Genomic DNA, 144,179 nt, shown 5'->3' on the forward strand with positions numbered 1-144,179 from the left:
CATGCTCTTGACCGTTTCTCCTATGTGCTCCGTTGTACGGCGCTCTTTGTTTAAAGATTACTTAAAGTTGAAGCAAACGGCGTAGCAGACGGCGCTCGCAGTTCAGTGTGCGTTGTGCGCTTGCGCATCGTCGGCAGATCTCATAACCCGCGCTCAGCGCTCGCGCGACACTGTTAAAAAATTGCAAGGGTTACATGATAAGCAGCTTCAGTTATAAATAAGAGTGAAACGCCAAAATTTCACAAGGGCTTACAAATCCAATCACTGAATCAAGCGTAAAATTTTACGAAAACCGTCGCAGAAAGAAAGCTCTTCCCTGACAGCCGTGCGGAAGTCGCCGCTCATTGAATTTCCCGATCTAGGGTTCCACGCCAACTGACAGGCTCACTATAATGTCCAGTTTCCCCTCGGTACCGCTGTTATGCCTGCGATGATTCTTTGAAAATAAACATTTAACTCTATTTCCGCGCCGTCCACCCGCGGCAATAGAGCGCAACGCGGGCTTTAGGGGTTTTTTTCGTATTCAAATTGGTTTTATTAATTTTTAAGATTAACCATATGACACCACTAAGAACTGCTGGTGAGGATCTGAGCGTCAGCAAATACACCTCAGCAAGGCAATCATGTATTGTGATAGATGAAGTCCTCTGACAGGGCGACGCAAAAGCACCTTTCCTCTTCTCAGTGTGCGTTATATTCCACTCCTACAGTTAATGAGCACTAACAGACAATAATGCCAAGGAAAGTATAGTATAAAGTATATAAGTATATAAAGTACATAAAGTATAAAGGAAAGAGGTATAAAGTAAGGAAAGTATAAAGGCAAGCTATCTTTTCGTCCACTTTTCTTTCTTCACATTTACCTTACATTTACTATTAAAAACATCCCCTATACTTTCCTTGGAATTATTGTCTGTTAGTGCTCATTAATATTGTGTATAACAAAGAAAACGAGCCCCTAAAATCAACACTTCTTTCCTTCATTCATAGCGAGGGTCTCGTTCTGGCAGAGTAGTACGCGAGGGATTATTGGTCAGCTGCCAGCTCGTAATAAGTTCACGTGCTACGTGACGCCAACAGGCAGAAAAAGAGTGTTACACATTCGCCGTCATGGCTACTGGCGGCGCTGATTGACGCTCCCACGTTTAAATGTACTACATATATACCCTATAAAGTGGACGGGGGGATGGCCGCCGCGGTAGCTCAGTTGGTAGAGCATCGGACGCGTTATTCCAAGGTCGCAGGTTCGGTCCCTGCCCGCGGCAAGCTATCTTTTCGTCCACTTTTCTTTCTTCACAGTTACCTTACATTTACTATTAAAAACATCCCCTTTACTTTCCTTCGCATTATTGTATGTTAGTGCTCATTAATATTGTGTACAACAAAGAAAACGAGCCCTTAAAATCAACACTTCACTCCTGCAGTTAGTTAATTGTGACTGTGTGCGAAGCTGCTCCACAATTGTTTTTCTAGCGCTTACCTATGTCGTGTTTGTGAAGTATGGCATACTATCTTTGTAGCCCGTGGTGCAAGCATCTTTGTCGAAAGTATTGGGGGCGTTCCCTCACTGCGCCTATAAACCATTCTTGAAACAGCGGCGTCAGTAGCTATCTAATGCCCTGTTTGTGTATGCATGCTTGCACAAATGCCTCATATGATGTGTCACTTCGCCACCTGGGTAATGTGTAGCCAGGAAAACATCTCCACACCCATTCATTAACACATGTTGCTCCGTTTATCATTTATTTGGATATGCTAGTTTTTACCACGTGATGTCGCATGATATCGCTATAAATTTCCTGGTGAAATCAGGTATCAAGCTTTCGTTCTGAGCTTCAGTAATCACATATATATGCGGTAAAACTTTACTTTGGGCGATATGGTTCATATGTAGTTAAATATGCCACTTGCATGATCACACGGAGCTACTTAACAAATAGTTGTGTTCCAAGCAAATGAATCCATACCTTCCTTCTTCAGTTGTAAAGCGTAGGACAATTTTGAAATAAAAGGATGTTTAATAGCACAGCAATAAACCGCAATTTCGGACCACGATGATCTTTCCCTTATCTTCGCACGTTGCCGGGTATTTGTCCTGAATATCCCTGAGCAATTCTCATCAGTGGCGTAGGCATAAATTGGTTTCGTAGGTGGGAGAGGTGGAGGGCGGAGGGAAGCACGTGCTTGGTGTGCAACCCCTGGCTACTGATCCCTATCTGTCATGTTGGACAAACCTGAGGGGTGCAAATGATAATAATAACTGTTGGAGTTTTACGTCCCAAAACCACGATATGATTATGAGGGACGCCACAGTGGAGGGCTCCTCCGGAAATTTTGACCACCTGGTGATCTTTAACGCGCACCTAAATCTAAGTACACGGGCCTCTAGATAGGGGTGCAAATGATGTCATCGTCTCATCTGGGTAATTAGTGCATTTTATGCCATAAAATTCTGATGCGATGCGACAGTCACTGGAATCGTTAACTTTTTTTCTGCAATGCTCATTCCTCTCACTCTACTAAACGACATATCTCTCTGGTAATGAGCCAGCGACGAAGATGACAGCACGTCCAGGCGAAACATCACGACCGTTGTCGCTCATTAAAAAGAAAAAAAAAAAGCATTCAACAGTTGAAGTGGGCCGTTCCAGCTTCTCGCAAATGGTGCTAGAAACGACACGTAAAGGAGGCGGGCTCGCAAGCGCAGGAAGCGCTACTCGGACGACTCGGCTTGTTCTTATTCCCTGCAGCCTACCGGCTGTGTCGTGTGTTCGCGCCGCTTCGGGTGTTTCCGTAGCGGTTGTCAATCTTAAACATCCATCATATTCGTGAGGGAGCGAAGGCGCCACTAGGATGACACGTAAGGATACGTCGTCGATCACCGTATGTAGCAACACGAGAAACCAGAACGGCTATAGCGAGACGCTTTGGAAGCGCGGCGGAGAGCCACGACGGCAATGAAGGAAGCCGAGATGCGGCTCCCACTCCACACTCTGAACAATGCGGTCCGCCACGAGGAAGAGCCGAGAAAAGCGTAGCGACTTGGAGCGATCGCGCAGAGTGTAGCGCTGATGTATACCCGGGAGCGGCGTTCCGCCATATAGACGGATGAGAGCAGAAGAAAAATATCCGAAACGTCGAGTTTCCAACCGAAAAATACACGGCGTTGTACAACACGCGGACGGCACGGATGACTGGAGCGCCAACCAGCGTTCATGAATAACAGCGCGATGAAGAGTTAGGGCGTGCGTTACGCAGCATGCTTTAAGGCCAAAATTATATTGGTATTCGGTCTAGTTTTCATTATAACTGCGGACGACAGCCTGCGCATACCCTTCGTGATCACTGATGAGCAGTCGATGGCGTTAGAGCGTTACCGTGTCGCCGCCGCAACTCGCCGTCCGTGCATTGCGCACATTAATATATCTGGCAGTTCGCTACCTGCCTGGCTCTACATACACACCAAGTAAGCATATATACTTTGCCAACAAAATGACGCAGCCACATTCCTTGCCTTTAATTTTTCCCTTCGGGTGCAGATAAGGTCGCCTTTTGCTCCACCGAGGCGGCTACATCTGCTACGTAAGCATGCACGAGCGGAATATCGCATAGGGATTTTCAATGTATATGTGTACAGAAAGAATAACAACTTCGAAAATGCAATCAATCAACCCGCTCACAACAGCGCAAGTCATCCTTCTTGCGCCGTATCCTTTTGTACGAGTTCATTTCATTCTCTACGTGAACAGCTAATTTTTTGCAGGTGACGGGGGGAGGGGGCAAACCTTGCTGGATATGCCGTGAGTGGCAAATGAAGTATTTTTCATCGCGAACGCGACTATAGAAAACACCCCGTGCCTTCGCGCGCTCAATACGTCACTCGGATGCGAAATGTAAACTGCCGTTGAAGGCGTAATTAATAACAAAAATTGTTGGGGTTTTACGTCCCAAAACCACGATATGATTACGAGGGACGCCGTTAAGGGCTCCGGAAATTTTCACCATCTGGTGTTCTTTAACGTGTACCTAAATCTAAGTACACGGGCCTCTAGCATCTCGCCTCCATCGAAATGCGGCCGCCGCGGCAATGATTCGATTCCGCGACCTTCGGGTCAGCAGTCGAGCACCGTAACCATTAGAACACGGTGGCGATCCTCGCACTTGACAATCGATGACACAACGCATTTCAATATAAAAAAAGGTCACAGTTTCGCCGCAACGGCGAAGCAATGAATGCGATAGCAACAAATTGGAATGTAACGCGAAGAACGGAAAGCAGCTCGAAATTGCCAGCGCGTCGCTCGAGCCCAAAGGACGCACGAAAAGAACGCACACAGGACGAGCGCGAACTATCATGCGTCACAGCTCGATACTTGAAGCGCACAGCTGAAACATAAAGCAGGACGCATGAAACGAACGAACAGGTACACACAGGACAAGCGCGAAATAAATGTCGCAGTTGTTACTTACTTGTTTCAACAGCGCGCTCCTTTCACAAACGCGGCCGCTGCAGCGAGCGAAGTGACCTTCGTACGCTCTGTGACTTCAGCGCGCACATCGCGGGGAAAGCACGAGACATACAACCCCCCGCTCCACCCCCTTCTTTCCTTGAGATAAGCGCACGAAGGCGACCACGCCCTGTAGGGCGAAGAGCCTCGGCGTTCGCAGGAGCGGGGCGACGACCTTTAAAGCGCGCGCACATCGCGCCATCTCGCTGGTGACTAAGAAAGCACGCTGAAGTAAATGGTGCATATAAATAGCTCGCCGTTAGCATGCTGAAAGACGCTACTCTCCGAGCCTTAGCCGTCTAACGCCGCACGTTTCGGAGCGAGAGGTCGGCCGTTCGATTCCGCGCGTCGGAAAGTATATTCTGAATTATTTTCCTTTGTGGCTCTCTCTCTCTCTCTCTCTCTATATATATATATATATATATATATATATATATATATATATATATATATATATATATATATATATATACGGTGCACGAAGGCGGCGACGGCAAAAATCAGCCGAGACTGTCCATAAAATTGCTATCGCAATAAAAAAGAAAATGTCTATCGTGGTAGCACAGTTTAGAAGCATTTTTTGTACAGCGCAATCGTCTTTGTATACGCGTGTTTATAATCTTCTTCTGACAAGTATAATGCTGTAAAACATACGTGACGGTACCACGGTACTGCGATATGTCTGACGATGCAATATCCTTTCTTTTCCTGCATTTACTCCGTTCCCAAAGGATCGTCTGGCAAGAAGAAACATTGGTATTGTGATTGCAGTCAATAAATTTCTCGACGCGCAGCTCATGGAATTACTGCATTGGAATTTAGTGGGTCGTGCAATCAGCTGCCATGTCCGACTTCTGCCGTCGGGTCGGCATTTGTTGCCGTCCGCTACAGACTCGCAGGGCCTTCGCATGCATAGCATATTCGCTAGCTTACCCCCGATTATTTCAGTTCACATGAATTACCCAGGCTGACATGCACAGCCGAAGTGAGTACAGGGAGCTTAATGCAAAGAATTTCTTAATTCTTAGTGATTTTCATTCGTTTCGATTAGGCCAGATAGTTTTCTTGCCAACTAAGGTGGACGCTGTCTGATGTTGATCACTGAACCTTGCAGCATGTGTATTTCATCAGTGACTATAACGTGTGCGGCATTCTAAGCCGCAGACGTTGATTGTAACAACGACCAGAAGACGATCGTAACAGCAATAACTGGAACACCGCCATTGAAGTGAAAGAAAAGTACAGTTCAAAACACAAATAACCTCGACTAGTAATATCCTCTCGTATTAAGCGCCCTTACAAATTTCTAACCTGTTAACTGACAACAAAAATATGGAAAATAATAAACCACACGCCGCCATCATCATTCCGCGTATTGATCCACAATGAAGGACTAGGACTTCCATTCACCATCAGAGGTCGCAACTTCATTAAACCCCTATTTAATACCTTTGTTCACAAGTGAACCTTTTGTTCCGATCTTGGCTGCGGTTGCGCTAAACCCCCGACATGAACGTTGTCATATCACCCGGAAAAGTACAGGAGGAACTATGGACCGTTTTTCCAATATAGCTCGGCTGCTGGTCCCGATTTAATTTGTCCAAGGCTACTAAAACAACTCAAGTAGTGCTTTCTCACACTTTATCCTGTCCTTATATATATATATATATATATATATATATATATATATATATATATATATATATATATATATATATATATATATATAGCGATCCACTGCTTCAGAATACGTTACTGAGGAATTAAACGTCCGAATAATTCCAACAATCCTTTTAAGTCCTGTTACCAATCATCTTTCTAATCATAGACACATTTTATTGACCAGAATACGATGTAAACTGTTAGAATGCATTATATCATCATATCGGTCGCGAAATACGCAAGTGAGCCGAATCTTCTCTTTATCAACCGACACAGAGCTATTGCAGGAAGAGTAAGTAAACCACTTAATACATACATACATACATACATACATGTAACTACTTGTATATGTAAACTGTGCAGGGAAAGAAGACTGATGCTAGTCCGTGCAGAGTAGATATTTATGTGTTGCATGGTGGCCCCCACTAGACGATTCTTCGGCGAAATTAACAATACCACGTAATGTTTTATTACGATAGCGATTACATGCACACACTCAACTGGTTTTTGCCGTCGCCGTCATGTTACGTATAAAGTCCAAATCAATAACCCCCCCGCCCCTCTTTCGCATCGTATGTTCTACCTGCGAGTAAAAGCACACAAGCGCTGGCGACGAACGCGGCTGAAGAGAAATGAAACGAGCCAGCCATCTGCGTGGCAGGGAAAGGCGCATGCGATACCATCCAGTGATGCTACCGAGGACTTCTGATTTGGAGCAATTTTTGGAGCAGCAATATTTCCATATTGGAGCACTTTGGACGAGCAAAAATTTCCGTCTTGGAGCAGATAATTTTTCATCTGGGAGCACTCTGGAGCAGCTAATTTTGCATCGTGGAGTGCACTAGAGAAGCAAATTTCATTAACATAGAAGCACCTGAATAATTATTATGGGGCTATTATGAAGAGCTAGAAATATTTCGATTCATTGCAGATTTCATGGAGAAAATCATCCCAGGAGCACTCCATATTTCACTCGATAATGCAAAAATAAGGGCTCATGCAGTTGAGTGTTCTGGATTAACCTCTTCGGTGATTATTTTTGACACCAGCAAATAAGCAGAATACCGGATGAATAAAATCGTACTTTATTAAATAACACTCTAAATACATCTATGTGGTTATCAGCAGACGTGGTAGACAAACGTCATGACGTACAGCCTGGCGGTTAAGAAACTGGCCTTACATACCAAACTGTCCTTCACCATGTCACCTCTGTGCCGTGCGCGAAACAGCTTCGCTAATCATCCACTTCACAGAGTGGAATGGCTGAATTGTTAAAATTTTTATTGTGATAGCAATTACATGGACACTGTCGACGGGTTTCTGCCATCGCCGTTGCCGTAATTTTGCGCATAAAATCCAAAGTGATAACATCACCCCGCGAATTCTACCCGCGGGTAAAAGCTCGCGAGCGCTGGCGACGAACGCGGCTGAAGCGGAAATTAAACGAGCCGGCCTTCTCTGTCGCACGGAGAGCACGCACGATAACATCTTCCCGCGTGCGGGCCTGCCGTCGATTGCTGAGAGAGAGGTGTGTGTAGTGATTCGAAAGGAAAAGGAAAAAGGCACCTAATTTCTGCAGCCCAATAGGGAGCACGGCGCAGTGCCTTAGGGGGGTAGGGGGAAGCCGCTAGCCTTACTTCGTATAACAATATAATTTGTTGGTATCGCATTCACTTTCTTTATTGTGAGGTATGAAAATAAAAAATAAAACCTCGGCCTACTGCTTCGCCCTTAAGCAAAACTGAGGGAAAGGGGGCGGACGTGTAACATGGTGTAGCGCTTCAGTAGCGGGCCGTCGCGACGGGCGCGCCACTGACAGCTGCGCATATTAAAACGCAATTGCGGCTGCTCCAACCAGGAGGCATACTTTATTAATGAGATGACATTTTTAAAAGAGCAAGCAAAAAATTCGAATTGGAACCCTAGCACTCACGCGCTCGAAAGGGCAGGGCCTTTTAGGGAATATTTACCGCACAGTGATTAAAAACCGGATGTGCTGGTGGAAGGAATCACGAAAAAGCTCTTCTGGGGAAGATCCATGGATAAAGTATATCTGAGGAAAAGTGTCAATGCGTTCCCACTGTTCACGTGCCCTTCCATAGACGCGAAGCACGGAAAATTCGATATTGTTCCATACATCTATTGCTAGCGATCCCCGATTTCATTCCGCGATGTCCAGAAACGGAAATGAGACATTTTAGCGGCACGCGTGTAGTTATTACTGAAAACTGCTTTCATTACGTGCCGTGCGACGCTTGAAACGAGCTATCAGCGGCGTTTCTGGAACTGACGACGTCCGCCGATGAATCACTGCCACAGTTTCACGCTGCCGATTGACCTAGACGTCACGAGCCTCTGCGGAGCGCGTTTTGATGTCGAGCCGACTTGCACAACAAAAGCTGCGTCGGCACCGTGCACGGCGTCGTGGCGTACTTGGGACGCACGCGCGAGCGCGGTTTTTTTTTCAGCGGAATAATTCTTGGTCTGTGGTTGTGACTTCGACGGCCCCAAGATCAAGCTGCACATGTTTTGACGCGCCGGCGGTGCGATTGCCGGTGATAGACGCCCCCAAACCCGAGACTGGCGCAAATTTCGTCGATATTATCAGGATGGCGCAGTAAATACAATTTGGCGCACTTTGGCGCAGGAGTGGAATCACTGCATCATCCCGTGTGCGAGGCCTGCCGTCGATTGCTCCTCAAGCAGAGGAAACGCCCCGCCCGCTTTTCGTAGGGCGAAGGAGCATGAGGCAGTGGCGTAGACAGGGGGGTGATTAGGGGGCGGGGGGTTGAAACCCCGACCCCCAACAACCCTTTTGCATACATATGCAAATTTTTCAATTTTGCATATGTATGCACGGTGTCCCTGCCATCAGCCAGCACGATTTTAAAAAAGAGGAACGTCGTTACGCGAAGCACACCTTGTGCATATTGTTCCCAGCATACTGTAGTAGCCACTACTACTTTTTCCGTTAATGAGGTTCATTTAATTGGTCCTAATTGTGTTCCTAACTCGACAAAATACTCACCTAATCGTTAAAACGTCAATGATCAAATGTCATGCTCAAATGACATCTAATTGCGCTATTTTCAACAACGTACTAATTGCGTGCTCTTTTTTTTTTTTTTTGTTAATCAAGAAAGCCCTCGAAATATGAAAAGTGACACGTGATTAGACTGCAGCGCGCATCAGGAAGCAGCGCCCTCAAATACGCGCACTGTGAGGTAGCAAGTCGAAAACTGTATGGATCGCCCTATCTAAACTCCCCGGCCGAAGAAACGCGCCGCTTTGGTCTTGAGTCGGCCATAATCTGAACAGTGCTGGCCCAATATCGGTAAGAATCGTCGGCCGTGAGATACGGATAATGGTAGTGGCGTAAAATCGAGTGCAAGGAATCCCCGCAAAACTGCGACGCATGTTGGCGCTCGTCTTGTAGCCTTGCCTAAGTGCGAAACGCCGTCTCTGGCAACCGAAAAAAGGAAAAACGGTTACGTGCAGTAAGTTTATTTAAGGGCGCTGCTTTCTCTTGCGCGTGGGAGCGTATATTTCGCGGGCTTTCTTTATCGGCCTTAAAAAATGAGCACGTAATTAGCAAGTAGTTGAAAATAGCGCAGTTAGTCATTTGAGCATGACGTATGCCTCATTGACATTTTGATACTTAGCTGAGTACCCGTCGAGTTAGAAATATAGTTATGACTAATTTATCAATATCATTAACAAAATGGTAGCGGATACTACAGTGTACTGGGAACAATATGTACTAAGTTTGCTTCGACGTAAAGCCATTATCTTTTTTAAAATCGTGCTGCTTGATAGCTGGCACACCCTGTATATACACGCACGAACATACATGAAGTATGGTCGAGACCCCCCTCCCCCTCTGAAATTTTTTGCTGCCATGGTATACAGAGCACAAAATGACACTCGACCACACTTACCTGCCCGGACCCCACGTCGGATAACCTTTAGCCGCCAGACTCGTAGTGACATGACAGTTATCTCAAGCAATCATGCATACCAGTCATACTAAAAGTTTTGATGTCGCCTTTCAATCAGTGAGCCCCGTACCTACCAAATACGATTGTTTACGATTCTCTGTGTTACACTAGCAAGATTATTTGTAGCCGCGAACGGAAAGGGTGAGCGTTTCCACAGCTAAGTTAGGTGCACCGCTAGCTTAAGAATGTTGTAAAATGGGCCACTTGCATTTCCTTGCAGAAAACCGAACATGGATTCTGGAATCAAATGCACACCTTTCATTTGGGAGGCAGAAACTGTACTACTGAAGTCAAATTCAAGGTAGCAATTTTCTAGCAGGCCACTTGTCTTGTTGCAAGGTGTACTCAAGTGCATTCGCATCGTATCATTCATGTTCCTGCTGCTAAAAAAATATCGCCCCATCTCTTTTCATACAAAAAATTTGATGCAAGAGGAAATTACTGATGTATTAACCAACTAACTAAAGGCCATTTTTAGCAGCAAACAAATACAATGGACAAGTTTATGCTGTCTACTTTATTAGATACAGTGCACAGACACGTATACAGAAAATGATATTTCAAGTATACCACACTGCCTTATGCCACCTAATACAAAAGAAAAACTTGTTCTATTCTCATTTAGATGTTTCACAGATACATGCTGGATAGTAAATACAAGTATGCCTTGGATAAAGAGTAGAAATGTATCACCTGGTCGATATAAATGTCCGAAATACAAACAAGTGGTGGCAAGATTTTGATATTGCAACACAACAGCCACAGCATACGTGGCACAAGGAACACAAACAGAACACTACACATTCCTTGTATCCGGACAGTAACAAATATGAGCATAATTGCCATGTCAAAGGACATTTAATATGAAAAAGTACAAACGCCAAACATGGCACTTAAAAGAAATGACGATACACATAGAACGAAGCTCACACTGCTTGAAGCAGCAGAGCACAGATTGGCACAGCATAGACTGCACAGAACAGAAAAAAAAAGGAGAGGGGACTAACATGATTATTTAAAAACGAATAGAGGAAAGGCAGACAAAAAGAAGGCTGCCACCAACCATCATTACGGAGATCCCATAGGTGTGCCACTATTATAATTGGGGACCTTGGTAGAAACAGTGGCCTTAATGCTTGACACAGCCAGCATGCTCTGTCTTCGTCTCTACAAGGTGCCTCCCGAACCAACAGCATTAGGAGCAAAGATTCTCCGCAAAAATTGTCCCCTTTGTGCACCACTTTTAGAGGGATCAAAATCCATGCTTGCCCCAAATGTATGGTTCAAGGGAAGAGCACACACTAGCTGCTCAAGAAATGCAGTAAAAAGGATTAAAAAAGGATGGGGGAGGAGGGAGAGGAGCCATAAACAAGCCTTTGGCCAACAGCTCCTGGAATTCTATAGATCAGTGTCATACCAGGCAGCTAGCTGGCCACTGCTGTCCTGCTGAGCTGGTGCAGGAAGGGAAGGGTCAAGAGGGTCAAAATTAAGGTCTCCCGGGGCATCAAGGTCCATGCCTGTGTCCATCGGGGTGTAATTATGTCCACCTTGTGATGGCCCCAAGTCAAGTCCTTGCATAGAATCTATGGGGACTTGGGTGTCATAACCTGCACATATTATAATAGACAAGAGTTAAGCATGGCACGTAATTGAGCAACACCTGAAAGCCGCACACTATACTAGTGAAATCCACTTATAACGATGTATAAAGCCAGCAACTAAGGCATTACCATCTTAAAGAAACATAGAAGTATCATCATAGCACATCACACACTAAGCCCCTACATGGTGTTTTGCCAGTGAACTACCAGCTCATTTCCAATTTTCTGATTCCTGCATAAAACAAGTACCATCGCATTGTTTTCACTAATGTCTGAAATGGAAAAGGAACAACATGGTGAGAAAGTGTAACTCATGCAGCAGGAGAAGAGCTGTTTGGAGCAAAAAGAATGTTTGCAAACACTTGTAGTAGTAGAAGAGTGACTGTCTAAGTATTTAGCACAGATTCCTACTACTGTGTGAACAGGAAATGCTCTAAACAATGGGACAAAGTCAGAGAGCAACCATCAATCAGGCCCTACACATGGAAGAATGCTAGATGTTGGCTTCACTGCCATATCCAAGATGCACTGCAGTAAAGCATAACTAAAAAGGGACGAACATGGCAAGTACAATTTCCTCGAGCAACAGATGTCAAAACGTCATTCCCAACAGAAAACTCAACCTAACCAGAAAACCTGCCACCTAACCATGAGAATAAAAGGAAAATTCAATGCCAATAAGAACCTTCAGTTTGCAATTGCCAATATGCATGGTACGTGGTCATCAGCCCAGCTCAGTGTGACTAATGCCCTATCATATTCATCATCATCAACCTGACAGCACCCACTGCAGGGCAAAGGCCTCTCCCATGTTCTGCCAATCAACCCAGTTCTGTGCTTTCTGCAGCCACGTTAACTTCTCAATCGCGTGTTTCTCTTCTCTTGGAATCTAGTCTGTTACTCTTAATGACCAGCGGTTATCTAGTCTACACGCTACATGCCCTGCCCATGTCCATTTCTTCTTGATTTCGACTAAAATGCCCTTAACACCTGTTTCCCTGACTCACTCTGCTCTCTTCTTGTCCCTTAAGGTTACACCTGTCATCTTCCCTTCCATTACTCGCTGCGTCATCCTCAATTTAAGTTGAACCCTCTTTGTAAGCCTCCAGGTCTCTGCTTCATAGGTAAGCACCGGTAAGATGCAGCTGTTATATGCCTGCCTGCGAATGTGCTTCATCCCATTTTTATTTTCTGTTACTGCAGTCTGGTAAGGCAGGGGTCCTCAAACAGATTTCCGTGAAGGTCATTTCAGGCTTTCATGCTCGGAACTGATGCGACCACATCTAGATTCCCTCGGATTTAACAACACAATTCACAAATTCAGAGAAGAAAATTTGCATTCAATATTGGATTTAGCAAAGCCATCACACACCACATCCACACTTCAGCAGTCTGTGGGCAAGCGAGAGGCCAATGTGGCAGTGGTGCTATGCGATTTTTGGACACACCGTGGCCACACTGTGCACTGTTCATGTTCGCTGGCGAAGATGTAATATGTGCATGAGCATAAATTGCGAAGCTTTTTAAGGTGAGAGCCACTTGGGAACACAGGTTGGCAAAAAATGCGGAGCTCACTCAGACTCACTCATGAAATATACCTTGCCCTTCGGGCTCACTCAGATTCAGACTTGCCAAAATTTTCCTCAATCGGACTCGCCCACTAAAATTTTTTTCTCAACCGGACTCACTCACTCAAACTCACGGCTCAATTTGAGTCCGAGTCGACTCACGAGTCTGTTAGCGTATAATTAGCTTTTCCGACCGTCATGTCAATGCTCTTTAACACCAATATCTGGCATCATCGGTGCTCTACTTAGCACCATTTCATCTCTTACATTTCAGCAAGATGGTGCAAATGTCACAGTTGGACCACCACGAATGCAGAAGGATAACTGGCTAAAGCAACGACCTCATATTACAGAATTGCACTCGTTTACAGCTAAGTGAGCAAACACCAATGCAGGATTTCCATTAACAACACAGGAACTGCCTGTATCATCAGGTCCCACAAGCTGCAGGGCAAAGTAATATGCACTCATCTATTTTCCATGTGTGCTTCACGCCAAATATACAATTTTGCATGCTTAAAGTAAACCTCACTTTTTTTGTTCAGCAGCTTCTTCAGTTCTAGAATTACAGTGCTAACAAAGTGCACTCTCCTTACAGTGCACCTTAGAGCTCATATGGAAAAAAACTGCACCCTACATAGCAATAATTATAATTTCCTGTGAACATCATTATAAGTGGACTACACTTCACTCTTCAAATACAATGCAAGAACAATGCATTGCAGGGTGTTCTGCAACCACGAAATTTGGTGGACTAAACATGCAAAATCAACATGAGCAGTAGTTGATACATGCTTAAATGAAAAATGAATAATATGAAAACATTTTTCACATACTAACATACAGCATTCTATGCTTGACATACAGTAGATGCCATTTTAGCAATAAAACCATAATGATCCCCACCAATGGAAAGTTCAGCACACTAAACCAGCCAGAGGAGGCTGCTTAGATTGCAGGGTTCCTCAACAAAAAAATACGTGGTCATGATCAGTATCTGGTACCTCTAATTGAGGCACAAGAATGCTTGGCTAATAATCTTGCACCTAGAACTAATTCATTTACTTGGTGGAGCTTAATGGGTGGCTAATTACACAATACACGGGTAGGAGGCACAACCTGAAAAGGCAGGGCTAGGTAATCCCCAGCAATACCAGCTAAAACTGAAATGTGAACTTTTGGCGACAAGTCGCACACATCCTCGTGAAGCACCACAACCATTGCAGCAGCTGTGCTTTTTAACAATAAAAATAGACTGCTTCATGTCAACTCATCAAATCAATGTTTATGAGATAGAAGTGTCAGCTCTCCACATATTTTGATTGTTTTCCTATGTCAAATAAGATGACAAATGAAAGCAACAGCTTACTGACTCCTGGAGAGCGACCTCCTGTTATGATAAAGTAACATGACTATGTCATATACCATAACTCCACAAAAAATATGGGAGGTCAGTTGACTGAAATCACTCCATATGATGGTCTTTTACTCATTCCCCCCCCCCCCCCCCCCCCCCGCTTCCCCCCAATCTTTATCGCTGCTTTAAGCACTTACAGAGGACAACATACCAAAATACACCAGTACTTGAAAAAACAAATACCAAAAAATGACCGCCAATAACAGCTGAAAGTAAACACTGCACAATCATAAGCCTATCGCCACAAACAAACCTTTGTATGCCCTTCCTACATATACAGTCGAACCCACTTATAACGATCCCAGATATAATGATCTATCGGTTATAACGACCATATTTCGGAGCACTTACGATTTTCCTATGCTACATATTGAAATTGCGTCCACATATAGCTAACATTTTTCAAAGCCTTCTACTTTTACAACGAACACTTCAGACACGGTTGCGGCAAAAATATGGCTCATAAGAAGCGAAAAAAAAGTTAAAACAGGCCTTCTAAAGTACTAGAGAGGTGCATGCTCACGCGTGCCCTGCACCAGTTCACCCTCGACGAAGATACCCTAGACTGGCGAGCACCGCACGCTGATTTCAGACGCTGCGAGCGAGGTCGCTCACTTTCCAGGCGTTTCTTCAGTGGCAGAATGGCAGTGAGAAATTAAAAAAGAAATAAGAGGTAGCATGAAGCCTTGCGGTCAGCTCTTCACACGGCAACCTTTTCTGGCGCCATTCTCTGCAGCTACGACCGCTCACGAGGAACCTATGCCTTGGAATGCAAGAAGTTATAAAATGCAGTAAGTGATGACCGCGACAACTTCTCGGCGCATAAAAGTTCACTGCGTCGATGCCACAATGTGCCGCAAAATGTCTTCAGTCTTTTCAGTAACGGCAGAGACCGGTCGATCAATGATTACGACTTCCGCGCAATTGCGGCGATGCCTTCACAGATAAGCATCAGAAGAGAACGAAGGCGATGTGGCGGCCAGCGATGAATGTGTCATTATGACTTATCGCCGACAACCTTATCACAATCATCTGCAGCTATCTGCACGGCTGCACGTGTGGCGTAAACTGTTTGGATTGATGGCGGTGCGAGCAGTACAAGTGCGCGTCGCTTCGTGGAAACGTAAGTAGCTCGCTGGTGTTGAGCGGCACGGGCACCAAGAAACGTCGATGCACTTACAGCCAGCGTATACTGCGTGTTTTATTAAGAGACATCCCAAGCGCGCCGCGCCTCGTTGTGCAGGACCGTCAGAACATCGCAGAGAAGTAGAGTGTGCGTTACTCGCAAAATGCTTGTCTTCACCATGTTGAACGAACAGGCTGCTCGTCGCACCCGTGCATGGTCCAAGTGAAGCGGGCACGAAGAATGCACAAATGCGCGTAATACAGCAAGTGGCCCGGCAGTGATGGTGTGCCGTGTAGGCGACGTGCTGCACGCAACTAGCCAGGGATGATCGGCTACACATGGCGGTACCGCAGTTCAGTAAAACCAACATTACTAGAACAAACTCAGTTTAAAAGCTCCGCCGGAGAGGCGGTTCGCGTGGCGGTCATGAGAACTAGTGGCACTGCAGTCACGTCTAGCTCCCGCGGCACGCGCTTGTTGCGATCGGCGCCGCCGATGTACAAGCACACGTGGGTTACAGCGACGTCTGCGCTTTGTTGGCTCGTCATTTTTGTGACTGTTCTTGACCAGGCTTAGAGTCTTGTACGAAGACACGTGCATGATGTACGAAGTGTAACGAGGGCGAACACATTCACAGTGCGGTATGCCGACTTGCTTTGCGCCGGGCTGCAAGAGCGGCTACCACAACGACGACTCCGCTTCACGACGCTTCTTCGGACCTCCAAAAGACCCTGCACCATTCAAGCTTTCCATCGCAAAGATAGAAAGCTTACTGCGAAATGCAAGGTCTGTGACGTTCATTTTGAGTGACGACATTGTAAAGCACTATCGTCATGTCGTTGCGGGACAAGAAGTTTTGATCCCACGTGGAAAGTGGGAACTCGCGTTCAGGGCCGTGCCGCGTTTGTTCCCAGCACTTCTACCTCACATTTCAAAGCTAAAATGTTTGGGACCAAGGCACAAATCCCCCCGAAAACGCACGGTGTCCCGCGAAAGCCCAGTGACCAGTTTGGAGGAGCCGCCAGAAATAGAACAGCAGAACGAAAAGCAGGCGATTACCTATATACACTACCAAGACTAAGAGTTGCATCACACTGACTTTTGATCAGTTGTCAGCTGTCGCTATGCCTTCAAAGCAGTGGATTTTCGAGAGATTTTACGACGAGGTATCGAACAAGATGTGCGGAATATTTTACACTCGCCGGCTCAGGAACGGACTGCTCAGCGCAAAAATTTGACACGGTGCACATAGAAAAGATGAAGACCAGCGCTGGTCCTCGTCTTTTCTATGTGTACCTTGTCAAATTTTTTGCCCTGAGCAGTTTATTAATGGCATACAAACTAGCCCAATCCTACACATTGCTTCGGGAACGGAGACTTACATGTGCAGAAGATAATTGTAGTTGACGAGCAGTTTAACTGCATAGTGAACGGCTACAGCACGGAATGCAGACGGCTATCGTACAGTGTAACAAGTGCTGCGGGCATGGAACATCTGCTCGGTAAAGTTGAAAAACTGAAGTTGTGCGAAGGAGTCAATACTGACGACTCTTCTAGCGACAGAGTATGCGCGAATAACTGCTCGATGCTCACATCACGGCCGATCTGTTCGGATTGTTTAAGACACCGTAGAAGGATGCGACGTAGAAAGATGCGACGCCGAAAATACAACTATCCGCTGAAAAAATTGCTCAGAGACGACATCTATTCAATGCAATCGCACACTGAGATTTCATTTACAGAGTTCTCGTAAAATTTTCCGATATTGGGTCAGTATCCCTTTAACCGTCGCGAAAACGTGTATTGTAAACATTGCAAAGCAGTGGTGATGTTTTTCGAGAAAGTGTTTTTCAATAAATTTTAGACAACAGGAGTACTGTTCTCCTAAACCTTTTTGTAGCTCGAGTAAGTACGCTTCTTTGTACACTATAAAGGCTTTTACAAATGTGTTGGGTTGTTCTTGGTCTAGATAAGACGGCAGCGGCTAAAATTGTGGTGGTAGTTATAAAATTTACGCTGAAAACCCTCATTCGCTTAGAAACTCCTATGCTTGGAAGTTAAGCACAATGTAGACAGCTCAAATATAGACCGAACATCGATTATTAGACAATCAATGAACAATGCACGCGGGCCAATGCACACAGACCTTATGCATATCCATCTAAGTAGTCTGCAAATGAGATGCGCGAACGTCTAATGATTAAATGATAAATGTTGCAGTTTACCACTAGTACAATAAGAAAGTTGCCGCGCAGTTGCCGCGAGCAACTGCGCGGTGGACCGCAGCGTTATGCCGTGGCAGCAGATGACGTGCCGATAGTGGCGCAAGACGGGACTGCAGCACCGCTAGTTCTCGAGACCGCCGTTCGGACCACCCTCCTCCGCTGGCGGAGATACGGAGCTTTGAAACTGAGTTTGTTCTAGTAACGTTGAGTAAAACCGTGCCAGCTCACCGAAAAGGCGGTTTAATTCACTTGTGCACACAGCGGGCGTCGCTTCACAAAGTGAAAAGGCTTAACGTGAGACCGAAGGGGTTGTTAGCACTTTTCAATAAAAATGCGCAGAAAAAAAAAAGCGGTTTGGTTGCTAAATGCACGTTTTTGAGGGCGAGTCTACTTACAACCAACTACTGATGTAACGACCATTTTTCACTGCATTTTCAAGTTCGTTATAAACGGGTTCGACTGTATATCAAGTGCTATATAGACATCTTGCACATATTACCAAAGGTGCTATTGGCATAATCCCTGCAAAGATGTATACCCTGCAAAGGTAGGAGACTCCTTTGGTTGCACTTAAGTTTTTTGGCGCAAATTAGATTTTTTTCACTACAATGATTATTCAAAATAACGGACAATTTTAGCGGTCCATTGAGATTTGTTGTACGAAGATTTGACTGTATTTTACGGTCTCTTAATGTCATGCCTAACATTTTTCATTACATCTTTTGTTGCATGGGCCTATTGTAAGTGTATATTACATTTCAAGAAGGGTACTACAAAAACTTACATGTGCTACCCTTGAAACATGGTTCAGTACCAAACTTAGCAACCTTGCTATCCATATACTTGGTACATGTAAAACAAAACAAGATAGTAAAATGAAAAGCAAGATGCTTGTTACAGTCAAGCCCAAATGTATCGAATTCCAGGGGCATAAAATAGTTTCGCCTATCAATGATTGAACAAACTTATGTTGAGCAATGCAACTCTCTTAAGCCTCCTGCCATGTCCAATATACCAGAGTTTCAAGCAGGCTTCGTTCTTGCAAACAATGAAGTTTACTGTGGCAAAAGTACATGCACCTTCCATTTTCTAAGATTAAATTTGGCTCTCAGTGCTTCTGAAGGCCACACTGAATTAGCCTGTGTGGCATGTGTACAATGAATGCCATGTGTGCACACGTGTAGTGTGGGGAGACAAGAGGTCATCTAGATGGAGTGAAAGCTTGAAACACTGATTTGCATATATATGGCACAGCCAGTTGTGACAATCATGGTGTGTTTCATCAGACTTCAATATTAGACCGAGATGCAGGTCCAAGTGCCTGCACAGGTTGTTGAGCAATTTAAGGGTTTTCATGTCGAGCAGCGACACCTAACCCTTGAACAGCAATGAAGGGCTCCACATTACGTTTTTGCCACCTGATTGATGTGCACCTTTAGAGCACACCTCATCAGAGACGTGTTTGTGGCCAGTTAAGGCACAGCCAGAGCAACAGTAGAGATGGGAGTGGCACATAACAGTAGCAGATCACTTGCATCACTCAATATTGGTCCTTAATATTTAATATTGTCACGGGTATGGAAAGGTGACTCAGGCACGGGCGCTGAAATAATGGAGGAAGAAGACAACGTGGTTGTTTTGGGTTGGAGTCTGGAGCCAAAAACATGTTACGGGAAGGATTTATTCAGTTAGAACTGATCGAGTTAATGCTGCACAGAGCCGACAGGATTGTAGGCCAACAGGGCAGCTCCAGACTCCAACCCACAGCAACAACGTTGTCGTCTTCCTCCATTAGGTGTCATTTCAGCGCCCGTGCCCGAGTCACCTTTCCATACCCGTAACAATATCAATAGAGGCACAAAAAGAGATACAGATCTGAATAAGGCTGAGAAATATAGATATGCAGCGTTCAATGTGGGAATTACTTGCCACAGTTGGGTCCGATATAAGTGAACTCAACAGCGTAGCTAACTTAGCATGGTTGAAAACTAGCATGCAATAACATGCAGCACTCTGGCATCACAGTATGCCTGTTATGCAGGTGATCAGACAAGGCATGCGCTGTGCAGCATGCTTAGAGAAGCGAAGTTCATACCACTGCATGATCCTTCCAGCAAAGGACAGCTCAGAGGAAAAGAATGTTTTCGGAGAGATCAGTACCAGACATGTCAACAATACTTTCAGCTCCAAGGAAAAAAGAAGTGCAGTAAGCACACAAGCTGTGTACATGGTTTCGTTGGCCTTGAGACCCATGTCGCAGATGTTACGACCAAAACAGCTGTGGTTAACTTGGTTAGTTGAAAAGGTGACAAACGTTGAAGGAAGAGCATAACGCATGCGGTATCGCATTCGAAACACTGTGCGATGAGCTGCGCACATTTTAAGCTTTTCGCGTTCTCGCGTGACATATATTCAAGGCTGGGGATGCGCTCACGCTTAACATTACAGACACATATTTATTTCTTTTTTTAAATACTGCTCACTGAGCCCAGCCTGAACCTTGTGGTCTCAAAACCAAGCTCATTCAATTCAGCAAAATTAAACACTGCAGGACCTAAAGAACATGTTCAGACAAAACTAATTCACAGAGCGCGCGCACACACACACACACACACACACACACGCGCGCACAAACTGAAAAGCATGTTGCTTTATTATAAGCTCTTAAAAAATATTCAAACTGCCTGCTGTAAATGCTTTTTATAAATTTCCCTTTTCACAGTGCTTCTCACATAATGAATGTTTACATCATAGTTCTGGCAAAGTTTAATGATTAAGCCGGTTTGCCAACAACATGTGCAAGCAAAAAAACGCATGTACTCTAGTGTACGAAGTCCCGACACAGATTTGCAAAAGGCTTTGGTAGCACATAGCACACTTTAATTTATTTCTTTTTGAAGAACTTCAAGCCCATGCGGGCTTTTATGAGAAATAATACAGCACTACAACTGGTTCTAGCTACACGGGTCAATTTTCTTGCTTGCAAATTAGGCAGTTCACCAGTTTTCCAGCGCGATTTCGGCACATTCTAGAAAGTGCAAGTACATTCATATGCAGAACTACAGTACCACGTGAAGGCAGTAATGTTTCCACACATCCCATCTAACGTACAAGAAGACTGAAGCTACACCCGTGAACAAAATCAATAATGTATTTTAAATTATGGGCGCCTAGCCAAGCTCGTATTGTCACTTTGAACCCTCCTGTGGCCTCAAAGGTTGTTGCTGAGCACGAAGGCCTCACCCTGCTGTGAGTAAGGATTGTGACGCCCGCTAGGAGGTCCTTGGCTTCCCGAGTACATTTGTTCATGATAGGCATCCAGGTTCATGTCCATATCTGGCCCCTGAAAGCAGCAAACAGATGAAAGTTGCTCACATGGACGCCATCCCACATCTTATCAAAGGTGCAACAGGAATGAAAGAAAAGGCTGTTAACATCTTTCCCTGCACCACACATTTCATATGCACAAGTAGCAATAGGCCATCTGGTACTGCAGCAGGCACATTGTCTTATGTAGTTTCCATTGATCTGATCGCCTGACATGGGTAGCAAAGAGCGAAGAAAGGTGTCAGTGGTACACCAGGGTGCATGACTGGATATGTGTGCACCCTAGCGACTGGAGACATCCTTGTACACTGACTATGAGGGTGTGTAGCAGTGTTGCGAAGGCGTCTGAATTATCGGGCATGTCCAAAAAAATCAATTGTTGACCGTAACCGAAATATCACAAATTCCCCAATGCTGCCTGCACACTTGTGGGCAGGCCGCTACATTAGCTCACATGCTTTGGGAGTGTGGGTCGCTTGACGAGACTTACAGCAAGGCTGAGTGGGATGCACTTTTGCACAGCCCAAACCTTCAAGACCAAATCCTGGCCGTCCAGTGCACCCGTGACAGGGCCATCAGGCTAGACCTGTCTGCACTGGACTCTTATAAAGTTGTATTCTCTTTCTCTCTCTCACATGACAGTTATTGCTTAATGAAACTGCTAGCTAGACAAATTTTAACCTTTTGAGTAGTGTTATACATGAAGCAAGCTCATAGCCTGATGATGAATGATAAGTCGGTCAGAGCTGTTACAAGCCTAGGTTGCTATTCCTCACACTTGCCCAATGTTACGCTAGTATTGCTCGCAAATGCCATGTCTAACATTCATTGCAAATCTCAGCAGCCGCAGTACAAATTTCATTAGATGTCTAAAAGCTCATGTGAAATGCAGAATGAAGGCTGCATGAAGCAAGTCATATAGCCCACTTTACTATAATTTTCACAACCTTGTATGAAATTTCCAGTCACTAGGAGAACTTTTTTATATACTGTAAATTAGATGAACATTTTACAGCCAATTCTGCTAGAGGCAAGTCATATACTTACAGTGCCTCCCCACGGTCCGGCATCCTCGCGGAACAGCGAATTGGTCAGCTCCATCGAGAGCCGCTTCTTATAGTCCTGTGGCTTGTCTTCTGACATGCGGAAGAGGACTGCAGCCGCATATGTGGCTGAAACACAAACAGTAAATGCTAAGCATCACATCAAATTCAAAGCTGGCACAGCCACTTTGCATGAGCTGGCCCCTTTGAGCTTTCCAAGTGCAGTATTACTGCACTTTCTGTTTACAAGTCAGAAAATATTCTCACATTTGCGTTCATGACACAGTCATAACTCTCAAGAGTGCACAGTGACATCTCATAAAGCACTTTAACCCCTTGAGGGTTTTCGCCGTACATGTACGGCAGAAGCTTCCTGGTACCAAAGGGTTTTCGTCGTACATGTACGGCATAGCGTTTATTTTTAAAACGCGCACCATTTTCGATCATTTCTCTTGCTTGGCCACACTTTGGGAATACGTGGAATTTTTTTCATGCGTCGATGTCTCTCCGTTGTATTTTTTTTCACTTCCCAAAACGGCCTGCCGGCTATCGTTCGCCCATCCGAGCGCGTTCGTGGTGCAGCTGGTTTAAAGTGCGCGCCTTTTTCGATTATTTCTCTTGCTTTGCATGTGCTGCCACGCTTCGGGAATACATGGAATTTTTTTCATGTGCCGATATCTCTCCCTTGTTGCTTTCTTTATGCTTCGCAAAACGGCGCGCCGGCTATCGCTTGCGCAACCGAGCGCGCCCGCGGCGCGGTTGGTTGGTTTCAAACGCGCGCCTTCTTCGATGATTTCTCTTTCTTGAAATGTGCTGCCACGCTTCGGGAATACGTGGAAATTTTTTAATGCGCCGATGTCTCTCAGTCTTCTCTTTTTTTTTTTTGCTTTCCAAAGAGGCGCGACGGCTTTCAGTTGCCCATCAGATCGCGCGCACGCGGTCCAGCTGGTTTCGGTTTCGTCCTTCAGGTGGTTTTCGCTTCTTGCGCCCGCTAAGCTGATGGCTGTTTGGTTTCTAATCCATAAAAAGGGTGACCGCTTATTACTTTCTCGTTTATTGCTCCCCGGGGTGCGATTAAATCTGTTTCTGTGCGGCGCTAAATTACACAAACGACGCCGCCGTGATTGCGTTTCCTGTTTTGGGGTCTCAAAAAAACTAACAACGTCTTGTTGGCGATAAGACGAAGGATTACTGTAGCTTTTTCACTCGTTTTGCTTTCCGGACGGGCACACTACCATAGAGTTTTCTTCCATGCACTCACTGACGCAGTTCGCTTACGCTATGGAATCTGCTGCCGGTGAGTCGAGCAGCGATTCTTCCGATGCGGACTATTCCCCAAGTGCTAAATCAGAATCTGATTCATTGGATTTCAGTTTGTTAGACAAGGATTTTTTGACGAGTTCAGATTCCGATGACGATCAAGGAACGACATCTGAAAATCGTGCGCGGCGAGCCATGATTCAAAGACTATCACATGCTGAAAAGTTTTTAGTGTTAGAACACGAGCATTTTTAACCGGAAAAGTACTCTGGCGCGCTTATTTTTGTATGTCTGTGAGCTATGTTTAATACAATGCATAATTTTTATTTATAAAAAACTGTTAAGTTTTTTCGGGGGGATTTTGCTTGATTTTACTACGAATAAACCATGTGTATATAACAACAAAAACGATTTTTTTTGTAACTTTACGGTCACAAAAAAAATTTTTAGACAATTTTTTTCTTAAATAGAATCGTCTGAAGAATTTATTTCAGCAATAAAAAAATTACACATTTTTGGACTCTATTTCGCGAAAAAATTCGACCCTGAAGGGGTTAAGGGAGCCCTGCAACACTCTTCCTAGTAATCCTCGAATGACCTCTCTATTGGGGACCTCATGGATCGACTGCTGCAAAACATTTGATTTTATTAAGTATGAGCGGAGTTGCAGGGATTTGTCATACGCCTTTAGCACTTTTTTGTCTCGACGAGCGCACTGAAAACACATGGGGGCAACAACAAAGGGGCAAGAAGCTATGTCGGCGTGGATCATGACCTTCAGCATTTTCTTTTTTTTTCTTCTTTGAATGCGTCTGCTCACTTTCGGTGTGATCCAAAGCGCAATAGTGTCGCTACTGTGTAATTCTAGCCCCCCACAGAGCGTGGCAGCACATTGTGGCGGCTGCAATAACTACAGTAGACTCCTGTTAAACGAAAGCTGAAGGGACCAGGAAAATATGTTTCATTTAACAGGAGTTTCGTTTACTGAGAGATGAAAAGGGGTGCAGAATTCAAGCACAAAACCAATCGTGTTAGAGGCAGTTGTTCCATTTAAGCAGCAATTTCATTTAAGAGAGTTTCGTTTATTGAGAGTCTACTGTATACAGCAGAAGAGCGCTCAAATCAGCCAATGACTGTGTCCTGCCCTCCGATGTCGTAGTCAGGCCCATCGTTCGCATAATTTGCTGAGAGAAGAGCGAGTGATTTCTAGCTGTCTCTGAAACATATTTGTAGATTCCCTGCTTCCCTGTCACATGCAGTGCTACAATATTTGGCTCACATGTTCCCATGAGCTTCGACTACCGATCATCAGCGTTTTATGACCATGTTCAAAAAGTGTTGCAAGGCCCCTTTAATATTGCGATGTTCCCAAAACGACAATGGATATGTGCTTCAAAGACATGTACAGAGATGAGATGAGACAAGACACACACAGCTCTGTCTTGTGTCTTCGAACTGCATACCTCTTTTCATGTAGAACCAACAAGCCCAACTGAGTGTGCTGACAAGTTTCCAAAACACTATAGGTAGCTTAACTACGGAAAACTTATGTTGAAAATATCCAGCCTCACTGGAACGTCCTGGTATTTATGTTCAGAATCAGAATTTTATAATTAAAAATTGGGTAATATAACAAATAGCATACAGGAGGTCCCATAGACTGTATCGGGACCTCCGGTACAAGAACAATTATGGGAATTTACCATTCAAAGCAATGATAGCACAAAATGGTATTCAAGCAAAAAAAAAAACAGAAGACAAATTATTCCATACAATAGTACAATTTTAGCTTATCACAAGGCATCAAGAAAAATGTAAAAAACAAAAAACAAACAAAAAACATTTATTCGCCTTCATAAAGAAAACACTGAAGGCGAATAATAAAGCAAACACACATGAATGTGTGTTGTGCACTGCTTCATCAATGAGTCACCAACTAGGCCATCAGTACATGTTAAAAAAAAAATTACAGCATGCCTACTCATTAGTCTGCTCGAGGTAGATTTTTAGTTATCTTTTAAATTGATGTAATGATCTTGCAGATTTCATTATTAGCCGAAGAGTTTTCCATATCGATATAGTAGTGAATGTTGCAGTTTGCTTACCATAGTTAGTGCGAATTCTTGGCAAGAAAAATTGTTATTCAATGCAAATCAGGTAGCACTAAAAATCATCAGGTTAGATGGCAGAAATATGGTTGACGGTAGATCATTATTCTGGTGTACTAGAGATTTGGCATTAGAAAATCATGAACTGCAAGCAACGATTCTTACAAATTGGGTTTGAACAATCTGAAGAGACGCAGTGAGTATTATAGGTGTTTCTCCAACATATTATACCATAAGCAAAAATGAGAGTGGACAAGAGAGTGGTAAAGATACATTAATATGGCACGTGAGAAGTAAGGGCATGTTTTAGTCAAGATGTGTATATCGTAAGCTATTTGCTCACAAAAAAAGATCCTGATATTTCAAATTACAATCAAGTAGAATTGCCAAGGAAAGAAGAACATGAACTTGCATGGAGAGAGTGGGGACCAGAATAGGTGGGTGGAATGGATGATAAGTTTTGCTGATGTGAAGAGAACGCAACAAATTTAGTTTTATTAGCATTAATAGATAACATGTTGATGTTACACCAACTTAGGATATTTTCTACATCGTCATTCAAATTACTGACGATAGATGAGACAGGTTCATGAGAGGCAAATATGGTGGTGTCATCGGCATACAGCAGCGGTCTCAAACGCGGCCCGTGGACCTTTCGCTAGCAGCCCGCAGCTTCACAAAGAATAAAGTATTGTGACTTTGTTAAATGGCAGTATTCGCATTATCTTCTCGCTATTGCAATTAACACTTTTTTCAAGTAAGCTAGAGAGAGAGGACTGGTCTCAAGCATTTCTTTTCCTGAGGCACCTTATGCGTTCAACATTTGTTGAAACATTACCGTGGAACAAAAACTACTTCAGAATTTTATTCATTCTGGAGATCAGTATTAATACCTTTCTCGAAACCTTCAGATATGAACCATTTATGAGATGTGGGAAAGGCAGTTTTTCAAATGGTAATGTTAGGTGGCATTTTGTCGGTAGTTATGTAGCAATGAAATGTCACCTTTTTTTAGAACATGAGTTATCCTGCTTTATTTCTCTGGAGTATTCCTAAAATATTATCACAAGTGAAATGAACTTTCAGGAGAACTTGCGTTTGGCCTAGTTGGTGCTTACTGATTGACATCTAGACCGCACAAAAAAAGACTAGGACAGAGGGAGGTACGACGACACAAATGAACTTTACCTTCGTGCAACACTTGAACAAAAACAGCGAGAAAACAAAATAGGCACTAAATGCGGAGAAGGTTTTGGCATGAAGTACTCATAAAATAAGCCAAGAGAGAAATAGGAGCCAGACTGATGGGTGTGGAAGTAATATGAACGATAGGCTGAGAAAAGTAGGGAAAACAACGGAGAGAAACTAGCACTGACCACTAATGTTGCTCACTTTCTATTACTCTGGGGCTCTCCCCTTTTGAACGTGTACTTGTTGAGACTAACTTCTTACACAGTCAAACTGATGTATCAGGCATAGGTATATGGAATTACTATTTGTAGAGAACAGATGTCTATCGGTTATAAATCCAGGGATGCAACAGGCGAAATAGGACTTGGAGCAATTTTTGGAGCAGGAAAAACGTTGCTTTTGGAGCAAAAAAATTCAAGTTTGGAGCAGGTTACGAAAAAAAAAACCTGAAATTTTTTGCCTGAAATCCCAAATTTGGAGCAGTATAACAAAGAAGGCTTATTTTTAGAAAAGAAAACAAAAATATGTAAAAATCATTCAACATCAGCTAATTCGTGCACAGTGCACGTGAACACTGCTATTTCAATAAAAGCAGTGTGTCTGCTTTTATTCAAAGTTGCTACTCGAGCTTTGAACTTTGATTCTAAGGCCGCGATCGCTGGCGCGCGTGCTATCTCGGCAGCCATCAGCGGGCTACGTGCTGCGCTCTCAATGCGAAGACAATGTGCAGAAAGAGCATCTTTCCCTGGAGCGGCCGTATTCTCTTACACAAACGTTTTGTAGAGTTACGAGAGATCGGATACAAAAGAGTTTACTGTCACCCTCACTTCGTATAACATTACAAGTTGTATTACAATTTGTTGCTGTCGCATTCATTGCTTCGTCCTTGCGGTGAAACTGACTTGTTTTTTTCTTTCGCGAGGGGTTAGGGTCTGCATCTCTGTATTGGATGACGATGCCCACACTGCAGATGACCAACGCGGCCTCCATTTCTGGCTCCAATTTGCGCAACTGAGAAAATTTTAAGCTGGTCAGGCATTTTGGCGCAGCGTGGCACAATTTTAACCAATTTCACGGTTTTGGCTCAGCTTGGCGCAAAAATAAGGAATTGTATCAAATTGGCGCAATTGGCGCAGCTGTTGCATCCCTGTAAATCCCATCAAAAAGTTTAGAACTGTACAAAGCATGTATAAAAAATGTTCACCACCAGTTTCGATTTCAACGCTGCGCCTCTGCAAATGAACTCCTCAGAACGGCACCGCAATGACTTCTCGCATCAATTGAAACATTTATCGACAAAACAACTTTTTTCAGATGATGTAACATAGGATATTTACCTGATGACAATTAAATGCCATGGAGGATAAGTGAGCCAAGTGTGTGTGATAAGTAGAGGCCAGATTTTTAGGCATTAGAAAAGCTTGTTTTAGGTGCCAAAAATAGGCAGGCAAAACAACGTTTTAGGTTTTCAAAATCGTAAATATGGGCACAATAAATTTTCACATAAATGCAAATAATTTCAAATGAAGACGTGTGTGACCTCTATCTATGACAGGAAAACAAAGATGTTATTGTTTAAGATGGCACAAAGGCACCAACAATAGTTGAACATAGCCGTGCTTTGTCCTGCACAGTTCGCAGAACACTGTCTCTTCTGTTTCCTGCACGGCGAGTCAAGTGTCCACTGTCGATTCAACACACTCCTGGGTGTCTTCTCGGCACGACTGAGAAGGGCAAAGCAGGATCAGATAGCCAGATCGCTAAAAGACCAGAAGGGAGGGATTCCTCCTATTGGCTGGATCGAACCACGTAGAGCCAATTTCTCCCCTGGCAGTGAACCACTGGTATAGCCAAGGGGGTGGGTACCATCCCTCTTCCGTTGCTCTGTCTACCAGTTGTCTGTCTAACAAATTACGTGGCCAGCCCAGGTCCATTTTTTTCGCTTGATGTCAGCTAGGATATCTGTTACCCCTGCTTGTTCCCTGACCAATTCTGCCATCCTCCGATCTCTTAATGTTACTCCTATCATTTTTTGTTACATTGCACGCTGTGTAAGATAGAAACCCGCTTTTATGATATACTGTATTTACTCGCATAATTTGCGCACTTTTTTTCGCGAATTTGGAGCTCCGAAAAGGGGGTGCGCAAATTACGCGGAGATTTCGCGAGCGCATCTGAAATAACGTGCAATATATAGTCCTAACACGCGCGATATAATACATTAAAGAAGAAAATAAATTATTGCGCGAACGAACAGTTTTTAACAGAATTAGCACGTACATTAACCAGCCAGATTCGGTCATGCACGGTCTAGTCAGAATCACTGGTTGAGAAGGCCGACTGAGAATCATCGCCGCGGCCGCTGTCGCCGCTTTCCCAAGGCGCGTCGTCCTTGGTTCCGTCGAGTGCGTTGAAGCGTCTTCTTGAAGCTCTTCGCGACAATGCTGGGAGTGACGAGGTGCCACGGCACGGCGATACCGGTGGGCCTAAGCTCTCGCACATATTTGAAAAGGTATTTTTCAACGGCAGGAAACTTTCCATGCTTCGGTCCTCGGAACGGTCTCCTTCCCGGTCTTGTATTAAAAAGCGAACTCTTCTGCGGCACGGTTCCCGTTTCCTTAGCTTGAATTTTGCCGAATAGTTATTGTAGCCCAGCGCAAGAGAACAGTGAAAACGCAACTGGCTGATTGCGAAACCTAAACTGCCTAAACTTCCGAAATCAACGAAGGCTGCGTCGCAGCGCAGACGCAGAGGAGGAGGGTCAGCGCGGGAAAATGTTGGCGCGACTGGCCCTCGCACGCCTCCGATGCAGAAAGTAGTCCATGCCGTGTCGCGTGCATGCATTCTCACGGCGGGAGAACGCTCGAATAGTTCCGACAACCGGTGAACAGGTTGGTACGGTCTCGGTGGTTTCCGGAGAATAGAACGAAGTAATCGGAAGAAGGGACTTCGCACTCGCAGCCTGTCTTGTGTATGACTGCGCTCGCCTGCTCGGTGAGGGCCGCGGGGCGCGGCCGTCCAAAGTTTCCCAGTGCGCGCGCGCCGGCGAGCTGGCTCGAGCGGGGCGGGGAGCGCAAATTATGCGAGGGCGCAAATTATGCGGGTAAATACGGTATTATAATCATGCAATTCAAAGGTTTTCGAGGTAGAATAATAATCCACAACTTTCAAGGGTCTTTCTTGTAAACACATCTGTCAATTTCAGGAGCTTCAAGGATGTGTACGCACTCTGCTAGCTTTCTGTAAATGAACAGGCAATATGAAGAATCAAACTTTTCAAACTTGCAGCATGTGGTGAAAAAATTATGATACACAAGTTATTCATGCTAGCATGGAATCTGAGATGTGTCACAGGCCAGACGCAAACCTCAGAGACCACAGTTTAGCACGACACATGCAGACTGTATAAAACAGAATTTGCAATCAGAAAAACAAGCAATGCTTCTTACATGCAAAATTTAATACACAGTAAAGTGTTTTTTTTTCTTTTTTTTTTTAAAGAAAGGCGAGGCACCCATACTAAGGGTGCCCCACCTTGCTAACACAGAGCAGAAAATGGACACAATCACACAGATTATGAAAGGGAAAGTTGGCATCCGCCTGTTTGTAAGCACAAGGCTACAAGGAAATCCATACAGATATTCTCAGATAGAAAAACATGCTCTTTTACGAAAAATTCGCCCTGGCCCAGGGATAGAAACAGAGACCAATGCCTTTCCGGGGCGGTCACTTACCAATCCAGCTAACTCTACTCTATCAATTCAGAAGAAAGTTGGACGACGATTGAGCTTCACCTCAAGAGTAGAATGCGATAATGTAATCGGGCCCTGTTCGCATCACCTTCTCAATCGGTAGCCTTCAGTTCGCTTCTTGGTAGGCACCTCAACCGGGCCGAAAGGAAAGGAACGTCTGTGTGAGTAACACTTCTTTCGTGACCGTGGGAAAATTGGCCACAATTTGTATCTTTTAATAATTATTTTTTTTTGTTATGAATAATATGATAGATACAGTGCAATATTATATATCAATATGAAGCTGAGTGATTGCACTTTCTAATGGTATTACAGTAAAACCTCGATAATTCGAAGGCCGCCGGACCGCGAAAATTCTTCGAATTAAGCAAATTTTCAAATTAACCGAAATGAAGAAAAAAAGCAAACAAGCGCTACAAAATGAAATCACATTTATTTTCTTTGCGAGAAAAAGGTTAATGGAAATAATCGGTGATACTGGACTGCTTATTGCGGTAGTTCGCCGCCCCAAGTGCCATGTTCTCAAACCTGCTCAAAATACTCAGCATTTCACTGTCACCACCGCTGCACTCGACAAAGCTGCGGAAGGTGTTCACGGCATCGACAACTGAAGCCAAAGCGGGCGCGCGGGCGGGCTCGTTATCGTCACCATCATTGCCGTCTAGCCCAGTGTCGACGACGTCCTCGTGTACATCAGCGTACGATGTTTGGACCCCCGCCTCAACACTGGAATACTCCACGAAGCCTAGTCCCTCGCCGTCGCCGGAGTCGGTGATCCGGGCGCACATCGAGTCTCCCTCGTCGTCTAGGCCGGACGAGCTGCAATCTTCATCAAGATCTTCGCCACCTTGTTTGCGGAACCCGGCATGTTCAAAACAGCGCCTGATCACCTTTGACTCCAACTCCGTCCAGGCAAAGGCAATTAAACAGATCGCTCCAAGCAGATCGATGTGGTATTGCTTTCCACTGTCGTAGCAAAGCAGAACCCGCTTCAACAGGTGGTGGCGGTAAAGCTTCCTCGTTTGCAGGATCACCCCTTGGTCCATCGGCTGCGATATGGCCGTAGTATTTGCAGGGAGGAAGACGATCTTGACGGCTTCCAGGTTTCTGATGTCCCCGTGGGCCGGGCAATTATCGATAACAAAAAGCACTTTCCGCCCTTTGGCGGCAAACTTCCGGTCAAGGAACCGCACGTATTCCTCGAATATCGCCGCCGTCATCCAGGCCTTCTTGTTGTGTCTGTACATGACGACATCCCTCGGAGGAAGGCGCGCGTTCTTAAAGCACCTAGGCTTACCCGCTCGGCCAATTACGAGCAGTGGAAGCTTGTCGTTCCCGGACATGTTCGCGCCGAACAAAATGGATATTCTCTCCTTGGGCTGCTTTCTCCCCGAGACAGTGGTGTCCTTGGCAGCAAATGTTTTCGTGGGAAGCATCTTGTAGAACAAGGCTGCCTCATCCAAGTTGTAGACGTCGTCCTCTCCAAACTCCTGAAGCAGCGGTGCCAGCGTACGCATCTGCCAGTCGTCAACGACGTTCGTGTCGGCGCTACCGCTTTCCCCGCACACGGTCAAGTATGTAAGGTTATTTCGCTCTTTAAATCGGGCGAACCAACCATTACTGCACTTGAAGCCTTCGTGGCCAAGGCGCAGTGCCAGGTCATTGGCCTTCTCCCGAAGGATGGTGCCATTCACGGGAAGATGAGCTGCGTTTGCGTGCTGCAGCCACTTCATCAAAGCAACCTCAACGTCCGGGTACGTTGGGAAGCGAATCCTTGATCGTTTTGACGAATGTGTTTTCCCATATGCCTCGAGCAACTTTTCTTTGTTCTTCAAGATGGTCGAGAGCGTCGACAAGGCCATCTTGTGCTTTTCGGCGAGTTGGGTCTTAGTGCACGTCGACTTCCCAGCCTCCCCGATTAAGGACACCTTCTCCCGCAGCGTCAGCGTCTTGTACTTCGGCATCGTGAGTCCAACAAGCGGTCAGGACTTTGCACGCGGCAAATGCAGGCGTAGGCGACGAAGTAAACAAGACTAATGCAAGACGGCGAATGGTCCAAGCACGCGAGCTACGTGAAAAATGCGAAACGGAATGCGTGAAAAACGGGAAAACGCGAAACGGAAAACGCATTTTAACCCGTTTCCGGTACTCCAACTACTATGACCTCCGAGATAAGCGTCGCCGGAAGGCTGTTTCACGTCCGCTGCTGCCGGCGGGAATTACGAATTATCCGGATGAAACCCCGCGGGCTGTTCAAATAATCCGGTAAAATTTGCATTGAAAAACACGGGACTGCAGAAGTTCTTCGAATTAACCGAAATTTCCAATTATCCGAGTTCGAATTAGCGAGGTTTTACTGTACTTTGAAAAATTCATGTTAAGGTATAATATGCGAGAATCATCATGAAAAACAAGGTTTATTGAACACTGCAGGTTTTGGGGAAGTGTAGTCGTGGAAGCTCGACAATACCCATATAGACAGGCAAGCAAATGAAATCCATCTCTGTGGCCGTGACTATTTCCCAAGAACCATCCATCATCCTCGGCAAGACTGCTTCTACAGGATTTGCAACCACGCATACTCATTTTTGTTAACACAAATCCTGCTTATTACTTTCGTTATGAAAAAGGTGCCAAAAACGCTGATTTTCCTTGTGACATATCGCTTCACTGCACGACACTACTCTAAGGACATGGCTGGGTACTCTTCTTGGGCTGAACATTACTCTCTACTGGCTGAAGATGACGTCACCAAATCTTTACCATATAGTACTGTTGAGACACTACAAATAAAGGATATAATAGAGCGAACATCCTCACGTTTCAACCGGAGTAAAAAATCAATGTGCCAGAAAGCGTAACATAGTGATCAACACCTGGCTATGATCCGGGCTCGTTCGACGTTTTTTTATCATCCGAACTCTATTTGCGAGATTTGACATCATCCTCAGAGTTACTTCTGTTAGCAACACCATAAAAATCGATTGCGGATGCAACAGAATTGTCCAAGGAACATTTATGAGAGGGTCTCGCTACTGGGTCATCTGCCATTTTCACAAATGAACCAAGCGAACCACTATCTTTGAGTCGCTGCTAAAAATTGCTACAGCCCAGGAAAAAAAATAACTACAGTGGAGCCTCGATTATATGTCCCCCGGCTACGCGACAACCCGCATTTTATGACGAATCATTTCGGTCCTGGCAAAACCCCCACAGAAGTAATTCATTTAAAGCCTTGGTTACACGATGCTGTTTTACGGCAAACCGGTGTCTTAGGACGACTCTGTGGCACCATCTGATAAGAAAATTACCAGTTTTTTGAACTCGAATATAACGCACACGAAATTTATGTGAGTCTAAAATACGAGTGTAACCAGCTGTTTGATATAAAGCTGACGTGCCCCTATAAAAAAATGAGAGCAAGACAGGCACAATTTGCCTTATTAGAATGGATAATTTAATCTCCTGGCAGTTCACTTTCTTTGGCGACCCAGTTTTCGTGACTTCAATATCGCTTTTGGATCGCGCGCATGTTCCAGGGCTGTTACTTTAACAAGCTCGATCTACACAGAGTAGATTAAGCTGGTCAGCAAGGTCGTCTTCCGGTCTGGATATTTTGCCCTTTTTGGCTCGTGGAAACTTTTCCTGGTCGAAATGTAGCTGAAGATCTCTCTTTGTTCGCACTGCTCACGGTCATAGCCTCGACACTGCTATCTTCAGCATGCAAATAACTCTGTGTTCATGTGAGAGTTCAATATTAAGATGGCACATGACCAATTGCTATTGCCAACGTAGTTGCTGTTTTGTTTTTACGTGCAGGCAATTTTCGGACTCGATTTATGGGAAAGATGTGCGTTGGACTCTATTTTTTAAAAGTTGAGAATAAAGGTTTGTTTATACCCCTGTCACACAGCCACCACCGAACTCTGTTTATCTCCGTTCCGCATTGAACTCCTTAATGGAGCTTAACCAGAATGAAGTTGTGGCCGTGCTACACGGCTCGGTGCAAGCTTTCGACGGTTGCCGCATGGGGTAGAAACAGCGCTGCTGCACTCGTTGAAATGTCCAATTTTTGCCTGTGTAGTCGCCTTTAAAGCAACAAAAACGTGTTTGTGTGTTGATGAAGTGCTCGGAATCACCATTGCTGTCACAGTGCTTGTGCGTGCGCCTCACACGTGCAGAAACAAATATGGCGCGACGCTTCACAGCGGCTAGCGGCGGCTTGGTGAGGCATTGGTGTGGAGAGTACAAGCGCTGATGTCCGAAAACATACAACTAAAACTTACACTACGGGGCTTGAAATGCTACGCAAAAAAAAGAGCATAGTTTTTAAAATTATAATTGAGCTCATTAGGACGATTTTGCTAGTGCGGTTTTCAGCGTAGCAGTAGCTGGCTGGGAACAAGAGTACTCCATCGAGCCAAAACGGTCATTACCGAACTCCCTCCACCAAAAGCTCCATTTAACTTCCTCAGCGAAATGGTGACCGTGTGACATGAACCCCATCTCCCTCGAGGAAAAGACAATGGAGTTACCGTATTTACTCGATTCTACCGCGCCCTCGATTGTAACGCGCACCCGTTTTCCGCGACCAAAAAAAAAAAAAAAAAGTAATACATCGATTGTAACGCGCACCCATTTTTCGTGAGAGAAAAGAACAAAAAAAGTGCGTAGGAGTCAAACTTCGCACATTCAGAAGAACAAGTATTTGGGTTTTAAAGAACTGAAGTTTCAAAAAAGTAAAACACAATGTCAAAAAGCAGGCCTTGCCGCTAAAAACTGTCACCACTACGGCGGCGATACGAGTCGCGTAGGATCAGTCCTCGTCGCTGTCGGACAACTCCTTGTCGCTGTCAACACTCTTCGATTTCAGGAAACCGGCCCTGCGTTGGTCCACTGAAACCTTTTCGTGAAGCTTTGCTGTAAAAAAATCTTCTGCTTCTGTTTGCGCCAGTCTCGCACGCACGTTTTCGGGAACTCCGAACTATATCCGAACGACCGCGATGCGGCCCGATTTCCGTCCCGTCTCTCTGCACATGTAATAACTATTCTTTTAAATGCGGCATCGTGGTACACTCGTCGAGTATTGGAGTCGGCACTTCCATACCGTCGATGCGAACGCAGAACGGGATGACAATCTCCTCAGCACACGTACGAACTGAAAAAATGGCAGAAATGGCCAAGACGCGTAGGAGGCGGCCATTTTGAAATGTCGATGGCAATACGATAACCGAGTTTCTTTTTTTTTTTTTTCGGTACTCGATAGACCCTTTTCATAATCCGCAAGTGCGCTTCTCTGCGCTGCATATTTGAACAACTAATGGCGGCACCTCTCTTGCTTAGAGTGGAGACGAGGTCCTAGTTGCACGTGCTGAGGCTTGTCTATTATGCGTATTTATGTCAAGAGAGCCGAGTCTACATTTTCCACGTCATAGCGTAAGCAAAATGCGCTAGAACACGCTGTTTGCAGTAAGTGACTAGCCGCCATTTCTTGGGCAAACTGCATGGCAGGAAAGCTAGCTTTACAATTATGAAAAGGGTCTATTCTAACGCGCATGTGATTTTTGGACTCGTTTTTCCGGAAAAAAGGTGCGCGTTAGATTCGAGTAAATACGGTAAACGGAGTTCACGGGTGCCCGTGTGACAGGGGTATTACAGCTCCTTCAATTAAATGTTAAGCTGCCATTTTTTAAAATTAATGTAATCTACCATCCTTGGAGAAGTGCAGGGTTCTGCCATGGCCTTATTTAGACAGTCTGTACTAGAGTTACTGTATATGCTACCTTTAGGTAGCAGAGTTGCGCATCTGTCTTCCAACACCGCTAGCAACCATGCATTGCGGAGAAGCTGCCGCTTGGGCCAATTTTTTTATTTCTCGCCGCCGCCGCTGCAGCGAACTGAATAACCACTAGCCATCGAGAGCCAATGTTTATCGCCGGTCTTCGACACGCCAGACATGTTAATCGGCGACATGGTAGGCATGTCGCCTGCAAAAACGAAGTGCGACTTCACCGCATAGCTGTGGTTGCTAGCCGGACCTATGCGCAACTCTGCTACCTAAAGGTAGCATATACAGTGACTAGTCTGTACCAGTTCTTTTTTTTTTTTTGGGCAAGGCGGGGCGTCACTACCTATATTCTTAGTTTTTAGATTATACAATGCCTGGAATATATGACAGTTTTGCATAGTCCACGCAAAGTCGTATAATCGGGGTTCCATTGTATGCAGGAAACGAAACATGAGTGCTTACAGAATGTGCTAGATAGAGCAACTAGTTGATAGGCGCGCCCGTATTTTGAACTTCTCACTCGGCGCATTCGGGTCACCAGTGACCCACGTTCTATAGACGCGGTCACAAAAGAGTGAACGGGTAATCACAAATAATATGACATGCTGCTTGTGTACACCATGAAACCCTCTCCCTTGGTCACTTGTGGCACATACCCCCGCGTACCACGGCCCATGGAATGCAGGTATGTGGCACAGGTGATTCACAGTGTATATCGACCCAGGAACAGTGAGAATGGACTGGACTTTGGAAACCTTAACACGACACTGTTCAGGAATCAGTGTCAGAAAATCCGGTGCCGGTGTTGGTGGTGAGCGAAAAATCCAACCCAAACATTCTGCATGGCAGTCAAGTGTGCTAGCACAGAGCCACGCCAGTGCTTGAAACTGCTTCAGAAAAACGCGTCAGGTCAACGCCAGTTGTGGTTAAAGTGTTAGCTACCCAATTTTATAAGAATGTAATAAACATTATGTATATAGTACACCTATGACTCGGCAAGCTACAGTCAAATGTTGACCAACCCCGTAAGAAAATACCAACGACCGATACTTATGATATGCAGATCATCGCATCGTAGCACGCAGTTCGTTTCAATAAAACTGACGCCAGCGTTTTAACACGAGTCCTGATGCCACGTCGCACCATATGCTGCCCGTTAGGCACCAATGTAGTGTGCCTGGTAAGCCCTCGATATGCCCACAAGTACACAACGACGTTGATCCACCTTGTAACGCTTTGCTCCGAGCAAAAGAAAAGAAAAGAAAAAAAAAAAATCCTGCGTAGGCAGCTACTCAGTGAATGCTTTGCATGACATTGATTCCCAGAAGCAGTGGGATCAGCCAAGATTTTCAGACTTGTTTTAGTGAAAAAAAAAAAAGGGTGCTTTAGATTTGAATAAATACAGTAACCATGTAAGAAGACGCAATGATTCACTGAACATTGTGGTGCAAGATGGCCACCGAGTATAATAATAAAAAAAAAAGGCAAGACAAAGCCTCACCAACTCCCTCATTTCTGGAATGCAGAAGATCTGTGAGCGGAGCAGTAGCACCGTCTGCTTCAATCATCTCGGCGCCTTCTTTGTCGGCTGCTAGCTCACACAGGACTCCAGCGGCAACACGTTGTATGTTCTCGATGTCGCTGTACAGGAGCTGAAAAAAAAAATTCATGCTTGGTACCAGAGTAGGTAACATACTGCGACAGAAGGCAAATACTGACCTGCACAAACACTGGAATGACGTTGAGGCCGCGGATGATGGCTCGGTTGTGCGTTTCTCGTGCTAGGATGTGCAGAGCCCCAACCGTGCCTTCGACAATTTCCTCCATGCGCACCCCATCTGAGTACGCTCCTTGCTGACTGCCGTTTGAAGCCACACTGGAACGTTGCTGCACAAAAAATATCAAGACATTTTGTACCCTACCATAATGTGATTAGTAGAGTGGCAATACATTCAAACTAATGAGTCACTTCAGGGTAACAGTACTCTGTGCAAGCTCGTAAACACACAATTAAACCGCTATATAATGAAGTCTGTAAAATCAGCAAATTACTTTTGTTATATTGAAACAGCGTTAAATTAAAAGTCAACCTTTTATAAACATACGGTCCCCAAAGGATTCATTTTTACAAGGACAGCGCTGCAAGAACATTTAAATAATAGGGCGACACGAAAATAAGCTAATTTTAATAACATAAAAAAAAAAATTCTGAACCTGAGATTTGGCAACCACGATTTCATGCCACACCAGTGAAATCCTCTTCACAGCACCTGAACTACCATCACGAGTAATGCCAAAAGAAATGTAGGTCAAATGCACTGTGGTAATACAATAGAAACCCACTGTTATGTTCCTGCATTTTCCCGGCTGTTACATCATTTTCTACCTTTCCTGGCATAGCTCCCATAGGATCCAGTTTATTGGAAACACTCGCTGCTACATCACAACTGTGGGACCATTCCCTTAAGATACGTCGCAAAGTGTGCTCAGAGCCGGCCAAGCGACCACGGAAGAGAGCGGCCATGTTGACTTTTCACACAGCTTGGCCTGGCTTGACTGTAAGAATAGCCGCATGAGTGGTGCAAGCGACACCCATAACATACTTTCAGTTGCCGCAAGCAAAAGCAAGGCCTTCAAGATTCTAATTGCAAAGATTGACGTAATCGGTTTTAAACTTGTTTTCAGCATTTGCAAAAGTAAGGCCTTCGAGACTGGAGTTTGTTTCCGCCATTGCATAGGCGTGGACACATCATTGTTATTTGTCAGAGGAGGTCGCACGGTTCGCGGTCTTATCACGCTGCCTTTGTTTCTCTTGGAGGAAGTTAACTCCTCGCACTGGTCGTGCTGCATGTGCTCAGTTCTTTCACACCTCCAACTGTTGGTGCATACACTGATTACATTTCTGTGGATGACTCCGTTCCCAGCTCCGCAGTTCTATTCGTCGACTAGATTGACTAGATCGTGGCAGAGTGTGCCAATGGTGCACTAGTGACAAAGTTAAGGAGTTGGTGGAGTAGGGGTCATTTTCTTCGACGATCGCTTTCGGGGATACAATCAAACCTCGATATAACAAACACGGATATAATGAATTATCAGTTATAACGAAGTAAATGAAAAATAGCCCTGGTAATAGATACAGTGGTTCAAATATACGCTTATAACGAATTTTTGAATATAACAAAGTTATTTTTGTGTCACGTGCGACTTTGTTATAATGAGGTTTAGGTGTACTTTCAATATGCGAGGCGTTCGACCGTCTACTACAAGCCACAGTGGTCCGACACTATGCTCACAGTGCTACGTTATCGTTTGGAGGCGCTGATGCATCCGGCGACAATCTCTCGAAGGTATCGCGAAAGGTAATCGCTTGCCAGGTGTCAGCCGTGGTGGCACCAGACTTATTAGAAGGCCATGATACTGCAGGTGCTCGAATAACTTTTCATGCTGCTTGGGCATGAGTAAACACACCAGGCAACATTGCACGTCTTTTTTTGTTTTCTCCTGTTTTTTTGGGCTGTTCCATTTATTTCTTACAGTCTCTTCAAAAACATGTCAGCGGAGTTTCTGCTGTATAGCCTAACCAAAGATATTGTGCCTATTTTTCTGCTGTGTCACATTGACCGAACCGAACCCCTTGCTCTCCATTAAGTCTGATGAGTATGCAACATCGAAAACCGTTGCATGCCATACAAACAAAACAGTTGTGGCCTAAAATCACATGAAATCAAGGTAACAACCTGAATTACGGCACCTCAATTTATGGCAGCCAAGTTTTGTTTAGAGTCATTGCACAAAGTGTAAAAACCAAGCAAGAACCATTATCGTGTTGTGAATTTCGGTCACTGCTATGCATTGGCTCATAAGCTGGCTTTATCAGAGAACAACCACAATATCGGAGAGCTGATAGCGGTGTGTATGGTAACTGGAAGCAGCTCCAAAAAATATTGCTCAGCTGCTGAGCGTTATTTGTCAGAAAATTCATTCTGAGTGTATTGTTTGTCGTTTGAATATCAAATTTGGTTGAGATATTAAACAAAGGCGTTTGTGTAAGGTGCTCGAAGCTCAATGACATTACTGCAATCTTTCTGCCATATACACCTCCAGAAATTTCACCAAAATGTTCTATGTTTGCATTTTTTCCATGGTAATATTGCTCTACGTATGAATATCTGAATACTTTATCTACGGAGGCTATATTTTACGTTAAAAATATTTCACACCTATGAAGTGAATAAATTTTAAGAGAAAGAAATCACAAGTTTGAGAAAATCATCATTTTGGTCCACATTGAGCCGCAATTTACACCATGTGGTGCTCCAACTAAAAATCAGTTTATTTCCTCAATCGAAAACAAATGAATTGCAAACCAGGACCAACCACAAAGGAGAGACGAGTCTCATATCTTTGTGATCCGTCCTGATTTGCGCTGAAGTCCTCACCTTAAAAAAAGTTATGCACCAACTAGGCCCAACCAAACTTTTATTGAAGCTTCATTTTCAACAAGAGCTCTACAACCCAACCACTTGCATAATGCTACAAAGCATCAGTTCTGATGATCAGCTTTTGAAGTGAAGCTTTTGCTTACCCTTTGAGTGTCCTGATAGGATTTGTGCAATAGCTGCACAAGGCGGGGAATGGCCCCGTGCTCGCGCAGCGGTGCATGATTGGCCGGGCACAGGGCCAAGTTGCGGATCAACCCAATGACAGCCTTGACCAGGGGCCAGCGGCTTGGAGGGTGCAGAAGCTTCACTATCACTTGCAGGCCATAGTTGAGCCGCACAGAGTTTTGCGCTAGCTCGGCTTCCGGGTGTCTGCATGTCAAGTGCCGCAACGCACACACCTGCAAATACAAAAAATGCTCTCAATGCACAATATGAAATAAATAACAGCATGCTAGTGGTGCTCATTAGATCTGTACCATTGGTTTAATGCCAGATAAGTTAACACCATGGCTCAATTAGAAACAGCAGCCAGTGCATATACAGACAAGAACCAACCAAGGCATAATTTGTTCTCTGAAGGCAGCTGACCTCACTTTTAAGCAGCCAGAGCATACAGAGATTGCACTCAGTGGCCGTATGACAGTGACAGCATGAGAATGGCTGAAATACATAGCACTGGCTTCATTGCAAGCAAGTGTACGCAGGGGCTTCAAAAGTGGGTGGGAGGAGGGGCAGGCTGCAATTTCCCACAATTAAAGGTACCGTTTTTCGGCAGCTGGCTTCACATTTCATTCAGATAAATATGCTACATTCGAACTGTACTATATCGAACTTGGGTAAATCAAATTATCCTTATATCAAACTATTTTCGATCACAGTAATGCTTAAAACGTCAATGCACAGGAAAATCTACAACTACGTTGAAGACAAATAGCCGGAACACTTGATTTATCGAACATCCGGCAGCGGGAATCGCCCCAAGGAGTTGCCTTTTCCTAAGAAATGTCTGGCGTTTTCTCACGGAAGGGTACTTTCCCGCATGCATTTGGGAGTCCGAGTGACGTGATTAGGAAGATGCCGCACGGAGCGAGTAGAAACTATCGTATGTCGTCATGTGCTTTCCCCCACGATTCCTCGTCATTGTGTCACCTGTCCATCGCTCCTTTTGTTAACGTGATGGATGCCATAAAACAGAAGAACCTGCTGTTTTTTTGCAAAACTGGCAATAATCAATACAGTTGAACTTCAGGAAAATAAGCCTTGCGTCGCCACTGCATACAGCATCCCAAGAAGCACGATAAGTATGGCATTGAAAAACAAGGCCGACAGTAGGGCCAACGCAGACTTAACACTTCCGGTACCCGACGAGAACACTGCTGCGTATGAAGATTTAGAGGCGCTATTTACATCGATAGCGTATTTTCTTGCGTATAACCCACTCCTGCATGTAATCCCGCATCCCCAACTACAAACCACGGAAAAATACAAAAAAAGTAACTAAAAATAAATAATAACCGGGCATTTCCATGAGCGCTTCTTCCTTACACTATCATGAGGCAGTGCCGTGAAGCCAACTTGCACACCAAAATTTGCATCGCAAGTACAATAATTTCATTAAAAGTTGGATATCAAATATTCAGATATATCTAGGCTTGTGCGAATATTCGAGCACTTCGAATATTCGAACGAATATTACAGTATTCGAATTCGCTTCAAAATGAATTTAAATTCTAGGAAATTTCGAAGTATTCGAAATAAACGAATAGACATAAACCGCATGTAACCCCCTGTACAGGTGGTTTCACTGCAGTGGAAGCGTGCTATGCCATGAATACACCTTTCCAGGAGAAATTTGCACTGCCGCGAAGCCCCACTTAAAGTTTAAATGAACATACAGTAAAACCTCGTTAATTCAGTCACTGGGACTGTGAAAAACCTAATTAAGTGGGTTTTCGAATGAACCAAACATACAAAAAGCGGGATGCAAGGAACTTTAAATTACTGGAAGTAATCAGAGGTGGTCGTTCGCTGTTCCTGCAAGTTTGCGGCTATAAGGGTTGTGTCTTCCAGCAATACCTGGTCCCAATTTTGCCGCTAAACCGGGGAAACGGCGGGCCTCGCTGCTGCCAGCGCAAGAAAAAGAGGAAAAAAAAAAAAAAAAAAAACGGTCTCGTGGTCAACTGAAATGCGTGCCTGCAGAAAAGACGTGCTTCGCTGCAACACAGTGGTGACACGGGGGCAGCATGTCACATGCTCTTCGCAGCGTCAGCGCGTCGTGATGCAACCATTCGTCCATTCTTTCTGGTAAAATAAAGAATTTAATAATGACCAGTGTGACGGAATTCGCGACGTGTTCTAGGCGGAAAAGATGATCACTGAAGTTTTTGAACAGAGTTTTCGAAGTAGGCGTTGCAGGTACTAAGCTAGCAGTGCAAGTGCGCAAATAGCCGGAACAACCGCCATTTGGAGGTTCGCATACATCGCGAGTTCCGTCAGGCCCGCCCTTTATTAATTTCTCTATTTTCCCAGAAAGAATGGGTAAATCATGACGCGCTGACGTTCAGAGAGGCATGCGTCATGCTGCCCGTGTGTCACCGCTGTGTTGCAGTGAAGCACGTCTTTTCCGCAGGCGCACATTTCAGCTGACCATGAGACCGCCTTTTGTTTAGTTTTTTTCTTGCGCTGGCAGCAGCGAGGCTGGGATGCTTCACTAGTCACTCATTAGTATTGTTACACTGCATTGCCTTGTGACTCCTAAGGGCCATCGTTTCTGCGGATTTGCGGCTAAATCGGGATCGGGGAATTGGCACATGGCACCCAAAGTTTTCGAATTAACCGGGCTGGTACTGACCGCCGCTTCAAATTATCCACTCAAATTTACATTGCAAAATATGGGGCCAAAGAAATCCTTCTAATCATGCAGGATTTTAAAATAACAAAGTTCGAATTAATGAGGTTTTACTGTATTACCCTCACATCGATTCATCATTTTTTAAGTTTAAAAGCTTGTTATACCGGCTTATATTGCTCTAAGTATAGTAAATTTTAAAACGTAACATATTTTACAGGTTATCACTTGCATTCTGCGAAAGTCAACTGCTATTACTCAAAGTTGCTTCCACTTCCCTTTTAACCAAAAAGAATGACATATGCATATGCCTTGTTTCAACTTTAAAAATATTGCGCTGGTTAGTTGGGTCATGACAAGTATGCTCATTTTTCTTTATAATATGTGACACAAATTATTCGAATTCGCTTCGAAATTCGCTTCAACCAAATCACTACAGTCAAACCTCGTTAATACGTACCCGCTTTAAACGTACTAACGGTTAAAACGTAGTTGCGACGAATCCCCGACCGAGTCCCCTAGAGCCCAATGCATTCGCTGACCGCTTAAGCCGTAGTGGTTCGCCCTATGCCTACCGGTTAGTGCGTACCCTGCGTACCGCGATAACTTTCTGTGCCATAAAATTTTACTGCGCCGCTCAACTTCCCGACGCCAGAATGTGCCGCCAAAGGTCTTCCGCCTTTTTGAGAAGAGCGCAGATCAGTCGATCCCCGATTCCGACTTCCGCGCGATTGCGGTGACGCCTTTGCGGGTAAGCATCGGGAAAGAACGAAGGCGAGGTGGCGGCCACCGACGAACGCGCCGACATGACTTATCGCCGACAACCTTATCACAATAAGTATCTTCAGCTATCTGCTCGGGCACGCGTGCGGCGCAGCGCTACTTTTTAAGCCTACTGCACGCTTTTATTAGGCTGACAACCTGAACGCGCTGGGCCGCCGATCGCTGCCGCTTCGTTGTGCGCGGCCGTCTTCAAGGCTGAAGTTGAATTAATGGCACAAATGCTCGGGCAGGGTCGAAGAACTTCAGCCATGTACCAACTAGCCTGACAGCAAACGCTACTAAGCCGTCATCAGGCGCGCAGTGCTTTGTAGAAGCGAAAGCAGATCGCTGTTGCGTAGTTAGCGTTGCGGGTCGCGGGCGCCGAGAAACCTCGCTGCATTGACGCTATCACACTAACGCACGTGTACGATACAGCAAGCGTAGCGCGGTTGTAACCATACTGCACGCTTTTTATTAGGCGACCACCCAACGCGCCTCCGTCCGCTGCCAGGACCGCTAGAGCATCGCGGAGTGCGCATCGCTTGCATGAAGCTCGTCATCGCTGCGTTAACCGAACAAGCTACTCGCCGCATCTGTGCACGATCTGGAGCGAAGTGGGTACGAACAACATTCCCACGATAAATGCGCGCGTGCGGCACGGCAAGCGGCCCGGTAGTGACGGCGTGAGCCGAGTAGGCGACGCGCTGCACGCAACTAGCCGGGAGACGATCGGCTCCACGCGGCCGTACCGCGTTTCACTGGAACTGTGTCAGTTTTCGTTTAGTGGCAGATCGCGGTTAGACGCACACACATATACCGCGGAAATCAGACACTGTCCGTTCTGTCGCTATGTCGGTCACTGCGTTGACCGTGTATCCCGGACCCTGCAATAGTTTCGAAATGCTCTTCGACGTCGCCACTACGCGTTATCGGGCGGTCGTGCGAGTGTGCCAGGATCTTTTCTCCACTTTGGCAAAAAGGAAGAAAAGGCTTTGCGGTGGGTACTTTAGGCAATATTTGCTGTGGCACTCTATTTGCTGGCGGCGATGGCGTACGCTAGGAGATGCAAATTTGTACTTGGTGTTTAATGCGTACTACCGTTTAGTGCGTAGTTATGCCGCGTTCCCGGCAGGTACGTATTAACGAGGTTTCACTGTATTCGCTTCGGACCTAAAATTTATTCGCACAAGCCTAGATATATCAAACTAATTCCCTTTTTTTTTTTGAGAGTTTGATATACAGTAAAAGCTCGTTAATTCGGATTTCTAGAGACCGGAAAAAATGTCCGAATTATCGAATGGTCGAAATAAACACAATAAATGCAAGAGTTTTTCAACATACCTTTACTTTACAAGGTAACCGCGGATGCGTCTCTGTTTTCGAGCAGGAATTCGCACGGACACAATTTTTCTGACCCCTTCAAGGTGCTCAGCAGCTCGCATGCTGTCTGCAGTGCCAAAACAAAATTCTTCAAGGACGACGAGGGCCTCCGCGACTTCCTTCACAGTGCGAGGGGGCCCGGGTGGCTCATGGTGTGGCTGCTCCTCTTCAGGCTCTTCGCTCTCGGATTCATTGCCATGCATCACTTCCTTGACGATTTGCTCATCAGTCAGACAGCCGGCAGTGGCAACGCCATCATCAGTGCCGAATTAATCCTCTAGTGTCACTGCATCAGGCATAACACTTCCGAAATCCTGCCCATCGTCGGCACCGTCGTCCGGCGACACTTCGGCATCGCTGGAGTCGGGTACAACAAAGTAACTGTGCCTGAAACAGTTGGCAATGGCGTGCGCAGGCGCGTTCTGCCACACATACGCAAGAATACTAACTGCGCTCAGGAGACTCACGTCGTATTGTTTGCCGACGTCATGGCACAGGAGCAACTTCTTGTCGGCAGAGCCCAATTTTCAGGGCACGCAAAATTTCTACTTTGGTGGTGAAGTCCTTGGCCTCGTACTTGGGCCGCTTCGCCGGCGTTGCCATTGGCGGAGAGTGCGTTCACACGAAAAGTCAGCACTAAAGCACCAGCAACAATCAAGCTAAAGGAGCCGTACTGAACCGCCAACAACACACGCGAAGAAAAGGCGTTCAACCAGTCTCAAGTCAAGCCAAGTCGACAATTGATGTCCATGACGATGCTGCGTTTCACTTTTGTGCTTCACTTTTGTTCCGAATTGTTCTTTTTTCCGTTTTCGAGCCTCACCAGTGGCCTGAAAGTTGCTGAATTATCCGATTTGCGGTCAAATCTGTCCGAAATACCGAGCGCCCAGTCTCATAGAGTGATGCGTATATTTACAGGGACCAGATGACGTGTCCGAATTAACAGATTTTCCGAATTAACGAGAGTCGAATTAACGAGCTTTTACTGTATACAGTTTTGACTGTAGTATGTACTTCAACCCAACATGCACAACAAGCACAAAAAAAATTTGGCATAATATAAAGGGTACCCGCAAAAAGAAGTTACAAAGCAATATTATTCCATGTGAATGGTTTGTAGAGTAACAGTATGGACCAGAGGCTATCTGCTGGCAGTGACATTGTCGCAGAAAGCATGTTATATACCAGCACAGGGCAAGTATTATCCAGCGATGAAGACATCTAGACTTGTGTACAAATCCCACCCTAATGCATATGCACTTTCTTCTCCTGCTAATGTGCTTTTGGAGCGTTCTCCCTAGAAATTGCCAATACCACACAAATGTCTTGACATGTGACAACAGTGAAGGCCCCCTTATTCAATGTTTTATGGAATGTTTGTGAACATGCGCTAGCCAAATGCCATCTATTTTCACTGCATAAGTGTGCAAACAGAGGCTGTAAACAGTTGAAAAAAAAAAAAAGGCGGGCACTCACAGCAGGCTCTGTGATCTCCTCTCTGTCTCCTGCCTGGATAACTGTGCGCACAAGGGCCTCAATGCCCCCTACATGACACAAGGTCACTTTGTTGCGGTGGTTGTTGCAGGTCAAGTTGGAAAGGATGCCCGCAGCGCAAGTCACCACGTTGATGTCACCACTTGCCAGCAGCTGAACCAGACTGGCCAGCAAAGGCTCTAGGCTCTCCTGTTTGAGTGCAGCATCCGAAAGGTTGCGCAACGTCCACAGGCAATTCAGCACTAGCCGCTGGCTTTGATGCCCCAGGTGCATCGACGTGGCCTGCACTCCACCTAATCGAACAACCATGTAATGAACAACCCTGCACAGCACTAAAAGGACACGTCAAAAACACAAGCACGAGCTCGTCAACAGCCTCCCCTAGTAATGCTATCAAACAATGTGCACACGGCTGTGAGAGCACTTGGTCAATACGTACGCTTTTAGCATTAGGTAAGCATCTTGAAGCACTGAGGCACTGTCAGGAATTACATTAGCTTGGCTGTCGCTGATGGCCAATATCCTGCACACATTCAGTTTGTTTGGTTTCTGCTCACATGCTTGGCCAGAAGTCATCTATTGTGGTTGAATAACTGGCTTCTGGCAATCATAAATGGAAAGTAAAAATTAAACCAAAGACCAAACATTTACAACATTCTGTTGTTGATTTTCGTATCTTGATTCCTGAATGCAGTAGCATAGCATAAACTGGTTAATCTACGACTACGTTCCTATCACTTGCTAATGCCCAGAAATTATGTTGATTTTACATGAACCACAAGCTGCAGATACTGTTGTGTATTGTCCATGCTAGGAGCTGTGTGTCGGAAGTCTCATTGTGGCGCAAGATGCACCTCGTTTAAAAACACGGTCTAGTCTGTACAAACTATGGCTTCAAACTCGCAGAACATAGATACAGTACTCATGGATTGAAACGTGAAAATTTAGGGCTGAGTAACAACAAAGGAAAATGAGGATAAAGATGCGGTCACTGACCAAGTCAAGGTGGAAGCACAGACATTTCGGGAGCTGTACGGGTTCCTTGAGTGTGAACAGGGAACCCGTACAGGTCCCGAAACGTCTGTTTTCACCTTGACTTATTCAGTGACCAATCTTCATCCTCATCATGATACCTGACCAGACGAACTTTCGTCTGACTCTTGACTTCAATAGGAAATCTTCCATATTTGCAGGATTCTGTAGAACCAATTTGCAGGGCTGAGTAATGCACGTATTTTCGTTTCCAGTGTCTACCGTTCGTGTCATATTGGCACATCAGAGCCAACTTGCATCAGAGCCAACAACAGCTTTAGCGGCCAGATTTGCTGCAACATGACACACTTATCACGAGCAATTGATCATAGCACTTGTTATACTAAAAAAAAAGATGTTTCGTTTCAATTCATGAGCACTGTACATGTCATCTAATAGGCTCAACAACTCGAGTAAATGACATGGGGCTTTGCTTTGCCATTGCTTTATTGGCAACAAGATATGGAATTCCACAACAGGATGACTTGCTGTTCGACATGATCCAATTAAGACTCATCTGATCCGTGCAGTAACTACCTCCTCCTTGCTTTAATGCAAATATTGGTCGCACCTACGTGAGCATGGTTACTGCCCTTAACACAAACAGGGAAATCAGGGCTGCCCAGAAGCTAAAGCTCTGAACAGAATTAAATTACATTAACTAATGAACCTTCCCATTCCAAATACAAATCCTACATTTACTACATTTCAAAGCTGTATCCAAGTTTCATGCTTCCTGCTTAAATTGGTGCAAATATTTCAGTCACGACGGTGAAAGTGGCAAGCCTATCTCACAACTGCAAACAGATTTAATCAGTAAAACAAGCAGCTCTATACCTGCTTCAACAATGGCCGGCTTGTTGCTAGAACACACGGACAACACCTTGAGCACCCTTGAAGTGGTCCAAAGAAGCTTTTCATAGGTATAGGAACGCATGATGCGGACTAATTCTGCTGGCCCACCACTGGCCAGGATGATCAGCTGCACAGAGAGCATGAACAAAAAAAGTGATTTACTTTGCAAGCAAAATGCTTCCAAATATAAGTCCAAACACTCCTAACAATATTCCTTGCAAAACCCATGCTTTAATCAAAATTAGCACGTTTATGCCACAACGTTATATACTGCATGACAGTCAAATGTACACATAACACCACACAGAAAAGGAACACATAAGCACATGGCTTACACATGTCAAGACATTCATGGCACCACCAACAAGCAGCACCCTAGGAAATGCTCGATCGTTACTATAGGTAGCGATCGGTGTAGTGAAGAACAAATCTTAAGTCGCAGCCCACAAAAGAAAGCTCAAGCCGCACCTTTAGTTTCTACCATAGAGTTTCCTATACAATAGAGGGAACACTTTGGCGCTAGTGACTATGGGAGCTGCAGTGCATGGCGCTTCAGCCAGCATGGGAATGATGGGTAGTACATGGATTCGCCTAAACTTTGTTCTTTCAGATCCGTTTGGCTCCGCGTTGCTGGCATCCACTTTGTCGCAATACGAAGTTAAGCGAAAGTCAGCATTTTCATTTCACCACTTTAACCTTTTCAGGCTCACCAATTCAAATCTGGTCACGAAGTTCACAATGGTCCATTTTTTTATCCAGCACAAATGCCAAAACACAGCAATAAACGAAGCCACAAATGCGCTCGGAGCCGAAAGCATGAAGATTAGGCAAATCTGTGTACTACCCATCATTCCCATGGTGGCTGAACGATCACAGCACTAGAGTTCCCTCTAGGTAATTGTGGGGAACTATGGTTTCTACTAGCATCTGTCAATTATCACAGGTGTCTTGTGGAATCACCACACGTAGACATTGTGGATGACAAGCCACATGTTAGCGTATTCTTTTTCAGAAAGGTGCTGCGTGCACCAACCCCAAGCACATTTTGACGGACTTTACCTTGCTTTCTTGGTTTCCGTAGGCAAGAATCTGCAAGCAGTCTGTGACGATGGCCAGAAACTTGACATTGTTTCTCTGAAGAAGGGACACCATTTTTTGAAGGCCACCAGCAAGACGAACAGCCATCTTAGAGCCTTCTTGATGTAGCAACAAGTTGTGCAAAGTGGTGATCGCATAAAAAAGTACAGACTCCACTGGCGAACTGCGGATGAAAAATAACATATCAGCTCAATTAGAAAGCTTGATTCCAACACAGGCGGTCAATTTCTATTTGCCTAATATGCAAAAACGATACCATGCAAGTTATACTGCATGGTACCGTTTGCTATATGCATATTTGCTATAAAGTTCTCAGGGTTATAAAACTGAAGTACTATAATTTTTTACATGTATAAAACTGTGTTACATGTATGTAGTGTTTGGTAGTATATGGCTAAGGCTCCGTGGTTCCGGATAAATAAAAGAAAATCCGATAAACACTCGCCGGTAAAATTTTTGCCCATTCGGATTTGTCTGATAAACTCAGACTTTAACTGTCAATAAGACCCTGTTCATGTTCTTTATCAAAAGGGCATATCCTAAGCGGTCGTTGACACATTGGCCGGTTTGGCCAATATAAACTTTACCTCATATCAACAGTATCTTGTAGACTGCACCCATCGCACATTTAACAAAGGGCTTATCACTCACGAGGCGAAATACGTCAACGTATGTAAAGCCCCCAAAAGTGTGTGACGACATCTTGATGTACGGTCCCCAGGCGGCACTGGGGCGAGCCAGACAATAGTAAATATACGGAACTCGTAAGGTATGCTCGTGTCTATTACAACAACTTTAAGGTTGTAATATGCACAAACGTACATATTTTGTATTCAAGTATTTGTGCTTGTGTGTATGTGTGCTTGTGCATTCAGACCTTCCAAACAACTAAAATATGCTTCATGTGGTCTGATGTTTTCGTGTTCAGATATTTCAGTTAAGATAATGGGGTATTGAGAATAATGTGAAATTAAACTCCGAATTTCAGAGAATTCGGGATTTACGAAAAATAAACTACGATAAATGCCGAATTTACGCCCGAAAAATAAACTCTGAAAACATGGAGCCCTATACAGTAAAAGCTCGTTAATTCGGATTTCACGGGACCGGAAAAAATGTCCGAATTAACCGAATGCCGAATTAACGAATGAACAGGAAAAACAACATTAAAATCAAGTTGGAGAAGCATACCTTTATTTGCTGAAGTATTTTGTAATGGTCGTCTGCGTTTTCGCGCAGATTCCGGCTGACATTACAATTTTTCTTAACTCTTCCAAATGGCCAACAGCACGCAAACTGTCGGAAGTGCTCAGGCAAACGTCCTCTGATATCAAAAGAGCCTCCGAGACTTCCCATGAGGTGCGATGAGTTCGCGACATCATTAATAATTTCTTGATCGGGCAGGAGACCAGTCGTGGCGACACAATCATCAATCGCGATGTAGTCCTGAAGGGTCATATCTGAGGGAAGGACAGCATCGAAGGTAGGGCAGCCATCGTCGTTGGACTCGGCTGACACCTCGCCGATGCCATCGTCAGCTACTGCCGCATGCTCGGGCCTCACATGTAAACACGGTCACAACGGGGAAAAAAAGAGAACTCCGCACGAAGAGACGGTGCCGACGCAAAAACAAGGGAAAAATGGCGTCGGGGCGAGGCGAACAAGGAGGTTAAAATAAAATTTGCTGGAGTGGAGGAGCCTCCGAGACTTCCCATGAGGTGCGATGAGTTCGCGACATCATTAATAATTCTTGATCGGGCAGGAGACCAGTCGTGGCGACACAATCATCAATCGCGATGTAGTCCTGAATGGTCATATCTGAGGGAAGGACAGCATCGCAGGTAGGGCACCATCGTCGGTGGACTCGGCTGACACCCTCGCCGATGCCATCGTCAGCTACTGCCCGCATGCTCGGGCCTCACATGTAAACACGGTCACAACGGGGAAAAAAGAGAACTCCGCAAGAAGAGACGGTGCCGACGCAAAACAAGGGAAAATGGCGTCGGAGGCGAGCGAACAAGGAGGTTAAAATAAAATTTGCTGGAGTGGAGGAGCCGCCCCTCAGCTGAAGCCGCGTGCCGCCATCTTGCCATAGGCAGAAAGCGCGCCTTCCGCAACGCATGCTGCAGCGGCCGCATAGATGTTCTAGCTGTTCTCTGGCGTGGTGGCGTCCGGACGTTGTTGGATACATTGTGCGTTGCGTACGGCTGTATAAATCCAGCGAAAAGGTACTCTGGGATGAAGTTTCAGTTGTTAGCAGAACGTTTCGAGCTCGATGAAAACTTCTCCATATGCCGGAACATATGCTGACAGCCCGCAATCTGTCTCTAATTTCACATCTGACGGTCATTCTTTTTTCCTAACCGGTTTCGTAAGGACTCAAATGTGCGAAGCACGTCGGGGCAGGCTGTTTGGCGGGAAGTCTGGAAGCCAAAAGACGACGATCGCATATGTTAGAGGCACTTCTTGCCAAATTGTTTCGACCGGACTAGGCTGCGACCTGGGAGTTGTCCGACTAGCTGTGCTTGACGCATTTGTAAAACACTTGCAAAACCCAGTGATACACATTCTTGTGCTTGTTGATACCACTGGCGCGGAGCGCGAATAGGAAAATAACGCACAGTTTCCTATTCATTGAAATTATATAAATAGGCGAGATTTCGTTATCTTGCCCTGTTCGTGTTATAAAAGAGTAGCTCGCAACTACGAGGTTAAGTAACGTCATTTGGGCAATATACAAGGACCTGTTTTTTCTTACATTCGTGCATTTTTGTTGTATTTGTATTTGCTTTATGCAGTGCAGCGAGTAAAACCAGCAGGTCTGAACTGTGCAGTGCTCTTTCCAGCTGCAAATAAAGCGACCTAACCGAGGCCCAGGGGTACTCCGGCCGTTAGATGCGTTCAAATTGAAAAAAGTTGTTGAAGATGTGACAGCTGCATCACCTATACGGCCGCATTACGAAGAAATGCTTCATCTTTTCCAAGAAGAGATAAAACAGCGCAAGATGAAAATTCTGCAGCAGAAAAATTGCACACTAACCAAAAAGAGCGAGGCTCGATCTTCAAGCGATAATAAAGGAGACAAGGATCAAAAGCTCATGTCTGAGTAGGGCAGGGCGATGTTCGCTGCAGCCTTGCCCCATACATACAGCAACCCCTAGGGCACGAAAAAACCAGAAAGGCACGTATTCCATCCGAGCTGCGGGCGTTTGCGTTAACGCTGCGCTTCTATTCTCCATCAGCTTACGAGTATGTACGCACGAAGTTTAATCGCGCACTGTCAGCAGAGCGCTCTATACGAGAACGGTGTACAGAATTCCATCAAAGAAAATGCTGGCTTCACAGATGAGTCACTGTCTCGAAAAAGCTAGCCCAATGCCGCACAAAAACTCTACTGTACTTTGATTGTTGATGACAAATGAGAAAACATGTTGAGATTGTGGGCGACTAAACGGTTAGATATGCGGACTTCGGGACTGGAATACATGATGGCAGACTATGCTCGTTGGCTTAAACTTATGACTTATGCCACTTGGGCGTTTTTAATTGATTCATTGACAGGGTAAGAGAGAGCGGCCGAGCCTACGAAATGGTATCGAAAAAGCTGTATCTATTGAAATAGTGTCAACTGCAAGAATGCCCTTGAAGCACGTCCTTGCAAAACCAAAACTATTCTTTTTGGAGATTTTGAGCTTGTCTTGAGAAAAGAGATGGCTTTCAAGCCTTGACGAATATATATCCTTCTCGATGAGCATATCGAGTGCGGTGCTTTGGACCCACATTTATATTCCGCTCAAAGAAAGTGGCCGAACTCCATATATGCATAAGACTCCGTCACATGACGAACGAAATAAACAGGAAAATGAATGCCGAGAAGTGAGGTCTGCTCTTACGAGGATAATTATTAAAAAAAAAACAGCGATACAGGCCCTTCGGTGTGCATGCTTGCAAGGAAAACGCCAAAAGAAACAGAATAAAACTGACCACATTCTTATCTGCGAGTTCGCTTCTTATTCTTGACAACTTCTCCCTTAATGTTCGCTATTATAACCATTAAAAACCACGGCGGAAACACGCGGTCAGCGCGGCGGGCGCGCTTCAGCTCCCCTTTCTTGCCTATGGCAAGATGGCCGCCGCGCGGCTTCACTGCGGCCCATTGGTAAGTATAGGCGGCCTCCACTCCAGCAAGTTTTATTTAAACCTCCTTGCGAGCGAAGAAAGAAGACGCCGACGTTCGGTGACGCTGCGATCGCCCCCACTAGTTGATGACGATAGCGATGGCACTGAGGTTTCGGTTTCGCTCCAGTGGTGCCAGCGCTGCCTTACCACACTTTTGTGTAGCGGCAGCCGTCAACATTTGTCCGAATTAAGCGGTGCGGTGTCCAATTCTGACGAATTAACGAAGGTTTGGCCCCATAGATTAACATGCACTTCGGCCGGGACCAATAGAGCCGTCCGAATTATCCGAATTTCCGAATTAACGGGTGTCGAATTAACGAGCTTTTACTGTATATGGCATAAACACTTCAGCAATTGGAAATTGTCATATGGTACCAACAAGTTATATTGTATACCTACCAGTACGTCAAACCATCCATGGCATCTCATTTCATCAATGCAAGATCAAAGAACTTCGTGTCAAAGGAGGAAAAAAAGATGACTTTTAAGGGCTCGTTTTTCTCTGTTAGACACAATGAGAACTAACAGACAATAATGCCAAGGAAAGTATAGGGGATATTATTTGCAGTAATTATGATATAAATATGAAGAAAGTAAAGTGGACGAAAAGATAACTTGCCGCCGGCAGGGACAAAACCTGCGACCTTCGAATAATACGTGCGATGCTCAACCACTGAGCTATGGCGGCGGTCATCCTCTCATCCACTTTATGGGGTATATATGTGCATTTAAACCTAGGAGTGTTAGTCAGCGCCGATTGAAGCCATGGCGGCTAGTGTAGAACACTTTTTCTGCCTGTTGGCATCACGCAGCACGTGATCCTTTTACGAGCTGGCAGCTGACTAATAATCCCTCGCATGCTACCTGAAGGCATGAAGTCTGCCAGAACGAGACCCTCACTATGAATGAAGGAACGAAGATGACTTTTAAGGGCTCGTTTTTCTTTGATAGACACCATATTAATGGGAACTAACAGACAATAACGCCAAGGAACATGTAGGGGATGATAAAGAAATTTCAGGCACAGATATTCTAAGTGGCTTCAAAATATTTATGCTATTGATACATGGATTTCTGCAGTGTGCAAAAACCAGCAAGACATCTTAAAGGGACACTAAAGGCAAGTATTAATCCATATATGCCTGAACTTGGAAAAATTGAGAAAACAAGCATTTTAATTCGCAAACGGGGCACTCGTACCCTAAACAAAACGTACAAAATTTTTATTTGTAATTAGGGTAACAGTACGGTCACCACTACCAAATGACTTTTTGCCTGAATGGTAGACTGGTGGGATCTTTCGCAATAATTTGAAGACAAAGAAAGGGTCATAACTTAAATTTTCTTCTGCTCCATGGCCTCCCCATACAGAGTACACGTTCGCCCAGATAAAGTAGTTCATACATGACAACAGTAAGGGCAAGGAATGTGTAAGCTATAGCACACGTTTAGGCAGACACCTGCTTGAGTCGCTATAGCGATTTTAAAGGACATCAAAGAAGCGTCCTACATGTAGGACACTGAGCATACATGGGTTCAGTCTATGTGGATTGTTGAAATAGCGTTCCTGAAGCCTCGTAGTGCTTGTTTCATGCCAAGGAAATGCTGAGTTTGAAAGAAAATTCCATTTTAGTAGTTTTTACACTGTTAGCACACTTCAAGTCGCCCGCTGCAGAAAGGCCTTGTGACAGCATTTGCCTTGCCCACCCTTTATTGCACTACAGCCAGCACTTTGGCTTCTAGTGGAATAACGAAACTACCACTGATGCACCACTGCATCAGTGGAGCACAGCCCAGCAAAAACAGAACTTTTGGACCACCCATGTTGTTCTCCACGGTAACCACAAACACTTATTTTCCCTGTGGATCAAACAAATGCACAAGCTGTATTTTATCAAGTCTTGTAATCAATTGCAATGTTCTTTTTTTATAATGGGTGGTTTGAGCACTAATTAACTGTACTTAGGACATTCTAAGTCATCGGGCTCTTGTTCCAGAATGTCCCACTAGTGGCACAAATGGCGCCCTACATTTACCTTAATTTCTTGGTCAGTAAGTGCTGCTGTGCACAATATTGATGTTTTAGACATTCTCGAGCACTGCCCTTTCACTCTAGCACAAATTGTTTGCCTTTAGTGTCCCTTTAAAGACAGCCAGACGAGCACTGAACGTCACCTGCCTTGGATCAGTCGACCCTCGCACTATTGTTCACTTATATCATTACAGTCAGCTACTTATGTTATAACATTTGCACACATTTTAAGCATTGCTTGGAACTTTTGTTTGTTGCTTCGTGAGGAGATAGACGTATACCTTCTCTCAATCAGAAAAGGAAGAAGTTCAGGAGGAAGATTGAAGCTTGAAGAGATGAAAAATTCGTGAACACGGGGTGTCACAGCAGTTGTAGCCTTGAAGAAAAGTCCACTTGTTGAAATGCTGGCTCTAGCAACACCCCATGTTCACGACTTTTTCATCTCTTCTCTCAATCAGGTATGCCTTCCTTTTCTTTTCTGCACTATGCTGAAACTGTACTAGTAGCAACAATTTGCAAACGCGATACAGTATGTGCATCATATAAACATGTTGGGGAATTTCCTCTGTGTCAGTGCTTTGTCATTAAGTGCATCCAAACAATATGGTAAACATGTCTACTTCTAATGTGCGTATTTTCAGTTACGTATCCAATAGTGTTCTTGCAGCTGATAAATAAATTAAAAGATAGTTAAAATTATTTTTTAAAGTTTTCTAAATCTGTGATACAAGTGTTTAGTCCTAGGATGTTGACGTAATTGACGAACTGCATGCTAGGTGGTCCAGTGAAAGAACAAGAGTTCGCAACAGACAAACAGACCCTCGAATCTGTAACGAGTACGTATTCCAAGCCAAGTACTCATAGAGAAGCATACTCATGTAGAAGAAATTCACCAAAGGATGAGCTGATCCACATATGGGAGACATTCTTGACACATGACCGGAAAATTACCCTGTCACTAAAGCAGAAAGTGCACAACCATTGCATTTTGCCAGTTCTAACGTGAAACTTAGGGAATAACAAAGAAACTTGAGAAGTTTACCATACAGCCTGCAATGAATAAAAAATCTGATGTGCGCAATTTTAAGTGAGGAAAACAGCAGAATGGATCATAGAACAAAACAAGGGTAGCCGATATCCTAAATGAACCTAGGCAGGTCACATCATGAGATGGACAGATAACCGGTGGTCAGAGATGGGAAGCGCAACCAAGGCTGGCAAAGTGTTAGGTGGAGCGACAAAATTAAGAAATTTGCAGGCATAAAATGGAATCGGCTTGTGCAGGACACTGTGGGTTAAAGATAATTGGTTGAAGCCTTCGTCCTGCAGTGTAAATGATAGGCTGACAATGATGAAACTGCATTCACATGCACCCATTGTGCATCAGTGCAATGCTGAGTGCAACCTTGACTGCATGACAAGCAGTTCATGCTGTGTTATACTACACTTATCTACACATGAGCTTAACCAGTTTAGCTATAAAAGTACAGAGAAACTGGGTAGGCTTGCTCGCCACTTTCGTGGTCCCCAGTCTGGAGCACATGCTTGATTATGGGCCTGATCACTGATTAACAGCAAATATGCCGCGAAAGTTTGCAGTCCACTTCAGTGCATGTCTACCGGCATGACCACTGCCTACTAGTATGGCCAAAGAACTAACTGCATCAACAGCAAAAGTTGCAGTATGCAGTACAAGTTAAGTGAATGGCACTGTATTCACAGCCACCATTTAAAAAATGTTTTGCACCAATATGTCTGAAGGATCAAGCCAGACACAGCCTCTGAAACAACCGTGTACAGTAATTTCTACAGGTTATACGTGGTACAATACAGCACATTTAAAATTTACAGTAGTTTGCACACATAGGCTGTACTAAAAAAAGTTTAATTGAGCTGCAGTTAATAAGCAAGCATTGCCTTGAGGTGTGGCTTCACGGCAGCATGGCCTGTGCTGCCATGAAACCACACATGAGGTGTATAGGTTGATCAAACATTAAAAAATATGCATATTCGTTGCTTTGAATACTTCAAGAACATCTAACACTAAAATTTGAGACAAAGCAAACACTGATTATCATTACATTCGATCAAATATTAGAAAATACTGAATACCATACATAGAAGCCTGGTCTACACATTAGAGCATTATAGCGTTAAAATTAAAATGCACACTGTCAGCAGGACTAACGTAAAGACGAAGTCATACAAATGTGAAATGTGCTCACCTAAGCAATTTCACCAGAGCCGGTATCCCTCCAGATTTGAAGATGGCTAATAAACCTTGGCGGTGATGGGACAAGTTGTGCAAGGTCCCTGCAGCGCATCGAGTGGTCTCCAGGTCATTGGACGTGGACATGGCCCTTACCAAAGCCGCTACCATCTGCGGAGAATTCATGATAGCGTGGCGAGAGGCCTCCTTCTTCGACAGCTGGTGGACCATCATCGCTGCTTGACTAACAACAACTTGGTCTTCATCGTTCAGCAATTTTATTAGCTCTGGAATGGCTCGGGTAGCCAGGTCGGCATCATCCTAAAAGAGTGGCACAATTTTTATAGCCCATACAAAGTGCAGCCCTTGGTATTCAATAGACAGCACTGTACCTGGTAGTTGATGAGGTTCACGACAGCATGCTTCAACATCTGCGACGGCTCAGACAAACGCTGCACAGCAGTTGGCTGTGCAGGGTCATACTGAGTCGACGGTATCTCGATTCCTTCGTCCAGTGTTTCGGGAAACATTGCGGCGCGCACCCTCTGCGATCGAGTCTGGCTCAGCTGCTGATTCATCTCTGAAACAAACAAATTTTAAGTATACTCATTAATAAAATTATTTTTTAGTTCTGTTCAATAAACAGTTGTGCATGATATTGGTTTCGAGAGCAGTGCTGCGATTTTAGCCATTTTGTTGCCATGTTTAGAGACAATTTCTGTTAGTTTAGCAGCAATAACGAACATTTTAAATACTTAGCTTCAATGCACTAAAGAATGTTATGTAACAAAATTCCACCGCTGCTGTAATGGAAGGCGGACGCAATAAATTGAAACTACTGTCGGTGCTCGTGGCCAATGGTTGAATTTCCAGTCATTAGCATACACACCTGTAAGATGTTGCAATGCACAACAAAGCTCCTAAGGCAGATCAGGTTTTTGCCTTTTTTTGTGTGTGTGTGTGGCAGCCAGTTTAGCTCATCATGGCCCCAGAGATGTACCAGCGCAATGGAAAGAAACGCAAACAGTGCAGCGCCTACCCACTCTGCTGTATTGCATTTATTTTCAAGTGGTTGTAGCCTGAATGGTAATGAAAAGCCACTAGAGTCATCCATGATACAATCAAGGACCACTCTAGCATCTTTTTATTGCCACCAAGGTTAGAGCGCAATGAAAACAGTCCCCCCTGTGCAAATGATCAGAGGCACTAGGGTGCACTCGTTAGGTGCATTGTATTGAACACTTTATAGAGCATAGTCTTCTATTGGATAACGAATACAGAAATAGAATGCAGTTTAGCAAATGCACGTCATGCACAATAAGAAAAAAAAAATATTGCTACAAAAGAACCTTTACAGAGGCAGAGTTAAATTCAAGTATGAAGTATGGAGACTCAGTAAAACAGTGAATACATGAGCTGTGAATTTAATGTCATCAAGCATGATTTGCAGTGAAACATGGTCACTGAGGGATCATCACAGCATACGTGATTAACTCTCATCAAACTGTCCTAATAGATGGCATGCATGTACTGGGGCCATTGCAACACTGAAGGAAAGAAAAAGAACCTGGTGAAAAAGTTAAATATGCAAATTTCCTCATGTAAGCATGGCAAGTCATTCGAACAACACCAAGGCACTGTAGCTGTGACACTTTGTTTATGCTGCACAAGGCAAACTATGCCATGTGCACTGCATGTGGCAGGAGCTGGCTGTACACATGTAGCAACAACATATTTCTTCCCCTGCAGCCTGGTATAACTGTGGAGAGAGTTAAAAACAAAAACTGCAAACTCCACTCACCATCTACTTGGTCAGGTGTAAACCCTTGGCCAAAGCCAGGCTGCTCCCAATCAAAAACCATTTGCTCATCACCCAAGTCATCCTCCTTGCCACTTATGGAGGGTGCCTGCATAAAGGTTGATACGAACACTTTCTAGTAGAAGACAACATAAATGCAGGCCTGACAGGTCCAAAAACAAGCCCTGTTGCAGTAGAAAATAAGGGAAATTGCTTTGTTTGCACTCTGCGTAAGCAATACACCAATGAGCGAGAGAGAGTGTAAAGGACATCAATGCTCCCTTGAAATAAATTTTGTTTCATAAGAACCATGCATTTGAAGAGCAAGAATTCAACAGAGAAAAACTAAAAAACAACATTCTGCATGCATCAATTACTAAGTCACAGTCAGCAAGAATAGGCCACTTACCGTTAATTACTTCAAGCAGACCTCATTCAGGACATCAAGAGTACACTTCTAATTGCATAATCACATCACCTATCCAAGCAGCTGTCAATATGTTTACTGTGGAATTCACAGCTGGTCACATCAAGCACTAGCCTCAGAGTAGTATGTTATATGAAAGCTGTAGCGTACATGAATAACAGCTATAATCACAATTATGAAAGTGCAGCATTTGAAGTTTAATGACAGCCTTATCTCTGTAATAATCATGCTCATATTCATACCAGTTCTGGTCTTCTCGCATTTTCCCACAAAACAAAACTCTTTTCTCAGAATTCTCAAATTTCTCAAAAGCACTCTGATGACATGATATAAACGGACCTGTATACATTCCCAAATTACAATTCCTGTTTTCAAAAATATACCTAATTGACTATAGCATCCAGTTACAGTCCCAAGAAAGTAGGTGAAGATTGTAAAAACATTGTCTAATTTCATGCCGCTTTCCCCCAAACACTTAATACTGTACAAATACAGTAAATAGAATAAGCTGAACCACCTATTTCCACTGCATCATCAGCAGCCCTTGTGCTGTTTACCTTCACTAACAATCACATTTCAGAATTTTCTTTGTTCGTCTTGCCTAATTTCTTTGCGGAGATGTAACACTGAAAACTCACTCAATGTGTGTCCTGGAGGGCAGGGATGTGTTGTAATGTATATACACCTAGCATACAAGATTGTGGTCAGAATGGCGTAATGCTCACTAAAGCACCGCACAGGCCCGGAAGTTTGTGCTCCGGCCCACCCGAGCTCGGCCCGGTGTTCTTAACCATGCAGATATTTATAGTATGACAAAGTTTATATAAAGTAGTGACCCATATAAAGTTTATACCAATTGATCTGCCTGCCTTTTCTTTCAAAGATACCCAGAAGCATCTCATACACAGGATGAGCACAAACTGTCACAGTTGTAACTTATTTCTGTGTGAGCAGCGCGCTCCTTTCGCAAAAGCGGCCGCTGCAGTGAGCGAGGCGACCTTCGTGCTCTCAACGGAAACTTGCAGGCAGAGCGCAAGTCGTACAAACCACCGAGATCACGAGATAAGCGCCCGCACGAGCGACCACGCCCTGTCGAGGCGCGCGCTAATCCGCGTGGGGGACGACTTTTAAAGCGCGCTCTTCGAGCCCTTCGCGCCATCTCGCTAGGGATAACGAAAACACGCTGTACCGCCGATCTCCGAGTACCGCCACCGGCAAATGGTGTACATAAATAGCTCGCCGTAGCAGAGCAGAGAACATGCCGTCTGTGGCGGAGTCGTTTCGCGCTGCGCGCTGGCGATCGAGAGGTCGCAAGTTCGACTCCCGGTGACAGAACTTTTTCTTAATAGTTTTTTCTTTGCCATATGTTAGTCTTTATATTTTAAACGTCATATCCGTGACGGAAATGCGTCAGTGGAGCCGTGGTGGACCCCGGCATAAAACACTTTCGTGTTAAAATTATGGCCTCATGTTTTTTTGTTGCAATGTGTTGCTGGAGGCCTGTTAGTCATAACACTGCACATCGCTTGCTGCAGCGTGCAACAGATAATAATTACAGGCTCCTCATTACCGACCAGTCAGTTTCGGTTTCAAAAACGACAAGCCTCCGGGTGCAACTATCACCACCTAGCGAGTGCAGCGCTCGATCACGTCAGCACACAGAACTATAACGCACTTCCGTGCGGTTCGCGAGCAGCCGCCAAGAAGTAGGCTGCTGGAGCAAATGTGGCACAAACACTGTGAGAGGCAATATCACAATGAGAAAAGTGCACACAGGTGTGCCCCCACTGACGGATCCACTGCTAGAAGCCAGCATATGAAGCAGGTATTACAGATATGTCAGGCAAATCTGGCTGCAAATGCTGGCTCAGTAAGCTTCTCAGAAAACCCACGTATGCTTGCTACATACACACTAACTTTTCTGCCACAATGTAGCTACTATATGTAGCTTAACAAAATGCCTCAAACATGGCTGTACCTCTAGAGAAGATGTTACCATACCAACAGGCACAGCAAGTAGATAAATGATTAAGTTTCAGCAAATCATTCAACAACAGAAATGGCAATGCTCAAAGCAGAACAATGATTCTAACACTCGCTGTTTTCAATTTTTTTTTTTTTTAATTATGGCAAAACTTGACTACAGTGATGGAAGCGACATTTTGCTTTTTGGAGCACATTCTGGGGCAGAGAAAATGCTAGTTTGGAGCAGCTATTGGCATTTTTGGAGCAGATGGCAAAATATTCCAAACGACTTTTGGAGTTTAACGCATTACTTAAGCATCTCATAAGTATTAATACTTATTATTAACATATTGCATATACAGTTATCACTGCAAATTGCAACAAACAAATAATTAAACAGATGGGGTGGCCGCTAAACACTAAGTAAGATGAGCTATATGCTTAAATTTTCGTGTACTTGCGGCAGAAATGATATAAAACCGATAAAGCTAAGCCCCAAATCATAAAAGAAACCACAATCACGTACAGCAGTTTATAATCGGTAATAGAGCAAAGCAATCTGTTATTTTCATATTTGACCAAAATAGCCTGCATTTAAAACTAAAAAACAAAACAAAAAACAAAAACAAGAAACTAAGTGCAGATAGGTTGAAAAAACAGCCTTGCCATTTCTTGTGGCAAAAATGAGACCGGAGCTGACAAAGTGATAAATGTGACAATGCCACTACTTGTGGCATTGTCGACATACTAGTACGGAGCTAGTATAGAAACTCCATACTAGCATACTATACATACTATACCTTGGCAATGAAGGAAAGGCAACGGGGGCGGAGCTACTGCACATGTACTGTTCCGTGAAGTAGTCCGGTTTGGCACGCGTTTCGAGTTTAGTTTCAGTTTGTGAACCATTCGTATCTCCTGTGACGGCTGTTCGATTATTCGAGTGGCCATGGTCGAATAATAACATTGCATACTATTTGCTTCGTCTGCGTAGACAGCTATTTGTTAGTGAAATTCGTCACAAGCTCCTTTGGTGAGTCATTGGAAAAGCTAGAGCGTGACAAAGGCTCACCTGAAGACGAAGACGCTAATTTGACTGTGAGGTGCACGTAAAAGGTGCAACATTCTCACACGTGCAAAAACATGAAATGACGCTGCGTAAAGTAAAACAAATATAAATTTTATATCTCCTTGGTGCATGCTGCACCTCTTTTCAAACGGTGTCCCGTAGAAAATAGTAATGTTTTTAATTCTCACGCAGAAAACACGGACGCAACTGTGGGACTATATTCTTCAGTGGTAGCACATGCGTAGTTTGGCTCTGCAGCCTTTTCTTCATTGCCAAGAAAAGTCTGCGAGTATAGAATGATAGTAGACCGCTTTCTTTTTGTTTCTTTTAGGCTTGCTGGATGATCATGTGCTTAAAGTTCATTGTTTTCAATTTACCAGTGCCATTTTGGAGCAGGTCCGGAGCAGTTACTAACAAAAATTACAGTTTGGAGCAGCATTTCTCTTTTGGAGCAGCACTTCCATCACTGTGAATATGAATTGACTGAATTAGAAGTACCAAGTGCATGGAATTATGTCCTGCAATCGTGACAATGCTGGCCCCGCTTTATAAAGCAGTGAATTCATTAACCAAGGTATCACTTTTCTGCACCTGTACAACTTCAGTCACCTGCGCAATGTGCCAAATATTCCACAACACAAAGATGAGCACTGATAATACTCACTGGCTACACTTTTTCTATTTTTGCATTATGTTCAGAGGCTGCAAGTGATGCTATCCTTAAAATCACGACTGTGACTTCATAAGTATAACATCACAATGTGTGCTACCAATCATGAAATAATTTTCACTCTTGAAAGTTTGCAATGAATTATTAAATGCTCCTGAAAATGGGCTCTTGAAAAGGAAAACACCCTGCTAATGTATAGATATTCTGCAATGTTTGCTACTAGTATTTTCAGCAATATCACCTGAGTTGTAACACCAGAGTGAATGCCAGAATCTGCCAGGTAATTTCCTTGTTGCCAGAGAATGGTCTGTTCTTTAGGGTTGACAGGGACGTCACCAGGATTGGAGTAATTGCCATGGCTCACTGCAAAAGCACGTTATAAAGCACAAAAAGTTTTAGAATGGGCAATATATTCACATGCTTCTAGACAACATGCACAATTTACCGAAAAGAAATTATGTCGCAAGCTTTAAAATACACGGCCCATCAAGAATTTACCTTCAGAAACACGACCTTCACGAAATAAGAGTGCCGGGCAATGATGACCACGCGCTGCAACTTGCACTTTGTTTAACACTTTCGGTGAATAATAAATATTAAGGCACCACTAAAAAATGCAGACTGTGTTTGACGTCGCACGACACAAATGCTAAACTTCATCAAGAGCACGAAGTTTTTAGCAGGTCGCCACATGAACACGGAAGCCATTGCGTTTCGAAACTTACTTGAGCGCGCAGCAGGTTGTGCCCCCGACTGCATTTGGTAGCTCATTCCGGTCGTTCAGCTATCGCCTGCAACAAACAGGTAAGAACACTAACTGAAACCACCCACAGTGGTAAGCAACAAGGTCCATGGAAGCGAAACACTGATGCAGTACCGTATGTGTATACTTTCACACAACCGCACAAAACTGCTTCAGGAAAGCGGATGCAGAAGTAAAAGCCAGTGAGCTTAGCAGTTGTACTGTACTTGTGTGTGTCGCAATTCAAATTTAGAGCAGCGCTGAGCAAATACGCCCTCTTCGAATACATTTCTCGGTACATAAAAATCTGCGAAAAAAAAATGAAAGCAACAGAACTACGACAGCATCACCTCTCGGTGGCAGTCAGGCACACCAAGTTCCAAGCTTGCCAGAAGAATGAAACAGAAAAACAGACAAAAACGCTGCGCGTATAACTATCGGTAACAGTGCAAGCTTGGTAAAACGTATTTATTATAAATTAACCGCTTCGCACACCCATACGCATAAAAATAATAACCACTTCACAACGGCTAGCGGCTGTCAAATAACCCGTTTGTTGGACCTGCAACAAATATTCCCTAAACTGTCCCATTACAGGGCATATAAATACCGACATTGTAAAATACTTTAGTAAACAAGCCGCCGGCAACAGCAAATTGCGCCCGGATAAAGCCGATTTGCGTGCGGCGAGTGTAAGCCTATCGAAGGTATTTAGCCACTGTACCGAAACGTGCACGATCCACGCGAACAAGGGCATGCGCGTAAAAGTTGAAACCGGCAGCTTCAACTTACCAGAGTTGAGGCAGCACAGCCTGAGGTTGCGCTTGAATGTTCGAAAAAAGTCGATTATCGTTGGCGTTTCCGTTCAGCCGAAAATGGCGTCACGAAACCATCGCACACCAAAACTTGGCCACGTGACCAAAAATATAAATGTAGCCAGCGCAGCCAGCGCGCTCTAGCAGGGAGGTTGGAGAGGCCTGAGAGGCCCAAGTGGCCCAAGAGCAGGGGCTGGCAGGGGTGCTCCGCGAGCGAAGAGAGTCCCGCATAGCGTTGTTCTCTACTACTGGTAATCAGTAAATGACAAGCTTCTGCTAGGAAAAAAAATATTCAAGCAGTTGTATTAATCGCACTCCGCCCCTTCGTTTTCAGTCTCAAAAGCACGCGGAAGTATTTCCGGTTAGTCATCATTGGACTGGTGTCCTGCGGTTAGCGGCGTACCCGTTTTTCAAACAACAAATTGTAGTAGAGCCGTAGAGCACTCCGTGTAGTAGAGGCGCTGCGGCTTGAAGACGCGCGTTTTCGCACTTTCAAAAACGCAGCTGGTAGCTCGCTCAGTAATTTGCGCCACATAACTGCTTCATATATAAAACTGGTTGGTGGTTTTACCCTTAAACCTCCTAAAGTGTTAGCTTTTACCAATCAAGGAAGAGGCCGCACGTACAGAGGCTAGTTTTGAATGCGGACGTCAAAGCACGGAGCTTCGAGAATATGTTACGGCATACATAGAAAGCTGTAGCGTTTTCGATATTTGAATGAAGGCAGTTAAATTGTGGTTTGTGCGACCACGGCTAAATTTTTCGTAAAGCAGAAAAAAAAATCAATGCGTACTTAGGAATATATGACTAATCAATCCTAATTAAAATGCAAAAAGAAAGTGAAAGAAGTCACGGTGTTGCAAAGTGTACTTATGAGAAATAGTTAAACAGGGAATGTCGCTGGAGTCAATGTTTCGACAAGTGGGCGTGTCTTTGTCAAGGCAGCAGCTGTACCAAGTCGTGCAAGGAAATTATTCCCTATTCTAGCAATTCAGGTTTTCAGTTATAATTTTAGTTCACAGCCTTACTGGCTAACAGCACATGCAGCGATCCAGTCACGATATACCGTTTTCAAGACCTGTCTGTAAATAATAAAACAAATAATTCAGTTAATATAGTTTTATTGCCGATCCATTCCATATATATATTGCTCGCACATGCATTTACAGCATCTTAATTTGTTAATTGATAAGTACCTATAAAGTTGGAGATTTCATATTACCCAATGTCACAAACTTTTCAAAGCTGGCCACTGCTCAACTAGAGTGCTTACTTGGGCCAGTTGGTACATGTCCAAAGAAAACGAGTAACGGCACGAACAACGGGACATGACAGAGACAGACAGCATTTAGTCCATCTCTACCGTGTCCCGTTTTTCACGCTGTTGCTTGTTTTCTCTGCGCTGCGCAAAGCATATCCACCAGCTCGGTAGACGTTCTGAGATTTGCATCAGCTTTTCTCCACAGAACAGTCCAAAAACTTGTCGTAAAATTTCCCATACAGTCAGCCAAAATTTAATACAAACCTCTCCACAGGCAGCCACACATCCTCTCTGGATGCATTCAGCATCAGAACACCTTGCACAAAATAACTGTGAATGTTGAAGTAGCCACTTATGCTGTGTTGAACATTTTCCTCTGTATAGATCATATTCTACCATCAATATTTTTTTCTTCTAAGCTATGAAGACTTCCTTTGCTGTCTTGGTTTACAAGTCACCTCTACAATATTATTTCTTGTTGGGATAGTTGGTGAAACAGCTTTCAGAAGAAGGATACAAATTGTAACTTGACATACGCAGAGGAAAGACAAGACGAGCACCTATTGTTTGTCTTTCAATGTGCATACGTGTGTCGATCTTGTGCCCTATTCTAAAAGCTGTATTATACTCAAGCACCAACAGGAGTAGAGAATGGCAGTTGTAGCCACTCCCAGAATTATACAGTCGCCGGTACAAAACATTGATGTGGTTCAGATATATTCACGTTCTGCGAGTGCGGGTGTTTAGCTCAGTAAATAATACTCTCAGCTTCTGAGCATGGGGTAGTAGGTTCGAAACCCACCACCATTAACATTTTTTCCTTTTGAATTTATTTCATTTTGTACAATAACTTATTTATGACAATATGTCTTATGTGATGGATGTGCGGACAGATTTCCTTGTTGGGTCAGCATAAAATGCTTACACATTTAAAATGTTCACGCATATGCAGTTGTATGCATTAAAGATTGTCCTACACTCTAAATCGATTCTACTCTTTTTCCCCAAAAGTTTTAGCAGTGGACCACCACGAAAGCTGGTCCCCAGACAAAGCTCAAAGGATTTTGTTCTGGCTGAAGTGGTTACATTTCAATGGGGTCGATATGCAAGACTGCTTGTTTTAGGTACACATTGCAAGGAAACCCAGGAGCTCAATTCCACAGTCCCCCACTACAGCTTGCCTCATAATAAGATCATGGTTTTGGAACGTCAAAAGCACTAAAATTAATTTTTGCTCTCTTTATTAAATTTAAATACTATAATGATTTCCTAACAAAATTTCAACACCCGGCCCCCAACACACTCCCCTCCAAACAGAAATCATGCGAGTGCCCAAATGATTATACCTCTGCACCAGGGTTCATTTCATTTGTCATATCCTAAATAGAATTGCATTCAAACTCTGGCATATAAACGTCACAAGTTAAACAAGCAAAAGTACACGCAAAGTTCTGCGTTGAGTGGACTTTTCCACTCAATGCTGGCTTCATTTTGGCCATTCTAGACACTGCCGAACGCTGGAAAGATGAAAGATGCCATGCTGATGCCGCTCAACATTCCAGAGAAGGCTGCAACCAAGTTTCCTACAATAAAACTCTGCACTTACATATCACTACAACAACTCCAAAAGGAGATTCTACGTGGAGATATTTTTTACATAGTTTCCTCTCGTCGGTGCTTAAACTTGTTGCTTTGATTGCTGATGGCAGTGCACATCAGAAACAAGGCCGACGCAGGGCATAAGAATAGGCAAACGTAAGCACTGAAGCTCAGCACCGAGTGGGCTTTTCCACTCAAAGGTCATCGCTCTTTTGACATTTTTTGCACATTTAGACAAGATGTCGAAACAAGGGTTTGAGGTAGATGATATGAGCTCGCGCTTTCAGATGAAATTTCTGAAGAAGGTCTCAAAGTGGACGTTATGAACTTGTGTGCCAGTATACACTCTGGTGACACCACCATTGCTTAAATTTGAAATATAAAATCTGCTACACATTTGAGGTGCCAAGGTCATGGTTTGAAAAATATCTATTTTAGGTCTCGTTGAACAAGACATCTGTTGCCCTTTGTAGCATCTCGAGATGCTTTCAGAGGTTTCGCGTTTCATGGGGATGAGTCATCAAGAAGAAAGTGAGTGCTCGAACAGAGATAGCAAATTGGATGCGAATGATGGAAGCAAAAAAGACCAGAAGACCAAAAAGATCAGAAGCGAAATTAAAAGGGGAGAATGATACACAAAAGCCAGCTGTTTAGCTATTTGAGGCCTGAGCTTAGTGCCCGAGGAAAAAAGGAATACTGGAGCACAAAGAAGCACGAAATTACTTGGCACATCATAATGAAATGCCAAGATATCCACCCAGTGAGACCTGTAAAAGACGTCCACCTTTCAGAAATGCTGGGATTTAAGGTGGATGGAAGTAGTAACTGGTCCTTCAGCAATAAGCGAGGAACGTTTACAGCATTGGTAGAAAACCACCGATTATGTTGTTACAGTTGTAGGTAACAGTACATGGCAAAAATAATATAGGAATTAATGCAGAAAGAAAATATCGGAAAGAGGTAACCAAAATGCCTGACTGCAACGAAATTCAACAAACACAAATTTCACACAACTCAGGGCAACACAATACATTAACAGCGCGAAGTGAGGGGACACAGTCATCTTTGCAAATTGAGGTTTCGTTCATTGCACGCACATTTCCCTTACATTCATCTCCAAGAGTGGTGTGCTCCTTGTGCCTATTTGGTGCCATGAGGCAAGGAAAAATGCTTTGGAAAGCGCCTTCTTGGTACCTCCACTGATGGCTGTGGCCTGTGGTAAGTGCATCGGGCTCTTTATGCAGAAAGAAATGCTGGATCACATCTTTGGTGTACTATTACTGTTTTCTTTGACTGAGCTGTTCAGTAAGAGAGCAGAACAGTCAGGAGACGTTCGGGAAAGTTCGTCTAGAAAGCTTTCCTTTGATATAATTTATACATTAAAGAATTGAAGAATTATAAACCTGTTAGCTTAGTTTAATTCTAATGCAAAATATCTGCAAAGCTATTTCGAATACGGTGAGAAAAACACTTCATTACGTGATCACTACTTCTTGCGCAAAATTTTTTTCTAAGACGACGGACGAAACAGACACGAACGGACGAAACAGACACGACGGACGAAACAGACTCATCCGTCGTCTTAGAAAAAATTTTGCGCAAGAAGTAGTGATCATAGTACCAACTAGCTCGAACCCACACCTTGTTAAAAAACTTCATTACAGTCAATCCACAGAAGAGGCTGCTTCCACCAAGAGGTATCCTACGATCGATGACAGCCATGTGATCAATCAGGTAATTGAAAAATCTGAAGAATACAAGAAACCACTTTATATATGGCTTTCATAGACTAGAAAAGGCATTCGATTTGGTAGAGGTACAAGCAGTCACGAAGGCATTGCATCGTCAAGGTGTACAGGAAACATGTGAGAATACTTTAGCGAATAGCTATAAATACTCCACAGCTACCTAGTTTTTTGCACAAGACAACAAAATAGTGATCAGGAAAGGGTACACCACCTCTCCAATGCTGTTCACTGTAAGCTTAGAAGTATTGAAACAACTAGACTGGGAAGGACTAGGAGCAAATATTAACAGCGAATATCACAGCAACTTACATTATGTTTTGCAGATGACATTATGCTTTTCAGCAATGTTCGTGATGAACTGCAACAAATGACCGAGGACTCAACAAGAAAAGGGTTAAGGTAGGATAACGAAAGACAAAGGTAATGCTCAATAACCTCTGGGCAAGAGTACATTTATCTGGGTCTATTAAGAGGGGACCCTGATCACTAGAAAGAAATTCACCAAAATATTGAAACGGGCTGGAGTTTATCTGGCAAGTAGTACTACCAAATCATGATCAGCAGCTTGAAGAGAGAAGTGCACAACTGTTTCATTCTGCTCGCACTAATGTACAAGGAAGGAACTTCAAGGTTAACCAAGAAACTCTAAAAAGTGAAGGACTACGGAGCAATGAAAAGAAAAATGCGAGGTGTAACATTAAGAGATGGCAAGACAGCAGTGCGGATCAGTGGGCAAATAAGGGCAGCTAATGCCGGCTTTCAACCGTGTTTCGTCTCGCCAAAAACTCCCATTCACAGACCACGTTTCACTAAGAAGTACTGTCCTCTCCCCATTCCAAAGAATGTGCCCCCCCCCCCAACCACAGGTTCCCTGGTCACCATGAGTAGGATGATCGGCAACTACACAGCATAACATACCATATCCATTTTTAAAAGCATCTGTTGTGTTTGCATATCTTTGATATTGCAATTGGAATTGGATTGTGCAAAACAGGGGACTGGAGATTGTTGGAAGACCTTTGTTCTACAGTGGACATAAAATAGGCAGGCTGATGATTACATTTCAGCTACCTCACTTCTCAGCCAATCTCCCAGAATGTCTCTCACCATCACCGCAACTTCTACCACTACGTATCACGAATGTGCTAGTCTGAGGAGTTAAGGCTAAATAAATAAATAAATGACGATTCCTGCCGAGTGAACATTGCCTGAAGCACTGACTGGTTTAATTCCATAATTTTAACATCCAATATAAGGTTACGAGAAAACGATATTATAGCTAACAAACTATGGTCAACTAGGGCTCAATGGCAATCATCACACAATTTCTGATGGCTGCAACTACCTCTGTGAACTTTGCAGAGAATTATTTTGTAGGTCTTGATTCTTTTTATGCTGATGACACCTGAAACATTCTATGCATTTGTAATTCACTCGCGCAACGTTGAAAAAAATGGCACTTTCGTACTTTATAGAGAGGGACCGGTGTAGCACCTTTTTAATAAAATTATCATAAAATCACCCAACTATTGGGCGCTGTTGTCTCCTGAATATCATGCCACTTAAATTTTGTGATTTGCCATTCATGAAATCAGGTATTCACCTGCTCGCTGCATAGCAAGGGGACAGTGCAAAGGAGAGCAAGTGATTTTTGACTGTCAGACACAAAATCATAAATTCCCTGATGAATGCAGTGCAATAGTACTTAGCTTGCATGTTAACACAAGCCTCAACTACAGATAGCTTTCAGCCTATGTTCAAGAAGTATGGCAGGGCCCTCTAATGAGCACTGAATGGTAATGGTTAACAAGCATGTTGCCTACATTGTTCTTTTGCAGGGATTCTCTCCTGTACATTGTACTGATGGCAGGATCATGATGTTCACTGCACTCCACGAGAGACATATATATATTAGGGGTGTGCGAATATTCGAAATTTCGAATATTTTTCGAATAGTGTTTGCTATTCGATTTGATTCGCACTGGAATTTTACTATTCGAACTTCCCAAAAACAAATACAGTCAACGCCCAATTGAAAGTGACCCCTTCAGGTTTTTAATATATTTCACCTCATTACACTCTCGTATTGCGGCAAAGCTGCCTTTCAAGCTCCGTTACGGTCGAACTTTGCCAAGACACAGTCAACGTCCGATTGGAAGTGGTCCCTAGATGTTCAATATGCTTCACCTCATCACACCCCGGTATTGCGGCAAAGCTGCCTTTCAAGCTCCGTTACGGTCGAATTTTTCCAAGAGACAGTCAACGTCCGATTGGAAGTGGTCCCTAGATTTTCAATATGCTTCACCTCATCACACCCCGGTATTGCGTCAAAGCTGCCTTTCACGCTCTGCTACGGTCGCAAATTTACCAACTCAAGAAAACGCTGGTTCCAACATGGAGATGAAAGATGCGGCCAGGGGCGTAGCCAAGGGGGGGGTTGGGGGGGTTCAAACCCCCCCCCCCCGAAATTTTTCAATTTTGCATGTGTATATATACATGCACACAAACGCACGCACGAACATACATAATGTATGGTTGAACCCCCCCCGAAATAAATTTCTGACTACGCCTCTGGATGCGGCAGAGGTGGGGGCTCAATTAATGCTGTTTTGGACCTGAAATTTGGGCAGGAAGTCCGAAAAATCGGCCGCCGAAGCTTTTTAGTATCCAAAATTTCAGATGTTATATATCGACGTCTACGAGGCATATTTGGAACTTCGGGCTTGAAGGGAGCACACCCTTGTCCGCCACATCAGTTGGGCTTCCACAGAAGTTGAAAGAGGAGGAGAGGCTGAGGAAATGGCATCTTTGCCTATCACGTGTAAAGTGTTGTTGGCAACACTTTGGTTGCACCACATCATGTACATAAATACAATTTGGCCACTACATTGCCTCATTCTTGATAAGACAACTATGAAACACCACCCCGCCAGTGCTTCAACCTAGCGAAAAGAAACACTTTCATGTTGCTTTCTCATAAGAATATGCTTAGGAATCCTCTCTTTTTCTGCAATTTCGCTTCGAAGTATTCGAAAAATATTCTAGAAATATTCGAAAAATATTCGATTCGATTCGCACTCTCACTTTAATATTCGAATTCGCTTTGCACTCAAAATTTTGCTATTCGCACAGCTCTAATATATATATGTGCAATCACCATGACACTTTAACTAAGCAAATGCTTTAAGTGATCATGAATAATCTTCATTGCCTGTTGAATTTCTTTGCATTTTGCGAACCACTGATTTGGCATTGCATAAAGAATTTTTCTTTTTTGTATTCGTCATGTAGTCCCTGCTTCTGCAATAGCCCCTTGTGGCAGCAGTATGTTGAGATAAAATGTAAGTCCCAAAACACACAGGTAGACCAGGCAGACACAGGCACCAAGCAACTTTTATTTTGTTCAGTGGACAGAGTACCAAAATGCAACACTTTACTTTGTTTGCTGGGCAGGGTTAACTGCCTTGCAATGCATGAACAAAAGTGCTCGCAAGGAAGAGACTGCTTCCATGTCAATATACAGACACATAACACTCTAGGTAAAAGTATTAAATAGAACTTGGACAATAGTGTGCATTCACAGGAATTATATGTGGAAATTCTTGCTCGAAACATTTGCAACACAAAAATAAAACCGGGCACTTTCACCCTTCTTGTAACCTAGATGAGTATCAACAGCCATATCCAGGAATGGATGTAAAGTACATAACACAAAAGAAAGCTGCTAAAGGCACTCCATAGTGTATAAAGTGATAACTAGTGTCCTGTTCAGTGGCTCAAGACATAATTAAAACGAGTGACATAAAAAGCAGTTAGTGTACTCGACTATAATAACATAGTCCACACCACACACTGCTGAATATACAAAATATGTGTAACATAATTCTTGCTACAACTTAGGTTCAGTAAACTGCACAGATCCTGAACAGATTAGATGCTAGGTATAAAGGGTTAGCATTACATTTGTAAAGTGCACACAATTCATCCCAATTTTAGTTATGTACACAACCTTCATATAATATTTATGTATATACAGATGTACATGCCAGAGAGAATTAAATATTTCTAACAAAGGAAGACTTGTAGACCTACTTAAGAACACAGTAAAAAATATATGTATATCTATATATATTTATATATATATAAAAATAACAGTCAAGAGAGGCCAGCAACCAAACTCAGTAATTTTATCTGTGCATGCAAGAACATAGGTGAAACAACCAAGTGTAGTAAGAGTCCCTTGAGACGCTGACCTACCAGGAAAAAGCTCTGCACAGAACACAGCAACTAAGGTTCCTGCCGCCACACAACATAGCACATGAGCGAATGGAGGTAGGGTTATTGTGCAGCTTCGGTAAGTGAAGGAAACAGCTTTCATCAAATAGAATAGCCCTGTTCAGAATCTGCAGTGGGGGCCCGGGGCAGGAACAGGTAAGATTGGTGGGATGCACTGTGCACTTCTAGGAAAAAAAAAAAGATCTCCTACGAGATGGGGAACACATTTAAACGCTCAGACTGTGCCAAGGTGCTGATGAACCATAAGAATGCCAGCACACATCAAGCCCTTACAGCACTCTCAGGAGGTCCCACATCAAACAGTGTTAAGGCACACACTACAAAAAACCCAAGGTTATGCCTTTTTGTCATTTGGCACAAGCCATAGAGAACCATGCACAGACTAGTGCAAGAAAGAAAAGGGGAGAAGGAGTGGAGGGGAGGGGGCACACATGTACACTTCCTGGTGCCTGGACACAATATTGCACTTCCACAGAATCAAGAAAACAAAAAAAGATGGGGACATCCAGAGTGGGGAGATGGGACAATCGTGCTCCAAGGGCAAAAACAAAAGACTAATGGCCTAAAGTTGACCATTCAATCCATCCGGTGATGGCTTCCCAGTGCTGTCCTCATCCCATGAGTGACGGCCCAACTCGGTTGTGTGACGGCCCAACTCGGTTGTGTGGCGGCTTGCCTCGGCTGTGTGGCGGCCCGTCTCGGCTGTGTGGCGGCTCGCCTCGGCTGTGTAGCGGCCCACCTCGGCTGTGTAGCGGCCTCGACCTGTGCCACCTTGGTTGTAGCGATGAGGCCGGCCTCCGCCACCGTATCCACCCCGGCCACCGCCACGGTCTGGCCCTCCATAGCGTGAGTCATCTGGACGACGGCCACGGCCGCCACGTGAGTAGTTGCCTGAACGAGGGCCACCAGGTGACTGGCCAGGGTAGGTGCTGCGGTGGCTATTGGTGTACACCTTGGAGGAACGGCCATCTGAGGGACGACTATAGCCACCACCTCCCTGCGAGAGACAAGCATCTCATCAACAAGCCTAATCATTAATTCGGAATGTCTAATTTCCATCTATATTTAATAAAGGGGAAAGGCTAGTTGGTATGGCTTCACGATAAAAAAAAAAAGGTAGCGTGAAATAGGCAGAGGAAGAGACAACACACCACAAACGCTCACTCGCAACTCATACTTTTTTCAAAGGAACAGATATTAGAAGGCCGGCAGAGACAATAGTGCAGTCGCCATGAGTGGGAAATCGTCACTTATTAGAAACCAGAACACAAGGGAAACTAAAAAGTCATAGCAGAAGCATCAAAACAACAAAAAGATAAAACTAAAAAAAGAAATGCCACTGTTATGCCCTATGTTCACAAAGTGCTGCACAGGCTTAAAAAAGTAGGTTTTTCTTTTGGCATACAGGTGTTCTTTTTTTTTTTTTTCAGTGCTGCAAACAAACTCGGCAAGATATTCACTGCAGTCCACAAGAAACCTGACAAGAATCAACACCAGTAAATAAATGTAGTGTCAAGCACCAGAAAAATATTTGTTCAGTTTTCAAGTGGCATAATATGAGGAGGTACCCAAAAGTAACCGGAATGGGGTCACACTGGGCATAGCTACTGTTGTGTACACTTTTCCTGCAAGGCGAGCGTCGCGCAGCTCCTTTGTGTTCATTGCATCCAGTGACTCCTTTCAGGAAGGTTTTCTCTGGGTACAGTGATTTTTTTCGTGAAATCAGTTTTGTGTGCTCCTCATTTTCTGTGATAACTGACAGAAGTGAACAATGTGCGGCTATGAAATTTTGTTTTGGGGTCGTAAGAACAGCACTATGTCTGATCACAAGTACCTAAAAACCTTGGGAAGAAAGTCTGGGTCAGTCACTTTGGAGCTGTTATATTGAAGCAGGCATGCGTCCACTCGACTATCTTTTTGCTCATTCGTCAAAATTCTGGACGCAAATTTCCCAGCGACCCTTCTCATTCCGAAATCTTCCATTAAAATCCACCAAACCAAGCACCAAGATATACAAGATAACCTCTCCAACTCTTCTGTGGTCCGTCGTCAGTCTTCAAGAAGCACGTGTGCACAAAATTTTGCAACATTTTCAACCGATCATGAAGTTGACGGGCGTCCAGAACGAGGTTTGTCATGAATAAGCTTTTTCCATTATTTAAACCGAGAAAACCACTCAAGCCCTTAAGGTTTTCCCATAGCAGCCTTCCTTGCATGCAGTGTTTAAAGGACCCCTGACACCAAAATTGAAACCTCGAGATGTTTGTGTTGTTTGACTTTCCTGTATACAGGGGCACATCTGACCGATTATTAGTGACGAACGTTGCTTTTAAGATATCTTAATTTGGTTTTAAAGTAAGCGTGAGTGCTCACTTGAGTTGGCTGCACCTTGCGACATCCTGGTATGACGTAGATAGAGGCCCCGTGTGACGTTCCACGAGTAAAGCAAGTATTGTGGACGTCACAGAAGGTTTGCGGGGCGCACGTGCACAATACGACGACTGGCACCCGGGGAGGCCTATTGTTCCTCACCCCTCTGGCTCTGTTGTCGGGCTGCTCTCGAGGTAGGTTTTCGTGAGGGGACACGCGCTTAACAGGTTTAACCCATACCGAGGCACCCACATACTTTCAATCTCTACCGCGCGCGGGGCCCCGATTTGAAAACCGCGCTGTCAACGTCGCCACAGCTTGAGTGCACGTGGTCTTTGACGCTCCCCCGTATGGGGCGCCAGTTTCTTGTGGTTTTTAGGCGGGCGTTTTGAAGTGATGCTAAAATGGTCACAATTAACTACGCTAGAATTAGTTGTACGATACGCTAGAGCATTTACGATTTAATTTAGAGATTACCAGACACAAAGCTACAAATTACAGCAAAAACGTCACCAACAAAAATTTCGCTGTCAGGGGTCCTTTAACATCTGAACAGTTTCTGAGGCACTTTTCTAGAACAAGAAAAAATATTTTGCAGCTGTATGCTGATCACCTCAATCAGCCATCACGAAAAAACGAAGAGTGTGCGAAACTGATTTCACGAAAAAAATCACTGTACCCAGAGAAAACCTTCCTGGGAGAAGCCACTGGATGCAACGAACTTGAAAGTAGTTGTGCAACACCCGCCTCGCAGGAAAATTGTGTACTGTGGTAGTACCGCCCAGCAGAGCACTATTACGGTTACTTTTGGGTAACCTCTCGTATAACAGATTCCCATGTGCTGCAGGCAAGTCTGCATAGGCCAGACAGCATAATGTTAACTAAGGGAGTAAAATAACAGTTTAAGTGGATGGAGCATGTGGATTGAATTTAGTCACACATTTTAATTGTTCAGAATTGTTTACCTATTGACAATACTGGTATGTTTAGGCAGAAGGATGAGATGGCACGCAAAATAATGGAAGCACTAGTAATAAAGAATGGTGGCCAAGTGCACATTAGCGTGCCAACAGTGGCTTTGTTGCAAAGAGAGTTTTCTAGAGACAGGCTAAGCCCCTAGCTAAGTAATGTTGTCATTACTTTATAACGTTCTGACGCTTGCACCGTGGACTTTTAGTATCTCTTGCTTTCTGGTTTTTAAAAAATGGCGATTGCTCAGTTGCGGAGACTGTGCCGTTGGTTATGCTGGCCCTCTCATACCTGCTTTTAAAATAAATCCTCATTTTTAAGAAGAGGGTGCAACATCTTATTTACTTACCTTTGCTGCTTCACGCTACCTTTTTTTTACTATGGAATGATGGGGCATCACATTACAAAGCTATGTCCAAGCTAACAGGCCTCTCCCAAGGCATGTTAGCCAGTGATGTTGCAACATCAGCAAATGTGTGGGGGGCCTGGCTGTTAAAGGGACACTAAAGGCAAATAACAATTTATGTCAGAGTGAAAGCCCAATGTATGACAATTTCTAAAACGGCAATATTATCAACAGCAGTGCCCTACTTACCGAGAAATTAAGCTAAATGTATCACATGATGAGCGCCACGAGTGGGACATTTTCGAAGTGATCTCGATGACGTAGGGAAGTCGGCCTACAATAAATCACTAGTAATCAAACTAGCAGCAGTAAAAAAAGAACATTCCGAGCATCAAAAGACGTAATAAAATGCTATTTGTTCGTTTCCGCTTGATTCATGGAAAACAAAACCTCCGTGGCGTTGCCATGGGGAACGGCGCGCGTGCTTCAAAGGTTCCGTTTTCGCCGAACTGTGCCTCGCCCGTCTCAGTGGTAGTTTCGGGATCACGTACTGCCGTGCGTGTTTTGCGCGCTCGTGAAAGTCGCTCTGAGAGAAAGTTCGACAAAATGCCGCATGCGTGTGATATTGCCGGATGCCCGAATGGTGCACAACGCCAGTGCTGCAGCAAGGAAACCGGTGTGTCTTTTCACTGGGTGCCGCGGAATGAACCCTTACGCTCGAAGTGGCTTAGTGTCATGCCATTGCGCAAGTGTGCTAAACAGTCTGCGTGTGTGCTCGCTGCACTTTCGTACTGAGGATTACAAGACCAACCGCAACTTGGTTACGGCTTTCAATGTGCCCATCCGAGCAAGTCTTTGCCGCAGCGCCGTTGTTGCTACTGTGGGTCCCGCTACTTCCGCTCGGCTGCTGCTAGTGTCGGCGGCCGCGCAGTAAAAGCGGGCAACGTTGGGCACGGCAGCAGTGACGTATGAGAGTCGTATTTTCAGGCGGGAGATCTGAAGCGCGCTAACGCGATGCGGACCACTAAAAACGTGATTTTATTTCAAAATAAGCACTTCCTTGGCACAAAAGCAGCGCTACGAGGTTTCTGGACCGCTATTTCAGCAATCAACGTCGACTTAATATTTGCCTTTAGTGTCCCTTTAATAGAGAGAGGCTGTCAGTTCTTGGTGTAGTGCAGTCTCTGTGTGTGCGCCATATGGACAATATATTCTTTCCAGGAGCCTCCACAATCATTTTGTTAGACAAGCTAGTGGTAGTGTGCATTAGGAAATACTGGTCCAAAGTGGAACACTCCATAACGAGGAGCTCGCAATGCTTGCATTCTTACTTGTAGAAGTAGGCAGTGTTATTGCCAGCGGAGAGTGTGTAATGAAGTACAGCAGCATTAGTGTTCCCTTAGAAATGAACTTACTTTCTGTGGCACCATGGAATGTGCAATGAAAGAACTGGCAATGTCGGCTCAGCTTTGCTTCTTAAAATGAACCACATGTGTAGAGTACTCACTGTACTGCACTAAGCAACTCACTCCACTTTGCTTAGGTACACTTGACTGTGGCGCAAAATACATTTCGTGAAAAAAGGGGGGAAGAAAGGAGATGAAAGTGATGCACCTACTACAAACTGCTTAATAACACTCCGAGAAACGTACAGGAAAAAACACTTTCCACAGATGCGTGAAGAGCCAATGTATGACGCGGAGCGACATTGTCAAGACACGTTGGCTCTTCACGCATGTGTGGAAAGTGTTCTTGTTTCCTGTGCGTTTCTCGGAGTGTCATTAAACAGTCGGTAGTTGGCGCTTCACTTTCTTCTCTTTTCTTCCCCCTTTTTTCACGGAATGTATTTTGCGCCACAGTCAAGTGTACCTAAGCAATGCAGTCACCAACTCGCCCAAGAAGTCCTTTTGGTCATTTCACTTTCAAAATGTAAATAAGCATTGCATGTATAGGGATAGTCACAAATAATGGTATAATCCACATTTGAGCCAAAGCAAAATGGATTTGTAATTCTATGCTCAGTGAATATAATTTGCATCTAAACTTTTTTTTGTAATTCATAACTCGCCACTCCCATCTAATGCCTGCTGACCATGAGGGTACGTATAATAATAAAACTGTCTCATGCACAAGGATACCTGTAAAACTTAAGATCCAACGTACCTCAAACTTTCTTCCCCTGTACTCCTCTTCTTTCATTGTATCATGTGAATCTGAAAAACAACGAAGAGAAATAAAAATTGGGGCAGCTACGCACTAGTGTTCCCCTCCTCATTTCCCTCCCCCTCACCATCAGTGTCCTTTCCCACCCCTTAATATACTATACATGTCTACGCTGTGCTTCATCCTCCCCCCTCCTGACCCTCACTTCCCTTTTCCACCTCCTTGCTATACTATACTATACTATACTAGACATGGCTATGATAAGCGTTCTTTCTTTCCTTCTGTATTTATTTGATTCTTTCTCTTTCTGTCTCACTCTCTGTTTTTTCTATCTTTTTTTGATGTCTATTTCTTTCTCTTTCTCTCTGTGTATATTTCTTCCTCTGTCTTTCTATCTTTTTCTGTTTTTCTTCCCTTTCTTTCTATCCTTCTTTTTCTCTCTTTCTATCGCTCTGCACTCATTATTTCGCCTATCCGAGTTATTGCATCCCACGGTGGACAAATCAGCGCACATGTTCTGGGAGCGAAGCAGAAGATGAAGAGGACGAAGAGAACCAAGACATCCGATTTTTTGCGTTAATGATGATGGTAGTTTTTGTTCGCGGCTAACGGAGTTTTTCTAAGCATAAGCAGCTCCACTGTTAATATTGAGAAATATTTAACAGTGCCATGTCAGGCCAAAAACAGACCTTCTGGCTGGGAAGCCAGTCCAGTTATGAAGAAAACATTGTAGCACAAGCCTAAACTACAAGCAACGCGAGGAGTGGGCAGCCATCATTAATCTCTGAAATACACCATAAGGAATGCTTGCCAGCACCTCCTATCGAGACTGTGCAAGTAACCTGCTCATATTACTGTTCTGTTTCTTTGCAAGAAATTCGCGTTTCTTTTTTGGATAGTTACAATTACTGTGCTAGGTCGCCACAAATACAAATACATGACACCACTATAAGCCTTGATAATGCCCAGCAATGACAATACCCTCCACTAACTTAGAAATAGACAATCTTTAGAGGTGCTGGCTGAAATAAAAGTATTAGTGGTGAAAACACACATACACGTGCACAACCATGCACACGTGCACGCAGTAACACAGGAAGAGTAGATATGGAGATTCAAGATATACAAAATAATATCTGGGGATTTAGGTGGTAAAACACAATATGATTATGAGGCACGCTGTAGTGGAGGGCTCTGGAAATTTAGACCATCTGGCGTTCTTTAATGTGCACTGACATCGCACAGTACATGGGCCTCCAGCACTTCGCCTCCATGGAAATGCGACCGCTGTGGTTGGGATCGAACCGGTGACTTTTGGGTCAGCAGTCTAGCACTGTGGATTCAAGATATACACATACAGGCCACTAGTTAAGGCCATAAACAAGGTTAAATGGGTGCCCTAAAGGACTACAAATGCAACTTACAATACTGACTCTTGTAAATTGGACTGGATGTGACTGATTGGTGGTAACCAGAATCATGGTAGCTTGAACTGGCCACAGAAGACATCGACAGACGCCGAGATGTATACGGATCCCTCACATGAACCACTGCACAAGCAAAGAATGAGCAAAGTTGTTGAGCACCAAGGCAAATGAATATTCACTGGTTTGTGGAGTAGACTAGAAACTCACCTTGGCCAAAATCCTTGATTTCCTAAAAGTGGAATGAAAGTGGAATGAAAATGAATACCTTCATGAGGTTGACCTCACATCATTGGTATCACATTGTTCACAGCACATTGGACAAGAAATTTCACATGCTCAAATATTCTGCCTGAGAATGAGATAACCCATGCACAATTAATGATCATATTATGTATCAATTTCAGTAATACACTGGAAGTTTTCAAGTGCCATTCGGGAAGTATCCAGCCATAAATTATACAAGTGGCTTAAGGAAACATATACAGATAGAAGTGAACAAAATATTGAGAGGCAATAATGTAAGGAGGCACGTTAACTTTCCCGCAGTAGAGCATCCCTTTCACAGACAGTGCACAAGTCAGACACCCACTCAGAGACAAAGCTTTCCCCATTTGCCCAGCGAGGGGGCAGCCCAACGAACTGTGCCCATTAAAATTTGGAAATGTATTGACGCATGGTTCATTCTAGAGCTCAAGGCATGCTAGACTAAGGACACCTCTCCAAAACTACATTCTGAAAATAAAGATACTTATTCTCTCTTTCTCACTACAAATGCCAATACATGTATAGGACAAAAATGTTGCCAAGTCTGGCTAACAGAGAGCAGGCAACCCCCAGTAGACAAGCTTAGCAGGGGGAGGCAGAGCGTTCCCCTACCCTACCCTGTAACTGATGCGCCTCAGCTCCACCGACAGCTCTTTCACTGTAATGGAAGACAACCTCTAAGGTCATACTTTTGAGGACAGCAAGTGCTTTAATTGAGTGCAAGAGGCAGAAACACGTCATGGCTGCCATATTTTAGACAATACTATTGACTGTATCCACAAATTAAACCAACATTCCTCGTCTGCCTTCTATCATACTGAAGCTGCAGTCCTGAGTTACATCCCAACCATGCCGCCTTTGTTTTTCTTTTTTTTCCCCTTTTTTTCTTCCCTTGCCATGTGTTCTTTCTGCACAGCAAATTCCTGGTGCAGTTTCGTGTGCTCTGCATTTCATGGGGAAGCAAAGATGTTTGTGTGCTGCTGACAATTTCTATGCTGCAGACCCGTACAACATTTTTACTGGCAGGAAAAGCAGCTCCTCCTAAAGAAAGATCCATAGGCTTTCATGACTCTTCATTTATTTTTGCAATATACAATGGGGCAATACTTTGCTGAAATGATTGTCATCACATAGTCTACACACTGTGCTTGGTTAATTACAAAGCAAAAAATTAGTGAGAATCCATTTAAGACCAAGTAGCAGCACAAAGCTTTTAGAATCTGCACAGAAAGAATGAAAAACTAGCTGATTTCTGCAATCATATGCCAGTGACAAGCACTTTGCTAAAGTGACCAGTGAATGGTAACAATGATAGTTGACCACTGCAAAGCCTAAACCTCAAATGAACTTTAATATCATTGGTGCAACAAAGAAAAGCAAACAATCTTGTGACCACTGCAAGATAATAAAAAGCAAACATTATTGAAATTCACACTATTCTGAATGTTGAACATTTTTTGGTCAAACTGATTTTACACAGAGTATGAGGTGTGCAATCTTGCTGTCATACGCGAGTGTAGTGCATGTGCGTATTTTACCCTTTGGCATTTGTACAATTGTCTGGCAGCCCTGGCACCTTTCTACACAATTGTGCAGCGCACTCGACATAGCTTAAGCCAGGACATGAAGCTAGAGAGGCAGCATAGTGAGCACTGTACAAAGTGCTCTCTTTGTGGACCACACTGTACAAACCATTCCGACAACCAAGCTCAACATATAATTTCACGTGACTGCATGCACTCGGAGACAAAGTATCGAGAATATTTTCTCACCTTTTCAATCTTCTCCTTGGTGCACACAAACCTCGCAGTTTTACCAAGCTCTTCATCATATTTACGTTCAACGACAAAATGCTGAAAGAAAAATTTTTGAATGAGTGATTCAAGTATGCTAAAATACAGTAACCACTTCACAAAAAACGCTTAAAATTACTAAAGTGCACAAGAAGCAATATGAATGAATGAAAGCAGAATATTTATCACGACTCAGTATACTGCACAAACAACAAGAAATATGGGACAGCATGCTGACCTAACTGCACAATGATTACTTCCAGAGAATCAAGTTCATCTTTCATACAAAATAAGAATAAAAAGAAACCACAGAGGTGTGGATCCTGCATCAAAATCTGCATGGTCCAAAACTTTAAGTTAAATTTTAACCCATAAAATGCAATACATTATTGTTTTTCAATTTTTTTTACAAACAGCTGAACAAGCTAAACAAAAAGACATGAAAGAATGCAATGATGCCAATGGGAAATATGCTGCAAGTGGACATTGGAGGGAAAATAGTCAAAAAGCACCATTTTTCACCAGACGTACATGCATACATGCCAAGCACATACCTTAATATCATCTCGTAACTCAGTCAGGCTCTGCTCAGAGAGAGTGGGGGCTGTCTCACTGCGTGCCTTTAGCTCAGCAGCTAGTTTCTGGCGTTGCTGGAGCATTGAACCTGTAAAAGGGAAAGAGCTATCACTGGTATAACTATATAAACCGGAACATAGGCTGACCCCATCCTTTGATGTAAAAAAGTTTGGATAGTAAATTTATTCATTCACCATACAAGACAAAGATAACAAATGCGACTTGCCCAAGCTGTCAGGATTGTTGTCAAGCAACAGCCATTAGTCGCTCTTGACATCCCACAGCACACTACGTTCAAGGCATGCCCAACGCTGATCAAGCAGTGAATGTGCATGATGAATGTGCATGCGCAGCCTGATGAATGCGCATGTTTAGACAGGCAAACGTCAGCACTCTGTATTTGTTTTCTCATCTTAAGCATAGGTCACACGGACTGTATTGTCAGCACCACATTCGGCATATTACTTTCGCGTATCCATATTCATTTGATGGCTCCCAACCTTTGTTCTACAAATATGTGATCCGTGCTCCGGCATTTAGGGCGTTAGTGAAAGCTCATTGCGACATGGAATGTTGCGGCAAAGAGACTACGCACGTATGCAACTCCCAATACTACATAAAGAAGACTGGAAATTTTACAAGAAACTGCTATGAGGCGCTACATAGCTGCAACTACACTTTTGTCTTTGTTTACGAACGCCTCATGCATGCAGCTGAGGTTTATTTATACTTTAAAGACCTATGCAAGTAGCGCAATACACTCAGACCTCATTATAACAAAGTCACATCTGCCCCGAAAATAACTTCGTTATATCCAAAAATTCGTTATAAACGTTTATTTGTAACACTATCTATGACAAGACTATCCTTCATTTGCTTCGTTATAACTGATAATTCGTTATATCAGAGTTCGTTATATCGAGTTTTGAGTGTAATTGGAAGACTGTTCCTGTGTGCAAGGTCTTGGTACAATACACGAACTACCAATTTGTGATATTTTGTAATTGTGAGCTATTCGGTTCAAGGCAACATCATGCCAAACAACTTTTCTAAGTAGGAAAAGAAATGCTTGCAATCTAAAGTTGGCAGGAAGGTATCATAAAAAAAAAAAGAAAAGTTTGCGAAAAGTTTAACACCATGATGGAAAAGCAAGCTGATATCAAGAATTCCATGCTTGTCAGAGAAAAGAAAAGCCTTCAGGATACTCACGAGCATCATTTCTCACTTTTTCCATTTCCTCCTCTAATTGAGCCTGACGGTCATTCAAGCTGCACAAAATTTGAAAAAGGTAAATAACCATTTGCTACCTAAAGAGCCCTTTAATAATTCACCTTTGGTATACAGCATAATTTTATGTTTGCTGTGCATTACTGTCTTCTACACTAACATAAGCAACATGCACACATAATCAACGAGTCGGGTATTCCGGGAACATAACTGCTCAGTACATGACAAAGAAAAGTATAATGTATTACAATTTCTCCAAAAGATGAAAACATTAGAGGGTCTATTGATATGCACACATAAGATAAATACGTTGTACAAATAAATGTATTTCTGCCACTGGCTCAAATAAACGAAGTTACATAAGTTGCCATTTCTGGCTCTACACCACAGTTGAAATCATGATAACTTCTGTATATGGTTAAGTCAGGGTACCCTAAAGGATTTCTGAATCCATTAACATCAACCATTATGCACCAAATTTATTAAGTTCCTGATTCAGAAAATGACATAACACAACAGAAGAGAGAAATGTTCACACCTATGACAATGCATAACAAGCAGTGACTACGTTTTCAATTAATCTGCATGAAATTAAAAAATATATAAATCAAGCCCCAGCTTTAATCAAACAAGATCCCCACTGCCTGGACTAAACTATCTCTATCGTACTTACTACAGATTCACAACAGTACTAGTACTAGCTTCACAACAGTGCAGTACTGTTGTGAAGTTAGCTTCACAATAGTACTACAAAAAGATCTTAGGTATCCACCCATCCATCATTCAACACAAGTCCAATCAGCATTAATTTGAACAGTACTTTCACAGTCTCTAACCGATTCAGAATTCCACATTAAACAGTTATAAATCAGAGCACTAAAAAAAACCTCATGATTACAACATTCTTGCCATGCAATCTGACATGGCATCCCAGAGTTAAAAAGAGCCGAGTATTGATACCTCCATCAGCCAGGCAAACAGTATTACAGTAAAACCTCGGTGATACGAATCTCGCGGGGTTACCAAAAATATTCGTATCATCCAAAATTCGTATCACCAGAAAACATGGAAAATTAGTATGCGACAAAAGAAAGTTGCCATATGTTTTGATTTAGAGTTTCTCAGGGCCGCAGCGACGTCATGAACAGCACTGAATGATTGCCAGTAAAGTTTTTAGACGTCAACGATCATACTTGTACTCGTAAATATAAGGTGCATGCGCGCGTGTGTAATTAATGAACCAGATGTGTTGTGCCCTGTGACCGCTAGTAGCCCCTTCCTAATCTTACTACTCCTTTCTGCATGACACAGAGTGAAAGTGACTTAAGAAGCGCTTTGCACACGATAGATAGAGGCCAAGCTCCTTCGCCAAGACCGTCCGCTTTGTCTCTTGGGGTCTTCGTCCAGCTTTAATGGGACTTCATGGCGAATCCGCAGCCCAAGTTTCAGTCTTGTTTCATAAAACATCTGATTGCGGGGACATGGCTTGCATCGACGTGGCAGGCACGTGTTAAAACAGTACATAGACGCTGCTGCCTTGAGCACAGGAGCACGCGTCAACGCGTAGGAAAAAAAAAGCACGACATCAACGTCATTTGTAATCAACGTGACGGCGCTGAAAGGCCTCTGAGATTCGTAGGCAACAACGCACCGTTGATGGTCGCGCAGCGCGCATGCCCGCGCCCGCGCGTGACTGCCGCGTCTTCCGCGACAGCGCGGGCAGCACCTGTTCGTGCCTGTGCACTAGCGTACGTTCGTATCAAACGTCGCGGGGTGCAAATCGGTTCGCAACAACCGTACTTCAATACATTGCAGGATAATAGGCCTTGGCCGGGACCACAGAAAACTTCGTATCACCCCGAAATTCGTACCAGCCATGATCGTATCACCGAGGTTTTACTGTATATTGAGTGGGTACACTTCACTGCTAGTGTCATTTAGAGATTGTCACACGAAAAGGTTTAATGACACTCACAAAATGCGCTTGCCAATGAGTGCCATGAATGTATGCAAGAAGAATGAATTTCCACAAGCAAGTCAACAGATGTCCACAACAACGGATCAGAAATGAGAAGCTTACGCTTTTTGTACTTCCAAGAAAGCAGCTTTGATTGCTTTTTCAGCTTTTGTGAGTTGCTCTTCCAGAAGAACTTGCACCCTCTGGAGTGCTACTGTCTGGCGAGAAAGATCCTTTAATGATTTCTCAAGGCCTGCAACAAAGGGCATAGGGCCGACAGTTAGGTTCCTGCCTCTCCTTGAACCCTCAAAAAAAGCACAATCTCAAAAACATCCTACCGAGTCCATCCTGGATGGCTTGTGTGCAAAAGCAAAGAAAGCAGCAATTAACAAACAATATGCAACAAACAAAGTACACAGTCAAGCACTTAATTATTTTAGCATGCTAATAAACAAATGCAATAGCTATCCTGTTGTGCCATAAAAGCAGTTGGTTTCAACTTCGTGAAAATCTGATTTCATATGAGCATGAGAACTCAGTGAAGAAGAATGTTCCACCTAGGTTGGAAACCACAGAGGTTTCGCAAAGCTGGTGACCGGATGACCAATGCAAAAACAACTCTTGAATGAAAGGTGTCGTGTAGCATGCAACTGTCCACTGAAAAAATGTCCCTCATTTTTATGATCAAAATTCCAAGAGACCACTCGCGCTTTTAACATTTTGATGAGAATCAATGTATTGTTGTCATGATAAAGTAATGTAAGGACCATCATCCAGATCATATTGCCACTGAAGAGTTCTATCAATTCTCTGCTCCCTGTGAAACTGCGGGAAATTTACACAGGCACTTGTCTCCTTCCGTAGGCATCGGGCAAGAGCCACTGCACAATTCATGCAAATGGAATATCTAGAAAACAATAGAGGTTAATGATAATGGACACAAATCCTAGAGCCCTGTCAGGTGCTGGTAAGTGTCTATCTGACTAGACTTGGATTGCTATGCAATCAAACAAGCACCTTTCATATTTATCAGTCAATGCACTTACATCCCCCCCCCCCCCACTTTAATGGAGCCCAGCCCAACATAGTAAAAAAATGCTGCCATCAGTAGCTGAGGCTCCTGTGAACATGCAAGCCAAATATTACACTGCTCAGGGCAGAAAATTTGCAATTTAGTTTCAAAGACAGGCGAAAATCGCTCATTCTCATCTCTGCAAACTATGTAGTCAAAAGGACCAACTGAATCACGGTCGAAAGGACAGACTACGTAGTTGCAGGGACAAAGATGGTCATTAGCCAATTTCATGATCACAAAAACAAACTCGGTAATATTTATATTGCTTGTTTCGTTTTCAATAAATCTCTCTTCAGAAACCCTGAAAAAGTAACTAAGTACTTCCAGTCTCATCAAAGGTTGTCTGCTTATTGTTTTGTTCACATTCATGTGAGGTGGCAAAGGGTGCACTACACTCATGCTATTTCAAACACTTCATGCCCAAGTTGGTCACCCGTCTCTTACTGAGCCCACTATGACAGTACTCACCAATGAATATTGTTTCCAAAACCATGAGTACACTAGCCATTGTATGCTTTGTCTCTTTTATGTGCCTCACGAGCAAGACATAGCTTGGTGTTTAGCTAACTGAACTTGCTTCAAAATGCCTTATCTGGATTTGACTACTATCTGTCGGTCAAGCGGACACAGGACAAAGCTGGTGTGCACCACGTACTCACAGAGCTTGGCCTGAACCTTGGCCTGAACCAAAGGCACAACGATAACGCTTCTTAAAGCTTGTCATCATACCAAAAGTGTGCAAACACATTCAAACAAAAAAAGGCAAAATGCTCAAGGTCACGAAGCGCGCTCGCTTAGCTTCTTGCCCCTTAATCTTTTCATATGGTGCATGGAAGCTCAGTACAAAGCATTCCACTTATATTAATAATGAAGAAGCAGGAAGTTTCGTTGTAACAACTTATTGTTGAAGTTATGCTCCTTATGCACACATTCAGCACAGCCAAATCTCAATAAAACTTCAATGTCTTTTAAAGAAACTCTCGGTACAACAAACTTGGGTTTTCAGGATGTTACGTCCATAAAACACCACATATTTTCAACCTATATATAACGAAGTGTGTTCATTTGCAATTTTAAATAACAAACAACAGGCACAAAGGAAGAATGAGCCAAATTGAAATGAATTGATAGAATTACATTGATAGAATTACATGAAATTTTTACTAATGCATCTTTCAAAATGCATGTCAAGTGATAAATAGCAGCTGCTGAAGCAGAGCAGTGTCCAGGGCTGGGACTACAAAACTTTGATGTTAAATTGAGGTTGCCCCTGGAGTCAGGTGCATTTCTCCTGACCAGCAAATATCAGAATATCCGGTGAAAGCCGATTTCAGGATTGAAAACACTAAAAAAAAAAAAAGCTTTGGCCAAGAGAAATTAATAGACAATGGGTGAGACCTTTTGCAGAGACTTGAGCTAAATAAAAAATCGGTCAAATTAGGTCTACTCCATTGCACTGCTGCTTGAATACTCCACTGCAGTTATGTCACAAGAGGTCATATATTCTGCAGCAATCTATTTCATTTCCCAGTCTTTCGCCCAATGTTTCTTGGGTCAGGCGCTGCCGTGCTGCTGCTATCACTGGGACCAGCAGTTATCCCGCCATTTTCATTTTTCTTTGTTAAACAGAAGCTTCTTTTTTTATTTCCTGCATACACAGATGGTAACAGAGAACTTTTCTTCTTGATTTTTTTTTTTGGGGGGGGGGGCAGGGGGGGCAACCACTGCATAAATTCTGATGAGTTGCTATATAGAGAGGGAACTTCAAATCTAATAACTACAAAAAATGCATCTTTCGTTTAGGCTTTCTTATTATTGAAATGCACTAAATTTCAAGCAAAAGTGTCTGCTTCATAACTCTGTAAACTGGACCTAATAATACACCTAGAGCAGGCACAACTGATGCACTATAAGCTAGCCTGAAATGCTACACACGAGAATAACCTGTGAGTGGGGCTTTTTCAAATGTTGCAACACTTCCATGTAAGCTGTAAATTCATGAACACTACTGCCTAGCCTTTTTATGCTCTAACAGGTGCAGTTTACAGAGCTACGATACCTATTGCTGCAGAGTTATGGATTTATAAAGTTAGTGCCACAATTGTTTTTCCAATTTCGGGGAATTTTCATACCAGGCCCTTAGTCCAAATTCTGTTTTTGTTTAGAACCAAGAGCATTTGACTTCCTGTCCTAAATGAAACAAATTTCATTCAAATATGCCCAGCAGTGTTGTCGTGAAATTAGTTCTTGTATTTTACAGGTGTCTGAATTCAGAAATCTCAGATAGAACCCAGCTAGAGGTTCCTTTACTGTCAGTTTCCAAGGTTCTCAGGTGCCAGAAATTGAACAAAACATGTTAAACTATTGCTGCATATTGTAAAGACTCTGTCTATAAATACCAATAATATTGGTTGATTTCACTTACATGTTTTTTTCGGAAGGGTGCTATTGCTAGTACTGGAAGGAAGAGAACTTGCTTCATTACTGTCGGTGCATTTGACATCCGGGCTACTTTTAGAGCGCCCACTACTATGTGAATGCATTGGTCTGCTGCTGGAAAATAAAACGAAGAGTGCAATATTCTTCAAGCTGCTTCTTTGCAATCATCAAATGAACAAACCAAATACACTGCATATACATATTGCCAAAATGCTTAATTAAAGGCAGACCAACTTTTGATACAGCAGGCACATGATTTGTCAAATAAACCCATTACACACAAGACCTCCAGCAACTATGTGACACAAATACCATTACAACTGACTTTTTCTATGCTAAAGCCCTTTCACATAATGATTTTGCTCCAAGAGCGGCGTGGCTGCAGCCATTCTTGGAGCAAAAGAGCCGCATCCACACATCCCAACGCTGCTTGACCTCCACAACCACCGCTGCACAGTCACTCACATATGAAACAGGCTTAATGCCTTTTTCGACACCTTGCACAATCTGAATGATACAGGTGCTTGCATCCAAAAAACATTTGAGCCTTAAACACATAGTAACTACAAAAACAATTGGCTGCAGGCAAAACGAGGGGCACCAGCAGCAAACACACCTGCTTTTGGTTTCAAACTCAGCAAATTCCTCTGGTTTATCATTGTCTTCCTGCGAGGGCTCCTCTGGTAGCGGGTCGTCGCCCCAGCCATAGGACATCGCAGGATACTTTTCAGGTTCACTACCATTTTGCTTGTAAGAGCTCACAGGTGTTTCTGGAATAAATGTAAGGTCTTATATTAACAATTTCATGTACTAAAGAAATTGTGAAACACGAAATGATTTTTACACTTGTGCGACAACATCCCATATAATACAAACACCTCCCTTGAAGGAAAGAAGATGACGTTTAAGGACTCGTTTTTCTTTGTTAGACACAATATTAATGAGAACTAACAGACAATAATGCCAAGGAGCAATGCCTTGGCATTATTATCTGTTAGTTCTCATTAATATTGTGTCTAACAAAGAAAAATGAGCACTTAAAAGTCATCTTTCCTTCATTCATAGTGACGGTCTCGTTCTGGCAAACTTGATGCCTTCAGGTAGTATGCGAGGGATTATTGGTCAGCTGCCGGCTCATAAAAAGATCACGTGCTGCGTGACGCCAACAGGCAGAAAAAGTGTTCCACACTCGCCGCCATGGCTGCAATCGGCGCTGACAACCACTCCTAGGTTGAAATGCACATATATACCCCATAAAGTGAATGGGAGGATGACCGCCGCCGTAGCTCAGTGGTAGAGCATCGGACGCATTATTCGAAGGTCGCAGGTTCGGCCCCTGCCGGCGGCAAGTTATGTTTTCGTCCAATTTGCTTTCTTCACATTTATATCCTAATTACTAGAAATAATATCCCCTTTCCTTAGCATTACTGTCTGTTCGATCTCATTAATATTGTGTCTAACACCTTCCTTGTCAGTTCTGTGCTACACAGATCATGTTGCCTTCTATATATAAAAAAAATTGCTTCAAGATAACGCTAACAAAATTAAGGGATGAGTGAATTTTTAAAATATTGGATACGCACCACCTACGAAAAGTGCACTTCTAGACAAATTAATTACTGAATCAAGCTTAACTGTGTTAATGGCCATCTCAAGCAAGTAGGCGAACTTGTGCACCTTGACTGGGCACTATCACTAAAACTAATGAACAAAGAACAAGAATCGGTGAAGTGATTGACAGAAGTCATTTCAGCGCAGCTTCTGGAGCAGCTAAAGCTTCCTTTTGGAACAGCAAATCAATTTTTTGGAGCAGTTACCAGTAACACATATTTTTTATGGAAATTTTGAAGTCTCTAAGCTGAAGCAGTTGCGATGCACGTTTATTTATATATCCCAGCACATTAATTTCCTGCACTTCGTTTTCCTGCTGATAGCCCAACATTTTTTTAGTTTCGTCACTTTAAGCATCTAATGTTTCCGTGCAAATCACCTCATATTTGTCATACAATGAGGTCTCTCCCTGATGCTTGAGATACAGTGCTGAAAGCCCAAGATGCGTAAATCCACGCTTTCTTGTTACCAGTAAAGAGAACTGTTCTGACGAAGTTTGTGGCTTGAATACAATCTATGCGCTCGAGGTGTGTGGTGAAGCATTTGCTGTCACGCTTTACCAACAGGATCGTTAGGCTCCTGGTTAATGGGCAGTTAATAATACATATAGGTTAAGAACTAAATGAATCTTCGGGTTCACAACCTACTCTGTGCTCTACGAAACTTGTGGTAATGGAAGCCTTTGTATTTATTTTTGACAAGTTCATGCAGACTCAAACTACCAGAATAACATGATACCTTGCTTTCTCAGCCAAATTCAACAAGCCACTGCAGCGGGTGGAATTGCTGATAAATTCCGACCATTGTACAGTATCAAAAGAAAAGTGCACTGCACAGTCTTATGAAAGTCAATTAGAACAAATAACACTACAAATTATCGTGAAACACAAACCAACACAAGACGGTTTGTGCTCTTCACTAATTAATGCAATCCATCATAAAGTAAATGACTGCACTCTTACAAAAACCTGTAATTGCATCAAGTAGTATAGTTAAAAACTATTTACATGACTTGATAATTTAATCTCAAACCAGTTCGGCCCCTACGTTTACTACTTTATACTTGCTTAGGATGACGACTCAACCGAATGAGCTTTGTCAAAAATCAACAATTTGGAGGAGAATTCGTTAAAGGGAAAGTTGGGCTGCAATTCTGTATTGATGCTTTCAACTCTATTCTATGCCACTCTTGTGTGCACCATTGAGGCTGGCTGATGCCATTTATAACAAGGGTGCAGCATTGCTCCGACTACTGAAGAACAGCGAAAAGCTGAGAAAACTAAATGGGACAACTGTGAAATCACAGCCTTTGTGGCCCCGCATGAATAACTCTCCCCCCCCCAAAATTTTCCGTTATTAAAGGACCCCTGAAAGCGAAATTTTTGTGACTTTTTTACTGTAATTTGTAGCCTTGTGTCTGGTAATGCCCAAATTGAATCGGAAATGCTCTAACGTATTGTATAATTAATGCTAGTGTCGTTAAATGTGACCAATTTTAGTGTCACTTCAAGACATCTGCCTAAAATCTTAAGAAACTAGCGCCCCACAGTGGGGGAGCACACCTGAGACCATGTGTACTGAAGCTTTGGCAACGCTGACAGCGCAGTTTTCAAATCGGCACCCCACAAGAGGTAAAAAATGAAATGATGTGGGTGCACCGATATAAGTTAAGCCTTATAAGAATGTGACCCCTCAGGAAAAAGAAAAGCATTCCTGGCGTAAGCAGCCAAAACCACCTTGAGAGCAGCCAGACAACAGAGCAAGAGTGGTGAGGAACAACAATAGGTTTTGTGAGCTCCCCGTTAATGTTCTGCAATATCAACAACACTTGCTTTTTGTTGTATATTGTAATCTACTTTGTTCTGTTGTATGGCGCCAGGGGGCGCCGCCATTTGATATATATAAACACCCTTGCTACAGCCGAGGGTAAGTTGGGCGTGGTGTGGAACTGTGTGTGTGTCGTTCCTTTTCGGAGCACCACAGGTGCTCGGTGTCTTCCCATCGCAAACACTACAATGGCGCAGTCGACATGCGTCCTGAAAGCCTTCCACCCTCCGCCGCTCGCCAACGGCAACCAGCAGCCATGAAGCAAATCATCGGCAACACCAGATGCGGCGATATCCTTTCGGTCTGCTTGCATCGTCGCGAACAGCAGCCCTCGCTCTTAGCGCATCGCCGCTTATCGCGCCGCAGATAGCGAGCCACCGCCAGCAGGAAGGTCAGCGAAACGCCAGGTGATAACGTAACGCCACACAGCTGCGACATGGCCGACTTGATAGGAAAGCCACCCGGGTTTTGGAACCATCCGGGAACACCAACAGTACGGTGGACGCGGTGGCTTGAAGATTTTGAAACTTATTTGCTTGCCGCTGGCGGCGAAAGTTTTCCGCGGAACGCAAAGCCGCACTGCTGAAAACACTGCTTGGAGCCGAAGGTCAGAGGCAGGCACGGGTTGCACTCGCCGCGGCATCGGAAACGCCAGGATCAACCAAAGACGCCTACTCCTCATTGGTGCAAACGCTAACGGCCAAGTTCAGCCCTCCAGAGGCAGTAGCCACAGCCAGACTCTCGTTTCGGAACCTCACGCAAGGCGAGTCTCCGCCCCAGGATTTTCTCTTCGAATTGCAAGATACAGCTAACCAGTGCGACTTCGGTGAACTGAAGGACCAGATGCTGCTCGAACATTTACTCATTGGATTGTCTTCTACGCGACTACGGGAACGGTTGCTTGTCGAGGAGGCCACGCTTACGTTTGAGAAGGCCGTGAAGATCATCAACGATGCCGACCGCGTCCAGCGTCGCCTCAAAGAATACGAGCCTGAAGCACTTGTACAGCTAAACACAGCGCCACATCAAAGTTCGGCGCAGCGCCGTCCTTTGCCGCGGGTTGTCACACCTTCTACCGAACCCCGCCCTTGGCAACTCGCTGCACCTTCGTCGACGTGTCAACATTACAACCGGCCACCCCAGTCTGCAACTGGCTGCCCCAACTGTGGCTATCAGCATGCTCCTACTCAGAACTGCCCCGCGCGCGGCAAGGTTTGCTACCAGTGTTCCAAGAGGGGACATTTTGCCACTGTGTGTCGCAGCAGACCCTTCGCACGGTCACCACCAGCATGTCATCAGCAAGCTTCCAGTCCCTACAGGCCTAGGCGTTCGGATCATACCGAGTCTATGGCCCTGTCAGACACCCAACCGGACCTCCGCACACCGGGATTTTACGCCGATGTTGAGGTGAACGGAAAGCCTTTATCTTTATTTGTAGACACTGGCTTGTCAGTTTCCATTCTGTCTAAAGAATTGTTTACGCGTTATTTTGTCCAACCGTCAGGTTCTGACTGCAGACTGGTAGCTCCACCTAAAAAACTGAAAGATTATTCAGGGACTATCGTTCCACTTCTCGGGTGTTTTCAAGCTCTGGTAACGTTCCGAAATCGCACTACTGAGATACTGTTCAACGTTGTAAGCAATGAACGATCCCTTCTTGTTATTGATGCAACCCACAAACTTGATATGATTCTTGCGGCACCAGCACACAGCCAATTCCAGTGAATCCCGAGTTTTCTGCGGGCGCACCGGCCTCGCCTCCCCGTGAGTTGCCACGAGTGCCATCTAAAACATCTCAAAACATCACATCAGGTACGGTGGGCCACCTACCAGACAGATTCAATCATTTTGAACACTTGTTTACTCCCGGCCTTGGCCTCGTACAGGGTGTCACCCATCAGGTCAGGATACGTTCTGAAGTCTCACCACAACGCTTAAAGCTCAGGCGGCTGCCTCTCACATTGCACGAACCAGTCAAACAGGAAATAGAGAACTTATTACGACAAGACGTCATAGAGCACGTCTTGGCGTCAGAATGGGTGTCTCCCATTGTTGTTCGCAAACAGAACGGAGCCATTCGAATGTGTGTGGATCTGCGCGCACCTAACCAGGCCATTATTGTTGATAGCTTCCTGTTGCCTCATGCAGAAGACCTGCTGCAGTCTCTTCAGGGTGCTAAATGGTTTTCAAAGTTAGATCTCGCCTCGGCCTATCACCAGGTAACACTACACGAAGACAGTCGCGACTTGACGACCTTTGTAACGCATGAGGGCCTTTTCCGTTTTAAGCGAGTGTGTTTTGGGGTCGCTTCCGCTCCTTCTGCGTTTCAACAACTCATGCACCAAATTCTGTCGGGCTGTTCTGGTGTCAAATTTTACATTGACGACATCATCGTTTTCGGTAGTACGCAAAAGGAGCATGATGACAATCTGGGAAAAGTTCTCACTCAGATTGCTTCCTCGGGGTTAAAGCTAAATGACAAGTGCGTCTTTGATGTCCAAGAACTGTCATTCATCAGACACAAGATTTCCGCTCAGGGCATATCCCCCCTTGAGAAGAACTTTCAGCAGGTTGAGACCTTTAGCCGCCCTTCCAATCCGACCCAACTGCGCTCTTTTCTTGGGTTGACGGAATATTATTCCAAGTTTGTGCTACACATGGCCCACGTAGTGGAGCCACTTCGTCAGTTGCTGCGTAAAGATGTCCCATTCAACTGGGATGTGGCTGCTGAAAATAGTTTTCAGCAGGTAAAAAAGTACCTCCATGATGCGCCCATTTTATCACTGTTTGGCCCAACTCTTCCTACTGTGGTGTCCACAGATGCCTCGGATTACGGGCTTGGTGCTGTTTTGCAACAGACCGATGGGGAAAACACTCGAACTATTCAGTTTGCTTTTCGTTCTCTTTCTCCAGCTGAACGCAGGTACTCCACTGGTGAAAAGGAAGCTTTGGCTTGTTTATGGGCTTGTGAAAAGTGGCATGTCTACCTCTGGAAAAGAAAGTTCACACTGATCACGGACCACCAGGCACTGGCTACTCTTGTCTGAAATGGGCTCTGGGAGGAAACCACTGAGAATAGGTAGGTGGACAGCTCGTCTTCTCAACTACACATTCACCGTCCAGTATCGCAAAGGCGAGCAGAATAATACCTGTGACACACGGGCATGTTTGAAAGGCCATTGAGTCGATGGCCATCGAAATGCTACAACTCCATTGAACTCGATGGAGTTCTCGCGTTGCCACACGACGGCTTTCAACGGCCGTTGAGCGATTCAGGTGTTTCTCGCGAAATTTTTGTGGCGCTGCTAATCTTATTTTCGTTTTCATGTCGTCGTAAGTGAACTAAAATAAATCCACTTAAAAGCACACATTTGTGGGTTGCTTTGTTCTAAAATATCAAAAAAATTGTTTATACACAATGATAAGTGCATTATTAGCTATAAGCAGAGTTGGTTATAAGTTTGCTGAACAGCGAAACTGTGGCTACGTTACAACCGCTTTACGCGTCCGGCCGCTTTTCTGGGTTTGCCATGTAGTACGTAGTTTTGCCGTTTTGCCTGGTTTTGCGGTTGCGTGTACTCATTTCGTTTAATTACGTGCTTGTTCTGCCGTCATGAGGGACCGCGAAGCAGATGACAAGGCCGCTATGGTGTTCTACATGGCTGCGATCATGCAGCTTGATGCTGGGATTGAAGCGGCGAAAGAGGAAGCCGACGCCATCGAGGATGAGCTGCTGCTGTTATCGTGAGCATGCGCAATTCCTACATTCCAAATGACACAAATACTTTAGTAAATGAGTTAGAACGCCCAAACACACTAGTTTTAATGTATACTCGGTAAATTTTTCCTTTTCTAATCATGAGTATCAGCACACTGGGAACGAGAGGGCGTGGTGACGCTGTTTCCGCTTCCGCCGCTCGATGGCCATCGAAGTTTCAGTGGTGTCTTCGAGTGCTCCGTTGACTCGATGGGCCACTGACTCAATAGCCTCCGAAACTGCCCGTGTGGCAGCGCGTGCATCCCCGTTGAGCCAATGGACCATTGGTTCAATGGCCTTCGAAACGCCCGTGTGACACGGGTATAAGGTAGCAGATGCTCTCTCTCGCAACCCCCTTGACACTTCTGAACCCTCCTTTGCTTTTGAGGAGGAAGTAGTCGCCCAGGTTGAGGCCATGATATCCAAGCTTGAAGTACAACAGGCCACGACCTGTAACGCATCACTGAGACAAGTCATGGAATATACGATAAATAGCTGGCCCGCAAGGAAGCAACTTTCTAAAGAACTTCATCCATACTATGAGGTCAGAAGCGAACTTTCGGTGGTAGATAGCATCCTACTGAGAGGGGACCAAGTTGTCCTTCCCAGCCAACTACAGAAACGAGCGCTCGCACTCGCGCATGCAGGACACCCCGGCATAGTGAGAATGCAAGACCTGATTCGCTGCACATACTGGTGGCCAGCTTTTCGCAAACATGTCGAGCAGTATGTAATGAGAATTAACAGACAATAATGCCAAGGAAAGTATAGGGGATGTTTTTAGTAATAAATGTAAGGTAATTGTGAAGAAAGAAAAGTGGACGAAAAGATAGCTTGCCGCGGGCAGGGACCGAACCTGCGACCTTCGAATAACGTGTCCGATGCTCTACCAACTGAGCTACCGCGGCGGCCATCCCCCCATCCACTTTATGGGTATATGTGTGCATTTAAACGTGGCAGCGTCAGTCAGCGCCGCCAGTAGCCATGACGGCGAGTGTGGAACACTCTTTTTCTGCCTTGTTGGCGTCACGTAGCACGTGAACTTATTACGAGCTGGCAGCTGACCAATAATCCCTCGAGCAGTATGTAAGCGACTGTCAAATTTGCAACAGTGCTGACAAGTCGGCCAAAAGTCAACAGGGGCCCATAGAGCCGACCGAATACCCTCCCCGACCTTGGGTGAAGGTGGCTGTAGACATAATGGGTCCATTTCATCCAGCCCATCAAGACTGTCGGTACGCCATAGTCATGGTAGACTACTACTCGAAGTGGCCCGAGGTGATGTTCACATCATGTGTAACCAGTCAATCTGTAATAGGCTTTTTAACCTCAGTTTTTTCCAGAGAGGGACTGCCCGAGGAAATCGTCAGTGATAATGGCCCCCAGTTCACCTCTGTGGAATTCGAAACGTATATCACTACCGAGGGAATCAAGCACATCAGATCTTCACTTTATTTCCCTCAATCTAACGGGCAGGTTGAGCGGTTTAACCGCGTTCTGAAGTCATTCATTCACTGTGCCCTTCAGGAACGAAGGCCTCTAAAAAGGACTGTTCTCGACTACGTCGCAATATATCGAACCATTCCGCACACTGCAACTAAGTTGTCTCCATTCTACTTGCTGCGTGGTCGCCAACCGCGAACGCGTTTGCATATTGTAGGCTTCTCCGCGCACAGTTTTCATGAGAACCCATATAACGAGTACCAGGAACTGCGTCAGCGTGTTGAATGCTATCAGCGTAAAATGCAGGAGGATGCTAATCGCAGACGTCCTGCCTACCACAATTCCTTTCAACCTGGTGACCAAGTACGGGTGCATCAGAAAAGACAGGGAAAAGCGTCCTCCCAGTATTCACGCCCTAGAGTAATTTATTCCAAGGTAGCAGCCCGTAACACTTATCGTCTGAATGACAGCACTACCTGGCATGCGTCAAAGCTCTCCAAGAGCACACTGAAAGAGCCACCAACACAGTCACCACAACGGTACGATTATCCGATACCGATACCCCAAACAGACACTGTGCCACCTTCGTTGCCACCTCCTGTGCCACCCACCGTGTCACCGCCTGTAAGTCTGCAGGTACCTCGAGACACCCAAGATGCGCAGCTTCGGCAAGACGTGGAGTCATCAGAGTCCCGCCAACGATCGTCGTCCCTCACGTCACGACATCAACCACTACACCAATCGGCACGGCCTCAGCGAGAGCGCCGGCGTCCACAGTACCTGGAAGACTACATAGCCTAATTCATTTTGTTAAGGGGAGGAGAAATGTTGTATATTGTAATCTACTTTGTTCTGTTGTATGGCGCCAGGGGGCGCCGCCATTTGATATATATAAACACCCTCGCTACAGCCGAGGGTAAGTTGGGCGTGGTGTGGAACTGTGTGTGTGTCGTTCCTTTTCGGAGCACCACAGGTGCTCGGTGTCTTTCTATCGCAAACACTACACTTTTCTTGTGGAGCGTCCCATGGGGCCTTCATCTAAGACATATTAGTGGTGATGTCGCGAGGTGCTGTAAACTCGGATGAGCACTCACGCTTACTTTAAATCCAAATTAAAATGCCTTAGAAACAACGTTTGCCACTAATAATCGGCCAGGAGTGCCCACGTATACAGGACAATCAAACAACACAAACGTCTTGAGGTTTCAATTTTGGTGTCGGGGGACCTATAAAGCATTGCACATGTTCCGACTACACGCTTAACTGTCAAACCTAGCTACACTCAAGTGGTTTCAGCTCATTAGAGCTTGAACAGACAAAAGATTACGCACTTCCAAACTCTGCTCAGCTGTCTTACCTTCAGGGGAGGTAGAAGCAGGGTGCACTTCCAGCTGCTCCTTGTCCTCGTCTAGTTTTCCTAAGGCTACGTCTTTACCATCGCCTCCAGCATTAGCCTCCAGGTTTTCTCCAGAGCCAGCAGCTGGTTCTTTCTTGGTCTTCTTTTTCCTCTTCCTGTTCTTGTTTGCCATCTTGCAGAGACATAGGTATACGTGTATACCAAATGTTTCAGTAGGCAGCACATGCTTACATCCACGTTTAAGATTTTCATCCTTCTAGGCATATTCTGCTCCAGCAGCTAACAGCATAACTTAAGCTTAATATAGAAGACTGTACACCGAATTTAAAAGAAACTGCGCAGTATTATATTAAATAATGTTGACACAGTGTGCAATGCAGTTCAAAAACCCTCATGCACACAAATTGGTAATCTAGTATGATACTGAAACAGGTGGAGAGTACTACCAAAGCAGCAAGCGTACATGCAAGCACCACATTAAAAGGGACAAAAGGAATTGAAAATTGAAATTTCAGACAGCTGCAATTCCTTAATTGAAGTTGGCTGTGCCGAGTATCTGAAATCCATTACATTACTTAGAACATAAATGCCAACTCACTGAAACACAATCAATATGGCATTTGTGTACACTCAAACATGCAAAAGAAAATTAAGCGCTACCCCAGCTTCACTCTGCCGTACTAAACAAAATGACAACCCTGTTATCGTTTTCACGTGCAATTTGAAGGAAAAAAAAGATGTTTAAGACAAAGATATTTATTCCCATGCTATACAGAATCAGAGTAATTCAGTTGGAAAATTTCCAGAGCCAACTGGAAACAACTTGGCCAGTTTCCCAACTCGGCCAGTTTTTGCTGCTAGAGCTGGAAATGCCAACTTAAAGCTGGAAGTAGAATTCACTGCCTGGAAGGGACTTCCAACTCTCAGCGCCTTTGAGGAAGGGGGGAGAGTGGGATGTAAAGGAGAGGTGCAAAAAGAGAAGTAGCTCGATAGGAAAGCGCACACCCTGCTTCCGCCGCCGACATGCTTGACATAACAAACGTTGACGCGCAGCTCCATGCCCGCTGGCGCGGAGCCACCACAAGCTCACAATCCTCCAAAAATACAGCCGACTGTTAACAAAAGTGGGAAATATACGCGCACAATTTCGACACTTTCATCACTTTTTCATATTTTTGTTCAGTATCCCGTTCACAAGAACATTTCCAGACTCCAGCTGAAAACTGCAAAATGTCAGCTGGAAATGACATGCCTTCCATCTAGAAGGCATGCAATTTATGTAGCACTAACTATACTAAAGATTTCACCACATTACACAATTTCCTGAGTGAATTTTGTTGAATTTTTTAATATGAGCATGACAAATTAGAAAAAACAATAAGTTGCGGGAAAATATTTCTGACAAACGCGGTAGCGAGTGCGGTTCTCAAAGGAGGTACGCCGCTGGGGAGGGAGCGACGAGGTCGTTACGAAGGGCGAGGGCATGCACAGTGAACGAACGAGGGGCGGAGGGAGGAAAAAGACCGCGGCAGCACTGTGCGGGCTCGCCGAGTGGGGAAGGATGGTGGTTGCCTAGGCGACGGAGTAGCCTTTGCACCGGCGGCGGCAAGGCTCCGCGGCGCCGCGGCCGCTTGCCGGCAGCGCGTTACGCGTGGAACGTACGATCGCGTCCTAATCAAGTGCGCTTTAAAGTAAGTTTCCTGTCGGGAAAAGCGTCGTCGTTATCACACTTGCTACAGATATCGCGTTTGCGACCTCGTCCGCAAATTGAAAAGTTTTGCGGCTTCATGACGCGAGCTTCCGCCTTTTCTGCCAGTGCGCGGACTTAAACGAGCTTGGCGGGCTTTTGTCGCCGTTGATCTCCTGGCCGCGAACACAAACTTCGTATCACGCGCGCTGTTCTTAAGTTAGTGCTTGAGTGCGATCTTTTCGATGTCCGATCTTCATGTTGTCTTGGACAAACTTCCCACGACAACATGCTGAACGGCACGCTAGGCCTAATCAGCGTTGGTTGCTTTTCGGTAGCGGTCGCGGGCGATAAAAGTTGCGGTTTGGTGCGGAATCAACGAAACTTTTTGCGATGGCTGCACTTGAAGGGAAGAGAATCATATAGTTAATGAAAACGAGGGCATGGTTGGCACATGCAACTCTCGAATTGTGGTTCCGGATTCGATTGCAATGTCTTGGACATCGCGTGCGCGCCCGCGAAATCGAATGATCGGTACCGCTCAGCATGTGAAATTTCGGTCGCGATTCAACATGGTTTTGTGTAATGCGCATACCTCGAGGTGGCCTGAAACGTAGTCGGTGAATTTCCGCGATGGCACTTGTTTTGTTTGCTTTTTTTCCCCCGTGTTCATTTCGTTGGCAATGCAGGTCTTTGGCGATAGAACTAACAACACTAAACCCTAAACAGTGAAAATCATGGTGGGATAGGCAAGTATGGCATGCTGACAGACCACACAAAATCAACATGTATAAATGTATTACCTTGACTTTGTTTCCGGCACAGTTCCATTCACGCAAAGCCTCTTCGGGTCCATCTGGTGAATACATTCAAGATGACAGTGCAATTTTTAATGTAAAACAATAAAAATTTCCTATTAATGCATTTCACAAACAATTACTATTACACTATGGCATATTAATTAAAGTATAACTCATGCTTTATGCAAAAACACAAACAAACAAGATAACTTAGCTCTCACAGTGCAGTGAAAGGAATAAGGATAACTTTAATTTGACCTACACTCTCTCTGTGGTCTCCAACATTTGCAGAGTCGTCTAGGCATTAGCTCACTCACTGCTAACACAGATAAGATCAGTAGTGGCAGTTTAGTAGTTGGAAACAGTGATGCCATTAAGTGCTGACACAGAGGTGAAAGTGCAAGCAGGAGATTGCCACTAGTAACGAAAAAGCAAAAGCACTATTTTGTGCACATGCAGACAATTCAGTAGTTGGCGACAGTGATGTCGTTAACTACTGACACAGAGTTGTAAGGCAAGCAGGAGATTGACACTAGTAATGAAAAAGCAAAAGCACTATTTTGTGCACATGCAGACAAAATCTTTACAATGCATCCAAATATGAGTGTTAGCGGTTCTGAGCTCTGACCTCTGTTTCGTTAATTCTCCAAATGCCATAAGCCATATTTCTCTTTAAAAATAATGACGAAAAATAGAATAAATGAGCATGTGGTGGCTGTAGTGTTAATGAACATGAACATAGCTATTAGTGAAATTTGTAAAGCTTTACAGCTCAATGTTCACTGAATCACATTGACACCATACACTGGCTGATCAGGGCCTATCAGCAGAGGTATTTATGGTAGTTTCTGACGGTGATGTAGTTCTCAACTCGCATGTCATGACTTGCCATCAGTAACTGTGGCATATTAATTGTCATTAAACTGCCTTAACTAAAGTCCCACTTTAACACAAGCAAGACAATGAGATGCTTCATTTGCTGATCAAATACTAGTCAGGGACCACAACTGCATCAGAATGCTAGGTTGTAGTAATTGTCTAAGCACCAAATAAATTTAAAACTTCATACCACTTTTCCATTTGCAAACATTATCACCAAAAATCACGTTCACGGTCTGACCAAGTTTCCTTCACAAGTGTACAATGGCTTGCTTCTTAAAAGACCAATTTATAACAGCAAGCAAAGAAAAAGACTGGGAACATATACCTACTTTCTGATATTGCAGTAATGGTAGCATTGACATCATAGTCATAAGTCCTCAGAGCCATGCATATCTGGTCCTTGCTCATGCTCGGCACCACTTCCCTGACTTTACTGAGCTGTAAGTGAGAAGACCCCGTTAGTGTGCCATCGACACAAAAATTCATGATGCAATAAACCGAATCAAGGAAAGAAGATTGCTTTTAAGGGCTCGTTTTTCTTTGTTAGACACAATATTAATGAGAACTAAGAGACAATAATGCCAACGAAAGTATAGGGGGTGTTATTTGTAATAATTAGGATATAAATTTGAAGAAAGTAAAGTGGACGAAAAGATAACTTGCCACTGGCAGGGACCGAACCAGCGACTTTCGAATAACTTGTCCGATGCTCTACCACTGAGCTACGGCAGCGGTCATCCCCTCCGTCCACTTTATAGGGTATATATGTGCATTTCAACCTAGGAGTGTTAGTCAGCGCTGATCGCAGCCATGGCGGCAAGTGTGGAACACTCTTCTTTCTGCTTTTTGGCGTCACGTAGCACATGATCTCTTTACGAGCTAGCAGCTGACCAATAATTCCTCGCATACTACCTGAAGGCATCAAGTCTGCCAGAACGAGACCCTCGCTATGAATGAAGGAAAGAAGATTGCTTTTAAGGGCTCGTTTTTCTTTGTTAGACAAAATATTAATGAGAACTTACAGACAATAATGCCAAGGAAAGCATGGGGGGTGTTATTTGTAATAATAGGGATATAAAATGGTCAGCTGCCAGCTCGTAAAACGATCACGTGCCACGTGACGCCAAAAGGCAGAAAAAAGAGTGTTCCACACTCACCGCCATGGCTGTGATCGGCGCTGACTAACACTGCTAGGTTTAAATGCACATATATACCCTATAAAGTGGACGGGGGGATGACCGCCGCCATAGCTCAGTGGTAGAGCATCTATTTCAGTGTCTCAGTGGTTTGAGCATCGAACGCGTTATTCGAAGGTCGCAGGTTCGGTCCCTGCCGGCGGTAAGTTATCTTTTCGTCCACTTTACTTTCTTCAAATTTATATCCCAATTATTACAAATAACAACCCCTATACTTTCCTTGGCATTATTGTCTGTTAGTTCTCATTAATAAACTGAATCAGTGATTTACCCTGCAGAGTGGCCACCATGCAACTTAATGTCACAAAATTAAATTACAGGCAAATGGTCTAAGGTGACACTACGTGATTAGGTACATGTTACGTTGCCTCACAGTGCATGATTTGATGCTCCCGAGTTGTATGGCACCTACTCTGCAAAGTAAGTTAGCAGTTCAGTTCAAGTGAGTGAATCCAACGAAACATGCTGCAAAATCCTGCAAAGCTCCAGTGCATGAGGATAACAATTTGATTTTTAAATCCTAAGTTCTGGGACCTCAAGGCTGATCCTTGATAGTAAGGTTCATAGCAGGCCCGTAGCCCCCACCCCGAAATTTTGATGGAGATGGGTGTTTTACCAAAACTAAATAATAAAAATAGGTGTTTTTCTTAAATTGTCAAGGTTTTGAGCAAGTGCCCCCCCCTCCCCTGAAAAAAATTCCTGGTTAGAGGCCTGGTTCATAGGTTTGCTCTGCACACTGCATAATCCGTAAAACTGCAATATTCTTGGCTGCTTCTGCCAACGTGCTGAAGACAGACACATGTGAACTCTCACAACCAGAACTTTTCAGGAATGAGGCAGACACCACGCCATGCCCTGTATGGGAAGCTACGCTTCTTGACCACAACAGCGTACTTTCACTGCGCCCACACCGGGCAGCTCTCTCAGCGCCTCACTAGCGTCATTTGAGTAAACAGAAATTGGCTACATGGTGGAAGTGGAGGAGACCAAGTAGGGAATATGCCAAGATGGGAAGCCTCGCTCCCCGTAGCCGTGGATGAGAGTGGCTGCGCAGGAGCCAACACATGAACATCCAACGTACATTTAGGCCTAGGGTCCTGATCACCAGATACCGCCGCAAAATGTAATAAATTACCCATTTTCACATCACAAAGTATGAGCGAAGTCTTCCCCAATAAGTGGGCAAAAAAATTTTTTAAATTACACAGATACAATATGCATGTCAAGAACCGAAGCACTGGTGAAGTAGATATAATTAACAGCTACACAAATAATTCAATGTGAACTACTGTCTTAATTTCCAACCCATCTAATGTGCAATGTCACACAATCTTCATGTTCATGCACTGCACAGGCCACAAATACAATTCCACATAATTTTTACATAAAACATTGTTCACAAGCTGCACCAAGTGCAAGCACATGTTAATTCAAGTGGATGCACACAAGATGTCAACATAGCAAGGTCATGAGAATGAAGGCAATGTTTATCGTGGGAAGAATGGTGAGGAGAAGTGGAAGCACAAAGATGCAAAACACATTTAAACCTCCGAAGGCCTTTCCAAATCACCTCCAATTCACCCAACCTTGTGTGAGGTGATTCCAATATAGCTTGCAAATTTCTTGATTTCATCACCCCTTAACTACCATCCTTGGCTGCATTTCCCATCCCTTGATATCTGCACTGTTGCTCTAACTGACCATCGATTTTCTGTCCTATGCATTTGTTCTCTAACCCACTATGCTCTCTTCCAGTCTCTTAATGTTGCGCCTATAATTTTCCATTCCATTGCATGCTGCATAGTTCTCAACTTCTGCTCGAGTTTCTTAGTTATCCTCCCAAGTTTTTGCCCCATTTGTCCCATCTAAGAAAGCCCAATTTTATGAAATTCCCGGTCTAACAAAAAGATTTCTATTCCCCGGGAAGTTCCCATAGGGTTAAGTGTTGTCATGAACCCAAATTAAACTAATTTGGTCACCAAACCCGATTTAACGAAGTTTTTCCTGAAATAACTGAATGAAAAAGCAGCGATTTCCTTCTAATTTTGGCAGAGCCCAGTTTTTCTTTTAGCATGCACTCTAATGCTATCGCATAAAAACACCTGGGTGCCCTGGTTACAACCCTAGCTTTATTTTGACAAGGCTGCACACAGCACCCATGCACGGAACAACAGACTCGGCAGTCCGTAGCGCTCTTACATACACCGGATGATGCTAGAGGCAGTGGTGGTTGTTTTCATTATTTCATGGTTTGTGGGACAGACAGCACTGATCGCCTCCTCACATTTTTCTCGGTGGGCTTGCTCGCTTAATCACTGCATTTGTTCTCCACGTCATTGCATATCGGTAGCCTGTCATTGCTTCACGTGACCATCACCACGCCTGCATCGTACAGACATGGTGTCACCCATGTCTGGGCCGCCCTCGGGACGACCTCGCGTACTTTTCAGACGCGCAGGTGTGGGTTGCCGGCACATTACAACTTTAAATTTCGAAGGGCTGAAAAGTTCCTTTTTCGATTTTACAAAGTAATGCAAGCGTGGTCATCAATTCGTAAAATTGAGTTTCAACTGTATTGGCAAAACACAAGATTGTACACTTCTACTTTAGGGACAGCAGTGAGTTTTCAGCCATGATTTTGGAATACCTGCCATATCTGATCCAGCCTATCTTTATTCTGTGCCAAATCTCCTTTTCACGAGTAGGATCTCCTGTCAGTAATTGACCTAAATATACATACTCTTGTCAGGCCCGTAGCCAGCCCCCCCCCCCCCCCTTCGTAATTTTTATGATACATGGTGTTTTACCAAAAATAAATAATGAAAATAGGCGTTTTTCTCAAATAGTCAAGGCCTTCAGCAAGTGCCCCCCCCCCCAAAAAAAATTCCTGGCTACAGGCCTGACTCTTGTACAGACCCTAGGGGTTGGTTTTCAAATGCGATTTCTTGTTCTCTTGCGAAAGTATTGAGCACTATCTTTGTTCTGTGCATATTTACCTTCAAACCTGCTTTAACGCTTTCCCTGTTTAAGGTTTCAACCATTTATTGTAATTCATCACCACTGTTGCTGAAAAGCACAATGACTTCTGCTGACCTCAAAGGGGCCCTGCAACACTTTTCCAAGTAATCATCTCATGGTTGCATTAAAGGAGTTTATTGCATCACAAATTGCCTGCCACAAAAATTTTTAGAATGCGTCAAGTGCAAGCGGAGTTACAGGGATTTGTTGCATGCCTTAAGCACTTTCTCTCTCCTTTCGTACCAGCGAACACCCTCAAAGCTAGGGAAGGAGGGGGGATGACCATAGAATTTCCTACAATTACCTAGAGGGAACTCTGGCGCTGCGATCGTTCAGCCACCATGGGAATGATGGGTAGTACACGGATTTGCCTAGTCTTTGTGCTGGCAGGCTTCAAACGCACTTGTGGCTTTGTTTATAGTTGTGTTTTGTTTTTATTTTGGATAAAAGAATGAATCGTTGTGAACACCGTGACCCGATTTAAAGTGGTGAGCCTAAAAGGTCAAGGTGGTGAAGTGGAACTGCTGAACGTTTGCTGATCTTCGTCTTGCGACAAAGTCGCTGCAGGTGACACGTAGCCAAACGGAGCCGAAAGAACGAAGCTTAGACAAATCCGTGTACTACCCATCATTCCTATGCTGGCTGAAGTGCTACACGTTGCAGCTCCTATAGACACTAGCGCCAGAATTCCCTCTAGTAAATATTGTAGGAAATTCTATAGGGATGACAAAGGGGCAAGAAGCTATGTCCATCCATCAACACGCATCATGGCTTTGAGAATTGTCAATTCCAGGCCACGTGCTGTGCTAAATGTTTGGCTGGTATGTTCTCAGGAGCCTAGACTACCGATTGGCAGCGTTTTCTGACCATGCCGAAAAAGTGTTGCCGGGCCCCTTTACATTGCAGAGATATTTTTTGTTAATGTTTATTCATATTTCTTCCCAATGTAATTCTTTGAATACTGCTTTTAAGCATGCGGTGGACAATGCTAGGGAGATTGTACTTTCTTGACTGACCCTTTCTCAATCGGAATTACCCCATTATCATCGATCAGAAGCAGGTTAGCTGTAGAATCTTTGTCAATGTCAGGTAAAATGTTCACACATGTTTCAGGCACTCCTTGATGATGCAATACCTCCAAATCTGCTGGTACCTCTACTGAGTCAGGTGCCTTTTCAATGCCCATGAAAGCCCTATACAGGGGATTCCTACACTTAGTAGCTATCTATTTGATCACATGATTGTGATCCATCGTAGTACAGTACCCCTTCCTGAAGCCTGCCTGCTTTCTGGGTTGGTTAAAGGCACAATGTTTCTCTCACCACGTTTTGAAATCATCTTCATGAATGTTTTCTATAATATGGAAAGTAAGCTGATGAGTCTATACATCTGCTAATGTTTTACATCGTAGTATTCAAATAATGTTTGCTTTTTTTCCAACCAACTGGTGCAGTTGAAGTTTCAAGAAATTGTGCATAGTGTGTCGCAAGCTTTGTAAATATAAGATTCCTTCCATCCTTGATCAAGTTTACATTTATGCAGTCTTCTCCGGCCGCTTTTCTGCAGAATGTTACAATCAAAACAGTACAATGTGGGCGACTCCACAAGCACCTCATTTTGTGAACAAAGGTGCCAGTGATATATATTTTTTTTTATTTTTAAATAGTCAACAAACAAGAGAGATTTACCATGGTGTGCATGTTACAGGTTCTTGCTGAACACATCACTATCACTAAGGGTATTAAGTGCACAGAAAAAATTTTCTATATAAAAGAAACGCATCAGGAACTGTGTTGCTAAGTTGTGCAACATGAATCAATGAGAGGTCAGATCACCGATTCATGTCACATCCCTAGCAAGTAATTAGTAAAAAAACATGCCAGTAACAATACTACTAACAGTCAGAATTTGCACAACAAACCTGTCCAGGCAACAAAGCAAGCAAACTACGTTGTCCAACACCATGGTCACATTTGGTCTAAAGCACATTGCTGTTCACATGCATTTCCTACACATTAGGGCCAATCAAAAGGATGACAAAAAAAAAAATATCAAGGATTACAGCGACCAGCATTTGTCCCAATGTGGTTTATTCAGCTATTTCCAACGAATGCTCAAATAATGAAAAACAATTTGGAACAATGGCCTGGTTATCATGTTGACAGATTATAAATTGAAATCGGCAGCGAACACAACCATCAAAAAGCACACGATCTGCATTAATTACAAAACTTGCCTTCTCTTTGAGGTCTTCTGGACCATGCTGTTCACCATCAGCCAGAGCAACATTGTTGTGCGTGTCATAAATAGAGCGCACTGCAATAGCAAGAGAAATACAAAAAGACGATCAGATGCGATGTCAGAAGCTGGAGTCTTTGGACTCCAAACACACACACACAACAGCCTGGCAATAGACAACCATTTACATATCACAAAACCTGCATTAAAAGGTGCGCATAATGTTATTGTGGAAAATCAAAAAAAAGGGCTCACACCAGTGCAAGTAATAATTTACACGTAGTAACTAATAACATATAATGACTTCATATACAATGAATTTGAGGAACAAGTACACACACTTGCTTCTTTGTCGTATTGCGTAGTTAATACATGTGTACAAAAGTTCCTTCTAAGTTGAGGCTGTTGAAAAGTTCCAAAAAATAGTTCAACCACTGCTAAAGTTATTACACCATTTATATAAAAAGGTAATTAACACATGCAGACATTAGTCTCCACAACAAATTAAACTGCATTTTTGAAGTTCCAAGAAGCTGTCCCCCCCCCCCCCCCCCTCACCCATAATATTCCATACTACTACCACACTCATGATCTTGCACGGACAATAATTCACTGCCACTTCTCTTTTTAAAGAAGTACTGATATGTTTTCTTTTTTAAATTGTAGAAACTCTACCACACTTAGTTGCAAGTAAAAGTATGACACGCATCAAGTATGAGGGTTGAGAACAGGGTTCGTACAGGTTTCAAACAAGGAGATTCAAGGATATTCATGGAATTTTAAGGGCCTGTCACACGCTTTTCAAGGACTAAAAAACAGCATCCAAATGAGGATTTTATTTTTTTTACTATAACAATGCTTCAAATTATGACTAAATTTATCGCGCTTATACCTATACGGTTGAAGCTCAATTTAACATAGTCATCACCCTGCTCAAACTACTTTGTTAAATCGAGAAATTTGTAAAATCGAGAAAGGGGTTTTTCAGTCCTTTGAAACCTAAAATTGTAACACAGAGACACCCAAATTCTACCGCTACCATTGTTTTTCCCGCTAACCCACGCATGCTCGTGTGAAAAGTCTGTTCAGGTGTACTGAACATTGAGCCTCTCATATGTTGTCCGGGCGATGCAGGCCAGGTAGACAGTCATGTGAAATATGACATGCAGCCGAAATGCAAAGAAGGGGAGAATGAATTCAGTGATTATGAGAGCAGAGCGAGCAAGAGAGTTGCGAGGAGACTATCAGTGTCATCTGTCACATAAATCATGAAATAACGAAAGCACAAAGTAGGGTTTCTGTGGCAGAATTGCCAGAAAAAATAAACCACCGCCCCATGTAGCACCACCAGGTACGTAACCGAGCAACTGTTGAGTCCACTGTTCCATGCATGTGGGCGGCGTGTAGCCTTGTCAAAATATGGGTAACAGATGTTTTAATGCAACAGCGTTAGTGCCCACGCTTAAAGAAAAAAAGCAATCTGTGTAAAAAATTGAAAGAAATTAGAGCTTCTTTTTACTAATTCAGAAAAAACTCTGTGAAATCAGTTCTGGCTCCAAGTTAGTTTCGTTAATTCGGGTTGACAACAACATTGAACCTTATGAGTACCTGCCGAGGAATGCTACTTTCTTTCTTAGACTGGGAACTACGTAAATTCAGGTTTTGTTAGATCAAGTTTTAACTGTATTATTATACTGTAGAAAAGTCTAGCCTTGATACCATCTAACGCAGTTCCCAACACACAACAAATGTTCAGGACAGATGCTGAGACTTCTCTTGTATTAGCAAAGCTTGACATCGTTAGTCTACTAACCACATGCACCATTTGCTTGAGAGGGAAAAAAGCAGCATAAACGCAGGAGACAAGAGTGAAGGCGTAAGGAGATAAGTAGAGAGAGAGAAAGAGAGACAAGATGCACTGACGAGTAAGGAGTGAAATGAACAATCTGACAATGCACGAACAAACAGAATACATGCAAACTTGCACGGTGTATTGTTTCTGAAAAAGTTTGCTTCATCAACGCTAATCTACAACAGAAAGCAGGTCACACTGTGGATTTTAGACTGCACTGGTCCCGAAATCCAAGGGTTTTTCAAAAACAGAATACAATTCCAGGACCTTCAAGGCTCTTGAAAATGTACTTTTCAAATTCAAGGGTTTTCAAGGACCTGTACGAACCCTGGAGATGCACTTCAAAGGACCAATTCCCATGCTCATACACTGCAAGTGAATACCCAGTGACAACTGTGTTGGCAAAGTATGAAGCTGTTGCACGGTGTGATAAGTCTTAATTCTGAACAAAAAGTTGTGCACCCACATTCTCAAGGAAGCTGTGCTTTGAGCATGAGTAAAGGTCACATGCATATATATCCTACAACACACACTGCTTGGCAACATCCCTGACCATCGCACAGTACTGCCACTGAAAATGAGCAAAACGGCAAGAGAAGAAAAAAACATGGCTGATCCCTCCGACATAGGAATCGGTATAACACGAAAGTGAAACGCGTCTTCACAGAAGTAGTGCTTATTGTGTAGTGATATATGAGAGCTTGTACAATGTCTATTCGTGTTTGGCAGCTATAGCACCGTTTGACGTGGATGCACCCATGTTGACAGCATGTCTCTATCGCGACGACTAACGCCCATGATCGTGATTAAACCGTTATGGTAGCTGACGGTGTGAACATATATTTGGACACAGCGAATCGTGAATCCCGCGTAAGGATGATATCAACAGGCTCATAATCAACACTGGTACCCGGTATGCACTTCTTCAAAGCGTCGTCAATTAAGGAGAGAAACGGCATGGCGCGCGCTTTCTAGTAATGGGTAGCCGACGCCTGTGCTCATGCATACATAACACACATTGCGTAGCCTGAGCCGCAAACGCGTGCGTCCCGCTGGCCTCTGTCTCGCAGGTGCTGCTCTCGCTCCACCAAGGCACGACATTCGCCCGTCGAAATCGCGTCCTTTCTGCGACGCATATTGCAGCAGTTCTGTTAGTCGGTGCTCTCGCAATTGAAGCAGTCGGCGGCGGAGAAATCCCGTTGGTGCACGTAGAAGCCGCACTACTCCGATGAGCCGACGCACGCTAACACGAAGCCAAAGGCAAAGAACGTAACTGCGTCAAGGGTAAACTATTCTAGCTCATTTTATCAAGGGTGCCTCGGCGACGCCAGCGCGGCCAGTCTAGCTCTCTGGTATCGAGACGCTTTAACCACGACCTCCGATATCGCATGCAATCTCGGAGTAAGCGCTAGTAAGTGTCGATCGTGAAGCATTACTTCTTTTCACATCTTACAGACGGCGGCACCGTCCCGCTCCGCCCGCCGCGAAAGAGAATGTGTGAAAGATATAAGGCGCGTTCGCGCCGTGTCTATCATCTCCCGAGTTAGCTTAGTCGGTAGCGCGTCGGGCGCTTGCCGTCGTGGCCGCAACGTCGTGGGTTCGATTCCCAGCGGGGGTATCTTTTTCTTGGTTTTTTTCTTTCTCACCCGTTGGCGTCCATTTTATCCACGTCATATCCGTGACGGATGTACTTGGTGGACCCCGGCATAAAACACTTTCGTGTTAAAAAGCCAGCACTAGCAGTAGATGCATGTGGCACAGTCCCTTCCCTCCAGCACATGAAAGATCACAGGGAAAGAACATCGCTTACAAAGGCTAGCTGAGGCAGAGTTCACTGCGTTGACAGTGAACTGTGCTGACAGCGATGCTCACCTCCCAGGTAATAAAATTGCTCATCTCCAGAGTACTGTGACATGAGGTTATGACTTGGAAAGTGGTCACAGGCATGGAAGGATAACTGTTTGACACTGAACTCTGGCTTGCTCAGTCATTTAGGCTCCTAGATTGTGCTTCAAGATTAATAGCAGTAGAGGAGGCATCCAGGCAAGCTAGATAGAGCAAGTGTCAAAACGTCACTACCCTGCTCCTACATGACCAACCTGCGTAACGATGTTACTGTCCCACCAGTTACTGTGACCACCGGCATCACCTTGTGGTTGCAGTAACCTTGACAAAGTAGAACACTAGCAAATGAAACTGAAAATTGCCGTGGAAGGCGATCAATCTTTTTAAGATGCTATGAATCTTACCAGTATTTCACTTAGTGCAAAATAGTAAAGAATGCAAATATATCGCCTCGGCAGCCCTTAGAGGACTATGGCACGCATTTGTCTAGTCAGCGATAATGTGCAATGCATAAACAGGGGGAAAGAACCACGACTTTGGTTTTCACATATATCAGGAAACTCCAAAAGCACCACCCTGAAGCACCCACTTTCTGTATCCATTTCATGCAAGTATTACGATTGCAACCTCAATAGTCAACAGTATGTAGCATAAAGACAGGAAATCTTTAAATGTGGTTGTCTTCATTAGGTTTAGTTTTGTATAAATGGGCAGCATGCACATATGTTCTGGCTTCTATTAAGAACAACACTTGGTCTGAGAAATACATCAACCAGCACTCATTCAAAATAAATTTTGAATTAGTGCTAGAAAATTTTGTGTTAATAAAAATAAATTTAATGAAAGAAATTATTTTCATCCTTCAAGCAATGGCTCAAGCAGTTGGCCTGTCAATTATATTAGTGATGTAACAGTCAGTGAAGAGAAATGAAAATATAATTGCATTAGCCTTAAAATATGTTAATTATATGCTACAAAACAGCACATTTTCCAACATAAGCAGAAAATCTACACCAAAAAAAAAAATATATATATATATATATATATATATATATATATATATATATATATATATATATATATATATATAGAGAGAGAGAGAGAGAGAGAGTTAAAGCACATATAAGACAATGCATATGCAGCTGTTTTCATTCACACTAGTGCTTTTCCAAAAGAGTGTCAGAGGCACGCAATAATGCCACCTTGCTAAATTTTACTGTGATGTGAAAGCTTGGTGCACTAAAAGCGTGTCCACCAATGTAGAATTCACCCTGAGCAACTAGGCAAGATATGAAGAACGTAATCATCCACAAGTAGCCTGCCCCGTCGTTCTCTGCGAAGGTGCACTGCACAACTCAATTGTAAATCTCCCCATCTAAACACCTTGCATTATATGCGCTCATAGAAGTTAAAATGCGCGTTCTGGGAAGAATCTAAGGAACTTAAAGCAAGTTTGTGCGTGCTGCTCCCCGAACTCCTCGCTTTGAAAGACTAAATAAACGCTCAGGCACAGGTGGATGAGAAATGGATCACACAAAGCATTTATGCAAGGCTCCATTAATTAAAGCAGAAAAAATGCAAAGAAAACCATATCACGAAGCAGCAATTTCTGGATTCTGGCGCAGGAAAACAACCTAATTTTCCCCTCCATATCTCTAATTTCTAGCTTACTGAGTAAAATCCTCTGCTACACAAAGAAAACAACGCAGTTTTCCTCAGCTTTCATAGCAAAGAGCAGCAGCCGGTGATCACCAAACAGACCCGCATGGTTGTTCGGAAGGCCGACGATCATGTGCATAAAATGGTTGTTTAGACGCCGCTAAAACAAATATAAACGATCGTCCATCTTTGGGCAAAATGCGCTAATTCGCGTTAGAGAGGCTACGCTATTGTTATTCTTGCTTCCCTCAAAGAAAGCGGTTACGCTGGTGAAAGTAAAAGAGTGAAAGTTGCAGAGCAGCGCCAAGCCGCCAAGCACACTCGCTTTCTGTGATTGCTTCGCACATGAGGTCAACGCCCACACTACAACGTAAACTCTCCGCGAAACCGAAACCTTGGAGTCAAACAACGCCGAACTTCTACGTTGCAACCCCGCCAATGCACAGCGCAAAGGACCGCGGTCCAACTGCGCACCTATCACCTATGTGGCAAAGAAAAAGTGCACGAAAATTCCCTCGAATAAACGTGGATCGAAGTTGCTAGAATCCCTAGGCCTAGTCTTCACAATATCGGGGTCGGATTGGAACGATGGAGCGAAACAGAACCTCAACTGTCGGAACGGTGTAGGCAATCAATAACATTTCGCTAAAGGGTTGCAACATCAATCTGTGACGGCGGCTTCGTCGACTTACCTCCTATTTTTCTCGCCATAACATGCAGAACGTTCCACGACCGTGAACAGCGTTCCTGACAGATAGACGGAACCGGAAGAATCCGCTTGTCGCCAGCCACCTTGCGGAGATTGCGAAAATGAAACTGAAACCTTTTGTGGGTAATCTGCGCACTGCCGTTTGCTGCGCGAAATCTCGTGCTCCCCAACGTGGATATGGCCAAAACTGCACAGAAAATTTTTTCACGCTATCATGCGTGTGAAAAAAAAGTTTTTTTTCCTCGTTTTGCTCAAGGCATAAAAAGGCTCCCATCCCCGGGAATTTCGATGGAAGGGGGTGTTTTACTGAAAATAAATGATAAAAATAGGTATTTTTCTCAAATAGTCAAGGTTTTCATCAAGTGCTCCCCCCTTCTCCTGAAAAAAATTCCAGGCTACGGGCCTGCTTCAGTAGTACACATAATTCGACCTTTTACTATAATAAAAAAGCATTGACTATAATTCTTTCCATATCGTATTGCTAATACGATATAGAAGAAATTCCAATGCTTTTTTTTTATTATTAGCATGATAAATAAAAAAAAAATGGCTTTGAAAGCTCCGAGGGATATTTCCTTAGCCTGCGGATCTTGGAAATTCAGTGCAGAATTTGTGAGTTTATACATACTTATATATATATAGTGCCTAGAATATGCAGTATATTCTAGGCACTATAACATACTGCTTACAGGCGTTTGGCGGTGTCGACATCAGGTTGGTGTTCTATTGCAATTTAACTACATGTATAGCAGGCCCGTTCTATCCTTCAAAAAATGAGCCACTAACTTTTCTGTGAAAAATATGTCTTAATTTGCTTTCTGCCAATGTAACAAACAATTTAACAAACTTTTTTTCTTCCTTCTTTTTGCCGGTGATGGAATACGCTGAGGTGTCTTTTTTGAATTTTTTTTGTAAATATACAGGAAAAAGTATTCTTTGCCGTTTATCTACAACAGATATGGACCGAGATCAAAGGGGGGGGGGGGGGGGGGGCTTGCACCCACCCCACATTCCCATTCGCCGGCTGAATTTATTAGAGGCATATGTTAGTGGTGGTGTGCATATACGCATATATACTAGTGGTGTACGAATATTGAAATTTCGAATACGCATCAAATACGAAGGCATAGAACTGTCTACAATAAGTATCAAATCGAATGCGTGTGTGTCGTTAAAAAGATGGAAACAGAAATTAACAGTAACTTTTTTGACCATTTCATGACCTTAAACCACCTCCGATATATATACTGTCAAGACGTTTATTAGCGGGCACTCGGCGACGGCGACAGTCAAAAGCGGGGCCGACTCTCTGCACGAGGAACGTGCTCTCAGAGAAGAGGCGACCCACTAGAAGGCGCTCGAGAGGACGACCCATTACGGACTACGAACGCTTCGCTACAATTACCCCGGGTACGAAAAGGCATAGAGTTTCCTACAATACTTACTAGAGGGAACTCTGGCGCTAGTGTCTATGGGAGCTTCAACGTATGACGCTTCAGCCAGCATGGGAATGATGGGTAGTACTACGGTCCCTAGAATATACTGGCTAGTCTGCCGTCTCCGCTCTCCGCCGCGTCCTCTCGGGGATGCCTGCGGCGGTGGCGCTGCGCGCAATCGGAGTTCCTTGAGCAGACGCCCCGCCCGCGACTCTCGCTTACGGGTGGGCTGGCGGAGCCATTTACAACCGCGCTCTCTCGTTTGCTTACCTTTTCACGTCGAAGGCCTGCGGTGTTTGCTTTTATTACAGAACGTGACAGTGAGTACAAAACATGTGCGGTGGGAGAGCAGTCGACAAACTGACATTGAACGACACATCTGGTTGAGTATTTCTTGTGCCGCGAATGAGTATTTCTTGTGCTGCGCATCGAGCCTATTTCCCGTTCATTTCGGCATGCAACAGTGTCATTAAAGAACGGACCTATATATTTTCAGTGGAGGAGCCGAAAACCAAATACAACGCACATTATGAAAGCCAAAACCCCTTTCATTTTATAGTTTCGAACCTTGTGGCAAGGTACTCGTGGAAAAGATATATACCATATGTCTGTTCTTCGGCTGATACACATGGTTTTGATCTGGCAAGCTTCTGCTGTAAATGTCTCTGCCTGTTGGAGGCGCAACTTATTTGTGGCGTCATTGTAGAGCTATATTATAGTGCCTAGAATATACAGTATCCTAGGCACTATAGCTATATAGTCTCCCGGCTGCCGCCTCCCTGGACCGCAGCAAGCTTGGATATATATATATATATATATATATATATAATATATATATATATATATATATATATATATATATATATAATATATATATATATATATATATATATATATATGTCACGTGGTCGTGACGTCGACGAAGGCAGCAGTCAGCAAGTCGAGATGAAACTTTATTAGGCCGAACTTGTGGCCGAGAAACTGAACGCTACAGCAATACACTGATAGCGGCGGAAAGAGCGTCGACCGTCGATCAACTGACAAGCGGTCAAGCGCGTCGGCTTTTATACAGTCGCTATCGAACTTTCTAGCGATATCTGTGGTTCTTGCGCAATCTCTAGAATAAGCTCGAGTGTTCGCGTCTTGTGCGCAATCTTAACAAAATGATCTACAATAACCGCGAAGCTTCTCGAACAATGAGGCGCAGTTTGCGCTGAGTGTTGCTGACAGCCTTTGTGGGCAAAAAACCGAATACAGCAAAAGTAATGATAAGAAACGTACGTGGCTGTATATATATATATATTATAGATATATATATATATATATATATATATATATATATATATATATATATATTATATATATATATATATATATATGTTGCAGGACAGTAAATAGATCTAATAAAACTTTGAGCGAAATCGCATGAAGTTAGCTTATCGTTAAAAAAAGTCTTCTCCAACATTACAATGTCTGTAAATAATATACTCACCCATTCTGAGAACTGCATTGCGTTTATTGTCTCCGTAACACATCGAGAACCAACCTTTATAATTACGAGACTTAGCACACTAATATATCTGATGATAACGTTCTTACTCTGCGGTTTGCCAACTTTATACCATATCTCGTGGGAGTGTGACCGAAAGCCAGCGAATTTAAACTCATTTTTAGGCAGCAACATTGTAGGACGTTCGGAGCAGTGGGAGGCACAACTTGCCAGCTCGGACCCAGAGGTGCAGTTAGCGCTTCTGAGTCAAGTTAGGCGAGCGGCGCAAGCCAGTGGGGCCCTGGACTTGGGGCCCCAACCAACAGGCTCCTGAGTACCCCCTTTTCTACCCATTCCCTCAAAATAAAGTTTTGTTCTTCTTCTCAGAGTCAGAATTGTTTGCTTATTAAAAACTGATCTTAGAAATGTTTGCTACCTTCGTAAGGACAATTTAACAGCATATATATAATGATAGCAGTCTTGTGATAACAGTAACTCCTTAAGAAAAAAAAAAATAAAAGCCAATTTTTGGCCCTTTGGTTTTGCTTCGAGTAACTTCGCGCTCTTAAATGAGCGTCTGGATCCACCACTGACTTTAGTGTGATCACGGCAGTGTCCAGACAAGAGACTACGTTGAATGCAATGTTTGGTCGGTTCAAGATGTTCCAGTCTCTGCCCACACGAACAGAACGAAAACGTGGAGTTCATGCGGGAGCGCAAAATAAAAGGCAGAGCGCGACACACCACCGATTTCTCCTGCGCGACATGCACCGTGCAGGCGCTCCGATGGACCGCAGCGCCCCCTGCGCAAGCATCAGTTGCGCGGACGCGGCCTTGCATGGGGACGGCGCGGAGACGGCAGACTAGCCAGTATATTCTAGGGACCGTAGTAGTACACAAATTTGTCTAAACTTCGTTCTTTCGGCTCCGTTTGGCTCCGCGTCGGCTGCATCCGCTTTGTCGCAAAACAAAGTTCAGCAAAAGTCAGCAGTTTTACTTCACCACTCTAACTTTTTTTAGACTCACCAAATCAAACGTGGTCACGAAGTTCACAACGGTCTATTATTTTATCCAAAACGAACGCCAAAACACAGCAATAAACAAAGCCGCAAGTGCGTTTGAAGCCGCAAGCACGAAGACTAGGCAAATTTGTGTACTACCCATCATTCCCATGGTAGCTGAACGCATAGAGTTTCCTAAAATTAACTAGAGGGGACTCTGGCGCTGCGATCGTTCAGCTACCATGGGAATGATGGGTAGTACACAAATTTGCCTAGTCTTCGTGCTTGCGGTTTCAAACGTACTTGTGGCTTTGTTTATTGCTATGTTTTAGTTTTCTTTCGGATAAAAGAATGGATCGTTGTGAACTTCGTGACCAGATTTGAAGCGCTGAGCCTAAAGAAGTTAAAGTGGCGAAGTGAAACTGCTGACTTTTGCTGAACTTCGTTTTGCGACAAAGCGGATGCAGCCGACGCGGAGCCAAACGGAGCCGAAAGTACGAAGTTTAGACAAATTTGTGTACTACCCATCATTCCCATGCTGGCTGAAGCGTCATGCGTTGCAGCTCCCATAGACACTAGCGCCAGAGTTCCCTCTAGTAAGTATTGTAGGAAACTCTATGGCTGAACGATCGCAGCGCCAGAGTCCCCTGTAGTTAATTTTAGGAAACTCTATGCGAAAAGGGAGCCGCCTGGCGACCTAGCAGCTTGTCACTATGAGCGGGTCATGGTAGGGCTTCAGGCGCTCCACGTTGACAGTGTCGCGCCCTCGACGGTGCATGTCCGAAGATGGTTCGATGGGTTCGGTCAGGTAGTTGACCGGGGATGTGCGTTCCACGACACGGGTAGGGGCCTTCGTATTTGGGCAGTAGTTTGGAAGAGAGGCCAGTTGCAATGGTCGGGACCGAGAGCCACACGAGCGCTCCAGGGAGGAACGTGGACTCAGAAGTGGTGGTGTCACCGCGAATGCTCTTCTGCCGCTCTTGTTCGTGCGTTGTAAAGGCCTTCGCAAGCTCGCGACATTCTTCAGCAAGCCTGGCTGTGTCCGAAATAGACGCACATTCAGATTGATCTGGCTTGTAGGGAAGGATGGTGTCGATTGTGTGCGACGGGTGCCTGCCGTACAATAAGGAAAATGGCGAGAAACCAGTAGTGCTCTGAGAGGCGGTATTGTAGGCGTGCGTGACGAAGGGCAGAATGGCATCCCAATTTGTGTGGTCGGCGGCGACGTACATCGAGAGCATGTCGCCGAGCGTGCGGTTAAAGCGTTCGGTGAGGCCATTGTCTGCGGGTGGTAAGCAGTAGTTTTGCGGTGAACAACGTTGCACTCTTTGAGAATGGCTTCCACGACTTCCGACAAGAAGGCACGGCCTCGATCACTGAGCAGCTCCTGGGGCGGACCGTGACGCAGCATGAATCGGTGGAGCAGGAAGGAGGCCACATCGCGCGCTGTAGCCGCAGGGAGGGCGGCAGTTTCAGCGTATCGCGTGAGGTGGTCTACAGCGACGATGACCCAGCGGTTACCAGCGGATGTCAGAGGAAGTGGCCCATACAGATCGATGCCAACGCGCCCAAACGGTCGGTCAGGGCAAGGTAGAGGGTGCAGACCTGCCGGCGACAGGTGCGTTGAAGTTTTGCGGCGCTGACAGTCGATGCAGGAGCGAACGAACTTCTGCACGTAGCGGTACATCCCTCGCCAAAAGTACCGTTGGCGAATGCGGTGGTAGGTTTTCGCTACGCCAGAGTGTGCACACTGCGGATCAGAGTGGAACGACTCGCATATGTCAGAACGCAGACTGCGGGGTATTACTAGTAGCCACCGGCGGCCGTCGCCGTTGTAATTGCGTCGATGGAGCAGGTCGTGACGTAGCGTTAGCTACACTGGCCTAGCCGAGCCAGTTTCGCGTGCCTCCTCGAGAGCCGAGCTGCGCATGCGCGAGGATCACTGATGTCACGCAGCTGGCGCACCGGAGCCGGCACCTCCCGCGCACTCCGCCGCCGCCGGTCTGCGCATTCCAGAGACAATAGGCAGTTTTAGAATAGCGTACGCAAAGCTTTGCGTTGGCTTTTCACGCAACTGCGCATGCGTCGTACGCTAACCGCTTGCGGGCTCCCGTTAAGTGACGGAAATAGCGGGCCGCAAACGCTAACGCTAACTTAGCGCACGCTATTCCAAAACTGCCTAGTGACGTCGTAGCCGTAGCAGACGCAGTGACGCCGGCGCGCGCGCAGCTATTCGCCTTCGCTGTGCAGTCGCCGTCTGACACTGCGCTGGAGCCGCTTGATAGCGCCTCTGACTGGCGTTTGCCAGTGTGGTATAGCCATTGAGAAGGAGAGCGCAAATGCTGCTCAACGGCGCAGAAGAGCCTGCAATAACGGAGTCTTCGTGACATAGCCATGGTTGCTAGCCAGACCTATGCGCAACTCTGCTACCCAAAGGTAGCATATACAGTAACTGTAACGCAGCGCGCATCTATCGCCTTTCGACGACATTTGCAGCGAAGCACGCAGACACGCGGCCAATTTTTTTTTCGCATGCCGCAAGCGTTTGTTCACGAAAGTACACGGCTGCTACTGCAAGTATGTCATATCAAAACAACAATCATATGATTCATAGACCATAAAGCAGAACATCGATAGCGTGCACGGCTTCGTTTCGGAGTGCATATGGATCATTACGTATCTTTAACATGACAGAATGAGACCGCGAAAATACGTCCTACATGGTGTAATCGCGACTTGGGAAATGCATTTCGCTTTGTGTCGGGCGTCGTTGTCGTCGATCGTCTGCTCTTCACTGTAAACGTCATTGACGAGCCTTTCTCCTTTTATCAAGTTCGCTTTTCGGAAGTGCCTGTCCAGCTTGAAGATCTTTTTGAAGCCGCACTGCAGGCGCGCGGTACACTGTGATGACCACTAAAGTCCCTGAAAAATAATGACCACAAGTACACCGCGAGAGCTCTGCACGTGCACGGAAGCGAGCGGCAGCGCGTTGGAGAGAAGGGAAAACGCGCCTTGTGGCCTTGTTTGCCCCCAGTTTCTATCTTTATGCTAGAGATGCCGCTGCCTGTCAAGAGTAGCAGCGCCACTAAGCGATGCTTGGGGAGCCTATAACGGAGAGACATCGGCGCATGAAAAAAATTCCACGTATTCCCAAAGTGTGGAACACGACCTCCTGTGGAAGCACATGCCAAGCAAGAGAAACGATCGAAAAAGGCGCGTGTTTTAAAGGGGTCGTGAAACGTTTTCCGAAAAATTTCAACTACGTGTGTATTCGGAATCCCTGGCCATCCATTCAATACTATACCTCGACTCGTTTCATCGTCCGGATTCATTTAATAACTATAAAATCACAATTACGATTTCCAAGCTCACGTTCCCCTCAACTGTACAGCTGTTTAAGTCAGCTAATGAAAAGTCTCTGTCGTCGACAAAACATGGCGACGCAGCGATATTAGCTGAACCATAGTTGGCCGAGATTCGTAGCATCATACCGTTTCGCTTGTGACGCCGGCAGCTTGTGAAAGCGAACGTTGTTTCCACTTTGATAAGTTGTACGGCACTGTCTGACGACGCACAAGGCTGGCATAGCGAGGACTAAGCCACCCAAAACACGCCATAAAACACAACCTAACATAACCAGAAAAAAAAAAAAAAACTGGGACGCTGCACCGCTGCGAGCGAAGGCAAGAATACGCACGTGACGGAGCCCGGTTGTACCTAAAAGCGGAAGCAAGCAGATCAAGTGCTGAATTTGCAGTATACAACTCAGAGCGCAAAAGTTGCTGTGTTGTTTGTTTCTTTTCTAGGTTTCTATAAATCTATTATTTTAGAGCCAAAGAAAGCTAACGCTGTGTTTATAACTTCCCTTAGCATGACGTCACACGTTAGTGCCTATGGCGGCCGGTAGGGCCGCATAGTCGTTTAGGAGCCATAGAAAACTGCGATTTCAAACGTCATTAATTGTAGACTGAATAGAGCGCCGAAATATTTCAGAATCGGCATGTCTAATCCTTGTTGAAGCAGGGAAAATCACAACCAGGCACCTTCATTTTCTTTTCACGACCCCTTTAAACATACAGGCAATGCCGTACATGTACGGCGAAAACCCTTTGGTGCCTGTTAGGTGATGCCGTACATGTACGGCGAAAGCCCTCAACGGGTTAAAGGGGTACTGACACAAAATTTCGCGGCCGAGATAGCCTGCTGGATCGATTCCCGTGAACGTGCGTGTACCACCTGCAAAATATCGACAGCGAATAAAGCTTGGAAGGTATTTTATATGAATTTTGAAGTTCGCGAGCGCGATCCAGCATTATAGGCCGCACCTATAGGTGACCCGAGGTGACCCCCCTACTTCCCCTACGTAACCGTTGCAGCCGGTACAAGTTATCATGACGTCGTAGCCGCCATTTCTGTTTTGACGCGCTTCCCGACGAATCGCTCCTCGCCAGCGGGTCAAACCTGAAGTGATTCGCCACGTAGAAAATTCCTTCCATCCCCGCTGCAAAAAAATCGTCGCCATGAGACGATAATGAGCCCGGCGACGACAGACCGCGCGGATATGCGTCACTGTTCTGTGTGCTCACGTGACCGAGCGTTTCACTCGCCAGGTGGTGATAGTTGCACCCGGCCAACGTTACTAGAACAAACTCAGTTTCAAAGCTCCGTATCTCCGCCAGCGGAGGAGGGTGGTCCGAACGGCGGTCGCGAGAACTAGCGGCGCTGCAGTTCCGTCTTGCGCCACTATCGGCGCGTCGTCTGCTGCCACGGCATAACGCTGCGGTCTGCCGCGCAGTTGCTCGCGGCAACTGCTCGGCAACTTTCTTATTGTACTAGTTTGGTGGATACTTAGGTGGATATGCATAAGGTTGTCTGTATGCATTGGCCCGCGTGCGTTGTTCATTGATTGGCTAAGAATCGATGTTCGGTCTATATTGCAACGCCCACTTCTTGTTTTATTTTGATGTATTCGGGTTTGACCAGCAAGTACGGTTATCAACGCTCGACGCTGTCCGCGAAGCAGTGTTCGAGAAGCTTCGCGATTGTAGTAGATCGTTTTGGTAAGATTGCGCGCTGCACGCGAATGTTCCAGCTTTGTCGAGAGATAACGCCGCCACCAGCGATATCGCTGGAAAGTTCGATAGCGCCTGTAAAAAGCCGACGCGCTTGACCGCTTGTCAGTTGATCGACGGTCGACGCTCTGTTCGCCGCTATCAGTGTATTGCTGTAGTTTGACTTTCAGTTTCCCGGCCACAAGTTCGGCCAAATAAAGAGTTTCATCTCGGACCTCCTGACTGCTGGCTTCGTCGACGTCACGACCCTGTGACAATATTTGAGCTGTCTACATTGCGCTTAACTTCCAAGCATAGGAGTTTCTAAGCGAATGAGGGTTTTCAGCGTAATTTTTATAACTACCAGCACAATTTTAGCCGCTGCCGTCTTATCTAGACCAAGAACAACCCAACACGTTTGTAAAAGCCTTTATAGTGTACAAAGAAGCGTACTTACTCGAGATACAAAAACGTTCTCGAAAAACAGTACTCATGTTTCTACAATTTATTCAAAAAAAAAAAAATTCTCGAAAAACATCACCAATGCTTTGCAATGTTTACAAGACAAGTTTTCGCGACGGTTAAAGGGATACTGACCCAAAATCGGAAAATTTTACGAGAACTCGCTAAATGAAATCTCACTGTGCGATTACATCGAATAGATGTCGTCTCTGAGCAATTTTTTCAGCGGATAGTTGTATTTTCGGTGTCTCATCTTTCTACATCGCATCCTTCTACGATGCCTTAAACAATTCGAAGAGATCGGCCGTGATGTGAGCACCGAGCAGTTATTCGCGAATAGATGTCGTCTCTGAGCAATTTTTTCAGCGGACAGTTGTATTTTCGATGTCTCATCTTTCTACATCGCATCCTTCTACGATGCCTTAAACAATTCGAAGAGATCGGCCGTGATGTGAGCACCGAGCAGTTATTCGCGCGTACTCTGTCGCTAGAAGGGTCGTCAGTATTCAACTTCAGTTTTTCAACTTCACCGAGCAGATGTTCCATGCCCGCAGCACTTCTTACACTGTACGACAGCCGTTTGCGTTTCGTGCTGTAGCCGTTCACTACGCAGTTCAACTGCTCGTCAACTGCAAATATCTTTTGCACAAGTAAGCCTCCGTTCCCGAAGCAAAGTGTGGGATTGGGCTAGTTGGTATTCCAACATTAAACTGCTCAGCGCAAAAAATTTGACACGGTACACATAGAAAAGAAGTGGACCAGTGCTGGTCCTCGTCTTTTCTATATGTACCGTGTCAAATTTTTGCGCTGAGCAGCCCGTTCCCGAGCCGGCGAGTGTGAAATATTCCGCACATCTTGTTCAATACCTCGTCGTAAAATCTCTCGAAAATCCACTGCTTTGAAGGCATAGCGACAGCTGACAACTGATCCAATGTCAGTGTGATGCAACTCTCAGTCTCGGTAGCGTATATAGGTAATCGCGTGCCTTCCGTTTTGCTGTTCTATTTGTGGTGGCTCCTCCAAATCGGGCACTGCGCTTTCGCGGGACGCCGTGCGTTTTGGGGGGGATTTGCGCCTAAACCCCGAACATTTTGGTTTTGAAATGTGGCGTGGAAGTGGTGGGAACAAGCGCGGCACGGCACCGGGCGCGAGTTCCCACTTTCCACGTGGGATCAAAACTTCTTGTCCCGCCACGACACGACAATAGTGGTCTACAATGTCGTCACTCTCAAAATGAACGTCACAGACCTTGCATTGCGCAGTAAGCTTTCTATCTTTGCGATGCAAAGCTTCAGGGGCGTAGCCAAGGGGGGGGGGGTATGAACCCCCCCCCCCCCCCCCCGAAATTTTTCAATTTGCATGTGTATATATACACGCACACATACAAACACACGCACGAGCATACATAATGTATGGTTGAACCCCCCCTGAAAAAAATTTCTGGCTACGCCTCTGCAAAGCTTGAATAGCGTAGGGTCTTTTGGAGGACCGAAGAAGTGTCGTGAAGCGGAGTCGTCGTTGCGGTAGCCGCTCTTGCAGCCCGGCGCAAAGCAAGTCGGCATACCGCACTGTGAATATGTTCGCCCTCGTTACGCTTCGTACATCATGCACGTGTCTTCGTACAAGACGCTGAGCCTGGCCAAGAACAGTCGCAAAAATGACGAGCTAACAAAGCGCAGCCGATGCTGTAACCCACGTGCGCTCGTACATCGGCGGCGCCGATCACAACAAGCGCCAGCCGCGGGAGCTAGACGTGACTGCAGCGCCACTAGTTCTCACGACCGCCACGCGGACCGCCTCTCCGGCGGAGCTATTAAACTGAGTTTGTTCTAGTAACGTTGCACCCGGCGGCTTGTCGTTTTTTGGAGCTCTGTCAAACCGAAACTGAGGCTGTGTCGGTAATGAGGAGCTTGTAATTAATTATCTGTCGCGCGCTGCAGCAAACGATGTGCCGTGTTATGACTAACAGGCCCCCAGCAACACATTGCAGCAAAAAAACGCGGGGCGAAAACTTTTGTGTCAGGACTCCTTTAAAGAACCCCAGGTGGTCGAAATTTCCGGAGCGCTCCACTACTGCGTCTCTCATAATAATATTGTGGTTTTGGGACGTTAAAACCAAACAACTATTATTATATTATGCTTCGCTATTGCTCACCCACTTTAGCTTCAACTGCCATTTAGTTTTGGGTTTTTAATGTTCCTTTCATAACGTGAACATCCCATCATTAAATTAGAGCCTAGGTGCCACTATCATGTTAATATTGCCTTTTGTGACAAATTCTCGCAGTGAGCTCTGAAACAGTTTGAAAAAATGAAACATAACGCATTTGGCCAGGTTGATAATTGTTGCGTCTGGGGAAGCAAACTATATGTCAAATAGTGCCAGGAAAACGTCAGTGATTGTATCAGTCTCTAACCGCTGAAACCTTTAGCACACACAAACCTGTAACTGTGTGTTTAACTTGTATATAAGTCCCTCAAAATTCCGAAATGCATTTGTATAAATTTGTTGCTGCACAAGTTTATATGTTTGTATGACACCTCTCTGTCTGCAAGTATTCTGTTTTCTTGCTTTTGCCGAAAGTACGTTGGCAAATACTTGGTGGGGTCAGCATGCCAGATACTGTTAAAAAATAATAAGAGACGATGAGGTGGTCAGATGAGGTGGTCAGATAAGGTGGTCAGATGAGGTGGACGCCAATTTCAGCAGGTGAGATGCCAAAGGCAAGGTCCACTGCGATAAGACTGTATGCTTCCAAATCTTGTTTGGTATGATTTTTTTTGCATTACTTCCTTTCTTCAAGCAAATATATATAATTGCCGGTGTTTGACGTCCTAAAACCACGATACCAGTATGGGAGACGCCGTAGTGGAGAGTTCCGGAAATTACGACCACCTGGGATTTTTAAACATGCAACTAAATCTATAAGCACACGGGCATCTAGCATTTTCCCTCCATTTAAAGGCCAACTCCGTCGATTTTTCGAGGTCGATGGATCTCAATGAAATTCGCTGGGTACGTTCCTTTGCACGTTTCCGTCATTTATGCCAAATTACAGGCTTGAGACGTGCGCAGATTGTCTGCAAATGAATTTTAAAGATTGTCTGCAAACGCCCTCCTGGCTTCCCACAATTACTGGCTACATTGCGTCTGTGACGTCAGTATTGGGAAGGCGGCGGAAGTGACGCAGCCGAGGGCACCACTAACTCCGGCGCTTCGGCCGCTACAGCGAGCGTCTGCTGTGCACAAGGCGACAGACAGCGTTGGTTTGGCCGGCGCTTTACTGGTCGTCCCGGCTGTACCAGTTTTCATACTCCGCGCCGGCGTGACCGGCATGCCTTGCACGACTTCCGGTTCGTTCGTAACAACGTCTACGTCATACGTAGACAGTACACACTTGGTTGGGTTTCGGTTTCGGTGTTGCGCTTTTTTGCTTATTTAAAATTATTCTCCAATTTGCCGAGTATTTATGCTATCGGGCCCGCAACAGGAGCGTCTCAGGAACATAAAAGCAGTAAAGCACCATTACTTTGACATGGCCAAAAAGTCGCCGGAGTTGGCCTTTAAATGCGGCTGCGGCGGCTGAAATTTCATCCCGCGACCATTGGATTGTCAATCAAGCACCATTAGACCACTGTGGCGGGTTTTAACAGCGGAGCTGTTTAAGCGTGGAGTAGCGCTATGTGTCGTCTGCTCAAAACTCGCCGCAATCGGGTATGTGCCAAGCAGCTACTAGCATGGCATAGCCATGCATTGTATAGTATAGCAAGGGGTGGGAAAGGAAATTGAGGATGAGGAGGAGTGATGTGAGGGTGAGGAGTTAAGAAAGGAGGAGGGGAGAGGGTAAAGAACGGCTTATGTGCCACAGACAGTGGGCATGTGCTAAGCAGCTCCAGCATAGCATGGCCATGCATAGTATAGTATAGCAAGGGGGTGGGAAAGGGAAGTGAATGTGAGGAGGATTTATGTGAGCGTTAGGAGGAAGAGAGATGGCAATATAGAATGAGATAAAGAAAGAAAGATGAAAGAAGATGCAGAAAGAGATAAAGAATAATGAAAGAAAGAATAATACGAAGAAGTCAATCTGCATTCGCCAGGTGGTGGCACTTGCTTGCCAGCTCCGTTGTTTACTCAGACTTCACAGGCATGGAGCTGGCTTTAATTTTTTTCTTCAAGCAAGCCTTTCGATCACCCATCACATTGTTGGGGGCGCATTTGCACAACATATTCAGCTACTCAATACCTGCAGATTGAGATGTGATTCTGGTGGCTGTGCCATGAATTTTAAATAATTAAGCAAACAAGAATGACGTTTTGCAATGCATTAGTAGTTCTGATAGTTCAGCTACAGAAAAAGTTCAGTGCAAAATTTTAGATGAAATATGGTGCAAGTGCATCAGACACAACTTCCAAAGTTCATGTCTTGATAAAAAAAGATGTACCATTTGCAGTGCATTAGTACCGTTAAATCCCGAGCAAGTGCCCCCCCCCCTCCCTCTTCAGCAAGTAGAAATCACCGGCAAAGTAGAGGGGGGCGCTTTACTGGAACGGCACGAAAATTCAATGTGGCGCTGGCAAAGTATTCCCGCCAGAAAAAAAAAAGAGTGCATGTAGACTTCCTCAGAAGTCTCCCTCTTGGTAACGGCACAGCGCATTACGGCGACGGCTCACAAACACGAGGAACACAATGACCACGTGATCAGACAGCGGGAAGCATGACATGGAAGCCTCTCCGATGATGAGCCAACGGTACAGCTCTGTGCAACTAACACAGATCTCGGAGGCCTTACTTTTACTCTATTCGTCGTCATAGGCACCATCTTGGAACACAGATCTTCAATGCCATGCTCTTGTTCTCGGGACCCTGAAAATTGTCATGGATTGCTTTGCGCTAAGTTTAGGGCGCGATCATTATGTGAAGATAATGTGGAACTTCAGGTGGAGGCCATATGAGATCGAGCTGCTAAGCAGGACTGGATGGGATTCACGCAGGCTGGTGTTGCATGGGCGCAGTTTATGACCGGATTGTGGAGCGGGAGGGGGGGGGGGGGTTGCTCGCAATGTTACGGCAGCTCTGAGATTATTGCGATAGCAATTATAAGGACACTAGGAACGGCTTTTTGCCATTGCCGTCGCCATCATGTTTTATATAAACTCCAAATCGATACGTGCATCGTATGGTCTATTGGCGATTAAAAGGGCATGAGCGCTGGCGATGAATACGTCTGAAGCAGAGATGAAACGAGCTGGCCATCTCCATCTCATGGAGGATGCGGAGGACAGATGCGGTAACATCACCCTGCGTGCGAGGCCTGCTGTCGGCTCCTCAAGCAGAGAGGAAACGCCCCGCCCGACGAAAGGCGGGCGAAGGAGTGTGAATAAGGGACACCGGAAGGGGGGGGGGGGCTGCAACACTTGAGCAGCAAGTGCGAACTTCGATTATGAGGGCGCGGTCGCTATCTCGTCAGACATCAGTAAACGGCTTGCACATGCTGTACTCTCACAGCTTACTTCGCGTTGAGACGACAGACAGCACGAAAACAGCTTCACTCCCTGCAGCGGCCGTATTCCCCTAGACTAGCATTCAGTCGAGGTACGCGAGATCGGATCCAACACCGTTAGCTGCTAGCTTTACTTCGTCTAACATTATGTTGCTATCGCATTCATTGCTTCGCCCTTGTAGCTAAACTATGATTTTTTTTACCTGCAGAAAAAGTTAAGTATGAAATTTCATATGAAATATGATGCAAGTGTACCAGACACAACTTCCAAAGGGTGATGTCTTGGTTCTGAAAAAAGATGTGCCATCTGAAAGTGACATAACCAAGAATTTGCCTTATGGTGTAGCTCACGTGAAATTTTGTTCTAGGCTTTTGTGTGCATAAAAACAACAAGTGGTGCAAGTTAATGTATAACTCAGCTTTACAGCTTGTCCTGCCTTGTCATGTTGCATTGTGCCTCAGTGCACAAGACAGAAATGTGCCATTGTCAAGTGTTTCTACTTGGTTTGATTGGCGTCCACTTACGAATGCACCGAACCAGAACTGTTGTCTAGAGATTTATAAATTTGCTGATGTATTTTCCTGTTGACTGCTATAATGACTGCCACAAAAACCAATAAATGATTTATGCGGTGTCACTAAGTAGCATAATACTAATGAGGGAAGGGTAACGTCATAATTTTATCTCGAATAGTAATTTATTTTGATCTGTACAATACTGTTTTTGCTTCAATCTGATTGGGTTCAATTTATTGCAGAGGTTGCTGCTGCCACTTCACAGCTCCATCAAGCAAGCAAATAAATTGTGGCTCAGACACTCCGAGAAACGTCTTGTGAAGAAAAAAAAAGGGGACATCAGTGTCGTAAAAAGTGAGATTATCTGCTTTATATATATTATTCTAATACGCTTTTAGTTCTTAACTTCAAGCTACATCAATCCCTGATGAAAACATTAACAGAAGCTTTCTTGTGCTGCTAATGCATGTATTAATTGAAAATCCACTGCAGGTTAAAAAGTTTGTCTATATAATACTAGCTGATTTTAGTTCTTAATTTCAAGCTACATCAATCCCTGATGAAAACATTAACAGAAGCTTTCTTGTGCTGCTAATGCATGTATTAATTGAAAATCCACTGCAGGTTAAAAAGTTTGTCTATATAATACTAGCTTGAATTGTGAATTGTAATATTGGAGCCCTTCCGTTCCCTGCTAAAGTTGTGAACTGCACAACGGCGGGAATGCTTTGTTTCTTGAACGTACATGTCCAAGCACGGATCAGCTCGGTTCAAATTGCCCGCCTGAGTTGAGCCATGCACGCGGAAATCTAACACTGCAAAAAGCTTTCGCTGTCAGAGTTTTTTAATGGTGAATTTCAATGGCTGATTTGGAGTGGCCGACAAACTTTGCGCCAAAGTGAAGTGCTCCGGCGCAGAGGGCAACCAAAGGAAATCTGCCAGTGGAAGGAACACAGGCGCTCCCGCCAGAGCAAATGGCAGGGGCGCTAGCGCACATCCACTTCCGGAAGCGCCCAGTATTCCTTGCGTAAGCGCAAGTTGGCGCTACGATGCACCACTGATTATTACTTCCGAGCCACGACTCGCCTTCACGGGCTCGCGCGGAGAGAATGGGCGCGCTCGGGCAGCACGTTGCGTCGGTCACGTGGTGCGCCACGCTATGCGCACGAGCGGGGTGCTTGCGACTGCTGGTCCAGGGGCGTAGCCAAGGGGGGGGGGGGGTCAATCCCCCCTTAAAATTTTCAATTTTGCTTGTGTATATGTACACTGTCGTCCTTTATGAAAGGGAACACGCGAGCGCGCGGCCTGCGCGCTGCGGCAGCTAGCGTACAGCACCATCAACCGAGAGCTGAAGAAAGCACGTCCGCTTTTGGCGGCATCGCCCGCTGCGCGACCGAAGCGGGAGCGTAATCTAGCAGCGCTTGTCACAGTGTGTCCACCGGCCGTGACCGGCCATGACTCGTTATTTTGTTTGCCAATAGATGACGCAAAAAGCGGGTGCGCTTTCTTTCGCTGTCGGTTGATGGCACTGTAGGCAGCCGCAGCATAGAGTCACTGGAAAATCAGAGTACCGCAAAGGTAGGCTGCACGCGGGCAACATTGGGTGGCGGCGGCCATGTCCCTTCCAGACCGTCCGGCGCGTTGCTAGCGTGTGTTGAGAAGTGACCGATCTTTTAGCCTCAGTGCCATGTTACGATCGGCAGAACGGCATTATGTGTGTGTGTGTTTCTTCAAGAGGATATTAGAAGTGATTTCGAGTCATCGACAGGTATGGATCGACTGCGCGGTTAGCGGTGTAACTAATGAAACGTACGGCGAATGTTGCCATGTGCTCGCGAACTCTCTTCATGGCTTCATCGGTCTCGTTTCGTGTCGCGCCCGGGCGTGCTCGCTAGGTCCGGATCTGTAAACATAGTAGCATTAGCGCAGTGACATCGTGCGAGATGCCATTTACTTCGACATTTGGTGAATCTTGACTGTTTGCGCTAGCTTTGCAGTCGGTGTTCAGGTTCACTGCACTCGAGAACGTTATCGAACATCGAGAACATTCAGCATTGCGTCCTTGGACTGATCGCTGACGCATACCTTACTTGCGCACCGTGCTTGCTGTTCAACTGGTTGACATATGTGTAATAGAAGTTGTGTGTGTACGGTAATTGGAAGTTGTGCGCGACGTCTTGATTCGGAACGCCAGCAGCCGAACGCACGGGCGAATCGGCGTGCGGTAGGTAAGGTGCATCTTATCTTACGATACGTAGAAAATAGGCCATCAAAAATTATTGACATCACTACTTAATTGTTTCATTTCCTATTTCTTGTCTCCTTAATATTCCCAACGTTGCAATGAATTTGCAAATATTTTGCTGTGTTCTGACAAACAGTTCTTTTTTTGGCGTTGCCAGCGCGTGAACAGCTGGGGTTCGGTTTCTGCACTGCTGAACTTTTTTTTTTTTTTCATAATGAACTCTTAATAAAACTTCCTCGGCACGGTGCTTTATGTTCTTTTGATCAGAAATAGCACACCCCGGAATTTTTAAAGCGCATGCTACTGCAACACAGTATGTATATAGACCTAGGGCTCGCATAAGATCGACTCCCTCAATACGTGGGATCTGCTTTTTTTTTCTGTGACCATTTCTCCCCAACTATACAGAATAGAACGTAGAACGGCGCTCTTTGACTTTAATTTCTCCCACACGGCAAACGAGATTCCCAGAGCAGCTGGCCCGTGCCCCCCCCCCCCCTCCCAGAAAAAAATGTCTGCTTACGCCCCTGTCAGCATGACGCGTTTAAAAAAAGCGACGAAGTACTTCTGGGGACCGTGGTACTGCTAAATGTCTGGCCACGCTCTGCATTGAACGCGCCTGCACCCAAAGCGCTTGGAAGGGATATGGCGGCGAGAGGTCACGTGATGCGAGTAAGCCAATCGCGTCGGCGGCGGCGCGCGGAAAACAGATGCGATACTCTGAAATTTTTCCAGTGACTCTACCGCAGCAGAGCTCAGGCCGCGCGCTCGCGTGTTCTCTTTCATAAAGGACGACAGTGTACACGCGCACATACAAACACACGCACGAACATACATAAAGTATAGTTGAACCCCCCCCCCCCCTCCCGAAAAAGATTTCTGGCTACGCCCCTGTTCTGGTCGTATCCGCCGCTTTTCGCGAAGTAGAGAGAGCTGCTTCTCGTGGAGAGAGAGAGAGAGAGAGAATAAACGTTTATTAACTATTCCTATTAGCACCTAAAGTGGGTGGGGCCCTTCGTCCAGTGCTCCACTGGCTATTGCAGCTCGCCGGGCCTGGTCCAGGGTTGCCAGTTGGCTTCCCAAGGCCTGATCCGAGAGTCGCGCCTCCCACGACCAGTGTGGTAATGTGTGTGTTTTTATGAGCGTGGAGTTTGCCGCAGCTGTATGTAATCTGTGTCAGTGTTGGTATCCCTCCGCACCAGGGGCATTCATCTCGATATTCGGAGGGGTGTATCTTCGAAAGTGTGTGTAGGTTGGGGTACGTGTTCGTCTGCAGTCGGCGCCAGTCTCTCGATTGCTCTCTGTTCAGATTCGGGTGACGTGGTGCCATAGTGCGTCGCTCGAGCCGTTGAGCTTCGAGGATGTCGGCTCGACCGCTTGGTCGCTCGTCGTTGTCAGGGGCTATGGTTTCGTCGACAGGGGCGTCCGTCGCTCGGTATGTTCATGCGCGAGCGAGTCGGTCGGCCCGTTCATTCCCGGGAACACCCATCTGGCGGTGGAGCTGCTCGAGGTCTGCCAATGAAACATACAGGGAGCACTCTCAATCTGCCAGTGGAAGACTTGCTCCGCATGGAGCAGAAAAACTTCTACCGGAAGTGCTCCGAATCTGCCATTAGAATTCACAATAACGCAGTTACCATGTAGTTTTTCGTAAAACAAGAGAATTGTTTTAACAGTGGAGCTGTTTAAGCTTGGAGTAGTGCCGTGCGTCGTCCACGCAAAACTCCGTGGGTATGCGCCACAGAAAGCAGGTATGGGCCAAGCAGCTCATAGCATTGCGTAGTCATGCATAGTACAGTAAGGGGGCAGGAAAGGGAAGTGAGGGTGAGGAGGAAGGGAGCTAGGGGGGGGGGAGAGGGTGAAAATGGCATAGTCTTCTATACTATATATTTTAGCAATGGGTGGGAAAGAGAAGTGAGCGTGAGGAAGAGTGATGTGAAGGTTAGGAGAGAAACGGGGGAGAGAAGGCGATACAGAAAGAGATAAAGAAAGATGAACGAAAGACGAGGAAGATGAAGAAGAGATAAAGAAAGTAGAAAGGTGAAAGGAAGAAGATGATGAAGAAGGAACTCTATCTGCATTCGCCATGTGGTGGCGCTTGCTTGCCGCTCCGCTGTTTACTCAGATTTTACAGGCGTGGAACCGGCTTCAATTTTTTTTTTCATTAGACGTTTGTCATTAAAGTATGTTCTTGATTGCTTGAGTCTACATTTGAGTCACCAGATGTGTTTCTAACGCTACTTATGAGATACCCCTTTCTTTCGGGCGGTCATAAATAGGCCAAATTGGCCGATGTTTCAACGAGCGAGCACAGGAACAGATCTTTGCGCACTGGCACGGGCAGCAATCTCGCATTACATTGTAAAATGTGTGATAGCAAGAGCTGTTTGCCTCATATGAAGAAGACGAAATTCTTATCGAAGGCTCATTCCCGAACAGAAAGAGAAGTCGTTGAGGCGTATTTTATCGCAAAACGGGGAGATAACTGCGTAAGCTCTCCCTCGCTATCGCTCAAGGGAAGAAATTAACTTCTTAGACGGACACATCAAATCCCTGCGCTGTACATGATGCGCACGCATCTTTGTTGCGGATTTCACCTGTTATCATCGCGTTTGTACCTTGTTCTCGTTACTTCTGAGGAAGTATATATTCACCTGTTTTCCTCAAATAAAATCAGTTGGAAGTTCTGCGCTTGTGTGTGTGTATGTGTTCCTTTTTCCGTCCCGTCTTCTTTGCGCAGTTCAAACCTTTTACGTTAGCAGAATAAAAAAACGGCACTGTGTGCATGTCTCCGTCATGAAGCATTCTCGTATGCCCTGTTCTTAGCCGGACGTGAATCACAAACTCACCCACACTTCCACCATAGTATTCGAGGCTGTTGTTTGTTCTTTCAGCCACAGTCTCCCAGGGACGGCCAACATTTATTCACAACTTTGGATGCTATTTTCTCTGGACCCACCTCAAGTCAGCAGGGCATTTGCCACCCCCGGAAGTAACCTCAACGACCAAAATCCTCACAGTGAATGTTTCTGGACGCCTATTTTGTGGCATTGATTTAAGTTATTAGAACAACTTTTGTTTCATACATTTTCTGTTACATATTTTTCATGGTCTTGTCATTTTAAAAATTTTCAGAACCGTGAACAAGACAAAGATTATTGGTTTGCAAGCTATTCACACCAAGCCGTAAGTCGCCATGGTCACAAAAGAGGTCTTCCTGATTCTCATGAATCACCATAAATAGTTTACAAGTTTTCCAGGCACAGAATGTGAACCCTTTTCAGAAAAACATTTATAATCTGCGCTATCTTGAACCAGTACAAGGCTGTCTGCACAAATGGCTATCCACGGTTGCAGCAGCCTCTTCAAGCTATTTCATGCTTTGTGAAATAACCAGTTTAGAGGAAATGTGCTGGCTTTAGCTTTCTTCGACAGTGCCTACCTTACACTTGTTACACTTGACTTGTTACACTTTGTACACTTGTTATGCTTGGTAGACTTCTTACACATGACTATCTGCATGATTGCAGAAAGTATATGATATAGGGAAACAAACAAAGCAGTAGTAATGAGTCTTTAGCATAGTACTATCTCATCTTTACACCGAGTGCAGATGGTTGTAAATGTGAAGGCTGCTGTAGAGAAATAGTAGAAAAAGCTACAGTAATACTAAAATTGTTGTTTGCTGACCACGGGCGGTTTACCCCGGGTTACCACTCCGTGGTAATGAGTCTGATTACTCCTGAACAATGACACAAGCACGTTTATTGTATGCCCTGTTCTTGTAAATCTGCGCCACCACAGATGCCAGACGTGTCATCATACGTCGGCCAATACTCCCTCACACTTGGTTTGATAGCCCACTACGGCGTCCCTCATAATCATATCGTGGTCTTGGGGCGTTAAACCCCAGATATTATTATTTGACAGCCACACCACTGTCATCCGGGTCACAAGTTCAGTCGGTTTGGCGGTTGCAGGATACCCCTCGAGTGGGTCGTCCGGAGTGAGCTTCACTTACAGGAGTTGGTACTGAGCTTAACTGTGGTTTCTGTATGTCCCACCATTTATTTTGCTTGATACGGCGACCATGATCATGACGACGAGGAACCTGGTCGACGTGTCGGGTGATGGAACCTCCTGTGGTGTTGATCTTGGGCATTCTGTTTCCCAAGACCTAATCAGTGGTGTCCTGTGATCATGTTCAGTGTGCGTCTGTGATCATGCAGCAATTGGTTTAATTGAGTGGAGAGAGTGATCCACTTGAGAGCCATTTGAAACCATATTTGATGCCCTCGCCGCTCTGGTAAAGAACGTGCCGGTAAGACGGCATCTTCAAGGACGGCGAGAGGGCGTGAACAGGTAGTAGGTTGGGCGGCACGAGGAAAGAGGAAAAGCTCGCCGATACCGCAGTCAAGAGTAGCACCGCATTGTTGTAGGAATTCTTAACCAAGAATTGCGTTATGAGTGGATTTAGCAAGCACTGCGAATTCGGCTTGATATACGTGACCGGAGAAATAAACGCGCGTGGTGCACATACAAAAAGGTCGGAGCAATTCTCCACTCACAGCACGAAATGTATTAGATTTATCCCAACGAAACACAACCTTACGACCTAGCTTACGACCTAGCTGTTACGACCTAGCTGGTGAGTCGCTGCGGTAATTCGCCCGATGGTTTGTCCCGCTATCAGAGCAAAAGGACCGGTGTGTCCCGTCAATATGCTGGATGCTGCGCCGATAGAAAGTACGCGGTTGCTCATAGGACCGTGCTGACATGCGACGGTGATGAGGACAAAATCGGGAGACGTGGCCGCGGACGCCGCATTGGAAGCAGATGGGGCGCTGACAGGACACACTCGAATTGTCAGCAGAAGGATAAATGGCGCGGTCGTCGAACTCCCGAGAAACTGCAGGCGGTCTGCGTGCGTAACCGCCGCGGAACTGTTAACCGGGATGAGCATTCATAGGGATTGGCACGCTGGCACGAGGCGCGAAGTTGTAGGCATCTATGGAGGCGGCATTGATAGACGGCGCCGAAGTCGCAGGGGGGGGGGGGGGGGGGGGGGGATGCTCGTGAACCTGAAGAGTCGGGAGAAAAGCCGCCTCACGGCGGTCGAGCTCTTCGCGCACCACTTGCCGAATCAGTGACGCGAGGTCAGATAGGGCTGGAACTACGTCGACACTCCATGGCGACATTTGTTACATTGGCCAGGCGGCCGAACTTCGGTGTAATATGCCAAGCTTTCAAGGCTTCAAATGTGTGGCAGTGCATAATGATACGGACTCCAGACTGTTTTTTTGAGATGAGGAACGTCCTCGGCGATCCCTAACTTTGTCCTATTCTGTTGTGCAGCATTATACCGACCAAAAGACAGACGATAACGGCGGCTCGTGGTGGGAAACGGACCGCGGCCTGAAGAAAAGCGAAGCAGGCGCGTGGCTCAAGGCACGAGCCCGTGCGCGACAGCCATACAGCCTCCTAGCTGTCATCCGAGGATCCAGGGCCTTTGACAAGTTGAGCACTTCCTCGATGTACGGCCGATACACGAACGCTCCGCAGCGTAGCCTGAAACGATTTGATTAACGCCAGTGCCGCGTAGCTTTGGGTTCTGTTGCCGAGATGTTACCAACACATGCCGACATACTATGCAGGCATACCGGGGTATTATCTCGGCAACAGCGCCCAGTACTTCGCGGCTGACATCAGTCAAACCAGTCCAGGCCCCGCTGCGGAGCTTTGGGGTAAGTTTCCCCGGGAACTTGAGCTCGCTGCTTGAGCGTTTGCTCGGTATGCTTCTTTTTATCTGCCGGATCTCCGAAGCACTTCTTGGTTCCATCTACGAATTTCTGGCACGTTGTCAAGCTTTATTCATGGTCTTCTAACCAGACAGACGCGGTTCTCTTAAGGAAGGGGCCGACATTGTTAAGCTGGCCGGCGGCATTCCAGCCATTAAACCGACTTGTCCGTTGGTAGAAGCTGAGCCATGCGTCCACAACTTCACCTGGTTGTCCAGCGAAGGTTCGTGGCCCATGGAATACTGGAAGCAGTGGCGGGTTGTCATTGTCGCCGTCAGAAGCCATCCCAGGTGGCAGGCCAGAAATTCGTCGACGGCGGCGAAGCTCCACGTATTGCGCCTCAGCTGTCGGTGCGTCGTCATTCGTCGGGGGCGCCGTTATCGTACCCAGTACCTCTCGCCAAATACTTTTACGATGGGATGTATTTATACAGAAATGAGTTGATGAAAAAGGGAGAGAAGGGTTGCCGCGCCGACAACAAACCGCTCCAGAAACACACGCACTTCTTCGGCTCCTCTTCCTTCGTGTCCGTTATCGCTTTAACGTAACACTTCTTTTCTGAGGATGCGTTCCTTTTTAGCGCTTTGATGCAAGCCGCCGCTGTCGATGCAAACCACAGCATGATAAGCAAGGCGAAACATATTAATCTGAGACGCAGGTCATACCTCATCCCCAGCTGTTCCGCGTTACATCGGCCCAGCTAAAACACCGAACACATCGCGCTCATCTATACTCACAGCAGCCAGGAAGATAAAGCAGGTAATGCTGCACGTTTCGAAATAAGAAAAAAAAAGGGGGGGGGGGGGGGAGGGGGGGACTTCCTGCAAACAGTAAGAACAATTTATTCACATCTTTACAACTTTAGTTGGTTCCCGCCAGCGCTTGCGCCGCCGTTGTTGTAAATTTGACGACAGGTAGAGAGGAATTAACTCAGGGCGGAACAGACAGAAGTCATAGATACCCGGCTCAGCGTTGCGGTAGCCTCCTCCGCGATGCTAGAGCGCAAGGCGTGATTTCGTGGCATAAGCGGCTTGCACTGAAGAGAATCGACCACGCGTCGGGGCACAAAATACAAAATTCACTGCAGATGCAGGGCATTCGTAATCAAAATCCATTATGTAATTGCGTGACAGCTGTGTTGAAAGAAAACTTCGCCTTAGTTGTTGGTTTGTCATTGTGCTGCCGACAGTGACCACACACTCAAAAGAGGGGGTGTGGGAATCATAGACCTCCTTGACCACCCCTCCACCGCTAAGTTACACCTATGACCGCGTTCAGTATCCGTGTTTGAAGGAAGCACACGACCGGGCAGACAGAAAAAGAAACGTTGGCACAATTATAGGAATACTAACACGCAAGCATTTTAGGGTGACAGGCTATTGTTTCATGTAGCAAAAAATGGTCGGCCATATTGTTGGCGATGATGAACTCAAACCCGCCTATGTAGAACTGGCAAAAAAAAAACGGAAATTAGTTCGACATATGGTATAATTGGATATAAAACTTTGCCGCATTTCGGTGCGAACTTCGGTGCGCAAGTTGGCTTCACGTCGCTTCTTCACGATAATGCAAGAAAGGCAGCTTCACGGGAATGCGCGTATTTTTTTATTGTAGTTTTTTTTTTTCGTAGTTTGCCGTTGGGTGTGCGGGTTATACGCAGGGGAGAGTTGTACTTGAGAAACTATAGTATCAATGAAAACAGCGCCTCGATATCTTCATACGCAGCTGTGCGTACTCGTTGGCCGCCTGAAGCTCCAGTCCGCCTTGGCACCGCCGTCGCCGTGTCCGCAAATGCACGTGGAAAAGCCCCCTTCCGCGAGAAAAAGCCAACCTCTTGTTAGGAAAAGCCAACTTCTTGGGGCATTTCGCGCTGCCCGATGTTCGATGCATGAAGTGTTCCGGCTATTTTAAATGCGAAGCATTTCTTAGCGAACTTCTGCGACTTTGAGCGTATCTATCTATCTATCTATCTATCTATCTATCTATCTATCTATCTATCTATCTATCTATCTATCTATCTATCTATCTATCTATCTATCTATCTATCTATCTATCTATCTATCTATCTATCAAGCCGCCTACGACTTTGTGCTCTCCTGGTCGCTTGGTTAATCGAATGTACACCAAAATTGGTATGACATAACATGACTGTATGACGAACATCAATGACAAGTCATAACATGAAAATCATGACACGCATGTCATGTACAGCATGATTTACATGCTACGCTCATGGTGCGCTGGCGGCCGTTTCGCTAGCTTGATCTACCCCGAAATTGGTATGGCGTGACGTGACTGTGTGACGAACATAAATAACACACTAGTTAACATGAAAATCAGACACTCGTGTCATGTACAGCATGACTTACGTGCCACGCTCATGGTGCGATGGCAGCCGTTTCGCTAGCTTTATATGCACCAAAATTGGTGTCTTGCGACGTGACTGTGTAACGAACATAAATAACACGAGTTAACATGACAATCACGACACGCATGTCATGTACAGCATGACTTACGTGCCACGCTCATGGTGCGCTGGCGGCCGTTTCGCTAGCTTGATCTACCCCGAAATTGGTATTGCGTGACGTGACTGTATGACGAACATAAATAACATACGAGTTAACATGAAAATCATGACACGCATGTCATGTACAGCATGACTTACGTGCCACGCTCATGGTGCTCTGGCAGCCGTTTCACTAGCTTTATATGCACAAAAATTGGTATCTTGCGACGTGACTGTGTAACGAACATAAATAACACGAGTTAACATGAAAATCATGACACGCATGTCATGTACAGCATGATTTACATGCCACGCTCATGGTGCGCTGGCGGCCGTTTCGCTAGCTTGCATGGTCTACTCCGAAATTGGTATTGCGTGACGTGACTGT

At 44.8% G+C, this 144,179-nt stretch overlaps 2 protein-coding genes and 1 non-coding gene across 4 annotated transcripts; 1 reads left to right on the forward strand and 2 right to left on the reverse strand.

Moving 5' to 3' along the window:
* Window positions 1-10,669: 10,669 nt before the first annotated feature.
* LOC119378984 (armadillo segment polarity protein) lies at window positions 10,670-66,557 on the reverse strand. The gene is made up of 15 exons (XM_037648107.1): window positions 66,372-66,557; window positions 65,563-65,628; window positions 65,079-65,200; window positions 60,710-60,815; window positions 59,301-59,488; window positions 58,925-59,229; window positions 50,450-50,651; window positions 49,373-49,517; window positions 47,486-47,796; window positions 41,163-41,417; window positions 38,297-38,464; window positions 38,079-38,229; window positions 22,483-22,607; window positions 21,352-21,451; window positions 10,670-11,778 (listed from the first exon to the last, which is right to left on the reverse strand). Exons 2-15 carry the CDS (start codon window positions 65,606-65,608, stop codon window positions 11,570-11,572), a joined length of 2,433 nt encoding a protein of 810 aa, XP_037504035.1. The 5' UTR covers window positions 65,609-65,628; window positions 66,372-66,557; the 3' UTR covers window positions 10,670-11,569.
* A 7,820-nt stretch (window positions 66,558-74,377) lies between these two features.
* LOC119378985 (spermatogenesis-associated serine-rich protein 2) lies at window positions 74,378-119,302 on the reverse strand. Of its 2 annotated transcripts, none has more exons than XM_049411834.1 (15): window positions 119,231-119,302; window positions 111,719-111,798; window positions 105,598-105,706; window positions 104,390-104,442; window positions 101,900-102,071; window positions 92,521-92,674; window positions 91,891-92,018; window positions 88,514-88,643; window positions 86,416-86,474; window positions 85,185-85,294; window positions 84,610-84,690; window positions 82,781-82,802; window positions 82,571-82,696; window positions 81,147-81,196; window positions 74,378-76,295 (listed from the first exon to the last, which is right to left on the reverse strand). In XM_049411834.1, the coding sequence occupies exons 1-15, from the start codon at window positions 119,289-119,291 to the stop codon at window positions 75,861-75,863; spliced, it is 1,770 nt and encodes a 589-aa protein (XP_049267791.1). In that variant the 5' UTR covers window positions 119,292-119,302; the 3' UTR covers window positions 74,378-75,860. The 2 variants fall into 2 exon arrangements, with proteins under 2 accessions (XP_049267791.1, XP_037504038.1); XM_037648110.1 differs by lacking the exon at window positions 119,231-119,302 and adding an exon at window positions 117,769-117,878.
* Trnam-cau (transfer RNA methionine (anticodon CAU)) lies at window positions 93,181-93,252 on the forward strand. Its single transcript has one exon. It is a non-coding gene; the product is annotated as a tRNA-Met (tRNA).
* Window positions 119,303-144,179: the final 24,877 nt, after the last annotated feature.

The sequence above is a fragment of the Rhipicephalus sanguineus genome, chromosome 1 (assembly GCF_013339695.2).
Source record: "Rhipicephalus sanguineus isolate Rsan-2018 chromosome 1, BIME_Rsan_1.4, whole genome shotgun sequence".
NCBI classification, from domain to species: domain Eukaryota; kingdom Metazoa; phylum Arthropoda; class Arachnida; order Ixodida; family Ixodidae; genus Rhipicephalus; species Rhipicephalus sanguineus.

What these genes read in the sequence shown, in the direction of transcription:
- LOC119378984 (XM_037648107.1), bottom strand. Translation starts at nt 65,608, where the DNA reads ATGAGCTACCAAATGCAGTCGGGGGCACAACCTGCTGCGCGCTCAA. An exon ending in ACTCTGGTGTTACAACTCAG is followed by an intron (nt 60,816 to 65,078) that starts GTGATATTGCTG and finishes ACCTTTATGCAG; the next exon opens with GCACCCTCCATAAGTGGCAA. An exon ending in CAATCCTTACTCACAGCAGG is followed by an intron (nt 11,779 to 21,351) that starts GTGAGGCCTTCG and finishes TAATATGTGCAG; the next exon opens with GTTATGACACCCAAGTCCCC.
- LOC119378985 (XM_049411834.1), bottom strand. Translation starts at nt 119,291, where the DNA reads ATGCTGGCTGAAGCGTCATACGTTGAAGCTCCCATAGACACTAGCGCC. An exon ending in TGCTTCTACCTCCCCTGAAG is followed by an intron (nt 92,675 to 101,899) that starts GTAAGACAGCTG and finishes CATTTATTCCAG; the next exon opens with AAACACCTGTGAGCTCTTAC. An exon ending in AATCAAGGATTTTGGCCAAG is followed by an intron (nt 82,697 to 82,780) that starts GTGAGTTTCTAG and finishes TTGCTTGTGCAG; the next exon opens with TGGTTCATGTGAGGGATCCG.